Source organism: Sceloporus occidentalis, unplaced genomic scaffold (assembly GCF_023333645.1).
Source record: "Sceloporus occidentalis isolate IW3139 unplaced genomic scaffold, rSceOcc1.0.p SCAF_2, whole genome shotgun sequence".
Classification (NCBI taxonomy): Eukaryota; Metazoa; Chordata; class Lepidosauria; order Squamata; family Phrynosomatidae; genus Sceloporus; species Sceloporus occidentalis.
In genome coordinates, this window is record NW_028316982.1 from 63,286,030 (window position 1) to 63,396,387 (window position 110,358).

General features: G+C 40.0%; 5 protein-coding genes across 12 annotated transcripts; 2 read left to right on the plus strand and 3 right to left on the minus strand.

Moving 5' to 3' along the window:
- Nucleotides 1–2,317: 2,317 nt before the first annotated feature.
- On the minus strand, nt 2,318–21,323 carry LOC149318471 (polycomb group RING finger protein 6-like). Of its 2 annotated transcripts, none has more exons than XM_089509789.1 (10): nt 21,018–21,323; nt 17,980–18,079; nt 15,111–15,207; nt 14,687–14,742; nt 13,323–13,382; nt 10,199–10,304; nt 7,412–7,439; nt 6,355–6,453; nt 5,237–5,323; nt 2,318–3,691 (listed from the first exon to the last, which is right to left on the minus strand). In XM_089509789.1, exons 1-10 carry the CDS (start codon nt 21,249–21,251, stop codon nt 3,623–3,625), a joined length of 936 nt encoding a protein of 311 aa, XP_089365915.1. In that variant the 5' UTR covers nt 21,252–21,323; the 3' UTR covers nt 2,318–3,622. The 2 variants fall into 2 exon arrangements, with proteins under 2 accessions (XP_089365915.1, XP_089365914.1); XM_089509788.1 differs by having other exon boundaries at nt 10,199–10,307.
- A 1,386-nt stretch (nt 21,324–22,709) lies between these two features.
- On the plus strand, nt 22,710–42,135 carry LOC149318472 (transcription initiation factor TFIID subunit 5-like). The gene is made up of 11 exons (XM_089509790.1): nt 22,710–23,299; nt 26,764–26,998; nt 28,400–28,715; nt 30,748–30,911; nt 31,732–31,867; nt 32,638–32,758; nt 37,326–37,455; nt 38,028–38,192; nt 38,520–38,697; nt 40,202–40,379; nt 41,088–42,135. The coding sequence occupies exons 1-11, from the start codon at nt 22,780–22,782 to the stop codon at nt 41,303–41,305; spliced, it is 2,361 nt and encodes a 786-aa protein (XP_089365916.1). The 5' UTR covers nt 22,710–22,779; the 3' UTR covers nt 41,306–42,135.
- A 3,526-nt stretch (nt 42,136–45,661) lies between these two features.
- LOC149318473 (ATP synthase F(0) complex subunit k, mitochondrial-like) lies at nt 45,662–50,744 on the minus strand. Of its 2 annotated transcripts, none has more exons than XM_089509791.1 (4): nt 50,641–50,744; nt 47,256–47,356; nt 46,877–46,974; nt 45,662–45,750 (listed from the first exon to the last, which is right to left on the minus strand). In XM_089509791.1, the coding sequence occupies exons 2-3, from the start codon at nt 47,343–47,345 to the stop codon at nt 46,882–46,884; spliced, it is 183 nt and encodes a 60-aa protein (XP_089365917.1). In that variant the 5' UTR covers nt 47,346–47,356; nt 50,641–50,744; the 3' UTR covers nt 45,662–45,750; nt 46,877–46,881. The 2 variants fall into 2 exon arrangements, with proteins under 2 accessions (XP_089365917.1, XP_089365918.1); XM_089509792.1 differs by having other exon boundaries at nt 50,566–50,708.
- A 128-nt stretch (nt 50,745–50,872) lies between these two features.
- PDCD11 (programmed cell death 11) lies at nt 50,873–87,899 on the plus strand. Of its 6 annotated transcripts, none has more exons than XM_089509795.1 (36): nt 50,873–50,952; nt 51,804–51,915; nt 52,178–52,309; nt 52,886–53,053; nt 53,509–53,670; nt 54,445–54,568; nt 54,939–55,120; nt 56,147–56,254; nt 56,478–56,684; nt 57,297–57,421; nt 58,384–58,444; nt 59,010–59,156; nt 60,226–60,477; nt 60,939–61,082; nt 62,471–62,665; nt 64,018–64,188; nt 65,069–65,288; nt 65,715–65,867; nt 66,476–66,591; nt 67,765–68,279; nt 69,549–69,611; nt 70,842–70,950; nt 71,349–71,438; nt 72,519–72,621; nt 74,788–74,965; nt 76,802–76,858; nt 78,244–78,366; nt 79,503–79,625; nt 80,017–80,206; nt 80,442–80,552; nt 80,677–80,814; nt 82,597–82,847; nt 83,524–83,692; nt 85,245–85,398; nt 86,093–86,258; nt 87,423–87,899. In XM_089509795.1, the coding sequence occupies exons 2-36, from the start codon at nt 51,811–51,813 to the stop codon at nt 87,592–87,594; spliced, it is 5,484 nt and encodes a 1,827-aa protein (XP_089365921.1). In that variant the 5' UTR covers nt 50,873–50,952; nt 51,804–51,810; the 3' UTR covers nt 87,595–87,899. The 6 variants fall into 6 exon arrangements, with proteins under 6 accessions (XP_089365921.1, XP_089365919.1, XP_089365922.1 ...); XM_089509793.1 differs by having other exon boundaries at nt 50,877–50,952; nt 51,801–51,915; XM_089509796.1 differs by having other exon boundaries at nt 50,877–50,952; nt 51,801–51,915; nt 80,680–80,814.
- Nucleotides 87,900–93,602: 5,703 nt separating this feature from the next.
- On the minus strand, nt 93,603–99,630 carry LOC149318475 (calcium homeostasis modulator protein 2-like). Its single transcript, XM_089507803.1, has 2 exons — nt 99,088–99,630; nt 93,603–94,019 (listed from the first exon to the last, which is right to left on the minus strand). The coding sequence occupies exons 1-2, from the start codon at nt 99,628–99,630 to the stop codon at nt 93,603–93,605; spliced, it is 960 nt and encodes a 319-aa protein (XP_089363929.1).
- Between the last annotated feature and the right edge of the window lie 10,728 nt (nt 99,631–110,358).

Genomic DNA, 110,358 nt, shown 5'->3' on the forward strand with positions numbered 1-110,358 from the left:
CTGCAGAGTGATAAATCTTTAAACAGCTGCAGAATGACTCAGTCTTCTCTTACAAGCTCTTAACATTTTTCTTTCCCTTTCTCTTTTTATTCAATTTGACCAATGCTACAATTTTATCGTGGTGGGTAATGTGGGGAGGGGGAAATGATGTAGTACATATTACATGTTTTGGATTCTAAAGCTAGTGTCTAATAAATGCTTTTTGTAACATTGGGGCAGGGGCATTTAAAGATGTTGCATAGCATTGCTTCACCTGTGATCAGGCTAGAAGTTTCCTAAGGAGGAAAAGAGCTCCTATCCCCACAAAAAAAGAGCCTGCATGTGACAGGTATCTTTTCTGGTATGTCCCCACCTTGATCCTTCCTCAGACAGACTTCTCTATCATGTTGTCTCAAGAGAAACATGGAAAATACGCATGTGCCCCCATGTGTCTCTTACACAAAATAGCCTCAGGCAGTGGATCCACAAAGGAATGGAAATTTTATTTGAAGGCTTATTTTTAAAGACATAACACTGCCAGACAGGCTTTTATTTAGAGCTCCTTCAAATACCATTATCATTCTCTAAACCAGTGTTTCTCAACCTTTCTAATGCTGTGACCCTTGAATACAGTTCCTCATGGGGTGACCCCCCAACCATAAAATTATACTGTCAACAATGCAGACCAGTATATACTTGCTGTATATACTCGACTGTAAGTCGAGAAATTCATGCTCCAAAATAGATCCTAAAATCCTGGATTGACTTTTATACTGTTTAGAAAGGTCCGGAAGCAAGTACCGCTGTGATGCCCCACTCTTTGTGCCTGAAGGCAGAAGTGTGTGTGTGTGTAAGAATTTCCCAATCCGATTTTAAAGCCTTCTCTTCCCACCAAAGAAACACCCCATTTAACTCCACTTTCCCTTCCAAATTTGATTTTAAAGCCTTCTCTTCCCATTTAAAAATCACCCCATTTAATTCCACCTCCTTCCAATTTTCAAACCTCTCCTCCAGTATCTGTGAAGTGGTGTCAGGTGGCTGGGAAAGATCCAGAGAAGAAGGAAGCAGTGTTTTCCTCTTTCCATCCTTTGTTATAGCCCCGTAAGTTTTACCAGTTTATACACAGGTCATATCAAAATCCATTATTTTTACCCTGAAAACTTGCTTGACTTATATATGAGGTCAACTTGTACATTAATATATATGGTAACTGTTTGATCCCAAGAACATCCTGATGGCAAAAGCTATTCAACAATGGAACACACTCCCTTGGAGTGTGGTAGTCTCTTTCTTTAGGGTTTTTTTAAAGAGAGGCTGGATGGCCATTGTCAGGATTGCTTTGATTGTGTATTCTTGCATGACAGGGGATTGGACTGCATGGTCCTTGTGGTCTCTTCCAACTCTATGATTCTATCAGTTGAATGATATACCAAGGAACCAATATACTTAAATACTTGATAGCTTCTGTACACCAACCAAATTGTCAGTTGGCAAATGATCCAAGTATTCTCCCCAGTTCAAATAATTCAGTATTAAACAGAAACTTGACCATTGTACTGCTCTCTTCAGATCATTAACAGACTGATTAAATATCAACAGGCTGAATACAGATCTTCAGGACTAATTCCTGTTTACATAACAGTACCTACATAATGTGAATATGCTGCATTTATCATTATTAATTCTCCCCATTATGAAAACAATAAATTCATTATTTTCCTCTTAATCTGTTATAAATTCGTAAGACAACTGGGAATCCTCTTATCCTGTGACAATTTTATTTGCTCAACAGCTTAAGGAAGGAACTCCAGTCCACATAAACCATTTTACCTCCCTGCAATCTCACTATTCTCTTTTGGTTATTCTGGCATGCCTTCGTTTTCTAATGTTTCAAGCACATTTCTAAGTGTTTTCTTTTTTCTCAAATATTTGTTGTTCCTATTTCTGTATTTGCTTCTAAAGAATTAGGATCTTGTCATAAAAGGATGGAATAAAATATTTTAACAAATAAATAGTATTTTGATATAAATGTACTGTTTCTTTTAATTTTCCCCAATAAGATTCTCAATCACATCCCCATTTTTCTTACAAAGCATTATTTCAATTTATTCTTGCCTTTCTGGAGTTTCTATCACTTTTTATTTTTTCATTTGAAATGACTTCTTTTTAGGAAGACCTTAGCCACAACCCTTAATCTCTTAAAATAGTATACAAAAACACTGAAAGAAATAATTTCAGTCCCTTTCTGTTTATTACTTTTATAGAAATCCTGAAAAAAAACCTATCTTGAATATAAAATACATAAATATTTACAAATACGCACACAGACTGCAGTAAATTTGATGCTATAAAATTATTATTTTCACAAACCATAAATGCACATTTTTAGTGTCCTTAAGACCATGAAATAACAATTTTATGCTAAAGGATTCTAAGGTCAGCAGAAGCAGCTCTTCTACCTCCATACAAGCACAGAAGCCATATCACTAAGTCTATCTTTTGGCTAGCAATCAAACTGAAAGACTCAGTGTGCTGCCTGTGATAAATGATTTATTTATAACAAACATTCCATAAAAACCCTGCAATAAGACCACTGTTGTGGCTCTCTTCTAGAAAATTCTGACAACTAATCCTTTACTGAGTTGCTGAGTAACTAAATACAACTTAGTTACACTTCTAAAAACACATAATTTAAGGCTGATTTTGGAAGAAGACATTGAAAATCCAAAATGGCAGCTGCTGGAATAAATAGTGGATTGTTGCTGAACATCTGCAATAAAGGAAGGTGGCAAATCCTGTGAGGAGTAAGTGCAAGCATTTGAGGGATTTAAGCCACAGCTTAACTGCACCATCCAGAGAATGTGAAACCAATCTAAACAAGCAATCTTATTATCCTTAGATATAATCTATACTACTGACTTCAATAGGATTATAATCAGGTCCTTAAAAGCTTCTGTACAATCAGTTATTAAATCCAGACTGGGTAAAGAATGGTGACAGTCTGATAAATAGTTAACAACCTGTCGTATAGTTAACATTACTCTAAAAGCTTCTGCACAATGTCATTAATCTGACAAGCTACTGCATATTTTAATGCTATTTCTCACATAAAACATGAGATGTAATGTTTGCATTTTTTTTTAAAAAAGGTAGTTACGCTCCATTTAGTCCAGGACACAAATCTGAAAAGTTGCCTTTACTATTTCTAAACTGAGTCTATTAGTATACAATTAAATATTCCCCAAAAGAATACATGACTCTTCCAATAATACACCAACATCATCCCTGAGAATACCATGTAACTCTATAGTTAAGATCTTTTAGATAAATACCTGTCTTTAGCTCAAGTTCTGAAAGTAAGCCATCAATGATACAACAAACAGCATTTAAAATTAATCCTGATTATCTTGAAACAACTCCTTTTCCCTGAGCTACCTCCATGTTTGAGACATAAGGGCATTGAAGTATTCATAGCTGTACTCATGGTGCAGCGTTTTTTTCCCCTCATTGGTTTAAGTCAGATGCTACATCACTGTGCAGAGCAAACAGCAGTGCATTAGTTTAATTTCTCCCAATAAGATGGCTTTCTCTAGTGCACTTCACATTGAGGATGATTTTTCATTCAGAATGCTTTAATTGATATTTAAGAAATCCCTGAAAATGTGGAATCTCGGCTAAGAATCAGGCCATAGTGAAGCACGAGTAAACCATCCTAGAAAAAAAGAAAGAAAGAAAATTACATTTAGAAACAATTCCAGTGGAAAAGTGAAGGCTTGCCAAAGCTATTTTTCCTTATACAATGTAATGAAAAGTTATTCTTGGCTGTGAAGGAAAGGAACAAAATAGGCAGCACCCGAGTATGAAGTTACCTTGTAGTTTTCTCTTGGCACAATCTGTAAGTGATAGTGGTAAAACATCTGAAGAAATCAATATATTCTTCTGTTGTTTCAGTTATTTACTTATGCTTGTACAATGAAATACCCCCCTAAAGAAGTAACTGTATCAAAATGTATTACCCACTTTGAATTGTACTGTAGTATGAACAGAATGTAGTCACTTCATCTTTTGATTCAGCTCTCCGACCTGGACAAGCTCATCGTAATGACTCCTCAGAGTTTAATACTCCTTCCCATAAGTATGGGAGCCACTTTGTACTTTACAAGACAATTTATGTTTTCTGCCTTTAAACCACTGTCTCTCTTAGCTAAGCATATCAAATGTCATTGGCAGATATGCAATTATACATGCATATGACCTTGTACCATAAGAACCCTGAATTTTTTTAGATTTCCTCTGTATATTCAGATCAAGACTGATGCAGGTCTAACAAAAAGGGAGATGCCAATCCCTTTCTTGAGAACAAGCTTCAATTTCACCTCCCAGGACTAAAAGGAAAGGCATTTTTTTTTTCCTGAAACAAAATGCTTGAGTCCAATGGAACAAAGAATGATTGAAACCATAAGCATAGTTGTGGTAGCATTATGCAAGATGGGTACCTATTTGTTGGTGATACTATGCAAATGCTGGACAAGCTATTAATTACCATGTATAAACTGTGTGAATTTTATTAAGCTAATGTGGCAGTTCACATCACAATACAAGGCGAGGACTGAGGTACTCATTAACATAAATGATGCCTTTACATAGGTTCAGCCTGGCTAATGAGTCATCAGTTCTATGTTTTTCTGAGGAGCCTGAAATGGTGGCTGCAAGTGGTTGTGAAAGAGAACAAAGGGACTTTGGCTTCCTCTGCCATGTGCTGTATTTAGATAAAGAAGATGTGATAGCTTAAAAAGATCTACAATTTCACACAAAGCTTCACCTAATCATGTGGGGTTTCATCTAGGCCCCACTCCTATCTCCTTTTCAATACTCAAAGAGGTTTGACCAAAATATTGCCCATTGGTGTCAATACAGCCTACATGTTTATTTGCAAATGAAGAAAAACATACTGCAGTTTGCACACAATGTTTTTAATACAGTGTGTAGTTTGTGTCTCAGATCAGAGATAGACTTTAAACTTTCCTTCCCCTCACATACTAGGATGGTATGGAAAGATTGTAATTCTTTGTGGATGAGTGTGGGGACAAAGTACATACGATAGTGGGAGAGGGGGCAAGCTGTGCATGTGTTTTTCTGCATCTCTTGATTATCAACTCTGATAGTCAGGATGAAAAGATTGCCTATTTCATCGTACAACAAATGGTACTAAGCCTTTTGAGCCTCCCCGTGCCTTTTAAATTTGCCACTAACTTACCTGCACTGCACTCTCTCCTAGAGCTTGTCGGATTTCCCTTAGAGTCTGGTAGTTTTCTAGTAGGTGATCACCACATATTATGTCTACCTAGAAATAAACATTTAGAAGGAATCAAAATATTATTCTCTTTATATGCAATTAACAAGAAATTGTTAAATCGTCATATTAATAGCCATACATGGTTGTTGTTGTGTGCCTTCAAGTTGTTTCTGACTTATAAGTTGGAAATGACTTGAAGGCACACAACAACAACAGGTTTGAGTGAAAAAGGTTTGTGTTAAATCTAGTAATGAAATATATTTCAGTGGGCACTTGGCAAGCTTCACTGGGAAGAGCATACCAAAGCCAGGGCACTACAATGGGGAAGGCCCTACCAACAGTGCCTACCCTTCTGAGGGCTAGAAAATCAGACTTCGGAGAGCCTCTTAACAATCAGGCAAGTTCATGCCTTCTCACTCAGTCACTTCAATCACACACCCATAAATCTGACACAGTTGTGTGCCACACAACCAATATAGTTTCTATGCTGGAAGAATATACAATAGTTATTGAGATATAAAATGTAAAAGAACAGAAAATAATTGTGGCACTGATAATTCACATTGTGCAGTTACGTTGCTATTATAGTTGCCCCTCCAAGTCTGCGTACTTGAGAATCTGCAGAGGGGCGACTGCCATTAATGTCAATGGGGTGCACGCCCATGGCATGCCCCCTGCATGCACATGCTCCATTCAAGCCTATGGGGCTTGAATATGCACAAGTTTTGGAACTCGGGGAGGCATGGTGGAACAAATTCCCGTGAGTTCCAAGGGCCAACTGTATTCCATTTTAACTGTCATGGTATTTGTTGGCGATCTCCCATACAAGTAGTGAGCAGAGCTGACCCTGCTTAGCTTCCAAGATCAGATGGAATCTAATGCCTTTAGGGTATTTAGGCCCTCTTCACTATATAATTTTACTGTAACAAATTGCGCTTTTCCAAGTTACATAATGCCTTCTGAAAAGGAACACACAAAGAAAGCTAGAAGATTGATTCACTTCTTGCTATTACAAAGTGGGTTTTACCATATGGTGTGGACACAGCCCATTGTATGGTTCTGCAAATACCACAGCATACCTGACAGCCAGGAGCAAGGTCCATCTTTCTGCGGAGGAATTTCTCTACATGGCCAATGGTTGCATCTCCTGAAACACGTACAAACTTCTTTTCGAGGGGCTGCAAGGAAGAGGTAGCAAAGTTTATACTGTAAGGTTTCTATGCAATGCAGCAAGAAATTCTAATCAAAATCTTTTGCAAGGATGGCAGCTGTCGTCTAATAGATTTACAGCAATTTCGTTAGGAACTGGACAGACCAGCTTTATAACCGGGCCATATTGGGGGATCAAACCCAAGAAAGATACCTATTGTATCTGACTTACATAGATCATGATTCTAATCTCTATATCAGGGGTAGGCAACCTGCGGCCCCGCGAGGCCTTGGGACCGGCCCCAGCCCAGTCCTGCCGCCGATTGCCGCCGGGGCCTTTGGCGTCTCGTGCGAGGGGCATGGTGGGGCAATTGTCTATAGAAACCTCAGAAACATGCATTTATCTTAACATTTTTTTAAAAATCAGCAAATTTTTTCACGTGTCCTCCATTTTTTATTAAAAAGTGCCCTTCATTTGAAAATTTTGTCCTACATTTGTCCCGGTTTATTTATTTAATTAATTTTTTAAAAAAATTTATTTATTTATTTGCTTCGGCCCCCCAGTTGTTTGAGGGACAGCAACCCGGCCCCCGGCTCAAAAGGGTTGCCTACCCCTGCTCTATATCATATTGAATTTCATATGTATTTGCAACATTACATATAAAATCTTACTTCCAACCTTCAAAAGTAACCTTTTTTTAAGCTGTGCTTGTGAACCTTTGTGGGTAGTTTAATTTCTGGATAGTTTACATAGAAGACAGACAATTAGGTTGTTCAGTATTTGGAATTCCCACTGTGATTCATTATCTGGTCAGACTAAAATATTACATCCCAGTCTTAAAAACTTTTCTTTGTCTGTTGTAAATAATGGACTTAGAAAGACAGTTTAGGACAGAATCACTTCTTCTCATACTGCAGTGTTTAATTATGGATGTTATTAAAACAGAATACAGGATACAAAAAGATAAATGTTAGCAATATTCGTACCTTAAAATTCCCAGAGAGATCATTAGCTCTGAAAGAAAAATGAATTGACACAATCAATATGTCTTAAGCTGCATGTGTTCTTGGATCTCTCAGCTGCTAAATCAACAAGATGCCATTATATATCACTTACCATAAACTGTTCCTTTTTGGGAGTCCAAAGTAGAGCTGGCTATATTCTACTCAATGCTCAGGAGAGGCAAAGTTGCGATGTTATATTTTTTATAAAAGGTGTCCTTTGCCTCAACCTTCAGTTTTGACCACAGCCATCATGTTTTGAGAAATGATTCAGGTAGGAGGATAGCACAGAAGAGAAAAGGGAGGAAAGCAGATGCAAAGGGCTCTCACCTGACAGATATAAAGGCAAATGCAACAATCCAAAAGGCACTAAAAGTATGCAGGATTCCCCATCAGCCCCCTCAAGTGTGGGGTTTCATCTGAACCTCCCCAGAAGAAAAAGTTAGAAGTACCAATGTACTCTTCACTGGGAGATCAATCATAAGGCATCCTTACTAAGATTAATTCCATGGCTATTGTTGTACTGAGTGTAAGCAACCGACTGCAGGACCCATCTCCCAAAGGCAACAGCTGAAAATAAGTTCATATGGTAGTATTTGGAAAAGGCACTCCCATTTGTTGCATCCTGCAATAAAGATTTCAGGCTGGTGGAGAAGGCTGCTCATACGGCTATGGATCTACAGGTAGAGTATTTTGAGGTCAAATCAGGTGAGATAAGTCATGCAGGCCTTGATCCAGCATGTTAATGTAGATATGGAGATTCTTTTTACTCCATGGAAGGATTAATCCAGTATCAAAAGTGACCACATCCATGTCAATTCTAGAGCTGTTCTTAGTCCAAAATGGTCCTACTTACAACAGCATTCTGGATGAAGCTACAGAATTGTCTATCAGAATTGACACTGAGAAGAGAAGCTTTAAGGAGAGACTCAAAGGATCTGGATTTGAGAAAAAAGTGTAAGTTCCAAGAAGAGGAGCTAGTGGCAGCCCTGATAAATGGTTAATTTTATAGCAGAGGCTGGAGTAGAAAAACAGCCACATGTAATCAGGCCACTGTGAGATCTATAGAGGTCATGTCTAAGGTATGTCTCCTGGATAGTCCAGAGTGCATTTCATGAATTTTTGTATGTCATAAACCAGAGGTAGTTCTGACAGTTCCTTCCTCCCATCCAAGTACTAACCAGGGCTGATCCTGCTTAACTTCCAAGATCATACAAGATCTGGTGCCTTTAGTGTATTTTGTTAATTGATTCTACATAATCCAAATCAAATCTTTCAGTGGTTTAAGACTGGCTTGCTAAAAATTTAAACATATGACACAATCATATTTCAGTTAAATCAAGACTGTATTCCAGTTTATGGTTAGTTTCATTTTGAAAATTCACAATGAAATGCTAACTGAGAAATTTTTCATACATCTCTAATACTATTACTCCAAAGTTGCTAGCTGCCACTGCCCTCTGGTGTTTCAAAAAAGCAGATACCGTACATACTCAACTGTAAGTCAACTTCATGTATAAGTCGAGGGCCAAAATTATGGATTTTGAAATGACTCATGGATAAATCGATGATAAAATTTAGGGCCATGCAACAAAGGATGTAAAGGACGAAGTTTACAGTCTTCATACAGAAATGTCTTATTCAGATCCTTCTAAGCTCAATTCCTCTTGGCACTCTTTTAAGAGGAAGTACCAAAGAAGTGCCACCACTTCCATTTTCCCACCCAAGCATTCAAAAAGGCCAGAAGCAGCATCATGGTGGAAACAGTAGAAGGGGTTGGTGCTTTTCCCCCCATGCTCCCAGGATGAACTAAGCTGTAGCAATATATATACCCAAGTCCTTTCTAGGCAAGCATTCTCTGAAGATGCAAGCCACAGATGCTGGCGAAACATCAGGAAGAAACTCTTCTAGAACATGGCCACATAGCCCAAAAAACCCACAAAAAAACATGGATGCCAGCTATGAGAGCCTTCAACTTCACATAAGCTCTTACCTTTTGCCACTCTGCTCAGAGAAGAAGAGTTAAAATACACTACTTACATTGACCTGTCAATTAGTCGAGACAGCTTTTTGGGGGTCAATTTTTTTATTAAAATTTCTAGACTTATACATGAGTATATACAGTATTTTAAACAATTATCTTGCCAAGAGCCACTGTGGTATAGTTGTTTGACAGTTGGACTAGGACACTGGAGACCAGGGTTCAAATACTGGCGAAGCCATGTAAACCCAATGGATGACCCTGGGCAAATCACACACTCTCAGCCTCAGAGGATGGCATTGGCAAATCCCCTCTGAAGAAACTTGTCAAGAAAACCCACTCCTGAGTAAACTCTTTTCTGCATTGTAATTGGTCAGATAGTAGATAAAAAACTGTTTCAAAACAGCTCACAAGCTCAAGAAAAATCTATCTTGGTGTTTCCATATATTGAATTTGCTCTTCCAATATTCTTCTATACCCAAAGATTGTTGTCTGGCACTATCTTTCTCTCTTCTGGCCCAATTTCAAATGCTATACTATTCCTAAACATCATGCAAATTCAAAAGGGATTAACTGCCTGAATTTTTTCGCAATATGTACACACAAATGGGCATAGTGCAAACAAGTTAGGAAGAGTCATGCATCCAATTATCATGCACAATGATACATATGTGACTGTCTTCCATTTTAATTACAGAATTTCTCTGAATTAACAGGATCTGATGTATCCTTTAATTACTTTTATGGGGTTACTTATAAGAACCAAATGGAAAAAAATAACTTTTACTTACCCAATAAACTCCAGGAGTAGTGATGTGTCAAGTTCTGGGGGAATACGGAACACTGAGCCCACAACTTTGCGGGGCCTTCCTCTACCTACAGTAACTGCTTGTGGTGCTGCTAAGATAATAATAAGATAAACAAAACTTTAAGATAAATAGCCAGGTAGCATCTGCAGTAGAATAAAAGCTGAAATAAGGTGAATAGACATCTATTATAGTTCAGCAATGCACAACCCAAACTGCTTAAGGCTACTGTTACTAATTCAAATGGGCCAAATCATTAGAAAGATTGCCAAAGAACTTTTTGCTACAATTTCAACTCAACATTTTCTGTCAATCCAGTGTATTAAGGCTGCTTCTCTTGTTATTACTCCATATTCCCCCAAAGACTTCTCAACAAAAATCTGTTCTATATAGTATGCTCTCTCTTCTCGCATTCCCATTCTACTTGTTCTTCTTTCTACCACCCTTAACTTTTTTGCTATCTACTCAATAATACCCTATATCTCAGTCATTTATTGATTCATTTACCCAATCAAAAAGTCTTGGCAACTCTGGCCTGTTACAGACAGCCAAAATAAAGCTGCTTAGAGTCACAGTGGAGGTATGGTGTTTCAATGATGCATGCATCCTAAGAGTCCAGAAGCCACACCAAAGCCACGCTCCAGTTCTTAGGGCTGGAGCGTGGCTTTGGTGTGACTTCTGGACTCTTAGGATGCATGCATCATTGAAACACCATACCTCCACTGTGACTTGAAGCAGCTTTATTTTGGCTGTCTGTAACAGGCCTCTGTTTCTGAACTGTCACCTATTGTTACCTTTGTGTCTACAGTATTGCGACCCCCATTTTTTTAGTTAGGGCCTTACTCTTTTCCTACCTGTAACTAAGTCTGTTTCACTCCCATCTTTCTCTCCTCCACAAATCTCACTGCATGACCATACATTAGTTTTTCAGTCTCTTTCATTAGTTGTTATTACATATCTACTTTTACTCCCCTCATCCTTATCTTCCTACTCTTTGAGCTTAACAGCTACCACACACCAAAGGTTTCACTCTCCCAGCAACTTGTAACAGCAAAGGAATCTCAGACATAAATGGGACATGAAGCAAAGCTGACTGGTTGGCTACAGTCTAGAAAAGCTAGTACAGACTACACACAAAAAAACCCCTTAAAATCCAGAGAAAGAAGAAAAAAATAGAATAGACCTAATGACATAGGCAGGTCTCTATGAATCTATTCTTCAGTTTTCCAGGCAAGTACAAGCAACAGACCCGTTTATCACAATTAGCTTACTTGCTAATTAGCTTACTTGCTGTTCACCACTATGAACTTTGGAATAGCGGTATATAAATAAAACAAAAACAAATTAAAATATGAGAAACTCCTATATTCCTCCTTAGGAGATGTGTCTCATTATGTTAAATGCTGGAGAAGGAACTATACTATGTCTGTTAATCAAGGTACATACATACGGACACTGGTAACTACAAATAATGACTGGCTAGAACGTCAAGCCATAATTCTGAGGCTGATGTATACGGCCATCCACCATTCCCATGAGCTTGGACAACTCTTGGATATTACCATAAAAATGCAAGAGTCACAAGCAATGGTATTCTGAATTTCACAATAAAGTTACACTTAGGAAAGTGGCCACAATTTGTGTACAGGTCTGAACTAATGACATCCATTATAGTGAGATTTTGGCCCTTAATTCTCCATACCCATGAATAAGGTCACTAACTAAAAAGGAGAAAAAGGAAAAAGAGGAAGAAGAATTTACTAGCACTTTTAGACTAAATTATCTATTTTAGCATGAGCTTTCATGGACATGAAAGTGTTCATGATGTCAGAGTTTGCATCCTTCTGTATCCTGTTACACTCTATCATACTTCCACAAGTGTATAACTGTGCTCAGTGGTGACACCCGGTGCAGGGGGTGGGGCCTCTGGAGGAGGGACTTCCGGCACCATGCGCTGCATGGGACCATGCATACATACAAGTATGCAGCGGCCCAGATGAGGTACCCAAGGCCCCAGGAAGGGCCCATGGGGGTGTGGGGGGGAACCAACCAGGTGTCACCCCCTTTGCGGTGTCACCCAGTGCAACCCGCACCTCCCACACCTGCCATGCTTAAAAAGCTGTGGTTTTAATAATCTATCTGAAGAGGTGAACTGATAAAACCACAAACTACATACACATATAAAAAACACATAATAAGGTTTAACAAACAATTATGACCTTTTCTAATTACAGGCCTGCAAAACTGAAGGTGATAAAACTTTCTTAAAAATGCCTGCTGGCTTTGCAATTAGGTGTTCCAAATAAAAATTTAAAAAATAGCCTCAAATTTGCTCCACTACGCACAGTTTTTTTTCATCACTAGCTTTGATGTTTCAATGTTGTAATATGTGATCGAATGAAATGATCCTGCAAATGATTATCCTGCAAACAGTTAGGTCTGAAGCAGGTGGGCCAAAAGGAGCAGCTTCCGACCGATTCAGCGGCGTGAAATGCAGATGACACATGCTTCTGGAGTGGCCAAAAGCTGCTCTGAGGCCACCCCAAAGTGGCCCGAAGCCACCGGCAAAAGTAAAGAACCGTTCCTGCTGATGGCCCATTTGGGACCATAACAGAGACAGCGGGCTATGCGGTCATTGCAGCCCAGGTCTACTTTGCCCCTAAAAAGGGGCTTAATGTATTCTAATAGCCTTTTAAAATACTTTAATTTGCTGATATGAAGCACAGAAATCTATTCAAAAGGACTAAAAGAAATCATTCTGGAAAATCAGCATCCATACTTAATCAAAGATGAGTAACAAATAAATTAATAATATTGAATTTGTGAAAAACTATGTGGGATACAATATTTTACTGTGCTTTTTGAATTCAGCACCCAAATACATCAAAAACAGCTACAATATTGAAAAAAGTTTTCTCATTGCAGGCCTGTATTACCAAAGTAACTTCACTGTCCAGCAAGGAACACATATCATGACTATGTCCTGTCAGTGAACATCCTTATGGTAGTGAACAAATCATAGTCTGTAGTTGGAAGGCTCAGCTATATGATCCAGTAGTAGAAAATAGCATGGATATTATACTATTAAACTGTAATACACACAGCTTACCAGGTTTGGGTATTTCTAGACCTCTCTCTCTGTAGAAATCATGCATTTGTTTTTTCTCTCCTAAAATATGCAATACATAATTTCTTGTGTTACTGATCATTGTACGTATAGGAACTTTAGAGATCTTTTTGAAATACACATTGACAACAGCAGCTACCAAATCCAACAGAATTTTCATAGATGATAAAGACCGGAAAACAAGAAAGCAAAGCCTGAAAATGGTAACATTGCTAAGATACGTAGGACTTTTTAATACAAATTATGAAATGCATAATCCATTTCAGTATATAATTTTAAGAGTAAAGAGATATAACTTGCTGTGAGAACTCTGTAGGGCTCAGTACCTCAACAATGGGTTTTGGCCCCATTTCAAACTTTCCCTCTCCTCCATTGTCCTTCTTTGCTTCCTTGTTCTGGTGTTGTCTCCTCCACTTGATTTCACATACTCATTTGTTTAGCATTAACCTGCAGAACATGCTTTGGCATTTCTACATTTTGCTGGTTATATTTCATAGGTGTTAATTATGTTAGGCAAACCATGAGCAAGCTGTAATCATAAATGGTAAGAACAGTATCTATGAAAGAATTTTAGCAAAGAATGAGGCCAAAAAATTGCATTTATGCAGGAACTTTCAAATTACAGTCCTCCCTTTGTTCTCACGGTCTTTGGACCCTCATCCCTCGCTTATGCACAAGGGATGAACGGAGGGAGAATGAATGGGGTGCGCACCTGCATGCTCCCATGCCAATAGGGCTTGAATATAGGCAAAAGTCCATTTTCGCGAGGAGGACCGGAACAGATCCCCGTGAAAAAGGAGGGACGACTGTAGTCCTCAAATAGCTTGAAAAAATAATGTGATTTTGGCATTTGCAATGTTCTAACAGACTTGGGGAAGGGAAGGAATTGTGGATACAGAAAAAAAGATTATGTGGGCTACAGAAACTATGGCCATTAAATTGTTGCGATGAAGATGAAAAGAAAAGGTGAGAAGGATTAAGAGACAGATGCACTACCTGCTGATCAAGCTATATGTACTGGTGGTAGAAATTAGACCTCTTTGGTATTCTGGCATTGCTTTAGCAGTTCCCAACAAGATGTTAAGCTTTTCTATAAATTATAGTCTGAAAGTATGATAAAATGAAAGGTGATCATTTTAGCATATCCAGTTACAACAAAATTTCTTTTACTGTAGCAAATGGCACTTACAGAAGAAAGAGAAAACTGATCTTAAGAATCTAAAACAAGATGATTTGGGAATATTACTCAATGCAAAAAGTAGTTGGTACTCCTGTACGCTCTAATTAAGCCTGTCATTATTTTTATTTTTTAATCAATACCAGTAAGATCAAAATACAAGACTTACTTTCCTCCAAGTTGACAACTAACTTATATACTATATCTTGCAACTGTCGATCCAACCTACAGGAAGAGATGAGAAGATAGTTACTAGACTGAAATACATTAATTAGACATTTTTCATCTATAATTGTGGCCTAGAATACAAATGGCTCTGTCCTACAAGCAAAGTTTTTGGACAAGACTAAGGTAGTAGTCAACACTTGCAGGCCACAATTGCAAAACCAATTTAGTTATTATCTTTAAAATACTGTATTGGTGTACTAGGGAAAATCTGAAGCCCCAGAAACAAGTCTGCCTGCTTTGAAATATTCCTCCACTCAAATATCACAACAAGCACAGTTTAGAATAAAAATATGAATGCTGACTCAAAACCATTATTCTTATAAACCAACTAAACATAAATAGAAAGTAATATATAAGATGATTACCTGATATTATAAAGAGGCTGTGTCTGGTGCACTACAATGTTGCATTTCGGACATCTGTTACTATAGTAAAAATGTCTAACTATGCAGCTTTTACAGACTGTAAAAAATAAATTTATAGTTATATGCAGACAATTACCAAATATAATGCAATATGTTAATAAGTGTTGGCTAAACTGCAGACGAATTCTAAAATAAACAAAGTGAAAAGGCAACAGTGTTGCTTATGTAAACTTCTACCTTATTTTGGATGAAAAATATTTGAAAATGATTATAAAGAGACTTTTAGCAATAAGGTCTGCAGAAGGAGAAGCAATATGTATTATTATTATTAACAACTTTATTTATGCCTCACTTCTTCAAATATTTAGTATTTGGTTAAAACAGTCTTTATTTCAGAATATCAGCAACATGCACAAAATAATGTAATGAAACAGAGTTGATCCTATCCTACCCAACTTTGCTCTGGAACAGCCCTCCCTTCACATTAAGTTATCACAACTTTAACCACTGTATTTTATCCTTTCTTAGGCCCAAAACACACTGCAGAAATAAACCAGTTTGACACTACTTTAACTTCCCTGGCTCAATGCTAGGGTGTCCTGGGAACTGTAGTTTTGTAAGACATTTAGCCTTCTCTGTCCAATTCCCAGGATTCCCTAGCACTAAGCCAGGGCAGTTAAAGCAGCCTCAAACTGGATTATTTCTGCAGTGTGTTTTGGATCTTATTCCCCCAGCTGTTGACAACTCAGTAGTTTATTCTTTTCCCTCTAACATTGGCATCGAAAGGCAAAAAATGATGAGCCAAGTGCAGTAGCTGAACTTCAGACAAGCTAGTGAATGATAGCCACTGGATACTGAAATTTGTAATTTAACAAGGTACCAACATTCAGTGGCAAAACAGAATGCTTTGCCTGCAGTAAGTCTCAGGTTCTGTTGCTGGTTTCTCTCCCTCTCTTTTAAGAATCAGATGTCAGGTAATTTGAAAGATATTTCTACCAGAAACGAGGAAAATCAAAGATATTCAGAGCTGATGAACAGTCTAACCCAGGGGTAGGCAACCTTTTTGAGCCGGGGGCCAGGTTGCTGTCCCTCAGACAACTGGGGGGCCGAAGCCGGGGGTGGAGCTTCCACCCTCCGGGGGGGGAGGCGGAGCCGCATGCCAGGGGTGGGGCATCCACCCTCCAGGGGCGGAGCCACATAACAGGGGTGGAGCGTCCACCCCCGGGGCGGAGCCGCATGCTGGGGGTGGGGCTTCCACCCTCCAGGGCAGAGCCATATAACAGGGGTGGAGCTTCCACCCTCCAGGGGCGGAGCTTCCACAGAAGCATCATCATAATCCTCACTACCACCACCTCCACTGCTATCATTGTTACAGCAGACCTTTCAGCAATAAATGCACCAAAAATACACAGAAATGCACTTTGGAAAGTCACACTCCTCCTCCTCTTTCTCATTGAGAGGGGATTTTGCACATAGAACACCAAGGGCAAGTGAAAATAATAATAATAATAATAATAATAATAATAATCAGTTACAAGCATGGAAACTACTAAAATGCAATTCAAAATAAAAGGCAGGAAACATGCACTCTTTCAACCCAGAAAAGCCACAAGGTACTACTGAGAGGGCATTTTGCAAAGAACACCAGGGCAATTAAATAATAATATTAATATTAAAGTTACAGGCATGGAGATTACTAAAATGCAATTCAAAATAAAAGGCAGCAAGCAAAGAAAAGCCACAAAGTACTACTGGGAGGGCATTTTGCAAAGAACACCCACCTAACCCCCTCCCCCAATGAACCAACCTGTGGCTGCAGCTGCTGCTCTGGCTCCGTTTCTTCCTGGCTTTGCCCTCCTTCTGCTGCCTCCTCCTCCTCCTTTCCCTGCTCTTAGGGAGGAGGAGGAGGAGGGCGGAGGGCGAGGTGGAGCCTGCTGAAGGCCCACTGCAGCCCCTGGAACCCTGTTGGAGTGCTCTAGGGGCTGCAACAGGCCTGCTACATGGGCACCGCCATTTTGTTTTGCAAAATGGCGGCGAAATCTCGTGTGACCTTTGCCATCCTGAGGTCTCGCGAGATTTTGGCCGCCATTTTGAAAAACAAAATGGCGCCCGGAGCGGCAAAAAAACGGGGGAAATCGGCGGCAGGAGTGCTCGGGGGCCGCTTGGAAGGCCTTGGCGGGCCGGATCCGGCCCGCGGGCCGCAGGTTGCCTACCCCTGGTCTAACCTGTTATCAACCAGCTTTCTAGCTTACCTAGAAGCCTTGGATTCCACCTTAGAAGAAAGGCAGGAAATAAAGAGCAGTATGGGGCCATTCCACTGACTAAACATGATATGAATCTCAAGAACCTGGCTTTCTACTTTTGCTTTGAAAACAGAGCAGTGTCCCCTAGTTATATAGCACTTCAGATACCAGTATCAACAAGTAACTTCATGGATTTAAGGTCGGAGAACATGCTATAGGTTTGGATTGCCATGTGATCATCTGCACTGGTTCGTCTATGACAATGAAGACAAAAAGCATCAAAAATTGAGGGTGAGATAATTATTTCTTTATGTAGGAAGTGAAAATGAAAGGCAGGTACAAGTATCATAGAATCATCGAGCTGGAAAGGGCATTATAGACTGAGTCCAACCCCGTTCAGTGCAGCAACTCCAGCTAAGCATTCCTAGTAGGTAGCTGTCTAGCCTAGTAAAAACATTATTTAGAACATATTTTTCTTCTAAATTAATTTTCAGAACTGGTAGGAATTAAAGATAAAGGGGAATGAACCTTTTCTGAAAACCCAGATGGATTGCTAAAGTGAACTGATCTTTCTCTATATGCAAATTTAAGCTTCTTTTGAACAAGAAATCTGTACCACTACATACATGTATGAAGACACTCTGTGATGGTCGTGGCATCTATAAAGTACCCCTTGCAGATAGGACACATGATATATGGTGTCAGCTCAGAGAGGTTAATCATGCGCTGCAAATGCAAAAAAAGAAGTATGTCAGAATATTTTAAAAGTTTATTTGCTAAAAATACTGAAGATATACCAAAAGAAATTGAAATATTGAATACATGCAAATTTTAAAATTTTGCCTAATTAATCTTTCTTTTCAACAACAGGACTTCAAATCCACTTTGGAAAGAAAGGGTATAAATACAGATGTAAGAGTAGTGTGATCTTTGGCTGCCTCAGTAATTGAGTGCAAGAGAGGGCTCAGGCCATTACCTTCACAGCCTGTGAAGTTTAAGAAACAGACAAGACATGAAGTGCTGATTTTATACTAATGTTGCTACCTTGTTTTATCTCATTTTCAGTTTATTTCACTCTGGCAACCAGGTAATTGAAATATATGCAAATACAGTCGACCCTTCTAATACATGGATTTTTTATACATGGATTCAAGCATCCATGGTTTGAAAATATTCCAAAAAAGTATAAATTTCAACTATCAAACCTTGATTTTCCAATTTTTATAAGGGACACCATTTTGCTATGTCATTATATTTAATGGGACTTGCGCATCCACAGATTTTGTTATCCAAGGGGATCTTGGAACCAAACCCCAGTGTATAGCAAGGGTCCACTATATATATAATTTGGTATGCAAATATATAAAATAAATATAAAATAAAACATGGGACATTCAAGAAATACGACATCATGAGAAATACAGCAAAGGCTTACACATTTGGAGGGGAAACAAAATTATTACATTTTTAAACCACAACACTCATTCCTAAAGGAAGTCAAAGCATATTCTACACTAGTAATAACCTTGCCACAGTGTGCAATGAGAGCAAGTAAAACTGATCAAGGATTTTAATTTGAATTCGTTACATCCAAACCCAGCTCTCTAAACATAGCACCTTGCTAGTAGTATTTACAGCAAAGTATTCTGGGAAGGGAGACAGCATGGCATAGTAGTTTGAGCATTGGACCTAGACTCTGGAGAACAGGGTTCAATTCCCAGCTCAGCCATGTAAACTCCCTCCCTCCAAGTCACACTCTCTCAGCCTGAGGGGAAGGCAAGGGCAAACCTCCTCTGAACAAATCTTGCCTCGAGAACATGATAGGTTTGCCTTAATGATGCCAAGAATTGGAAATCTCTTGTAGGCACAGTTCTAAGATATAGCCGTGTTAGTCTGTAGAATCATTACGCAGAGAGATCTTGTAGCACCTTTGAGACTAACTGAAATAAAGAAATTGGCAGCTTGAGCTTTTGTACACTAAAGTCTACTTCCAAATGCATCTGAGGAAGTAGACTTAAGTCTACGAAACCTCATGCTGCCAGCTTCTTTCTTTCAGTTAGTCTCAAAAGTGCTACAAGATCTCTCTACATACTTGAAGGCACACTATATTCTCAGTAGCATTTATTTATATACGTTTATTAACCATCCCTCCTTTCAAAACAACCCTAAGAGGTAAGTTCCACAGCCAAGAAGGGTTTTGAACCAGGTCTTTCCAACCTGAGTCCACTGCTCTAACCACTAGGAGCTGCTGCTTTCTTTACTTGAGCATGACCTTATGCTCCCCCTTGCCTCATCCTAACCCTTCTGTGTGTATACATGCCTTCAAGTTGCCTGTCAATTTATGCTAACTCCATGATTTTTTCATAGGGTTTTCTTAGACGAGAAATACTCAAGAGTTGGTTTTGCCAGTTCCTTCCTCTGAAATATAGCCTACAGGTTCGATTCCCAGCTTGGCCTACTTGGAGAACTTGGGCAAGTCACACTCTCTCAGCTTCAGAGGAAGGCAATGGCATACCTCCTCTGAACAAATCTTGCCAAGAAAACCCAGTGATAGGTTCCCTTTTGGGTCAAAACGACCTGAAGACACCCAGCAGCAACAAATCTGGTATTCACTGGCGGTCTGCCATCCAAATACACTTGTCCCTCCATATTCGCTAGGGTTAGGGGCACAGGACCCCCGTGAATATGGAAAAAACGCAAATAACAAAAACACTCTTTTTACCTGGGAGGACACCTCTCTAGGAATCTCTAGGTCCTCCAGTGCAACTCTGTGGTCAACATCTGACAGGCACTGACCATAGAACTTCACTGGAGGAGCTACAAAAGCCTAGTAGAGTATTCTCTCTAGGAATCTCTAGGTCTTTCAGTGCAACTTTTAGAGGAGGACCTAGATATTCCTAGAGAGAACATATTAATAAAACCTGTAAATAATCAAAGTCGCAAATATGAAGGAATGCGTGTATTAACAAGAGATGATGACCTTGCTTAGCTTCCAAGATAAGATGGGATCTTGTGCCTTTGGCCAGACTGCTCTGAGTACTAGGGAATCCTGTGCATCTGAGCTCTCCAACAAAGGGCTAAGTCTCACAAAACCAGAGTTCCCAGAATCCCCTAGCATTCAATGAGGGCAGTTAAAGCAGTCTCAAACTGGATGATTTCTGGAGTGGGTTTTGGACCTTTGTGGGTATTTAGTCCCTATCCATGGTCCAAAATACGTTTGGGACCACTTTAACTGCCTTGGCTCAGTGCTAGGGAATCCTGGGAATTGTAGTTTATTATGTCACCAGAGTTCTCCTGGTTAAATGTCTCCCAAAACTACAGCTCCCATAATCCCCCTAGCATTGAGCCAGGGCAGTTAAAGCAGTTTTATCCTGGATTACTTCTGCAGTGTGTTTTGGACCTTTGGTGATATTTAGGACCCAGAATATGGATACTTTATTACACTAATGTCCAAAAGACACTGCGGAAGTAATCCAATCTGGGACCCCTTTAACTGCCTTGGCTCAGTGACAGAGAATCCTGGGAACTGTAGTTTATCGTGGCACCAGAGCTCTCATGGTTAAATGTCTCCCAAAACTACAGCTCCCAGGATTCCCTAGCACTGAACCAGGGCAGGTAAAGCAGTCTCAAAAGTGGAGTGTGTCTTGGGCCCTGACCTTATTACCTCCTCCGAATTGGCTTCGTCTTCCTTCATCTCAAAAGCCCTTTCTAGACCCTCTCCTTCCCCCTCTTCCTCTTCCTCTTCTTCATCCTCATCCTCTTCCTCCATTTCTTCGTTTCCTTCCCCGCTGGACTCAGAAAGGCTTCCCTTCTCGAAGCGGGGCCCAGCCCCAGAGGAGGAGCAGCCAGGGGCTTCCAGGGCTCCTGCTTCCCCTCCTTCCAGCCCTTCGCTCATCATGGCCGCCTCTCAGAGGAAAACAAGCCCCTGGGAAGCTCACTCTTCTCCTAGAAGGAGGAATCCTCAGCAAAGTGACTGAGAGCCCCAAGGCGCATGCGCGAAGAAGAAGCCTGTTGTTGGCGTGAGGTTCTTTCTCACACAGCTGCCTCATTTGCATATATGTCCGCGCTAAGGCTGCTGGGAAATGGAGTTTTCGTTTCAGGTTCAGGCCATCAGGAAGTCGGTTCGAGGCCTGGCCTCGGTCACTAATATAATATAATATAATATAATATAATATAATATAATATAATAATATAATATATATTTCTAAAAAATAGCCATGGAAATATGTGTTGTTTTTCTCTTTGTACTTTATTTATTTAAAAGGTTAATTGTAATTTTTATCTGAAAACAAAGATACTGTTCTTGGAATGCGTTTATTATTATTGTTATTAAGCTTTATTTATATAGCGCTGTAAATTCACAAGGCGCTGTACATACGATTAAAATAGATAAATTAATCCTGGCCCATGGCGGGTACATTCTGCGAAAATGATGAAATATAACATTGAGGCAAGATGTGTCATGAGGGCAGGTGTTCTTTTGAAAGCAAGTGGCTGAACAATGAAAGGTTTTTAAAAGCAGAGAGGGAAATGCCTTATACTGTACCTCTACAACACCAAAATGTTCCTGATGCAAAGAGATGGAGACTTCTTGAGGAATTCATTGATCTTTGCTTACAAAGAAGTCTGTGACTTCACTGCAATGGAGACACATTGGGCTGCAAAAGAGGGGTCCCTGTTGAGATGCAAATGGCCTTTACATTTCCTGGACTTTGAAAAGCTCCCTATTGCTGCATGGCCAGAAGCTGGAGGAGCCTGCCTGCAAAAGACATCCTCCCCAGTATACCATCTTTGCTAAGGACTGGAACAACATGTAGGCACCTGACTAACATCCCCAATTGTTTTCCCCTCCTGTTTGGTTTGTAAGATCTTGCCTGATGAAGAAGCCCATGGAGCTCCCAAAGCTTGCAACAAGTGTATTGCACATAGTCAAAGCTAAGTCAGGAAAGAGGAAACTCTCTATTTCTCCAATGGCAGAGTGATTAATCCTATTGAACATCTTCTTACCTAATGCCACAGCACTCTTCTGCATGGAAATTAAGGCCACAATCCTATATTTAATTAGAAGCCATGATTCTATGATTCTAATTAAATATTATAATATAGATTACAGTTGTTATGATGATGATTATGATGATAATATTTATACAGCGCATGACCAACGGGGTTCTCTCCTCCTTTTGGCAACTCATTGGGGGATGCGAGGGAAAGCGGTGCTCCCAACCGCCGTTAAGTGAAGCAACTTTGGTCCGTGGCGGCACCCGTTCCCTTTCTTTCTCCTTTCCCCTCCATTCCCATTGCGGCGGAGCAAGCCGAGCGGAACCGGAAGTGCCGTAAAGGAAGTGCTGGAGTGTCGCCGTTCGGGGCGCCGCCGCCGCCATGCCCTGACTGTCGCAAACCGCGCGGGCTGCCTGAACGGGGGCGAGATGGCGGCTCTGGCGGAGGAGCAGCAGCCGCAGCCGCCTGAGGCGGCGGCGGTGAAGCCGGACCCGGACGCAGGAGCAGCGCCAGCGCCGCCGCCGCCTTCCGCCGCCGAGTCCCCGTCGCCGTCCTCCTCCCCCGCGGCGGCGGCAGGCTCTCTGCCCAGCGACGGGGAGCCCTTGGCGGGAGCCGTGGACGCCAAGCCCCCTCCTCCTCTCCCTCCGGCGAAGGCTCCCAGCCCGGCCCCTCAGGGGCCCACCGACCGGCAGACGCTGCTGGCCGTGCTCCACTTCCTCAGGCGCAGCAACCTCCGCGAGTCCGAGGAGATCCTCCGCAAGGAGGCCCAGCTGCTGGCCGAGGAAGCGGACGCCGCCGCCGCCGCCGCCGCCGCAGCAGCCGCCTCGGCAGCCCTCGGAGGGGAAGGGGCCGAGGCCGGGGAGCTGCTGCTTCTGGGCTCCGTCTCTTCCGGAGGGGCAGCCTCGGGGCCCAACGCCAACGCCGCCGCCAGCGCCGCCCCCGCCAAAGGTGAGAGGCCGAGGAAGAGCGGCTCCTGCTGGGGCTGCGTCCAGACAGGAGAGAGAACCCGGTTTGGTTCCGCTTTAACTCTTTTCCTGGCTCAGGGCTATGGAATTCTGGGAGTATATGTGAGATGACAAATTACATTCCAGGATCCCCTCGCGCTGAGCCAGGGCAGTTAAAGTGGTCTCAAACTGGGTTATTTCTGCCGCGTGCTTTGGACCTTGGCGACCCTAAGGCAAACCTATCACGGGGTTTTCTGGGCAAGGTTTCTTCAGAGGGGGTTTGCCAGGGCTCTCCTCTGAGGCTGAGAGAATGTGACCTGCCCAGGATCACCTTTATGACGGAGCGGGGGATCAAACCCTCTTTAAACATTGGAAGGGGTGTCAGGCTGAGGAGGGAGCAAGCTTGTTTTCTGCTGCTCCAAGACTAGGACCCAATGGAGCAATGGATGCAAGCTCCAGGAAAAGGGACTCCACCTCAACCTTAGGAGGCACTTCCTGACAGTAAGGGCTGTTCAACAGTGGAATATTCTGCCTTGGATTGTGGCAGAGCCCCCTTCTTTGGGGGTCCTTAAACAGAGGCTGGGGGGTCATCTGTCAGGGATGCTTTGATTGTGAGCTCCTTCATGGCAGAATGGGGCTGGACTGGTTGGCCCTTGTGATCTCTTCCAACTCTGCAAAAGAGAGAACTTGGTAGGTGGCATGAGCTTTCATAGACTTGAGGCTCAAGTAGGCCCAAGTCTATGAAAGCTCATGTTACGTACTTACTTCTTTCAGTTAGGGACTGTACAGACCACCCTTTTTAGAGCCAGATTGGGGCTGTGGCAACCTCATGCAAAAAGCGGCTCCTTTCTGCACTGTGGAAAGGGCACTGTAGCCGCCAACACTGCGGCTTTTGGGTTCTCCTTTGGCGTTGTGTCATCTAGACACAGTGCCAGGGGAGCACTGTGACACTGCCCACAGTGTGGCATGGCATGCGGCGTCACACTAACCTGAGGGAGGAGTCGAGGCATGTGTCACAGGGATGCCACGCCCTGACTCTGCTCCCAGGCTGACCTTAATGGCTGGTCTGTACAGTCTATTAGTCTCAAAAGTGCTACAAGATCCCTTTGCATACTGACTTTCCAGACTAGCATAGGGGATGTATATACAGCCCCTAAGGGATGGTGGGACACTGCCCCTTTCTTAGCCAGATCGGGACCGTGGCTACCACATGGCACGGCCCCTATTTGGCCTTTCCAGGGTGCAAAAATGAGCCGCAAAAAGCGCCTCCTTTTGGCTCCCTAGAAAGGGCGCCATAGCCATGACGTGTGGCTATATGGCGCTCCTTTGGCGCTGCATCATATGGATGCAGCACTGGTGATTGCCTTGATGCCGTGGGGAGCGGCGCACGACTCGGCCCCCATGCCAGCCTTAATGGCCGATGTGTACAGGGCCATAGCTATGTCATTGAATTCATTCTAACTGGGGCTACCCTACAGACATGACAGATGGGGCGTCTAATTCATACCTGAGAACAACTCCTTCTGTGCTCCAGTATGGCTGTTTGATTTCATGATGGAGCTCATGTGAATGGTGAAAATGATTGTCTTGGGAGTAAACATACACCCCCTCCCTTTTTAAAAAGGTGCTATTTATTGGAAGGCTTATAAAGGTTTGTTGTTGTGTGTGTGCACTTCCAAGTCATTTTTTTTTACTTTTGGCGAGCCAAACATATTCTTATTATTGGCAAGTTTCTTCAATGGGGTTTGCCATTACCAGTCTCTGAGACTGAAGGAGAATGCTACTTGCCCAAGATCACTAGTGGATTTCTATGGCTGAGGGGGGAAATCGAACCCTGATCTCCAGAGTCGTAGTCCAACTCTCACACCATCACACCACGATGGTTCTCATAAAGCCATACCTTACACTTTTTAGTGAAGTAGGGTCCCAAAGCAGTTTACAGTATTAAAACAGTACAGCATTCCCCACCATTATTTTACTGGTTGGCATTGGTGGGAGTTGCAGTCAAGCAACATCCAAAGGACTGCATGTGTCCTATCTCAGCTGTAAAGAGAAGAGAAGTATACCTGACATTTTTATTCATGATGGTAGGAAGAATAGGGCCATGCGCATGTGTCATATTGCTATCTAGTCATTTTTCTACCCTGATAACAAGCTGCTTAGCATCTGTCTCCCAAGTAACATACATCAAGCAGTGAAAAAAGCCAGACAGGTGTCGTAGATATACATTAAATTTCCATACCCTGTAAAAGATGTTATGGTGCTGGGTGTGTGGGCAGGTGGTGTCTGCAATATTAGGCTCTATTGAGCCCCCCCCCCCCCGAACTTTTCTTACATGAGTGTTGTTCTTTTGAGAAGAGTGAAATGTGCTTACAACCACTATAAAATATTTCACATAAAACATGTATTCTTCTTCATGTTTGTCCCAAATGTGTTTAAGGGGCTACTTGTAATCTGTATTTGAGGCAGCATCAGAACTGCAAAAATAATGCAGTTTGACACTGCTTTAATTGCCATGGCTCAACACTATGGAATTCTGGGATTTGTAGTTTTGTGGGCTATTTAGCCTTTGCTGTCAGAGAGCTCTGGTGCCACAACAAACTACAAATCCCAATATGGAGCCATGACAGTTAAAGTGATGTCAAACTGCATTATTTCTCCAGTGCAGATGCAGCCTGAGATACTAAATAAAGATTACAGTTCTTGTAAGGATTCTGTCCTTTGTTGGTTTTCATTGCCCATTACAAATAAAGTATGGTTGTAAAAGCTGGGCAGAAGGCTGATTGAAAGAGAATCGACTTATTTGAGATAGGTTGGAGGAGAGTTTTGCAGATACCCTGGATAAATAAATGGATCCTAAAGTAAATCAGGCCTGAACTCTCCCTAGAAGCCAAGATTATGACACTGAAACTGTCATACTTTGGATATATCATGAGAAGACATGAATTACTAGAAAAGACAATAATGTTTGGTAAGATAGAAATCAGCCGGAAAAGAGGAAGACAGCACTACAGGTGGATATACTCAGTCAAGAAAGCCACAAGCTCTGAGTCTGCAAGACCTGATCAGGGAAATTGATGGCATGGTGACTCAGAAGTCTCTCATTCATAGGGTTGGTATAAGTTGAATATGACTTGGTGGCAGTTAACAACAACATTACAGAGGGAATTGTCATCTGGAACTGGAACATTGAACACTGCAGGATTTATTGATTTTCCTAAAAGTGTTTAGTTTTTCATAAATTGATGAGAATTGTGTGTATTATTTATTGAGTCTGTTATCTATTGTGTCCATCAAGTGCCTTTGATATGAATAATGATTAAAATTGTGTTATTGGTGTATGTGCCATTTTATGACTTCAAATAAACAAAAGTACTTGTCTTAGAGAGATTTCTATGCTTAGGATTGAAATATACCATCTCACAGAATCTAAATTTTGATTTATTTACATTTGTTAATGCTTTGCAGTTGGCGTCCTTGTGGAAGATCAACCAGATGTGAGTGCAGTGTTGTCTGCCTACAATCAACAAGGAGACCCAGCACTTTATGAAGAGTACTACAGTGGACTAAAACAATTCATTGAATGTGCTTTGGACTGTCATCGAGCTGAGTTATCACAGCTTTTTTACCCTCTCTTTGTACACATGTACTTGGAACTAGTCTACAATGGACATGAAAATGAAGCAAAGTCATTCTTCGAAAAGTAATTTTTTGTTCTTTTACTCTGTTTGCATGTTTTCACTATTTGCTAGATAAAATCGCAACATTTAGTTATTGCAGGCATTCGCATTTACCAGTAATGTGAAGTGCAGTGAGCTGAGACAAGACAGTCTGAAGCATTTATTTTCAGACAGACATTGAGGGCAAGAACGAAGTATGCTTATGTTATAATGAAAAATGATACTGTTTTACAAGTGGAGAAAGGGAGATTTTCTTTTCCAAAAGGAATAGCCTGTGGTACTCAACGCCTGGAGCTAGAAAAACACTAATTCTTTTCTAGAGTTTGTTTAACACTACACAATTATAGCACCTTGATACCACTTAACTGGCATAGCTGAGGTACTAGGAGGTGTCTGGAACAGAATTCTAAATACTTCATGAAACAAAAACACCTGGATCCTGTAGAATGGAGCCATGGCATTTACAGTGATATCAAAGTGCTATAACTGTGTAGTGTAGAAGAGACATAGAATAATATATTAATTAGCAACATAGGACATAACTAAGGTATTCCCAATTACAGTATTACATTCTCCTTCTGAAAGGTCCTGGTCTGAACATCATTCTTTTATGATATGTAAGCAATGACATATTGAAACTCAATATTGCATGTGCTGGGAAAGTATGATCTACTGTATTCATGTGCTCCTCATGTTCTGCTCATGATTTTACATATCCCCTTAATACCTCCGACACCCTGCTGCAAATTCATGCACTTAAAAATATCCCAGCAATTTTTCTTCCTAAAAAATGTCAAATCACTCCTCCTGAAGCAGCAGTTAACTTTTCCACATATGGTACATTCACCCACTAGGTTCGGTGGGGATGGGTGGGGCAGAAATGCAAATCAAGGTCATATTTGGCTCTGTTCAGAAGAAAATGGAATGGTATGGCTGCTGCAGAGATAGCATACCCATATCTATGGCAATTGCCCTTTCTTGCTGTCTTGTCTTACTGTGGATAATGCTGAATGCAGACCAGTCTCACTGGCCCTGGGGTGAAAGTGGTAGGGACAACTACAAGTACTAAAGCTGAATAAAACCCTGTGTGCCTGAGGTCTTGAATTCCTAAAATATTTTCTAGTGATTGAAGTCTTTGAAGATTTTTTTTAGTCTTGTATGGTTTAGTTTTATGGGCTAATGTCAAAAAATGCTGCTAATAGAAAGTACAAGGTATATCCCATAGCAAGTTTCATGAGTTTTCTAGTGTGTGCTTCTGTACATCAGAGAGTGTGTTTCCTCTGGTACCAATAGCCATAATAAAGGTTACCTTTAAAATTATATTCACATTAAATTACTACTATGTTCTCCTCAGGATCACAGAATTGAAGTTCTTCAAACGCACTTCTCTCACCCATCTTTCATGTGCTTTCAACGTTTTCTAGATTTCATGGGGATCAGGAATGTTATTACCAAGATGACTTACGTGTCTTATCAAGTTTAACCAAAAAAGAGCATATGAGAGGAAATGAGACAATGCTGGATTTCCGAACAAGCAAGTTTGTGCTGCGCATTTCCCGTGACTCTTATCAGCTCTTGAAAAGACACCTTCAGGAAAAACAGAACAATCAGATCTGGAATATTGTTCAAGAACATCTTTACATTGATATTTTTGATGGAATGCCTCGCAGTAAACAACAGATAGATGCTATGGTAGGAAGTTTGGCAGGAGAGGTGAAACGAGAGGCTAATAAAGCAAAGGTATGAAACACTACTGCACAGACCATGGCTGTTTTGTTAGACTATGTTTGTGACTTATGTGATTTTGCAGTTAAAATAGCAATAGCTATCCTCCAATGATCATATCTCAGCTTATTATCTTATCTTATTTTCACAAGACACAACCCATGAAGATTCCCATTTCCTGGTTCAGAGCAAGTCCAGATATTAAACCACAGTTTGAAGTTGGTGTGTTCCAAAGCTGTAACCATAATATCTAAGTTTAGATTTAACTAAACATGTGCTAGTTTAATGTCAGCTCATGCAAAACTGTCAGCTGATACAAAGCTAGGAGTGAAGAGGATGCGTTCATGGGTAAAATGTCTATGTATATTTTGGCCTAATATATGTGATAAATGTTCAAAGGCAGAGGTCAACAACTGTGGGAAGCTAGGTGGCCACATTAGCACCTTAGGAGATCCCTGAAAGGTTTAGAGAGCCACAAAGTATAGGCTGCACTCTGTCCATTGCGATCAAAGAAGTCAGCTTGGTGTATGTAGTCTTTGCGTCTTGGTAGAGTACATTGCTTGGTAAAGATGAATTGTGTTCATATAGAAAGTTAAGTTTTGGTTTAATGGATGGATTGAGGCTGATGGAGAAAACCTCACTCAAGTCATCTCTGTGAATAGGCTGCTTTCTTCTATGATTCTGAATTTGATGTTGGTTTCACTTTGAATTAATACTTGGTCCTATTTTCTATCTTTGCTATAGTAGCTATATAGCTGCTTTTGTGAACTTTTTACGAATTAGATGTTTCATTACCTTAATGTAACATTTACTCAACATTATTTGCACTGTATTGAAATGTATTGCTTAACGGTATCAAGATCAAGAATAAATAATTATTTGAGTATGTTAGAACAGGAAACTGGCTGCAGAGATAGTTGTACATTTGGATGACAGCAGACTTAATGTAGAATAAAGACTAAAGTAGGAGAAAGACATTTCAGATAAGATAAACAGATGTTTTGATCAGTCCTTATGGTGGAAGATATCGGGTACCTATCACTAGCCAAACTGATACTTTCAGGAAGAGAGACTGGGGAACTGAATCAAGTAGCAGTTTCAAGAGGTAAATTTCTAGATGTTACTGAAAAACTAAAAAAAAAGACAAAACAAACAAAACCTCATGAGTTCTGAAATAACTCGAATGTGAAACTGGTGATCTTTTACACCCCCTCCAAAATGTAACATGTCACTAAGACTGATTTCTTTATCAGAGGATTGGACTGAAGCTTTTAATAAATGATCTGGAATAAATGATAAGTCTGATTGATTAGGCTTGCTGATAATATAAAATTATTTATGGTTGGGCTGGACCAAAAACAGATTGCAAAGAACTCCAAAACATTATCTCCAAATTGGAGGAATAGGCATTTGAATGACAAATGTATTTATGCATTTGTCATTCAGTGTAACCCAATGTAAAGTGAGACACATTGGCTGGGCCATCACGTACTACTCTTATACAAATCTGTAGTGCAACTATGCTTGAAATATTGTATATGACTGTGGTCACCACAACTGAAAAATGATACTGTACAGCTGGAAAAAGTTAACAAAGGGATAACTAAAATGACTGAGGATCTGGAAAGGTTACAGTGCTTAAGACTGTATAGCCTAGAAAAAAAAGTGGGAAACATGAGAGGCGTGTATAAAGTTCAAGGTATTAGATAAATTCATGGATGATAAGGTTGTCCATGGCTTGTCGTCAAGATGACTGTCTATTACAGTACTTCCAATAGTGGAGGCAGTGGGCCTCTAATTACCAGTTACTGGTGAGCATGAATGTAAGTGTGATATTGTGCTCACATCCTGTTTAAAGGCTTGCATAGAAATCTTACTGGCTACTATATGAACTTAGTACAGGACTATGGAGTTTTTTGCCCAATTCAATATGACTCGTTCTAGATTCTTAGGCTATTGTGACCCAGGAAGAACCTCCCTCCCCAGTAACTCACTGACTCTATACCAAATTATTTTTTATTCCAAGACCCTCTTCTTTTGGTTGCAGGTCTTTTTTGGCTTATTGAAAGAGCCAGAAATTGAGTTTCCTTTGGATGATGAAGATGAAGAGGGGGAAAATGAGGAGGGAAAACCAAAGAAGAAGAAGCCAAGAAAAGATAGCACTGGATCAAAAAGTAAAAAGCAAGACCCAAATGCTCCTCCTCAGAATAGGTAATGTTGAATTACAAAAGGTTCACTTGCTTCACAGTCGTATGCCTATCTATTCAGAAGTAAGTCATAATGGATTCGGAATAGGACTTATTCCAAAATAACCGTGTTTGCAGGGATCCAGAGTCTTTTCAGCTGCATTTGATATTGGTTCAGAAAATTAGGGCTTCTAGCAATCCCTTTTTCTCCCTTCTCTACATCCCCAGTGACAGATTTATATTTTCCCTGTTACTTACAGCAAAATGGTATGAAATTAAAGAAATCAGCCAGTGTATGCAAAAATGCTAGCATAACTGGGGAATGTATTAAGGCTGGGGTATGCACAAATTATGCATCCATTATGTTGTCACAGGACTGCAGCCTTGATTTTCCTCCTTGTTGCATAGATTCAGTTCTCCAGAAATGGTACCACTTCACACTACAAGTGGTAAATGAAAGGGCTGAATGGTCCTCTAGCTAGAAAAGTAGACAAACCTTTTTATCCTATTATTTCTGGCATCTAGCATTCTGGACAGATTAATTTTTGTTTTTTGTATGGAGGAGCATTCAATCATGTTAAAATCCAACATAATCTAAAGTGGTATAAAGCCTGGACACAACTTTATTATCTTAGTGAAAACTAACTGTAGTTTAGTCTAAAATTTTCCCTAAAGATTAGAGTCTATATAATTTGGTTGATTTTTAAAAAGTTCCCCTATAGATGTTGTTGGACTGCAACTCCCCACAGCCCTGGCCAGTACAGATAATGGCAAAGAAGTCTGGGAATTGTAGTTCAACATCTGGAGGATATTTTTTGAAATACTGTATGTTATTCTCCATATAGAATCCCCCTTCCTGAGCTGAAGGACTCTGATAAGCTGGATAAAATAATGAATATGAAGGAAGCTACTAAGCGTGTACGTCTTGGTCCTGACTGCTTGCCGTCCATTTGTTTTTACACATTCCTTAATGCATATCAGGTTAGTGTGTCAAACTGACAGTGGTGCAGATCTTTGTGGCTGGGATTGTTGTTGGTAGTTAAGTCTGCAGAGAATTCAAACTCTTTGATACCTAATATTTTTGTTTGAAAAATGTTACATATATTGCTTTTTTTCAGCAATAGATTACAATACATACGTTGGTAAATGTGCTGAGAAACCCAAATACATGTTAAACACTGACACAGACCAGCAAATGACATACTGGCCCTTTTTGGCTATCTTTTAAAATTATTTTAGACTGTTTGGGGTAGGAGATGATTAAATGATATCCTTTTGGCTGAAGAGCGGGTTAAATAATAATAATAATAATAATAATAATAATAATAATAATAATAATAAAATGCAGTGTCACACTTCCTAGAGGAAATGTGGGACTGGGCCAATAGAAAACAAAGCTGGAGGTTGGGGGAGGGGGAGAATGATATGTGGGGCTCAGGATTACACAGGAGCTCTCACCCCATCTGCACTGTTCTAACGACTGGTATAAAAGAAAGCATGCTCCTTTTCTAGCTACATATAACATAGGAGTTGGGGCTTCTGCAGGAGGCTGGGTAAGTGGCAGTTACAAATAATACCTTGTTACCAAGGGTAGCCAAATAGCAAAAATTTGCTAGTTAGCTGAATAATGTGGCATTTCTCACTTCCTTGTTCAGTCTGATTACAGATTATTAATTCCCAGAACAGATTTTAAGTATTAAACATTTATAGAATATATACAACTTCTTAAAACAGCAACTTTGTGTAAACAGGGCCTGACAGCAGTGGACATTACAGATGATTCTAGCATGATTGTTGGAGGCTTTGCTGACTCTACTGTCAGAGTATGGTCTGTAACACCCAAAAAGCTACGCAGTGTGAAATCAGCAGCAGGTAATTATTCTCATTACAACTTTCACATTAGGTGTTCATGTGGAGGAAGGTTGCTCAGGTAAAAACACTAATTTTGGAATAGCAGCCTAACAAACAAGTTGACATTATTTTTACTTCATCCGATATACCTCTACCTACTTGTAGTGAGCTGGGCCTGAATACAGATAAAAAGAATGGCAGTCACCCTATCTGTTTAACTTGTATGCTGAACATATCATAGGTAAAAAAGGATTAGACCTGGAGAAGGTGTGAAAATTAGGGGAAGGAACATCAACAATTTAAGATATGCAGATGACACCATACTACAGGCAGAAAATAGCAGAAATTTGAAACAATTACTGAAGAAAGTGAAGGAAGAAAGGCAGGGTTACAGTTGAACATTAAGAAAACAAAAATGATACCAGAGATGATTTATATAACTTTAAAGCAGATGATGAAGACATTGAAATACAGTACATCCCCTGTATCTGTGCGACTGGTATATGTGATTTCACTTACCTGCATCCAACAAAAAAAAATGTCTCTAGGTCCTCTAGGGTGATTTTATTGTATGCTTGGGGTGGAAGCCCAAGACATAATTAACTTCAGGTAAAAGTAAATAATCTTTGCTGCTATCCACTTTTTTCGTTATCAAGACAAGGCATACTCAGGTGATTTTTCCAGAAAAATCTTGGAATGTATCCTCTGTGACTACAGGGGATGTACTGTAAGCCATACCTTGACAGTCATTAATCAAAATTGTTAATCTGCAATGAAGAAATCAAAAGAAGACTAGGACTTGGAAAGACAGCTTATGAAGGAACCAAACAAGATCCTGAAGTGTAAAGATAGTTAACTGAATATTAAAGTTAGGATTGTCCTTGCCATCATATTTCCAGTTTTTATGTATGCTTGTGAAAGCTGGACACCGCTATGATCATCGCGGAATAGCGGTCTATAAATAAAACATATTATTATTATTATTAAATAAAAATAAATAAATAAACTTTATTTGTATACCGCCCTTCGAAGCATCAGGGCGGTTCACAGCAAATATCACACAATTGTTAAAACAGCATTATTAAAACCATCAATACAATAAAATAATCTGTGCCAAATCACAGATGACTCACCAATGGCTAACAGGGGAACTAACAAAGGGGAATTAACAAAGGGACTTAACAGAGGGGGGGAAGGACTCTCAAGGCAGAGGCTTAGGGATAAGCCTGCCTAAAGAGAAGCGTCTTTAGCTCCTTCTTGAACTGGGCCAGGGAGGTTGCTGAACGGAGCTCAATAGGCAGCGTGTTCCAGAGGATGGGGGCCGAGGTCGAAAAGGCCCTTCTAGTAGTGTTGTTCAATCTAACCTCTGGAACTCTCAGTAATTGCTGCCTACTGGATCTGAGTGTGCGGGGCGGATTGTACGGAGAGAGGCGGTCCTTCAAGTACCCTGGGCCCAAGCCATTTAGGGCTTTATAGGTTATAACCAACACCTTGTATTGCACCCGGAAGCGAATAGGCAGCCAATGTAGGTCCTTTAAGACCGGTGTTATATGACTGGTCCTAGGTGTATTAGTGACCAGTCTTGCTGCCATGTTCTGTACTAATTGGTAGGAAGAAAATAAAGTGATTTGAAATGTGGTGCTGAAGAAGAGTTCTATGGATACCATGGACTGCTAAAAAGACAAACAAATGGGTCCTGAAACATATCAAGCTTGGACTTTCTCCCTAGAAGCCAAGGTGACAACACTGAGACTGTCATGCTTTGAACATATATGAGAAGGCATGACTCACTAGAAAAGAAATAATGCTTGGTAAGGTAGAAGGCAATAGGAATAGAGCAACACCACATTCCAGATAGACTGACAAGGAAGGTACTACCGGGTCTGCAAGACTTAGCAGGACTGTTGATGATGAGGTAACTTGGAGGTCTCTCATTCATAGAGTCACTGAAGTCAACTTGATGGCAGTTAACAACAAGCAGATTGGAAAAACTACAGGGCAGGATCCAGTGCTGGCCTTCTATTCATTGAACACTGGATTCCAGTGGAAACAGTAGGGGTACAATCTCCTCTTTCCACTGCAGCACTCCATGCACCTCAAAAATCTGCTGGGACTGATGCTTCTGGAGCCATTTTTCAGGCAACTCTGAAGTCTGTGGGTGTGCACCTTCAAGTCGCTTGTTGACTTATGGCAACCACGTTAATTTAATAGGATTTTTTAAAAGACAAAGAATACACAGAGGTAGTTTTGCCTACAACACCTGGTATTCATTGGCAGTTTTCTTTCTAACTAGAGCTGACTGTGTAGCTTCCAAGATGGGATCTGGTGTCTTTGAAGTCTATGGGGTGGGTGGACATCCACTGAACTAGCACTAGTATGATGCTGAATTTAGGTCAGAGAGCACAGCTATATTCTTAGGGAAGGACATGATACACAGAAAACATCACACGTACAGTGTGCCATACACGGCTTTTAGCTTATGCTGAAGCTACGCACCAGAAGAGGCAATGCCACGCACGCTGTACCAGATGCACAAGCCTCATTGTTTTCAATGGGGCTCAAGCATATGCATTATTTCCCTGCGTAAGGGAAGGGCCGACTGTATTTTGTGTTCTTACATTAGTGTGTGTTTGCTAGGGAAGAATGGTAAAACTGAAGGATTGCAGAGATGAGATGTTGAACTGATTGCACAAATATAGCATTAAAGAACATTTTCCAGAAGCATAATTAGAAGCTCAATCTTGTAGCATAAAAAGGAGGAGGGAAGCATGAGGGGAAATGTGGCAGCAGAATCTTGTGGCATCTCAAAGTCTAACAATTTTCATGTGACAGAAGCTTTCTTGGATTGAGACCCACCTCTTCAGCATCACTGGCAACATATTTGCTAGGCTGCCCAACTCATAACACTCAATATTTTTTTACAACAGGGGTGAGCAACTATGGAAAGGTTGTTGTTGTGTGCCTTCAGGTTGTTTCTGACTTATCATGGGGTTTTCTTGGCAAGATTTGCTCAGAGGGGGGTTGCCTTTGCCTTTCCCTGAGGCTGAGAGTATGTGACTTGTCCAAAGTCACTCAGTAGGTTTTATGGCTGAGCAGTGAACCAAATCCTGATCTCCAGAATCATAGTCCAGCACTCAAATCACTGTGCCACACTAGCTTTCCAAGGTTGCGGGATGTGTTAGCCCCTCCTGGAGACCTTGGAAGATTGTACTGTATCCATTGTCACACCCACTTTTGCAAAATAAATAAAATTGACCCTAAATTCCTTCTGCGGCATAGGGGAGGCATTTCTACCATGTTTTGGGGGCTTAATGGCCATTTTAGGCCTTAGAAAAGCTTTTCTAAAAAAATTCAATAGGAAGTAAAGTAACTTCCTCTTTATTTAATTTATTTATTGGATTTATACCCTGCTTTTCTCCCAAGATGGGATCCAAGGCCTTTCCTGGTCTAAATGGGCCCTGGTGAGCCCAAAATACGATGGAAATGCCCTCCCAGAGGGCATTTGGAACATTTAAAAATGCAATTTAGTTGGCAAAAAGTCTGTTTGATCTCTGGGGGGCCCAGCCTGAAACAGTGGAAATATCCTCCACACTCCCTAGAGGGGCATTTTGAAGCAAAAATATTTATCTAATTTAAAAAAAAAATCACTCCTTTGGGGGGCCCATATAGTAGAACAAACAGCCCTTTGAGGCTGCATGCAGCTCACAGGAAGACTCTTGAAGCACATTAAATCTATTTATTTGACATAAGCTTTACTTATACTAGTAAATGACTCTATAGAAGTGGGCTGTAGTCCACAGAATCTTAGACCAAATAATCATGTTAGTCTTTAAGGTGCCACAAGAATCATCCATGTCAAACAATACTGAAAATATTTGAGTCTAGCAACCTAATTTCATTGTCTTCCCTATATTATTAAAATCCATCCTAGTGTTGTTAAAATAATAATAATAATAATAATAATAATAATAATAATAATAATAATAGGTTTTATTTATATACCGCCCAATCACTGGGAATCCGAGTGGTTTACAATAGAGGGGATAACAGACGGTTCCCTGCTGTTTCTGCTTTTAAAATGTTCGTGCTTTGATAAAGACTTTGCCCTATATTATTTGTGTAAATACTGTTTATAACTGTAATGGTAGCCTCTTAACAAATGAACAACAAAAATACATGAACTGAGGGAAGGTTTCATATCTGGAGTAGCTATAATTGGCCATCTAGCAAAATAAAACAAAATCCACAAAAGAGTGATACCTTTATTGGCCAACCAGAGTGCACAAAATTCATACTTCAAGCTTTCCAACCACCTTTGACCTCATCAGGTTAGAGAAGTTTAAATCTCATAAAGGAGAAAAATAGTGATGACTGTAGAGTCACAGGTCATCATCACTTTTCTTCTCTATGATTTTTCAACATTTTTGCTTGATGAAGAAGCCAGTGGACATTTGAAGGCTTGCATGAGGCCTTTGACCCGAACATCATCACTTTTCTTCTCCTGATGATTTTGGATTTTTTTTTTTTTTGAGGCAAGGTCTATTAATGATCTATACAGACTATAACTATGGGATTCTTTTCTATCTAGATCTCAGTCTCATAGATAAAGAATCTGATGACGTTTTAGAAAGGATCATGGATGAAAAAACAGCAAGTGAGTTGAAGATTTTATATGGTCACAGTGGACCTGTCTATGGTACCAGCTTCAGCCCTGATAGGTAAAATTACAATTCTTTTGTACAGGGCAATCCCTGCATATAATATTCTTTAAAATGTTACAACTATCAATGACTCTTTGGATTCCTTTGTAGAAATTGTCCCTGTATCTCAGGATAGATTGCTGAGCATGCCCTAGATGAGAAATAAGTTTAAAGAAATTAGTCGAAGAGAACTCTTTTAAACATTAAAGAGCATGTTTCACTGCACCAAATCATTTACCATTTGGAAGAGGAGGGCTATGTGGGTTTTCCCCCCAAATTGACTTAAAAATTAGTCAGATTTCAGCAAAACATGTACCAGCTAAGCAGCTTAAGGTATAGTTGATAGGAATATCAACTGGGAAATCTAAAATACATTTATTTTATATAAATAAACATTATTTTGCTGGATGGTTGTAGGCAGGCCACCATTTCGCCAGCTTCTTCACTGCAGAATTGGGGTGACATGCTTGAAACCTGGTAAATATAAACTACACTGACACTTTACTGAGACCTTTGAGTATCAAATACAGCTTTTATATGAACATTTAAAGAAAAAAAATATTTATCTATCTATTTATTTACTTTGCCAGGAACTACTTGCTGTCATCTTCAGAGGATGGCACTATCCGATTGTGGAGTCTCTTAACCTTTTCTTGTTTGGTGGGCTACAAAGGACACAACTACCCTGTATGGGACACACAATTCTCTCCATATGGATATTACTTTGTTTCTGGTGGTCATGACAGAGTGGCTCGGTAAGAATGGGCATGAGTTTATCTAGATGTAAACCCTTTCTTCTCTAGTGTGAGCTATTGATCTCTGCCTTGGTGACAGTTCCACTGTAGAACATAGCCTGTAATGAAGAAGGTATGATGCCTAGGTTTTTTTAAAAGCATTGGTTTCTATTAAATAACAAAGTGGGGAATTTTTTGGTCATCCCACAATCACAGTTAGATTTCCTTTTATTAGGAATTTTCCCTCGAGCAGTCCCTATTCATTCCTTAAGTCAGCCTAGAAGTACTTTTCAGGAGGCAGTGCTTGTTATGGATCACTTACTTCCAATGTTCTTTGTTCTGGTTTAGTTTGTGGGCTACTGATCACTACCAGCCTTTACGGATCTTTGCTGGCCATCTTGCTGATGTCACATGTACACGTTTTCACCCAAACTCAAACTACATTGCTACAGGCTCGGCAGATAGAACTGTGCGGCTTTGGGATGTTCTGAATGGGAATTGTGTAAGAATCTTTACAGGACATAAGGTAAATGTCAAATTTTCACAGAAATTATTTCATTGTATTTGGTATCATATAACAGTAACCCTCATGTCTTATATGTGACCTTGCCCTATGCATCTGTTTGGCCACCATGGGAAACATGGTCCTGAAGTAGATGGGCTTTTGATAATTGAACTGCATTTCCCTCAGACCAGCTTCTTTTGTAGCATGCCTTTATGGATTGTGAACTATCATTTTCATCATTGTTGTCAATAAATCTGTCTCAAATGTGTTGGACATAAAGGCGATTTGTAATTTAAGCAAGATGGTTGATTGAGGAGCAAAATTCATTTTACATTTCAGCATTTCCCATCCTCTATTACCAGTCTTTGTGCCAAACTGGTAAAGTACATAATACTGCATTAGTTCTTGCATTAGAGACACACATCTTATTTTTGAGGAATGCCTTTTAAATAAGATGTGCTTATTTAAAGTCATGCACTATTTCTTTTGGTTCCTTTCCCATTGGAAAAACCCCTCTGATACATAGTTCCATTGATCTTAACCAGTAAAGATTTTTTATTTTTTAGACCAAATACATTTTTTTACAACAATGTAAAGATGAGGCAACCTTATGGCGACAGTTCTTAAGCTTGGGAATACCCATTTCTTAAGTTCTTTTTGATTTTGAAAATGAACATCAGTTGGCTAGTTGCTTAGGTGAATTAACAGTTAGCATTTAGAAACTAACTAAATTAAGTTTTGGTTGCTTTGGCAATGACCTAGGCAGGGAACTAGAAATGACAAGTTTGTCCCTGTTGGTTCTGCTGGACCTATCAGCAGCTTTCAGTAACATTGACCATGGCATCCTTCTGGGTTGCCTCTCTGGAATGGGGTTTGGGGGCACTGTATTACATTGGTTTCACTCTTTCCTGGAGGGCCAGACTCAGATAGTGGTGCTGGGTACACTTGGTAAGGATTTGGGAGAGCGCCTTTCCTGTGGCTGCTCCCACACTATGGAACTTCCTTCCACAGGATGTCTGGTTGGCTCCTGTCTTTCTGCCAGCAGGTGAGGACATTTTATTTAGGCAGACTATTGAATGGAATTGCAGTGCTCTCTTTCTCTCTATATATATGCATCTTTTACTGAAACAGTTCTAAATCCAGTGGCTCCTTGGTAGCCCCTGGGGTTTGGTTCCAGGACCCTCGTGGATAACAAAATATGTGGGTCCTCAAATCCTATTAAATAGAATGGCTTACTAAAATGATATCCCTTCTATAAAATGGCAAAATTGAGGTTTGCTTTTTGGAATTTATATCTTTTTAAAATATTTTCAAGCTGTGGATGGTTGAAGCCATGGATACAGAGGGCTGACCCTTTTAAGTATGCTTTTAATAATGCTGATGTTTAATTCCTTTTAACTTTTGTAAATTAATCTTTCAGTTGGATCTTTCTAAAATTATTGTAAATTACCTTGGATCCCACTTTGGAAGAAAAGCAGGATATAAGTTAAATAAATCTGTAAATGCTTTATTTTTATTACTCTAGGGACCTATACATTCCTTAGCATTTTCTCCTAATGGAAAATTCTTGGCAACGGGGGCAACAGATGGAAGAGTGCTTCTGTGGGATATTGGCCATGGCTTGATGGTAGGAGAGTTAAAAGGACATACAGACACAATCTATGCACTCAAATTCAGTAGAGATGGAGAGATCTTAGCCTCAGGTATGCCTTGATTTGTTATTTTGTAGAACAGTAATGCAAGAACAATAACGTATGATTGCTATTATCTGATTTGAAGGTGTGCAGCACAATCCTATGCATGTATATTTTAAAGCAAGCCCCACTGAATTTAGTGGAAATTACTCCTTGATAAATTGTATAATAGGATTAGAGTCTTAATCTTCAATGTAATGAATAAATGGTCACTTACGATATTGACTTAATACTTAATATTATGGAGCTTAGAATGGTTTTGATCATGAGAAAACCACTACAAAAATGTTTACATTAGAGCTGCAACTGGTATCATTGTCCTTAGTCCGAACATCCTTCCATTTGGAAAGCTGTGTGTCTTTTGAATCAAAGTTAACAATGTGAAACGGATTATGCTATATTAGGATTATTTATATAGAATGTTATTTGAGACCCCCCCATGTCAGAATTACTGTTTTTTGTCCTGTTACAGAATCTTAAGAATATTAAATATCTGACAAAATAGAAACCCTTTTATAAATACATCCAGTGCAACATATATAGCATTTTAAACAGTCTTGTTTTATATTGATTGTACATGTAGCAGGGAATAAGTATAATAAGAGATAAATGTGACAAGCTGATTATGGTGAAACAGTGGATCATGTTACCTTATACTCTGGATTAGTGAATTGAAGTCTTACTAATTTTGGGTTTTATTCTCTTCATTTTTGTTAGGGTCAATGGATAACACAGTAAAGCTATGGGATGCTGTGAAAGCCTTTGAAGACTTAGAAACAGATGATTTTACTACTGCCACTGGACATATAAACCTGCCTGAAAGCTCTCAGGACTTGCTGTTGGGTACATACATGACCAAATCAACCCCTGTCACACACCTCCATTTTACCCGCAGAAATTTGCTTCTTGCTGCTGGTGCATATGGTTCTCAGTGACCCACCAAACCTAAGACTTGATTGCATAAGCCTTGGAAAGATGAAAGCCACAGTGATTATACAAATTAACTGAACCTGTGCTGAAGCAAAAATTGTATACTATGACCTAAACAACATTTTCACTGTATTTAGTCCCTCTGTGCAAACAGTAGAAAGGAATCATTGAGGAAGAAAGTTGACATCTAGTATGAGAATACTGCTCAGTCTTGTTCAAAAATGGCAGTGGGCACTGCAAAAGTACAGCGCAGGTTGCTCTGGGGAAGTGTATGAATAACTCTGTAAAAGCACTTAATTTGACAATAGTACAAGTTTGACCAGTACACCAAGATTTCCTTATCAGTAAGATTTATTTCTAAGTTATAGAAGAGTGGAATTTTTGTATAGCGCTATGTGGTCTATTTACAGGGTAGACAGGAGGCCAGAAATTTTATTAGATTATGTAAGAAACCTAATTTGAAAGACAAAGGGCATGGATTGAACAAATGGATAAAGCTGAAACTGGCTGAAATTTGAGTGCTGTTTTAAGGGGACTTTAACCGTAATTATTTCAAACATTTTAAATGAAGAAGCCAGCCCCATAGTACAGATTTAAAGTTCCTTATTACCCCAGGATCCCAGACCTTTTTCTTCAGGTACAGCCAGGAAACAATACCCTTTCCATAATGGCAAGGTCAGTAACTTTCATTAATGTTTTCAATGAAACACTGTCGCAGCTATATAGTAATTATTGAAATTTAGAGGAAATCAAATGTAAAAAATCCTGCAGTGTCTTTGCATTTTGTACAGTTTTATACTTTTGATATTTTATAATAAAAATTATGTTGTAAATATCTTTCCAGCTATGTCTCCTCTATCCAGTTTTACCTATCTTCATAACATTCAAACAGAAACAGCCCTACTGTTATTATAAGTCTAGAAATTGTCAAAATATTGACCCCCCCCCCAAAACCTAGGTCGACATCTATGAGTCAATGTAAATACTATACTTTAACTCTTATTAAAAAGGGAACCATCCCCTAGTGAAAGGCAAGAGTGCAATTTGACCTGGAAGCACTGAAATCCCTCTGCTCTCTTTTCCATTCAGTCTTTTGTGTGAACACAAACAGTTATGCCTGCCATAATTTTGTAGGCTCTTTGGCATTTTTCCTTTGCCTCATCATCCTTTGTTGCATGTCTCTTTTACCCTCAACTTATCCAAGGGTCATATCAAAAGCCATAATTTTGCCTCCAAAACCTGCCATTGACTTATACATGAGGTTGATTTATAGTTGAGTATATACTGTAGAGTTTCCTTTATTATGGCTGCAGCAATAATCCAGTTTGACACCACTTTAACTGCCATGGCTCAGTGCTATGGAATTCTGGGAACTAGGTTTGTGAGGTATTTTGCCTTCTCTGTCAGAGCTCTGGTGCCACAACAAACTACAGTTCCCAGAATTTCATAGCATTGAGCCATAGCAGTTAAGGTGGTGCCAAATTGGATTATTTCTGCAGTGCGGATGCACCATATGTGATATCCCCTCTTTAGAAGTTTAGCACTAGATTGAAAACTGTACATTTGCATAAAAATTTATCTGAGATACATTTTTTTCCTGTGGGAAAAAATCAATATAATTAGAGGATTAAATCATAATGACTCCTTAATGGAAGCTCCCAGGCACAGAGACAGTATTTGAGAGCCCAGTGCTAGGGCAAGCACTTAAGATTCTGCTGTTTCATACAGCAGCATTGGTGATGAACTGGGGAAAACCTGGTGTGTTTAGGAGAAAGCCATCTTACTGTCTGTTGCTCAGTAGCCAGCAGGACATCCCTGCCCCACCTGCCAATTACACAGCCCTTGAAAAGTGCATGCATTGGCATAATAGGCAAAAGGATCCTATCCTGTCACTTAGCCAGCAAGCTTTCAAACATGCCAGCATCTCCTGGTTTATTTGTATGTCAAAATACAAGACAGTTTGAAAGCAAGTGATGTATCACCAAAGGGAAAACATAATGGAATATAAAAATAGCTTGAATTCTATTTTCTGTCTCTTCACCCTACCTTCTCGATAGCATGATTTAGCTATAGATGGGGGTGATATACTAGTAAACGTGAGATATGAATCATTTTGGCCCACCAGCATTGTTCAAAAGTTTCCATCTGTAGTAACAATAAAATGCATGTCCTTCTCCAGCAACATGGATTTGTAGTTGTACGACAGTTAGCGTCATAATCTTGGCTTCTAGGGAGAGTTCAGGCCTGATTTGCTTTAGGACCCATTTATTTATCCAGGGTACCTGCAAAACTCTTCTCCAGCCCTAAATCTCGAATAAGTTGAATAAGTATCTGCCCAACTTTTACAACTATACATTATCTGTAATGGGCACTCAAAATTACTACTAACCTACAGAGAACAGAACCCTTACAGGAACTATAGTCTTTATTTACTATCTCAGGCTGCATCTGCACTGGAGAAATAATGCAGTTTGACACCACATTAACTACCATGGCTTCAATGGAATATTGGGACCTGTAGTTTGTTCTGGCACCAGAGTTATTTTGCATTAAAATATTAAATGAGCTTTACTTCTTTAAAACAGATTAACAAGCTTTTCTTCATTAAACTCTGGGTGGCCTAGTACCATCCTTAGGTTTGTTTTGGAAAATATAGAAATACATCATCTTAAAGTGAATCTTTCATGGCCATTTCTTTCTAATGGCATTGAAAGTCTGAAAAAAGGACACTTATGTTCACAGAAACTTGCCTACACTAAAAAAAAGTCTACAAAAATACAGAACTTTCCATAACAGGCTAGATACCTATTTAGTAAAATGTTTCTTGTTCCAAGTTTCCCATGGGTGCAGTCAGGATTGACAGATTATTATTACTATTTTACGGTATTTATACCTCGCCCTTCAGCCCTAAAGGCTTACAATTATAGATACAATTACAGATAGATCTGAATCTATTTCCAGTGCATCAATATTAATAATTTAATCAAATGGCTTGACAACTACATGTGAAAGAGATCTAGCAGTCCTAGTAGACCACAAGTTAACATGAGTCAACAAGATGATGCGGCAGCTAAAAAAGGCAATGCGATTTTTGGCTGCAGCAATAGAAATATACTACTCTAGTCTGCTATGGTCAGGCCTCACCTGGAATACAGTGTCCAGTTCTGAGCACCACAAATAAAAAAGGATGTTGACAAGCTGGAGTGTGTTCAGAGGAGGGTGACCAAAATGATGAAAGGTCTAGAAACCATGTCCTATGAGGAGCGAATTAGGGAGCTGGTATGTTTAGCTTGGAAAAGAGAAGGTTAAGAGCTGATATGATAGCTCTGTTTAAATATTTGAAGGGGTGTCATATTGAGGAGGGAGCAAGCTTGTTTTCTACTGCTCCAGAGAACTGGGCCTGGAGCAATGGATTCAAACTACAGGAAGAGATTCCACCTCAAGGTTAGGAGGAACTTCCTGATAGAGCTGTTCGGTAGTGGAACACATTCCCTCAGAAAGTGATGGGAGTCTGCTTCTTTGGAGGTTTCTAAATAGAGGTTGGATGGCCATCTGTCAAGGTTGCTTTGTTTGTGAGTTCCTACATGGCAGGGGGTTGGACTGCATGGCCCTTGTGGTCTCTTCCAACTATGATGCAATGATTTCTCCCTCAGAGATACTGTTTCTGTGGCCCCTAATGTATAGTGACAGCTGACCAGTTTAAAACAGTGGTTCCCAAATTCTGGTTCTCCAGATGTTTTGGACTTCAATTCCCAGAATTCTTGACTGTTGGCCAAGCTGGCCAGGGCTTCTGGGATTTGAAGTCCAAAATACCTGGAGGACAACCTGGAGGAAACACTGGTTTAAAGGATCAGCAGCTGAGAGTTACAACATGCTGGAGAAAGAATGGCATAATAAGGTGTTTTTGCACTCTTTCAGCTTCCCAACTTCTCTAAAATCATCTCCAAAGGCTGTCATATTATTAAAAGCAGCACTGCAGAAATAATTTCCATACACTGATCAATGCCTGTGAAACAGTAAATGAAATAACCTGTTTTGACTTTTGATTTCAGTGTCATTCTGTCACTGCACTATCTTCCTATTTTATTCTGTCAAGATTGTAAAGTATGCAGAATAGATCAAGGATGTTGGTCTATTACAGCTGGATTAAGAATTGTTCTAATGGAAGTCACATTTCATTTCTGAAACAGAATGCAAGGTAACATCCAAAGATACCACAATGTCTACATTTACTTTCTTCATTAATGTTTCCAGTATGAATGAAAAGTTCTTTAAACAAAGTGCAGACATTAAAAATGAGTGTGCTGTTTATACAGAACAATCACTTCTGTTTTGGTAATGTGTACAGAAGACAAACTTGATCATTGTTCATGATTTATTGATGTGAACATCGGTTTCTACTAGTTGCAGCAAAACAATAGGGAAAGTTCAATGTCAACATGTCAGCAACCTGCAAAGGAAAATATTATTCAGTCAGCACATCTTGAACAATCGCTATAAAGGTATAATTTCTAATGTGATATGAGGAAAGAAAAACAGACTGTAGTCCAGAACAAAAAGTAGACTTACAATTGGCCAGCATCCTGTTAGCAACATATGCAGGAATAAGTCCAACTTATGCCTGCATATGTTTCTAGGGTCTTTTTAGTGGTGGGATGTCTAATGGCAGAATTAATTACCTCCTTCATGCAACGACAACTCTACCCTCAAGCTTCCCCTTTCTCCTGTGCCCCACTTGCCAGCCATTTAGTGACTGGTGAAGAACAGGGGGCTTCAGAGAGCCCTTGCACCAATCCCCTGCTCAACTTCAGCCACTAAATGTAGAGTGGGAACTCCACAGAAGGAAAGGGAGTCTTACAGGAGCACAGACATGGTTTACCGCTGCCCCGGAGGAATTTTGTGATAAGTTCTCTGATGTATTCAGCCAATTGGATATGAGATGAAAGTGATATGAAAGCATTAATCTGATCTTATTTTTAGTGAAGGTTACTTCTCTATGCCATACAGTGAAGAATGACAAGACACAAAGCATGTAGCTGAACACCGCCAGGTAAAGACTGATACAGTTAATTGGCATATGCTAAGCAAGTTACTACTCAACTTTTTCTTAACTCCAAAATGTATCTGTGGAATGTGACAATGGACTTTAAATCGGATGCGCTAGACTAATTTGGTTCTGTATTAAACCCAGCTCCCACATCACACATCTGCACCTGATATTTGGTTGCTAAATAAACATTAGTGAGTTTGTCAGACAAATTTCACCTATAGTATCAATTCGTTTAAATTGTATAGGGGATCACAAGAGCCTACTGATACTGTTGGATTGCAACTCCCATCTGGAGAACTATACAATTCTCATCCCTGAATTAAGTCCTATGGAATTTTATTCATTTGTAACAATATGAGTATCTTGAACCCTGATGTGGCATTACGTCTTTGATGAATGTACAAATACAGACATGCACATGGATATCTAAAGGACTGAAGCCCCAGTGATATCATAATAAATTTATATTTAAACCTTCATTTGTTAGATAATGGCAGACAGTAACAAAACTAAATAAGACCCTTACCGGCATTACTTCTGTGTCACAGCTGGAGTTTGCTTCTTAGGTCTCAGTTTAAAGTACAAGAAGATCATTGCAATGCTTGCATACGTGGCTAGCACATACTAAAGACACAAAAACATATTGGTCAGATCAAATACACTCCAAGCCAGTGATGGTGAACCTTTTACAGGCCAAGTGTCCAAACTGCAACCCAGACCCCACTTATTTATCTCAAAGTGCCACATCCCTCTGGCTTTCTAGTAAAAAACTCTGGCAAACTCTGTGCTAGGGAGACAGTATGTGAGCCCACAGAGAGGGCTCTGAGTGCCACCTCTGGTACGCATGCCATAGGTTCGCCATCACTGCCAAACCATTCTGTACAATTATTCACATAGCCACTTACATTTCTCCTGCCTGTTATGGTGTAGGAATTGAAGTACTTCTGAAACCCCGTGAACTGATGTTGTGATCCATGTGCATCATGCCCTGCCATTGCTTCTAGTCCTAGATTTTAAAAGAAAATTAGTAATGCATTTAAAAGTATTTAAAGTATTTTCCAGTCAAAAAGATTCACTCCATCCACTTATGTACACTTAAATATAAGTATATTGGCCATGAAAACTAACCCTAGTACACAAAGATATGCTGATACAATCCTAAATTGTGTGCTGCATCTTTTGTGGAATGACCTCTATGCCTTTGATGGCATTAACATTAGAAGATTAATAGGTTTAGATGTATTTAAAAGCACGTAACTTAATTTCTGCTTACAGTTCCTGTAACCCAGAAGACAGAATATGGTGTCTTCTGCCTCAACTGACTTACATTCATTAACAGATAAATTAATTTGCAACCATTGTAGACTTATTTGTGGAACAGATGGTATCTGTAACTATGACACTGGAACAGGGTACACGGCACATCATTTTTAGTGTTCAACTGGTCAATGCACATTTTAAAAAATCCAAATACACTTGTCCTTCCATATTTGCTAGGCTTAGGAGCACAAGACCCCTGTGAATATGGAAAAACCGCAAATAAAAAAAACATCATGTTTTCACCTGCGAGGACACCTCTCTAAGAACCTCTAGGTCCTCCAGTGCAACTCTGTGGTCAATGTCCGACAGACACTGACCATAGAACTGCACTGAAGGAGCTACAAATGCCTAGTGGAGTGTTCTCTCTAGGAATCTCTAGGCCTTTCAGTGCAACTTTTAGTTAAAGTTGACCATAGAGTTGCACTGGAGGACTTAGGTATTCCTAGAGAGAGCATATTAATCAAATCTGTGAATAATCAAATCCGCAAATATGGGGGAATACTACTATAAACTGCCATACTGTAGTCAGGTTAGTGTTACAGTACTTTTGTCATCAGCCAAATGCAGCCCCTGACCCATTTGTCAGCCCTCCCACTCAATTTTGCAACCAAAGGAATTGAGTACAGCAGCAGAATACAAACTACAGTTTTCTTTGAACACAAGACATATGGGAAGAACTTACTTCCATTTGTCTTGGTGTCATAAACAGCCAGATGCAAGCCACTGCTGGATATGAGGGAAAGGAATTTGACCCCTGTACTCACCATATACTGCCACAGTCTGAAAGACCTAAATCTGAGTAGATGCCCAAACCAAATGATTTTCAATGGGCATTCAACCATTACTCTGTGACAATAAAGGAGTTATCAAAAAAGACAAGGAATACATTGAAATAAGACTTCTTTCACAATACATAATTATGGCACTTTGATACCATTCTAACCACCATGGGAGAATTCTAAAGAATCTTGAAATTTGTAGTTTGTGAGGCACTAGATCTCTCTCACAGACAATTCTAAATATTTCATGAAACGATATGGATGGAGCCACAGCAGTTAAAATGATTTCAAAGTGCTAAAACTGTGTAATATGAAAGAAGCCTAATTCTAAGGGGAAGGTAACTGGGCCTGGCATATGGCAGCAATTTACCAAATGCTTTGCAAATTAGGTATCCTAATTTGAGATGGTAAACTCCTTCTCCACAAGGACACAAATGCAAGTGGAATTGATTCTGAAACTCAGAATCAAATGGTTCGTCCCCTTGGGATCAAAGAAAGGCACACAACACTAAGGATAAACAAATTATTAATCACTTGCATATAAATAAACTACTACATAATCCCAGAACATTGGGGAAGGTAAACAAAACAGTTTGCACAACTGGCATACAGAAGAGAGAGTGTGGTATAGTAGGATGAGCTATGGACTATGGCTCTGGAGACCAAGGTTCGATTCCCAGTCAGCCATAGAATCACAGAGTTGGAAGAGACCACAAGGGCCATCTAGTCCAACCCCCTGCCATGCAGGAACTCACAATCAAAGCATCCCTGACAGATGGGCATCTAGCCTCTGCTTAAAGACCTCCAAGGAAGGAGACTCCACTACACTCCGAGGGAGTGGGTTCCACTTTCAAACAGCTCTTTCTGTCAGGAAGTTCCTCCTAATGGTGAGGTGGAATCTCTTTTCCTGCAGCTTGCATCCACTGCTCCGGGTCCTAGTCTCTGGAGCAGCTGAAAACAAGCTAGCTCCCTCCTCAATATGAAATCCCTTCAAATATTTAAACAGGGCTATCATATCACCTCTAAACCTTCTTTTCTCCAGGCTAAACATCCCCAGCTCCCTAAATCATTCCTCATAGGGCATGGTTTCCAGACTCTTCACCATTTTGGTCGCCCTCCTTTGGATACACTCCAGATCCTCAATGTCCTTTTTTAACTATTTAATTATTTATTTTTTGGCTTCGGCCCCCCAGTTGTCTGAGGGACAGCAACCCGGCCCCCGGCTCAAAACGGTTGCCTACCCCTGCTGTATGGCAAGGGGTTGGACTGGATGGCCCTTGTGGTCTCTTCCAACTCTATGATTCTATGATCTGATGATTAGGAGGACCTTCCTGACAGTAAGGGCTGTTCGACGGTGAAAGAAACTCCCTCGGAGTGTAGTGGAGTCTCCTTCTTTGGAGGTCTTTAAGCAGAGGCTGGATGGCCATCTGTCGGGGATGCTTTGATCTTGAGTTCCTGCATGGCAGAATGGAGCTGGACTGGGTGGCCCTTGCGGTCTCTTCTAACTCTATGCTTCTATGACCAAGGTCACTCTGGAGCGTTGATTCGAATCCTGCTCTCCAGGGTCACACTCTAAAGCTCAAACCACAGCACCACCTCTCTATACAGAAACTATGATGGGGGTGGGAAAGCTTAGCCTGCCCCTGACCGGCTGAATGTTTGAATGGTGGATTATTTAATTTTTAATTTAATTGTTTTAATCCTTGGCTGTTTAATTGATATTTTATTGTAGTAGGGAGGGAAGGAGGGACGGAATTAATGGGATGTATTTTAATTGTATGTTGTATTTTAAATGTGTTTTTTTACTTGATGTTGAAAGCCGCCTTGATCCTGCAGGAGAGGCGGCATATAAATTTACAGAGTAGAATAAGCTTAAAAAAACAACCTTATAGATGGAGAAAAAAACCAAAAGTACAAAAATAACAGAAAATAAGAGAACAACTAAATAAAATTTATCAATATTATTATTATTGGGACTACCAGGAGTAAAAAAACATATTATTATTATTATTATTTTACTTATTTATTTTGTAAGCCGCCTTTCTCCCAGAAAGGGTCCCAAGGCGGCTCACAAACAATGACCAGGGACTCGCTTACTAAATGGGGAATAACTTACTACGGCAACCCAAGGAGGCCCCTCCACTCCAGAGATCACAAAACGCCAGCAAAGCCCAGCTCTGCAGCAGCCTACCGTCCTCTGTCTGTCTCTGCAACCACCATTCAATGCCCTTCGCCTCCAAGATGGCGGCGCTCAGAGACAATTGGAGAGACTTTGCGCTCGGCGCTGATTGGCTGGGCGCTGGTCCAATGCTACTACTTGATTGGGTAAGGGTCAATTATGACGTCACCCCAGCGCGGCTTCCCCGCCGCTCTGTACCACGCGCGACGTCGGCTCTATGGTTACGCGGGACGTACTTCCTGTTGCCCTTTCCCCCCGGCCTCGCTTCCGCTTCCGGGTTACGGGACAGATGGTGCCTTTTGAGCCCGTGCGAGAGTGAAGGCGGTAAGCGTGGCAGGAGGGAAAGGTCCAAAACGCACTGCAGAAATAATCCAGTTTTGATACCGCTTTTTCCCTGGTTTAATGCTATGGAATTCTGGGAGTTGTAGTTTTTGCAAGACTTCTCCGTCAGAGAGAGCTCTAGCGCCACAGTCAATTACAATTCTCAGAATTCGATAGCATGGAGCCATGGCAGTTAAAGTGGTGTCAAACTGGGTTATTTCTGCAGTGTGGATGCAGCCTTGATATTGTTGTTGTTAATAGTGGCCTTTGAGTTGATTTCGACTTCTGATGACTCCATGAATGATGAGAGCCCTCCAGGTCCACTTCCCTGCTCAGCTTCTGCCAATTCATGGCTGCGGCTTCTTTGGTTTGAGTCCTTCCAGCTGGAATGTGGTCTCCTCTTTTCCTGAAGCCCCTAAATTGCTTCTTTTTTACTCTTAAAAACCCATTGCTGTGATTTGTCTTGATTTAGGGAACAAACTAGTTATGAACCAAGAGCCACCCGTTTATTATCAAGAAGAGAAAATGCAATATCCACCCGAAAGAGCGTTTTCTGACATGTCCAGTAGTCACTGATGTTTTGGAATAGATATGCCTCCGATCCCAGCCAGCATGGCTGATTTTCAGTCTTGGTAGGAGTTGCCCTGCACCATCCGGAGTGCAGATTGGAGAAGGTTGCCCTCAGGAAAGCTCACTTATTGGAGAATGTGTCTTTGCCAGAAGTGCATCTGTTTATTTTATGATGATGATGATGTTATGTTTGGCTGATCTCAAATGAAAGGGTGTGCATATGTTGATTTTGCCATTATGAATGCAATTTTTAGATGAAAATAATGTTGTCTTCCTCATAGAAGAACAACCATGTCATCTGTAGAAGAAAACTTCCCTCGAGGTGGCACACAGAAGAAAGGACAAGAAGGAAAGGCATCCAGACAACACACAGTAGACCAGGACAATTTATTTCAAGTATGAACATAGGAAGTTACCATCTATTGGCTCTGGCTATTTGTTCATCCAGCCCAATACACTTGCCTAAAATCTTACGCAGAGTTTTCCCTCAGCCTTCTTAAGAGTCTTTTAAATTGCAGATGTTAAGGACTGATCCTGGGACTTTCTCAGTTAAATTAATGGCTTTCTTTGGCATTCCAATGTTTAGTCTGTTATATTAGGAAGCAGCTGCCCTTTCAAAAGTTTTGGTAATTTTTGGTTTTTAATTATTTTGTTTTAGACACAGAATGAAGAGGTAACTCCAAAAAGAAAGAAAAAACATCAGGACCAAGTGAAACCCAAAAAGCTCAAGTCTGAGGAGACAGTTGTTGTAAAAACCAGCCCAAAGGATTTTGAGCTTTTGACAGCTGAGGTTGGTGGATAATTTTGGTTTATTTTGCACATGGTGATATATAGTATTGTTTCAGATTTTATCATATGAATTGGTTGTAGAATGAGTCACAATAAGATTGAGTGCTAAGCTGTAGTTTACATAGAATAAGAATGGGCAAAGTACAACCTACGAGGTCACAGGCAGCTTCTCAGTGCCATTGTTATGACCTCTGGTGCCCTGGAATGGTGATTTTGTGTCTGTAGCCCTCCCATGGCATAGAAAGAAGAAACCTAAAGTGGACTGGAAGACGATTTTGTTCTCTTCTTTCATGCTTAGGCCTGGTGCAGTCCATGAAAGATCCTAGATGCCAAAATTTTGCCCCTGAACCTTCTAAAGTTACACAGCCATTCCAGTGCTGCCAGCTCCTTGTGTAGAAGGTGGTGTTATGATTTCCTCCTTGCCTCCTTTGCTTTGGATATTTTAGGTCTAGCCTTCTTGTGTTAGCGTCTTTGCAGGCTAATTAATTTTTACTATCAAGGACAGCACAGTAAAAAAAACCCTAGGAAGAGTGTATTTATGTTGCTTGCTTCTTATGGTTTGTGTGTTTTTAAACAGTCTCTCACTGAAGGAATGCTGCTCTTAGGATGTGTGAAAGAATCTCATCAGTTGGAGCTGGTGATTGGTTTGCCAAATGGGCTCACTGGGTTTGTTCAAGTGACACGAATATGTGATTCCTACAACGAAATTCTGAATAATCAGGTGGCTACTGATGAGCTCTTGGAGGTAAGACATAGTGTCTTACTATAGAAAACCTATAGTGAAAGTAAATGTGTATTTGGTTCTGTTAATAAAACACTTCACTTTAGTGTAAACATTCACAGTTGATATCTAGAAAAGCCATAAACTGTCTATGAAAATTAATATATATAAAATTAAATAAAAATAAATTTTTAATATGCGCGGTTCTTAATTTTTATTATAATTCTTCTGTTCTCATGGCCTTATGGGACAGAATCTGTGATTTATGAAAATGTGCCATTAGTTTCTCTTCCTTATTATGGAAACAATAAGCATTGACTGACAGTATTGTAGTGTTCTCTTTGTTACAACTCAAACATAGTGGCTAATGATATAATGTTTTCTTTGATCAGTGTTTCACAGCCAGTGTTTAGATATTACTGCTGGTGTTTGGATATCTTCAATTATTTTGGTTTATCCTCTTCACCTGTCCTTTGCAGGATCTGAATTCTCTCTCAGACCTATTCTCTCCAGGAATGCTGGTTAGATGTGCTGTTGTTAGTCTGGAGAAAACAAATACAGGACGTCGGAGTATCCAGCTCACAGTTAACCCCAAGGATGTTAACAAGGCTTTGAATGCTGCAGCTCTGAAACCTGGCATGGTATGAAAAATACGAGTTTCTTGTGTTTGTTCCTTTAATAAATGCATAGCTTGCTTCTGTAAAGGTATTTGAGACCATTTACAACAACCAGGCAATTAAGCAAAATATAGATTACAAGTTACAACAGGACAATTAAAGCAACAGAGCAGAAGGTGTTTAAAAACAGTAAAACTCCAAATTTAAATGTGAATTGTAAAGTCCAGAAAATTCTGAACTGTTCTGAGAATAATAAAAGTCAGTGCACTAAATTAGGGTGAATGGATAAATAAAATGTATTTACAGTGGAGCCTCCGCATACGCAGTCTTTTTATAGGCGGCTTTGAGCATAGGCGCTCAAAGCCGCCGGCGCGCGCGGGGCGGAAGGGGCGGCGCGTCCCATTCAATTGAATGGGCGCGTGCACCCGTTGCGCCTTGCGCGCCGCCGCGTCGCCGTGCACAAGCCCCATTGTTTACAATGGGGCTCGAGCATAGGCGGAAATCGCCATACGCGGCGGGATCCGAAACGGATCCCCCGCGTATGGCGAGGTTCCACTGTACTTGCTTCTAGTAAGTAATCAGTGCAAATATTCTGTATAAATTGAAGAAAAGCTTTTTCCACCATGGTAGCTAGGGAGCCTGCTGATAATGGTGCTTGAGGTGTGTAAACGTGAATATCTAATTTGTGGGAGTCATAGGCCTGTTCTTCTTTCAGAGAAATATAGTGCATTTTAAGGTTGAGCAGGGTAGCAGTAAACTATGTGATGGCAAAATTTAAACTAACACTTCTCTGCACAGCTGCTTTCTGGATGTATCTCAAGTGTGGAAGATCATGGTTACATTATTGACATAGGTGTCCCAGCAGCAAAAGCATTTCTGCCACGTCAGAAGGCCCAAAGTTTCCTGCAGTCAAACAACAAAGGTACAATTATACTTAAAAGTGGTATTGAATATAGAACTGTAAGTAGAAGAAATGCATGTTTCAAAGTGTTATGGAACCTTAGATATGGAAGTGGCCAGAGGCGGGTCAGTTCCAAGTGTTTGTGTCTAAGTGTGGTATTCCAGTGAAGATCATAGTAGCAATAAGGATTTTACAGTTTTGCTTCCAGATGCTTTTTTTTAGAAATCTGTTCAATATGTTTGTGAAATGAAATATTTTGATTTAGGATGGAAAGTTTTTTTCTTCTTCATTGTGATGAAAATGTGCTCAAGAAACAGCAGGTGCAAGAATATGACCATAATGGCAGAAAAGCAATAGAAATCCTCTGTTGATAGAATTATTATTTATTCAGGGGCTGAACTGAAGATAGGGCAGTACCTGAACTGCCTTATTGAAGAAGTGAAGAACAATGGAAGGATAATCCGCATGTCCATCTGTCAGTCTGAGATTGTTATGGCCATTGCCACAGAAAAACAAAATTGGTCACTCAGCAACTTGCTGCCTGGACTTGTGGTAAAAGCCCAGGTTAAGGAGGTAAAGTATTTTTTCCTAATTTCTTGTTGTTGTTGTTGTTGTGGTACACCCAATTCTTTTAGAGTTTTTTAGTATCTATACAATCAAACGCTGTAGGGGGGCCTTGGCAGGCAGGCAGCCTTGTCTCTCTGCCACTGTTGCTGCTGTATCGTTCACCTTTGAGTGGCCTAGAGGCTTCCATTGTCTTTAATGGCTGACACAGCTCAGGAGGAGGATGCAGCAAAGAGACAAGGCTGTCCACCCATTGAAGACTGCCGCCTGTTTGGAAGTGAATGACGCAGTGGTGGAGGAGAGCCTATGCAGTTCTGCTGCGCACTCTCTGGCGCCGGGCTGAGATTGCAGACTGGCCTGGAAACAGGCCCAGGTCCCCTCCTGGCCTAATGTAAACCAGGCCCAAAAAGGCCTTCGCAGACAGCGGTAGTGCCCTCTGGAGGACTTATGGGGGGTCCAGGAGCAATGGATCCCGGGAACAAAGGAGGACATTGTGGGGGGGACTCTGCTTGCCTGTTGTGAGTCTATTTTACTTACTTTATTTGTTGTGAGTCCATTTTGCTTATCTTCCCAGTTCCTTCAAGCCCTCATATTTGATTTGCATGGGTCTTTTAAATTGTAAGCCACTTTGAGCCTGTTGCCTCAATGGCGGCACAGCCACCATATTTTACCCTCAACGTATTCATGGGTCATACCAAAATCCCCAACTTTGACCCCAAAATGTACCCTCGAATTACACATGTGGTTGAATTATAGTCAAGTCTATATGGTAGATCTTTGTGCTTCTTAACTCTGGGAAAATATGTGTGAAGCTAAAAAGCTGTCTTTTTCATCTCTGTACTTCACCTAGATTTCTCTTTTAACACTTAACTAAAATACATATTCATAGTAGAGAATCATCACTTCAGCTGAGAGCAAAAGCAATTTAAAATAGACAACACATAAATATTTGGAAAACTGTATTGGGAACTCAAGCTTCACCTTAATCAGTCACTGAAATTCTCCTATATAATCTTACATTCAATTTTTTTCCAGGTGACACCTTCTGGAATTTCTTTAAGTTTTCTCTCTTCCTTTACTGGAATTGTTGATTTCATGCATATGGGTCCTCTGAAAGCAATAAACTACTCACCAGGTCAGATGGTAAGTGCTTTTATATCAAAGGTTCATTTATGTAAGGTATTGCTGTGGGATTTGAATGAACTGTGAAATGAATGGGTGCATTTTTACATTGTTTGCCCTACATGTATGTGGGCTAGAATGTTAAAGATCGAGAACGATAATATTCTCGCTACATCTGTATTTGCCTAACAAAATAGGGATTTTTTAAAAAATACCCTCCTTCTACTTTGCTTCTTCCCTGCAGGTAAAAGCCTGTATTATTTCCAACAATCCTGCTTCCAAGGCAATACGCCTTTCTTTACGCCCAGTCTTCCTTCAACCGGGCATCCAGCTTGGCCAGCTGTGCAATGATCGAATTGGGATGGTAGTGACAAACGCAAAAGTGAAGACCTTTCTACCCAAAACTGGTGCCATCTTTGTGTTGGATGATGGTGGCCTAGGGTTTGCACATGTAAGTTCCTCAATGCCTTTTGTACCTTATATGACTGATCCCAGATATTTTGCCTTACGTGTACAGAGCAATAGATCATCAATTCATCCATTACTGAATTAGCGTGAAATGACTGTAATCCAACATCTGTCAAGAGTATGAGTCCTATAAAGGCTTGATGTTTACTAAAGAGGGTCCAAAAGAGCCCTGAAATTTTATCTGCACTGCAGAAATAATGGATTTTGACACTACTTTATCTGCCATGGTAGAGTGCTATGGAATTCTGGGATTTATAGTTTTGTTAGATAGTTAGCCTTCTCTGTTAGAGCTCTGGTGCCACAACAAACTACAAATCCCAGAATTCCATAGAATGGAGACATGATCGTTAAAGTGGTATCAAACTGCATTATTTCTGCAGTCAAATTAGATCTGAGGTTGCCTAATAACTTTTTCTAGTTTCTTTTGTAATAATACTGATTAGTGGTGCTATAAAAAACCCTCTCAGGATGAATGTACTCTATTGCATACAGGAATATGAAATCTAGACACTAGTGAATTCTCTTGGCTTTGAATGTTTTGGAGAACAATAGGGTAGTAAGCTGAAAAATCACTAGTTCTTTATTTTTTTTATAGCGAAAACATCTTTCAGATACTCCCACATGTTTCAAGCCAGAGATGTTTAAGCCTGGAAATGAACACAAATGTCGAATTATTGACTACAGCCTAATAGATGACGTGGCAATGGTATCTCTCAAACAGTAAGCTCCTATCTTATCCTAGTACAATTTGAACAAGCCAGGTTTTTTAAATGACTTTGTAAATGCATGTTTCAAACATTTCTAAACTTCCCAATGGCTTTAAAAATGACACATTTCAGTGCTGGATCAAGTGTGCTCAAGTCACATGGCTTACAAAGGGATTAAAGTGTATCTGCCTCACATCTGCACAGTGGATTGTGCCTATTCATTTCAAAAAGGTGCTTTGTATCAGTTGAACTTTCTTGCTTGTAAACAAGCAGGAGTTTTTGCTGTTCAGATGACGTTTTGCTACTTAAGCTACAAGGAAAATAGTTGAGGTTTCTTTTAGTTCAAAAAGTTCGTTTACTACCCATTAAAATTATAAGTTTTGTAGACTACTGAAAGAAAGGTACTTAAATAATTTAAGTGACTCAATTTTACCTTATTGCTTCACTTATATAAAAAGCTAGTGGTGTTATCTAAACATCTTTTGTAAGTCCTTCATTAAAAAGAAAAGGAGTCATGCCTTGGATTGAATGAGTACAGAGAAACAAGAGAAAAGCATTTCTTATCATAGGTCTGCACAAAATACTGGGGGTTTCTTATGCAGTGGGTACTAGTAGTAACATTGGCTTGTCATGGCCAATACGAAGCTTTGTTTGCAAGGGTGAAATGAGAATGAGAATGCTGGTATTAGGAAGTATGAAAATATTGTATATGGACGTTGGATTGGATGGGTTTTGCTTCATTTGAAGATTACAAACTGAGGCAGATAGGGACTGAAGTGGATGTTGAGGATGCTCAAACTAAGAGATGTCAGACACTTTTGCACACTTACCTTCATAAAATGGGCTGCAAAAATAACTGGCTGCTGCTACACGGGAATGTCTTTTGGAAAGAGCATGGAAGGGATCTATTGTTTTCATTACCTCTTCCACCTAACAGATTGGTGCTTTTCTTTCTTATTTTTTCAAAATTTGTAGACGTCTTATAGATGCTCCATTTCTGAGATATCAGGATATTTATCCTGGACAAGTTCTGGAAGTAAGTTCAAGAGTAACAAAACCTTACTCTGTCTCAACTTTCATTACAGTCTTAATCAACCATTTATCATGCAATCAAAGATTATTGGCTTTATCTAATTTTTCCAACAAGTATTAAGTCCCTTTGACTTTCATGTTGTATAGTTATTTAGGCCCAAATACTGATTTTTAACATTACTATAACAATACTAATAATTTTATTGTAGCCATGCTGGCAGGAGCTGACATCCGTTGTAGCTGAAAAACAACTGGACGTTTGTCCTTGGTTCCTAGAGATCAGCACTATTTTCATTAGGAGAACCCATTGTACTTAAAATTACAGAATCATAGAGTTGGAGGAGATCAAAGGGGCTGTCTAATCCACAACCATGCAGAAAAATAGTGTGAAAGCATTCCTGGTTGCCCTCTACCCTTAAAGACCTCTGATGAAAGGGTCTCCACACACTCTGAGGCAGTCCGTTTATCTTCCTTTATCCCATAGTTTAGTCTTATATGTTCCAGTACTACATTCTTTTGTTTCCTAGACCACAGCATTGTCTCTTGACCCCTTTTCTTTGTGACATTAGGGCACAGTATTAACTCTGAAGCCATTTGGCATGCAAGTAAAGGTGACTGAGTACATCAAGGGCCTAGTCCCATCCTTGCATTTGGCAGATGTGCCTCTGAAGCAGCCAGAAAAGAAATACAGTGTGGGAGCTTCTGTCAAGTGTCGGGTAAGGTCCTCCCTATAAGGGACAACTTGAAATTCTGGGCTGTCATAAGGATGTTTTTGGTAAGAAAAAAACCTCCATAGATTGTTCAGAGGCCAGAGTGCTTCTTTGCAAATTAAATTATTCTGGGGTCTAGGTGCTTAATTTGTTGAGCTGAATGTAGATATGATACTGTGATGCTCGTTATATACCTTTGAGCAAGTTGCTGTCTCTCAGCCTAATCAATTTACAGGTTAGTTCTTTGTGGGCTTTTCAGGCTATCTGGCTGTGTTCTGGAAGAGTTTATTCCTGATGTTTTGCCAGCATCTGTGGCTGGCATCTTCAGAGATGCTCCCAAGACGTCAGGAATAATCTCTTCCAGAACATGGCCACATAGCCTGAAAAACCCACAAGAAACTATGTATGCCAGCCGTGAAAGCTTTTGGCTATTTAAAGGATAGTTTGTGGGGAGAATGTGGGAGAATAATTTGTGTTCTGCTCTGAAGGATTAAGTGGGAGGATTAGATACAAATGGTATAGATAAATTCTGTTGAAAATGATCCCTGCTACCTGTTCATCACCATTTGAATACCAATGTGAATTATGTAGTGTGTTGTACTGAACTACAGGATTAATGCACTTTATTCAAAAAATTCCCACTTAATTCATGCCAGATACATGTACAATTAAAGATCTCATTTTCTAAAAGAATAATGGTTGCTTCCACTTTAACTTCAAAGAATGTAATTCAGCAGTCTTAAGCTCTGTCTCCCATAGGTGTGTTAACTTCAGGAACAATTGTGTTTCTAAAGTGATTAGTCATGCCACAACTGTATTGGAAGTAATCTAGGGCTAAGGAACCAAAATTGGAGAGAGATGGAGACTCTTTGCAGGTTGGATGATGTCAGGGGTGTGGCATGCCCCTTGACACTACTGGGGTCCCAGCCAAAGTGATGGGTGGTACTTTTTGAGCAGGAACTATTTTCTCTGTGTGCAAATTTTCTTACTTTATACTCCAATAATATAATTCCCCTTTCTTTCATCTTGGGCCAAAACCTGTTTTCCTAGTCAACATGTAGTCTTTTTCTCCCAGGTTCTTGTCTCCAATCCTGAAGCAAGGAAGATTGTTCTGACATTGAAAAAAACACTTGTCAATTCCAAACTCCCTGTTCTGGCCAGTTATGAAGATGCAAAGCCAGGCCTGATCACCCATGGTTTTGTGGTGTGTGCTAGGGAATTTGGCTGCATTGTGAAATTCTATAATGACCTAAAAGGCCTGGTTCCCAAGAATGAGCTTGGCTTGCCACCTTTGACTCCTCCTCAAGAAGCCTTCTATGAAGGTCAGGTAAGCACTGAGTGAAAATAAAAGGCAAGAACTGTATGTATTTGGAAAGTATCTTTAAAAGTGTGTAAAATCATTAAATTCTAGAAAGTGAATTATTTCTTCCTCGCAGAATATTTTTAAGTCTAGGAAATAAGATATAGCATTATGTTCTCATTCTCTTTTTTTAAAAACACTAATTTTGATAATCTTGTCAAACTAGTAGAACTTGAAACTACTCATCCTAGCAAATGTCATTTTCATAAAAACATTCAATAAAGTGTTGCAGAATGCTTAAGTCATATACAATGGAAAGAGAAGAAGGAGACAGGGCACAAATGGGATACAAGGGAAAGAAAGTAGAGTCAAAACAGAGGTGATCATAGTTGAGGAAGGCATAACAATTCTCTATTTGTCTTGTACAACATGTGATGAATGTACATGTTTATTTTTGCTTCTTTTTTTGCTTGTGTTTTCCAAATCAGGTGGTCAAAGTGATTGTCTTAAAATGTGAGCCTGAGCAGGAAAAAGTGCTCCTCTCATTTAATCTGACAGATAATCCTCTTGCTAAAGCTAGTAGAGGTGAAAAAGCTTTAAAGAAACGGGAAGTGATATATGAAGCCGGACAGGTAATTTATTTTAAAATATTTCTTTTTTGTTCCCTGTAGGAATTGTGACTGTTCCTCCGGAGATTATGGTGGGCTTTAAAATCTAATAAAATGTGCAAATCATGCTGGGATACTTACCTTTGCAGGCATAGAGTTCTATCCCGCATCCTTCTTCCCTTCATTATAAGCTTTGTCATTAGATAGTTCTCACTCTGTCAGTTTCTTCCGGTGAACATAAAAAATTTCAGCTATGTAAGGAAAATTTTAGCATAGTAAGGAAAGCAATATCGTGTCCAAATTTTAGTGCTCTTACTATACATAAGCCCCTCTAACTTTATGGTTTTCTTTATATTAAAGTAATATTAGCTTCTGCTGTAAAGATCATTGGATTTTGAGAAACGTCAGTGTGATCCTGGAACTATTGCACTGTAAAGTGGTAGTTCAGAGGTAGGAGAAAAGCAACCAGCAAGCTTCATGCAGCCACAAGGCCTTTTTTATTTTTTTTGCTCTTCCCCAATATTGGGCCCCAAGAAATTGGCTACTGGAGCCTCTGCAAACTCGTGGAATGGTTGGCCATCTGAGTTCATTTTCAAGGCCTCTTTTTGCCCCAGGAAAGTATTTTCAAACTTTGAAAGTGACTTCTACCCCTCTAGCTGAAAAAAAGGGTTGAGTGGTCCTATGTCCCCACAAGTTGCTCAGAACTAGGCTTGCCATATCCCGCCTGGGGGTGGGACTTTCCCGGTTTGGGGCGGGGCCGCACGGTCACGGCCCGGTTTGGCCCCGTCCCCGGGATTGCCCCTGCTCCCGGGCGAGATATAGCAAGCTGAGGGAGGCTTTCCCTTGCCGCTTGGGCCCAGGCTTGCAAGGAAAGCCTCCCTGAAGGGGAGGAATCCCTCTCTGCCTGGGTTCCGCCCCCGCCGAGGGCGGGGCCCAGGCCTGCAGGGAAAGCCTCCCTGAAGGGGAGGAGTCCCTCTCCGCTTGGGCTCCGCCGAGGGCGGGGCCCAGGCCCAGAGGGAAAGCCTCCCTGAAGGGGAGGAGTCCCTCTCCGCTTGGGCTCCTCCCCCGCCGAGGGCGGGGCCCAGGCCCAGAGGGAAAGCCTCCCTGAAGGGGATGAGTCCCTCTCCGCCTGGGCTCTGCCCCTGCCAAGGGCGGGGCCCAGGCCCATAGGGAAAGCCTCCCTGAAGGGGATGAGTCCCTTCCCGCCTGGGCTCCGCCCCCGCTGAGGGCGGGGCCCAGGCCCAGAGGGAAAGCCTCAAAGGCTCCTATTCAAATGTAGGACACAAAAAAAATGTGTCCTACATTTGAACATTTTGTCCTACATTTGTCCCGGTTTGGAGGTCCTGATGAATGGCAACCCTACTCAGAACTGTGATAACGTTTGCAACCTGTCCTGATCTTCGTGTTCTCAGGTTGCTGATGTGAAAATTCTGAAGAAGAAAGAAGATGGCCTAGAAGTTACAATCTTACCAAACAGTATTTCTGCCTACCTTCCCATGATGCATCTCTCTGACTCTGTGTCTCATAGCAAACTGTGGTGTCATTGGCTCAAAGAAGATGATATTCTGCATAATGTTGTGTGCCTCCATGACAAGGGGCGTCATATTGTATCCTTTTCATTTCTTCTAGGCCTTTGGTGAACCTATTTGTCATTTTATTTTGTACAATGGCGTTAACTCTGACTATGCTGCACTAGTTCTTCCTTAGGCTACCAATTTGGTTGCTAATCATGTCTTATAAAATTCTTTGTTAATTGTATGGCTTTAGGATTGCAACATGTCCAGTTTGTAGGGTATCCAACATTAAAATCCTTTCCCCATTTCTCACTCCGTGCTCCAAACACTTCAAACTGGAAATATTTCACCAATCACTTGCAGGTGATAACTTGATTCTGTCTAGTGTTATCATACCTTAATTCTGTGCAAGTACCATCTGTAATTGTGGAATGTATTCCCTTGCAAGTGGTTCTAGTGTTGAAGCTCCCCGTTGTGCTTATGTGAGTAGGTCCTGCTTTTCAATGGTTCATAGTTCATTGTATGTAGGATTTCCTCCTGTATTTGACAGTCTAAAGGAAGAAAATCTTTGGCAATCAAGAATATAATTGATCAGTGTCTTTCATAACTTTGATTGGCAAATGTTTGGTGACCTTTTCATGCCTGCATTTTTTGTTTGTTTGTTTATTTCTGGATACCAGCCTTAATTTACCATATATACTTGACTGTAAGTTGACTTCATAAATAAGTTGAGGGCAGGTTTTGATGTAAAAAATATGGATTCTGATATGACCCATGGATAAATCAAGGGGAAAACCTAGGGACATCTAAAGGATGGAGGAAAGGAGAATCATGCCAAAGAACTTGCAAAATTCTGGTATGCATAACTATTTGTGTGTACCTTAAAGGCTGGATGGATGTGGCGGGAACTATGGTAAAATCATGACTCTGTGATGTGTGGGGGTGGTGACCAGGTGTGGGCATGGCTGAGAAAACACACCCATGTCATAAAGGATAAAAAAAGCAAAGCAAAGAAAATAGTGACTACATTTGCAGTGATTATAGCCTTTAACTTTAATATGATAATTTTGCCTGATTTTAACCAAGAAAAGCTGACAAATATACACATATATTGTTAGGATCCTTCGAAGCCCAATTCTTCTTTAAGCTCCTTTGAGGAGAAGCACCAAAGAGATGCCACAGCTGCCATTTTCCTGTCTAGGCATTCAAAATGGTCAGAAGCAGTGCCACAGTGGAGAGAGTAGAGAAGATCAGAATGGAAACAAATAGGTACTGATCTAGCATTGACAGCACTGACCTTGGTGCCTCTGTGCCATTGACAGTTAAATTGCATACCTCTCTATTTTGATAAGTTTCAACTGGATGTGCGCCTTGCAGTTGCCAAGGGCAAGAAATTCCCAGATCTGTCCTTTTAATTGATTTATTCCTTGACCCATTGTCTTTAGACTTTGAGTAGGAAGCCAGCAATGGTTTTGGCTGTACAGGAAGAACATGCAGTGAAGAACTTCTCTGACATTCAGCCAGGATTGCTGTTGACTGGCTTTGTGAAAAACGTCATGCCTTATGGTGTGTTTGTGGAATTTCCATATGGTTTGACAGGGCTGGCACCTAAGTCGGTAAGGCATGTCATGCTGTCTTTGGTTAAAAACAGGCTTATTCAGGCATATTCGATCCAAATGGAGAAGCGGGAGATATAAATAAAAAATAAAAATTTATTATTATTATTATTATTATTATTATTATTATACAAGAGGTCTTTTTGAAACATTCTCATGCTTTAATCCTGTTTTCCCTGAGGAATACAATTTTTCCATTGAATTGACCTTTCTAGTGTTGAAGGGGGGTGGGAACAGTTCATTGAACTGTAGATAGAAATGTCTTACTTTCAAGCATTTGTTACAAAACAAAATTGGAGGCAAGACTTCTGGGTTATGCATATTCTTGAATTGTAAAAAATGTCAGTGCTAAATTCACATGCACAGACACAAAACGCCAGTACATGCACACATGCATGCAAATACATATGACAGAAGTCTACAATTCTATAAATGATCATAGATTAAGAAAAGGAGAAGTTTTTGTCTCTGTCTACTATATGACCTTCCTGAACATGGAATAGGAAACAAGGAATGTGCTGTGAAAAGAGAGAGCATGTAGAAAATTTCTGGGTATGAGTTTACTGTTGTCCTCCCCTGCAAAGCGTTTGCTTATAGATACTGTTTTGAAATGTACAGTTGCCCCTCCGTTTTTGCAGATCTGAAGTCCGCAGGCTCGATTACTCACAGAGGGGCGAGCACGGTTGGGCGTGTGAGCGTGTGGCCATTCAAGCCAGTGGAACTTGAATATATGCGAGTTTCCGTTTTGGGGGGGGGGTTCCATAATGGATCCCTGTGAAAACAAAGGGACCACTGTATTTCTTTTCCCCTGGAGATTTTGAAAGTGATATCACACTCTAAGAAAAAATATTTAAGTAATTATTTCTCTTAATCACTACAGGCAATGAGTGATAAGTTTGTGACAGACACCAAGGATCATTTTGTGATAGGTCAGACTGTGATTGCCAAAGTGACCAACATTGATGAAGAGAAGCAGCGCATTCTGCTATCCATGAAATTGTCTGACTGCTCCTCTGAGGATTCTGTTTCACAGAGCTTCTCCTTGCTGCAACAGTACTTTAAGGAGCTGCAGGAAATCAAAAGCATCCTGAGCAAAAGAGGTAAAAGACTTTAGGGATGGGGTGACCAGTTGTTATCGGGGGGTGGGGGGTGGGGGGTGGGGGGTGGGGGTGGTTGTATTTGAGAAACCTAATTTTGTAGCAAAACATGTGAGTGCTTTCTCACATCCATAAATTTATTTAAGGAAAGATGACATTCTTGTTATGTGGTTATTGTTTAGCTTTGTATTCGTTCAAAGAGTTAGGTTCTTTGAGTGCATTTTGTTTCTGTGTGACCGTGGATTACTTCCTATGACTTTAGACTGCTTAAAAGGGGGGAGAAATGTATCTCATTTTCTCATTAAGATAAACAAACATAATTTGGTTATATTTTATCTTTTTTTTTTAAAAAAAGGTAAAACTCACAGAGCTTAATAATATAGTTCCAAGAGGAAAATGGATTTTAATTCTGCTTCTCTTTATCTTCAGATGATTCACATGTGGCCCAGAAACTTTGTGAAATTAAACCTGGACAGAGGCTGCAGTTGGTGGTTCACGAAGTGCAAGCAGATGGTTCAGCAATTTTCAGTGGAAACTGTGTTGCTGGATTGACTGTAATGGCTGCTTACAACCATCTTGGAGGTAGGCCACATCTCATGGCCTGTCTTTCTTGTCTTCTATGCCCTGCCCTTCTGTATATTGTTTCTCATGTGGTAAATACTTCATTTATGGCAGAAAATTACCTTTTTCTCTGTGACTATGAGCCGAAACAGATGGCCACACAAAGTTCACTTCTGGAGCACGCGGTTTACACGCTGCATGCTCCGATGACGCCTGGAACCAGATATGGGTGCCTTCAAGATGCTCTGGCAGCATGGTGTTTAGATGCCACACACCACTGGAATGTCTTGAAGCTGTCCTGGGGCTGCGGCAGGGCTGGGAAAGCCGTCTCTTTCCCTACCCAAATAGGAACTGATCTTTTATGCTCCTATTTGGGCTGGGTTTAAAGTGGATTGGGGCTGCAGCATGTGTTTGTTGTGGCCTCAATCTGTCTTCAGCGGTGGCAGCTTCAAGCTGCCCCTTGCCAGTCTGTTCCAACCCTATGTGTGTCTGTTTATGAGAGAAAGGCAACAGTGAATTCTGGATTTTTAATATAGATTATCTCACTTAGGAAAAGTTCTTAGTTTCTTTTTTGTGCTTGTCTATTATATCAGCATCTCACAGTTATATTTCTGGTGCATTTTTTTAAGGTAAAAATATTGCTTTGGGTGAAAAAGCAAAAGTGGTGGTTCTATATATTGATTACCTAAAAGCAAAGATCTGTGTATCTCTTCGAGAGGAGCTGCTGTCCCCCAAACCCAAGAAGGTATGAAGAGTTGACACTGTCTAGTATACTCATTGATAAGGGGGAGACACATTCGCAGAAGAGACCCAAATAACATCTGTAGAATTGGGGTGCACATAAAGAATATATAATGGAATGCCTATGAGGTAATATAAAGCTGTCTTCATTTGGAACGATTTTTCCTTTGTCCTGTAGAGAAGGAAAAGGAATAGATGATTTAAGCTGAAACATACTTTTTCACTCATGAGAACAAATTTCAAAACCACATAGTCCCAGAGTGTGGTTATATAAGGATCTTAAACATTTAATGCTGCTATTCAGAATTCTTGATTTAATTTTTTTCCTCCCATTTGTTTATGGTTGGGGTTTAAACATTCAAACTGTTATACTGTGGAGAGTTGCAATAATTTTACAAGCTTGTCCAGGAAACTTGTAGAATTTCCATTGTTATTATGTGTCTTGAAGCTGACTTTGATTTATAGTGACCCTTTTGAGTTTTTTCTTGGCAAGTTTTATTCAGCGACAGTTTGCTATTGCCCTCTTCTTGGGCTGAGAGAGTATGACTTGGCCAAAGTCACCCATTGAGTTTCTACAGCTGAGCAGGGATACAAGCCCTGCTCTCCCATAGTCCTAGTCTAAGACTCAAACCACTGCAGCATGTCAGCTTCAGGAGTTCCATTACTGAAAGTTTTGCAGATGTGACTAAGGGAAAGCCTCTCCCTACACAATCCGCCCCGCACCCTCAGGACTTCTGGAAAGAAACTATTGGAACATCCCAAAGTTACACTAAGATCAACTTTTGACAAAGCATTTACTGCTGCTGCCCCAAGACTCTGGAATGGCCTACCGGAAGAGATCTGTCTTATTAACACTCTAGATGCCTTAAGACGGATCTCTTCTGGCAGGCATACCCACCTGATCTATTATGATTGAACCCTGAAAATGTTTACCTCCTAGGGATGAAGTGCACATAGATTGTAATAATAATTTTTATATTGTTTTATAATTGACCGGTAATCAATATATGTATGAAATTGTGAATTGTGATTGTGATGATGATGATGATGATTATTATTATTATTATTATTATTGTGTTAAAAAATACTGACTTCTGTTATATGATAAAATGTCCACATATATCTGTACCCCCCCAATTTTTTCCCCTGTGCTTCTCATTATTTCTTAATTTTTCAGTTAACCCTAGACTCTCAATATGAAGCCATTGTGCAGCATGTGGCGACAGAGCATGCAGTTGCTTCATTAGTAGGAACAGGCCAACTGATTGCTATTCCTGTAGCTTCCCACTTCAATGACACATTCCGGTTTGATTCTGAAAAACTGAAGATGGGACAGTCAATTCGAGTGGTTCTGAAAACTGTGGAAACAGGGGGTTATGGGATCTTGCTTGCTGTACAAGGAGCAGCGAAGAGAAGGGCTGTAATCCGGTCACGGCATGACTCAGAGGCACTAGATGAGACTTTGGCCATGGTGAAACACTCACTGCATATGGGTGATGTGGTCAAAGGCACTGTGAAGTCTGTCAAGCCCACCCATGTCCTAGTGGCAATTGATGATCACCTGACTGGCTCCATTCATGCATCCCAGATTGTGGATGAAGTTTCTGTAGGTACCTTCCCAACATCCCTGCTAAAAGTTGGTCAGAAAGTGACTGCCCGGGTCATTGGAGGCAGAGAAATTAGAACTCACAGGTGAGAGAAATGTTTCTAGTTTAGAAATGTCTCTTTTCTTATATTTGTAATCTATTATTTCACTTACTATCACTGAGTAATCTAGCAGGCAAAATCCTTTCCGCATGTATCCTGAGTCCAGGTGTACTCATTCAATTTTTGCTTAGTTTATAATTTTCAGCCTTCAAATAATATGAAAGCTAGATGGTCTGAGCTCTGTTCCTACATAAATACTCATTTCATGTAGAGCAGATATGGAGGCAGCTTGGACTTTTTTTATTGGCGGGGGGGAGAAGCATATCCAGCTCTCTGCCATTTCTCTTGTGGCAGTGGCAAGCTTTGTCAGTTTTGTGTGAAGAGGACCACATCCAGTTTTGGTCTTGCCTTCTCAGAGGCAGGGTGTCCACCTTCTGAAGCAGATGAGGAGAGAAAATGGAAACCTGCTCAATGCTTTGGGTCCAACAATGCAGGTAGTATTTGGCGGGCCATCTGGGCTGGAGGCCTGTAGATTCTCCAGTTATTATTAGACTCAGATTTCCATCAGAGGTGATAGGAATAGTAATTCATTGAGATCTGGAAGGTTGCAAGTTGTCAAGATCTTTATTTACATGGGTAGGATAGGAAGCCTGAGTGAGTTTCTCATTTTTAGCTTTTTGTCTTTAATAAATATTGTAATAACATTTGGAGTTACATCTTCTGAAATATAAAGTTATAAGACAGAGAGAAGAATAACAAAATCTGAAAAGTTTTTATTTCAGTATGGGTATATAGTGCAAGGTTTTACATTTTATATAAATATTTTCTCAGAAGCATTGCTCACTATTATTTGAGATAAATTGGAATTGAACATACTACCGGTAGGTCTCTTGGGAAACAGACCTCACATAATTGAAGAACAGGGTTCTCCCCATTCCTAAAAAGACTAGTGCTGTTCAAATACATAGCACTAAGGGAATTGCTAGATAATGCGATGTTTTTCCCCCCATTCCTTGGAATGAAGCAGGTGGAGAGAGAGCCTCAGCAGGAATAAAATTATATAGCATCTCCTCTTTCAGGCAACAGAGTTACTGCTTCCACGGGTAGCATACTGGTTTGGATTTTTTTTTAATCACTGCAAAAGCTGTTTATCTTTTTGTATTTGCTTAGTATTCTGCTGATGCTAGAGGGGTATATATGGCATCTCTTTTTTCTTCATTTCTTTTGTAAAACCAGCGTGGCTAGGGCAAGGATGATTTGCTAAATCTGCTTTTAATTTTCTAATCTGGTTGTTGACTTGCTGTCACTTTTCAGATATTTGCCTATCACCCACCCCCACTTCACTCATACGTGGCCAGAGCTCAGTATCCGACCAAGGTAAGGAGGCCTTTCAATGCTGTGTTGAGCTGAAACCTTAGAACATGTTAAATGTAATACAGCCAGCTGCACAACTCAAAATATCTGCTCTTGGTTTGAATGCCAAGAACAGAGGAGGAAATGTATACCTAACATTCTGCATCAAATATATAACAGGAAGGGAATCTATTAGACAAATATGCACCGTATATACTCAACTATAAGTCCACCTCATGTATAAATTGAGGTCAGTTTTAGGGCCAAAATTATGGATTTTGCCATGACCAGTGGATAAGTCTAAGGTAAAATAGGGAGGCTCCTTCAGTGTGTGTATGTGTGCCTGCAGCAAGAGAGACTAATTGAGACTCTTTGTTTCAACTTTGGTTTCAGCCTCTTCACATTGCATGGGGAAATCTGAAAGAGCTGCTATTACATTACCATACACACCCATACCTGGGATTTTGAGGTCGATTTTCAGGCATAATTTTTTAGATTTAATACGGTATACAATTTCAGTTTCAGATGCTAAATGGCCATAGGCTATAACATTTCTTAGTGGATGATGGGTTAATACTTTATGCTGAGGAGAGGGGGTCAGGGATATTACAGGTAGTAAATGTTGGATTAATTAGTAAATCTAAGCCTAGAAATGTTGGTGGGGACAAGAATTGAGTCTCAAACTGTTGGTCTTCCCATCATACGTGTGGTTACAGAGACTAAACCAGATGTGTCTAGTGCTTAATATTCTGCATTGGTTGTTCAGTTCTATGACAGGGTTACATTGGAGCTCAAATTTCATTCTGTGAATACAACAGAATTTCCAGAGTGGGTCTTTCTTATGTTTTCATCCTTTTGCAGACTTCTGTCTTTGCCCATTTGCTCTGGGGGAAGCTTGGGAAGGATGTGGGAGGGCTGCAGATGTAGGGAGGAGTTAGTAGAAATCCCCTTCTCCCATACATGAAAAATTGAACAACTTAGAATTCAGATCATTCACAGGTTACTGACATATACAGTGATTCCAGTCTGAGCAACTCTCTGTAGATGCCCAGCATTTTTTATTCTAATTAAGAACTCAGTGGGCCGTGGACCTTGTTTTTTGTTGCTGTAACTGGCACTCCTTAACTCTGGGCCACTCTCTGAATGGGAAGACATGAGTAGAGGTGGCATATTTTAAGTGAGTGGGGAGTAAGAATTAGAATACTAAAGTGCAGAACCTGGAGGCATAATTGCATCACCTTCTCTTGTGATCAGTGAGCTGAAAGGGGAAAGCAAAACAGTCCTGGGCCCTGAAGATGGTAAATCAGAAGAGATGTTGAAACACTTCAAGCCTGGGCAGACAGTGACATGCTTTGTTAAGAAGGTGAGGATTAAAACTTTTCAAAGGTTGTAATGTCTGTTCACTTTGTTTCTTTTCTCTTTGAACTTTTGGGCCAGTTGCTACAGTAGATTCAGAAACAATGAAATTCTGCAGAGTACAATTGATGGGTGCATGAACAGAAGTTAAGAAATCATATCTATTGGTGTGTGGCCTTCAGAATAATTATGATAGTGGTGCTGGTGCTGGTGTTAGCTGTTGGGAGCCATTTTTCTAATATATACCTTCCAGGTTTAATTTCTGTGCAGGATGGCGTGGGAACTTGATGGAGAAATACCCTGCAGAAATTTTAGGGCTCTTTACCTAAACCTCTGTATAAACACACACACTGATTTTTCTGTACTAACGTGCTTTGTTTTCTCTCCCATGGTTTCTTTTCATAGTACAACACTGTAAAAAAATGGCTGGAGGTGGAAGTAACACCTGATATCAGAGGGAGAGTTCATCAACTCTTGCTTTCCCTGAAGCCTAAGGTAAACAATTGTCCAGGAATAAGGGTCTGGGGGCTCTTATATCTAGGAGGCTATGTTCAGTAACATTTAACATGCCATAAAGAGAGTGTGGAAAGTGCAGCCAGTGGGCCTCATTTGGCTCCCACATCTCATGCAGCCTCCGATTCTCCTCAAGTCCCCCCCAGGTTCAGACAAAACTGCTGTAAACTTTTAGTAGTGTGATTTCCCTACTGAAAAGTTTTCATCTGTATTCTGCTAATCCAACCCACTTCACTTGTTCCTGAAGCAAGAAATTGTTTCTTGGCACCACATACTGGAATACCCTCAACAGAATCTTTCTCTTCTCTGCATCTTTGCATATGAGGAGCCTTAGAACATCTTTGCTAGAGGGGCTGTTACTCAGGCAGGCAAGAAAAATTTGGACAATATGGGGCAAGGGTGTGTGAGTGGTCTGCTGAGGCCCACAGGGGGACACATGATGGTTGCCCTCCCCTTGCATGGAGGCACAACTCCATTTAAAGTGTTAAGGATGTGCTTTGATTTCTAGACTGAAAGCTATATCAGTCTTTGAAGCAAAATTAGAAAAGGCTTGTGGCATGCTAAAATCAAGCACACATATTGTGGCATAAGCTTTTGTGGCCTCTATTCTGGTTAGTCTTTAAGATACTGCATACATCCTCTTCTTGCATTTCTCATTCTGGTTATGTCACTGTCTCTTGAGGATTCTGTATTTTGTGTAAAAAAAATTATCTAGCCAACAGTTTGCTTTATAATGGGAGGAACTTCAGTATTTCACAGAGGGAGGAGCACCAATTAGACAAGTAGAGCCTGCTTTGTAGTCAGATTTTGAATGCAAATATGAAGTAAACTTGGGAGCTGTTCCCTGAGCATTTGCCAAACAAGAACAGAATTAATAGTTTTGACTCTCCCAGAACTGTTTTTTTTAACGAGGAGTTCAGCACTAGCAAAGGTACCAGCAGATGTTGCCCAAAAATGTACTGTGGCTCATGTATATCCTGTGAGCTATTATTGTTTGCAGGCACAACACATTGTGAAGTTATCCCCTTTTACTGGTAATATCAGATCTTTCTTTCCCATCAGATCTTAAAAAAACCAGGGAATTACTTCAAGAATGGGCAGGCTTTGATTGCAACCGTGACAGGTTGTGACACCACTGGGACCAAACTCTTTCTGTCATTATCAGGTATGATGAAAAGAAAAGCCCACTACATTAAAATCCTGGAAAGCGAGATGCTGATAACTGTTTACCTCAGTCTGATCTTTAGTGTCCAGTAAATATAATTTTGTGTGTATGCTCAAACTCTCATCCATGGGTTGTGCATGAAAAATAACAGTTGTCGGATGGAGTTAGTAGGTAGCTTTTCATTTATCCCAGTCTCTCCCAGATTCATGTGTATGTTCATACTGTGTGTGTTTGTGTGTCTGTCTGTGTGTGTGTGTCTGTGTGTGGAAGTGCCCATGACACAGTAGATAGAGACGGTCATGCTAGGTGATAGCTCCATGTGCACTGATGTTTTTACGAAGCTCTGAATCTGTTCATATGTCAGCAAAAGTGAATGAGCATGTCACTGATGCTGGCTTAAAAGGGTAAGCAAGCTCAAAAGTTTGTCTGGCAGCTAAGCAGTTGCTCTTTGTTATCTGTCACAGTTTTGGTGAAGTTGAAAATAATGAATGAATGAATGAATGAAATTTTATTTCTAGACCGCTATTCCTTGTAGATCACAGCGGTTTACAAAAACACCATCAAAACCAATACATAGCCCAACAATACAAAAACCCACCCATACAATTTAAAAACAATACAAGGGAGGGCTTGTCTTCTTCAGGCAGGCAGTTGGAGCCAGCCTGCCTCTCTCCCCCCAAGATGGTGGCTGAAGGGAGGGCTTGTCTTCTTTAGGCAGGCAGTTGGAGCTCACCTGCCTCTCTCCCCCCAAGATGGTGGCTGAAGGGAGGGCTTGTCTTCTTCAGGCAGGCAGTTGGAGCCAGCCTGCCTCTCTCCCCCCAAGATGGTGGCTGAAGGGAGGGCTTGTCTTCTTCAGGCAGGCAGTTGGAGCCAGCCTGCCTCTCTCCCCCCAAGATGGTGGCTGAAGGGAGGGCTTGTCTTCTTCAGGCAGGCAGTTGATTCTGGACAGTGGCTCAGTTTGCACTTAGTGCTAAATGATGGCTTGAAGTTTGATACCAAAGTGCAGTTTGACAGCACTTTAATTGCCACAACTCTATCCTACAGAATCCTGGGATTTGTAGTTTTTACCAATGCTCTCTGACAGACCTCATCAAACTACAAATCACTGGATTCTCTAGGATAAAATCATGGCAGGTAAAGTGGTGTCAAACTGCGTTAATCCTGCAGCATGGATATGCCTTTAGTGCTATCTATTCTTAGTGCTCTCTGCACAGTCATCTAGAGTAGGACTTACATTTGCACTCTCCCCCTTCTACCTGCCATGTGTCTGAGAGGAGGACTTTGGTATAATTTTGTGTTGTTTTTACAGGATCTTGGCTTGTTGACTATGTGGTCTATAGCAAACTATGGCCTGTCTCAAAACAAGCTAGCTTTTATGGATTGTAAAGTTGTCTTGTTAAATCAAGATTCTATGAAAATAAAAGTACATATTGCCAATGTTGTTGTCTTGATAGTGTGGGAAGAATATGAACAGGAGGCTTGAAGGGTCAGCTTCTGGCTTGTGTACAGCTCATCAAAACATGATTTAATGAGATGTGCAAAGCAAGACAATGCAGTTTTAATCCAATGTCCACTTATCTGGGAATATGAATTGATTGAAAGTTTTTCTTTGAGTGAAAATCAGGTTACATGTATTCTTTTTGCTACTAGAAATTTAATTTGATTTAAAGGGTGGACCAAATGTGGTCAACTTGTTCATATTCCCCAAGGTGCTCTTTTTCCGGCCAAGAAAAAGGATGAAGAGCCCCTTCTGGAAAGCCTAAAAGAAACGCCATTCATCCTTTAAATGGTCTGAAGGTCCCGGTGACAGAAAATTGGCCTCAGATCTGTCACACAGTCTTTTCCTTGTCACTAGTGCAGTAGGATCCCTGATGTACTCCAGTCTGGAGGAAACTTTTATATGTGGCAAAAGAATTAACATGTAAGATGGGGAAGTTAGTATAAAAAGGTGACTAATTTACTATTCAATTACTATTTCTTAATAACAATTCACAAACAGTTAGAAAATGTTGAAAAACGTTAAAAGCTCTTGATACCATTCAACTATGCATTCTAGTTCTGCATGTACTTGGGGGTCCAGGATCCAATCCATTTAACACTCAAGCATCTTGAAAGTGAGCATGGCTTATAATATCTGATAGCCTGTTTTGAATCTCCATATTGCAGGAGTTTCTTCTCTGGAAAAAGGAACCATCACACTAGGCTGCGTAAAAAAAGTGATTCCACATGTAGGCCTGCATGTTACGCTTCCCTTTGGAAGGACTGGCAAAGTTAGCTTTTTCCATCTCAGTGACTCATATGCTGAACAGCCACTAGAAGATTTCATTACTGGAAATATTGTCAGGTAATAGCCTCCTGCAAAACCTTTTTTTGTAAGTGGAAAAATTTCCTTTATAAATGATTTATTTCCAAAATACGGTGTACTCATATCAAGCACTTTATATTACACTGACTGGCAGAATATTTCTGGGTAGTTGCCTATTTTGAAAAAGTCTGAATTTTAACTTCTGATATATATGAGTGTTCTCCCATCCCCAAATTATCTATTTTCCTATTTTCATTTATATTTCTAGGTTTTCTTTATGGATTTTATTTGCAAATGAATTCAAGTCCAGGAAAGTCCATATCCAAGAAGTGCCATTTTATAATTGACTTTAAACATTTATATCCTAGCTTTCCTTAGCAAAGAAAATATCAAAGTGATGTGATGGAAGTAAAGCCAAAAATAAAGAGCAGGGAAAGTGCAGCACATGGGGCACATATGACTTCCAGTTCAATTTTTGTGGCCACTAGGGCTCTCAAGAATATTTAAAAAGTGTTTATCTTCTCAAATGCCCTCAGACACCCTCACGGGGGATATTTTGCCACTTTTCTGCTGTTTGTTTTCTGACCACGTCTTGCATTGCTTGGATACACAGGTGGGTCTGTGTATCCCACCTGTTCAGAAGAGGGCTTTTTGAGAACTGGAAGTGATCTGTAAGTTGACTCCTAGGTCATTTCCTATTCTAAAATAAGCCCCACTTGGGCCTATAACAATCCAAAAGTGACCAGAAAATTAGCAAAAAATTTCCCATGCTTTGTTGAGGGTAACTGGTGGTTTTCAGAGGCAATAAAATTAATTTTGTATTGTTTTTACAAGAGGGTTGTAGTGTGTGTGTGTGGGGGGGGGGCATTGCTCTCCAAGCTTTCCTGTAAGGCTAATGTGGCTTCTGACAGTTTCCCATCTGCAACATAAATTAACAACTTAAAAGCAACAATTCCAAAATTATCAAGGGATAAAAATAGCAGTTGGGAAAAAAAAACAGACACTGATCAAGGACAAACAAAAAGGTTATTTGAAGGAATAAGAGACAGTGAAAACCAGAACAATAAGACAACCATCTACAAAACTCTTGCCTTTAAAGGGAGAAGTTTTAACTAATTTCTCTTCTGGAGTTCACATTAAAGAAGTGCATGATCTAAAGTTTTAAATCCTAGGCAGAGGCACAATAAAAACCATCTGCCTGGTTCTGTCCACGACTTGCATTGCTTGGATACACAGGTGGGACTCAGATTGATCTCAGTAAGCTGGCAGGGTTCTGTTGGTGAAGGTTGTCCTTCAGATGCACATTTTCTAAATCGTTCGTGCTTCATAAGTCATCACCAGCACACCAAATTTGAAGCAAATAGAAAAAAATATACAGTGGTACCCCGGGATACGAATTGACCGCGTTACGAAATTTCCGGGGTACGAAAAAGTTAGATTTAAAAAAACTGTTCCGGGTAACGAAAGATTTTTCGGGTTACGAAATTAATTTCGGCGCGTTTCGGCGCGAAATTCAAATCGGAAGCGCGGCTAGCGGCTTTCCAGCGGCTTTCCAGCACCTTTTCGGGTTGCGAAATGTATCGGGTTACGAACGGCGCCGCGGAACGAATTAATTTCGTAACCCGAGGTAGCACTGTATGTTTAATATGTTTAATAGTTTAATAAGTTAGTCAGATGTGTCCCTGTATACAATGTTAGATAACAATTGTATTCATTCAGGACCATGGCTTCAGAGTCTGTTCCATAGATAGATCTATGTGGAGTCCACTGCAGCATTCCAGACATGTGATGACTAAAACATTTATGATATAATGGGGATGTTTTCTGTAAAGGATGGTGTATAAATGTTTTGTGTTTTTCTTTTCCTACATACAGATGCTATGTCCTTTCAGATGAAGACAATATAATAAAACTATCTCTCCGGCAATCCAGGTAAGGAACAGTACATGAAGTATAAACAGGAATAGTTTTTAAGAAGCTGTTCACTACGCTATTGAAGAGAAAGAGCATAATTAGCATAAATTGTCCTGATATTTCAGATTTAGTGATGATAGACATTTGGCTGTAAAGAATAAAAAACTAATTCCAGTTTATTTAGAAATGAGATAAATATTTGCTGAAGTTGAATGCTTTTTTTTTAATTTTTGAGTTGTCAGTTCTTAGGAATAGGCTCAAAAGAAATACCACTCAATTTCCTGTTGTATCATTGCTTTTTTTTTAATTAAAAGTTTACTTTAATTCTGAACCATTTGTATAACTGTTCTCATGAAGCATCTGTATCACAGCAGGCTACAATAACTTTGGATAAAAGGCAACTGGTAAACTGTCCAATACAAGGTTCCATACAACAGTTCTTTACTGGCCCCTACCCAGACATCTCCAGATAAAGTTTTTGATTAAAAACATGAAATAGATCCACCTGCTTATTTTAAGCATATTAAAAAGGAAACTAATTGGACCATTTCTATTTGTCTAAATTTTTATACAAAAAGGCTACACAATGTTACACTTGTCAGATTACGATTAGAGTGATTATGAATTAGTGTTCTACACCATTACTCGATCCTTAAAAATCAGAAGTTGCTGTAGCATGTTCACTATAACTTAAACACAGAGACTTAAAAACCCTACAGTTACTACAAAAAAGAAAACTACTTTGAAAGCAAGCAAGGTCAGTACCATTACAGAGATTTAAAAATTAAAAAAAGTTTTAAACAAGCAAGGCTAGGTTTGATAAATTCCATCTTGTGATTCATTCTTGTGCATTCTTCGTTTTGTGAGTCACTCCCCAAATCCATTTGTTACTCCTCGACCAAAAATACCAGAACAAAAACTTTACTTCAGTTGTTCCCATAGGAAACTCAACTTGGTTAGTGTGTCAGGCACTTTCTGAGATACTAGCCCACCCCTTGAGCCCTCTCAGCAACTCTACAGGCCAATCACAATGCAAGATCATTCAGACAATACAGCTAAAGGATGATTTACAGGTCAGTATCGAACCAGGCCAACTGATTACTGTCACCTGGAGGTAGCCCATCCATAAGGTCCTGGGCATGTCCTAGATCTGGCAGCCCATCAAGTGATTTCACAGTCTACATTTTCTCCATAAACATGAAACCTCGGATTTATTTTGTTGGTATCTTAAAATTATTATGGAGATTGTTAGTATTCCTTGAATTACAGTGGGTTCTGGAATTTTGTCTGTATGGATTTTTGGCTGCATTGTCCAGATCTGCTACTTTACACTCTCTAGGTGTTTCAGTTTACTTTGCCTACCAAGGAGCAGGGAATTTCATTAATTCCCATCTTTATTATAGGGTAAGTCCCAAGAGCTACTGTAAGATAGAAGATCCTGAAATTGTATCTCTTGATAATATAAAAAAAGATCAGCTCGTCAGAGGCTATGTCAAATCCATCACACCATCAGGCATTTTGTTTAGGTGAGTTTTGCTTGCTGGCCATAAAAGTGAATTCTGTGTTGTAAAGTATAAATTTGGGTTGGCATACTACTTGCTTGTGCTCAAGTATACATGTGTTTGAGGTGGAGACAGAATAAATTGTGAAGTGTTCAGATTCTGCTGTCTTAAAGATAAAAAATACGCAAAGTAGCACAAAACAGCCTGACTGAACCCAACAGAACATTTCATTTGAAAGGAAAGGATAAATATGTTGAAGTTACAAGAAATATTGATATTCCACCCTTTAATGTTATCTCTTTTTAGTAATGTTTGTAATATGTATGTATCATAGCTGTTAATCAGCAGACACATTTGCAAAGAAAACCCCATTGTAAGTTCTCCTTAGGGTCGTCATAAGTCAGAAATGACTTGAAGGCACACAACAACAACAACCATTCCATAAATGTGAAGTCCGTAAAGTTTGATATGACCAGGTTTTAAAAACCTGGCCTTTCATGTGGGAATTAATTTGTGCTTCAAAGCGTATTTGTGCACTTCTCCCAACCTATGTATAGAAAACAGAATTATTATTTTTTATAATATGGAAGTAGGCTGTCCCCCTTATAGGCTGTCTGAATATTCTTATGTCAGTGTGGTTTCACTCCTTGTTATGCCTGAGGAAAATCATCATTGCATAGTGATTTCCAAATTTTGGTCCTCCTGCATGGCAAGGGGTTGGACTGGCTGGCCCTTGTGGTCTCTTCCAACTCTATTATTCTATGATTCAACACCCAGAAGCCCCAGCCACTTGGCCATAGTCAGGAATTCTGGGAGCTGAAGTCTGAAACGTCTGGAGGACCAGAATTTGGGAACTACTAAATTAACAGATCCCTATCCATTGGGGATGTCACTGGGAAAGCCTTCTGGACAAGGCTTTCTCTTTTATACCATGACCCTGGGTGGGTGGACTTCTACTAATTTGTCCACGGGAATTTTCTTGTTTTATTTCTCTGGGAATGAGAGCTAGAGTGCTGTGCCTCTAGGCTGATGGTTATGTCAAGAGGATATTGCTCTTTCCTGCTTTGCCTACTATAGGTTTTATGACTGCAGCAATAGGTGCAGCTTCTTTTTTTCATTTTTTCTGAATTACTACAGTCAATGTGTTCTTTTGTTGCTAGATTGTCTGACTCTGTTGTGGGTTGTATTTCATTGCAACGTATCAGCCCCCTCGTGGTGTCAGATCATTCCTTATGTGCAAAGTACATATATCGAGGTCAATTCCTCACTGCCAAGGTCTTCAGGTAGGTGTAAAGTTTCTTAAATAAAGCAGTGAGTTTAGGGTAGGAAAAGTAGTGGACGGACAGGGATGCAGTAAGATTTGAGGAAAGGAGAGTCTGTCATGACCTATTACTATAGCACTGGATAACTAGTTGATCAGGAACAAATGTTCTTGTCTTGTTTTCTTTTCAGTATGTGCTAAAATGATGGTAGTAATGACTGCACTAGAGGTGGCATGAGACTGAACAAGTTAAAGAATGTAAAGCATGTTGCATGTCTAAGAAAGCATTGTGTAGATTTTATTTGTTGCACTTATACCCAAAATGGGAACAATTTATGTTCATGGCAGTTCTTGATCTGTCCTATGAGATTTTTTCTGCTCCTTCCTTAATTTGTGTTCTAATGCTTCTGCAGTATAAATAAAGAGGAGAACTTGGTGGAGCTCTCACTCCTTCCTGAAGACACTGGGAACCCAAGTATCATCCCAGAATCATGTTCTGGTGAAACAAATACATACTTTAAGAAGACAAGAAAGCAAAAAAGAAGAAACTCTGAAAGCGAGGAGGTATTTGGGCTTGGACTTGAAAGTAATAGAAACTGGCAGGTATATTTACCATATTGCATAACTGGATAACTCCCTCCTCGGAAGTCTTTAAACAGAGGCTGGATGGGTATGCTTTGCTTGAGAGTTCCTGCATGGCAGGGGGTTGGACTGGATGGCCCTTCTGGTATTTTCCAAATCTATGATTCTATGGATAACTCATTTTATAAATATACATTTTTTTAAAATTATAATTATTTGATGCTGTTGTACCTAATATTTCTCCTTCTAATAACAGCAATTAAAGCCAGCAAAGAAAAGAGCTCCTTGCACTGAAGATGATGATAGTGGTGTGGAGGTCTACTGTCGGGAGGAGGAAGAGGAAGAAAAGTGTGAGAGGAAATCTAAGGTAAACTACTGAAGAATGGAAAGGGTATTCTGGCATGACTAGAGCAGTGCTTTAATTTTGAGTAGGATTATTATGCTGTCTGTGTCTCTTTGTATGTAGATGCAATTTTTTGTTTTCCTTTCAGCAGGGAAAAGAAATTTCAAGGCTGAAGGTTTCAACAAGCTTTGTATGGGAAGAAGGCTTGAATGTGTTGGATGCCGCCATGTTGAAAGCAAAGGAGCAGAGCTCTGACAGTGAGGAAGATGACGATACAGAGACCAAGGTGCAGTATTGACATGCTTTGGATTTTCTTTTATAGGCAACTAGAACCCATATTTACACATCTTTTAACTTGGTATTTCTGTTAAAGGGCCTGCTTTGCTGGCCTACAGAGAATATAATGGTTTGTTTGTGATACAATCAGTGATGATGAAATACAGCTGTAGCAGGATCTGAACTGCCCTTTTCTTGGCTTCAGGTTCATGCAAGGGTTTTTATTCAAAGTTTTGCTTTTGGTCTCAGGTTTTTACATTCATTTTATCTCTTGTTTTATTTTGAGGTTGTTTTGATCCAAAATGGATATGCTATTGTATATGCAGCTTTATTTTTAGTTATGCCTACTCCAAAAAAACCCACCCCTCTCTCCATCTATCCAACCCACACACATGTAGCTGACTAAGGACTTCAAAGGTGGCACTGTAGCTATAAGGTTAAGAGGTGATCTGATAGCCCTGTTTAAATACTTGAAGATGGAGCAAATTTGTTTTCTGCGGCTACAGAGAATAGGACTTGGACCAATGGGTTCAAACTATGGGAAAAAGAGGTTCCACATCAGTGAGAACTTCCTGATCCCAGTAGAACACACTTCCTCAGCATGCAGAGTCTACTTCTATGGGGGTGCTTTGTGTTTTCCTGCATAGCAGGGGGTTGGACTGGATGGGCCTTGAGATCTGTTCCAACTCTGTGATCCTATGATCCTTCTCTTCTTTGGTTCCTAAGGGGAAGCTCTTCTCCCACTACAGTGGTGGACCATAAAGCCCCACCAGTCATCACTGCCTCCTCACACATCCCCACACTCACAGCCTTCCTAGCTGCCAATGGAGTAGCATCCCCATGGTCATTTAGTAGCCAGGGAAGCGGAGTAGGGGAGCAGTGGCTCCATCTTTCAGCACCTGGGTGCAAAAAGACAATATTGTCCTCCTAGACTTCCAGAGGACCCTGAAGGTGCTTTCTTCCTCCTGTGGCCAGCTGCTGAAACACAGCCATCTGTTGCCTGTTGCATGGCTTTCCTTGCCTAATAGCCATGGCTGGGAGAGGGGGTACCCGGGCAAGAGATTAATAAGTTGAAGTTGACAGTCCCAGAAAACAGGTGCTGATTACCTTATGCAGCTATCAGGTGCAGTGTAACGTTATGCCTGTGTGTCACCAATGGAATTCCTGCCAAAGTGTTAAGAAGGAGAGGCTTCTTAGTTGCAACTGTGGAATCCTCTCTGTATCTCAACACTGAGTTGTTTTGACACCAGCCCAAAGCCTTTTTGTTTGCTAAACTGTTTTCCTAGCTATGCTCTGCTATGTTCATTTTAGGTTTTTTTGCACCTTATTGTTATTGTTTTAACTACATTTGTACAATGCTCTGGTATCTTTAAGGACAAAGGAATGCTTTAATATGTTTTAATAAATAAAAAGAGGAAGCTACATCATGGTGATCAAGTGGACATACAGGAGAATAAGCAGTGTACTGCAAGAGAATGGCATAGTTTTGAATTCAGAAATAGGGGTACTCTTTTGTAGTACCAGGTAAGTGTATAGTGCAGGAGAAAGAGCTGTTCCTCCCCCCCCCATCCTGATATTGTGAAAATGCAGCTAGTTCCCAGCAGTCCTAGCCAGATCAGCCTGTGGTCAGGAATACTGGGAGTTGCAGTTCACCAATATCTGGAGGGTGGCACAGTTCCCACCTCAGTCAGGTGCTAATAATAGGTTTAAATATAAATGAAAGCACTGCACTTTTCAGTGTATCTAAAAGTCATGTTTCTTCTCCTCCCCACTCCTACCATTTGTTTTTAAGACCAAGAAACAAACAAAGAAGAAAAAAGAGCTGGAAAGGCAGAAGGCAGAGAAGGAACTCTCCAAACTAGAAGCTGCACTGATGGATCCCAACCGGCAGCCCCAGACAGCAGATGATTTTGATCGTTTGGTCCTTAGCAATCCTGACAGCTCCATTCTCTGGTTGCAATATATGGCTTTTCATCTACAGGCTACAGAGATAGAGAAAGCCAGAGCTGTGGCAGAAAGGGCACTGAAAACTATCTCCTTTAGGTGAATCAACTTTTCTTAAATGTTATCCTTCAACTTTAATGTTTTACCTAGCTGTATCTCTTAAGGATGGATACCTGTGCGATTAATAGGCAATTTCTCTCTTCCCTGCATTCCTATGTTCACTACACAGCTACTGTCCAAGGTGTGAAAGAACATTGTGATAGCTTCTGTTGTGCTTAGCTTATACAATGTGCCTGCTCCATGTGCAGTTTCCTGTTTATGGGGAAGCCATGTTGCCATTAAATGAATGGCGTGTGTGCGCACTGTGCCACCATGAACACGAGCCCCATTATATTGAATGGGGCTCGAGTTTACACGGGATTTGCCTTATGCAAATCCCTCGCATAAGGCAAGGCTCCACTGTATACTGCACGTGCTATTTTAGGAAAACTACTACAACAATGCAAAAACCAGGTCTTATTCCATTTTTTTCAGAAAATAAAATAGGAAGCAGATTGAAACCCATGAAAGCTCATGCTGAAATAAACCAGTTAGACCTAAACCTGTTGCTGGATTTCTTCACCGCTCTGCTTTTTTCTTCTTTTTATGTTGAAACAGACTAACATAGCTTTGAAAACTTTCATTGGCAGTGAGACAACCTGGTTAAATTTTTGGGTAAGCTGTTGGGAAAAAGGCTGAGCTTTGGTCCATATGCAGAGTTTGTTTTTGCTTTCAGAGAAGAACAAGAAAAGCTCAATGTATGGGTTGCCCTGCTGAACTTGGAGAACATGTATGGCACAGAGGAAGCACTGATGAAAGTCTTTGAAAGAGCCATTCAGTACAATGAACCTTTGAAAGTTTTCCAGCAGTTAGCAGACATCTATACTGGTTCTGAGAAATATAAGGTGAGTCCAGTAATACTGATGTTATAAATCACTTCGGCTCACTGAGTGTGGCAGGAAATTGTTTGTTTGCTGTTGGAAAGAGTACTTGTAAACTTGTCCAACTAGATTGTAGACTTCCTCTTACACTTTGGATTTGTCATGCTGAGATTATTAACTGTATTTTGGGTAGGTAACAGGGTTATTTTTTCATGGTTGCTCCTAGGCAGTACTGGAATACAGCCTGTTGCTCTGTGTATGTGGCTAAATACTGATTTCTATTCCAGGACTGCAGGATTTTCAGTTATAAATTGTAATAATCATATTTAGAATTATAGCAGCACTAAAAATGTCTGAAGGAGATGAAATCTAAAGGCATAGCCATAAAATGAAAGTTAAAAGTAACTCAGTAAAGTTGAAGGTAATCCATCCACTTCGTGGTATGAATGAAAGTTATTAGGTAGAATGCACCTTCATATTTCTGGTGCCTCTCCTTCATTTCCATATAAAACAACAGCTTGATGTGATGGTGAGACAAGGACTGCTCAGAAACTGTTGAAACCTGCTATTCTTGCCATAGTGTTAACTCATCTGTTTGGATTATCTCCTGCAATGTGATTGTTGTCCAGTGCCCTTGTGTCAATGCTGTACCAGGATTCTGTTCACTGAAAATTTAAACCTTTTTCTAAGAGGTTTGGCTGAAAAATACATTTCCCCCCCTTTAAAGACATTTGAGTCAGAAAGAAAAATCCTTTCTTGAAGTGGAAAGCCAGCCAGTGTGTAGCAACAAGCAACAAATTAATTTCTTTTACAATCATGGCTGGGCGATCGAATTATAGCAATATGAATTGTTGTCTACATTTTTGTAGGTCTAGTGGAGACAGAATCACTGTTTTATTTATTTATTTATTTATTGCTGAATTTGAGATTTCTTGGCACGATCTAGAGTAGACCATCTGAGCAAAACAGGGGAAATGTAAGCCTGGAGAGACCCATAGTTTGCAAGCCATGTTTTAACATGTTTTATATATATTCTTTGCCGAATAACCTTTTGGTTGAACTAAAGGTATGGAGAGTAATGTCTGTTTCTGTCATATATTCAGTGCCTCCACCTAAGGTCCAAAACACACTGCAGAAATAATCCAGTTTGAGGCTGTTTTAACTGCCCTGACTCAGTGCTAGGGAATCTTGGGAATTTTAGTTTATTGTGGCACCAGAGCTATCACTGACAGAGAAGGCTAAATGTCTCACAAAACTACAGTTCCCAGAATTCCCTAGCATTGAGCCAAGGCAATTAAAGCGTCCTCAAACTGGATTATTTCTGCAGTGTGTTTTAGATCTGAGAGTATCTAGGAGTTGGTGCTCATCAGCCTTGAGTCAGAGATGTAGCCACTGGTAATGTTCACAGTAGCTGGAAGACCAGTCAGTCTTGGCGTCTTCTTTATGTGTTTTGTGGAGTCCCACATTCATGCTTTCCTCATTCATTTAATAAAACTCAGAATAGTAAATAATGGTTGTTTTTCAACCAAAATCAAAAACGTATCTATTTTTAGAATGATCCTTTCTCTTCTTTCAGGAAGCTGATGACTTGTACAATACAATGCTGAAGCGCTTTAGACAGGAGAAATGTGTGTGGGTGAAGTATGCCACTTTCCTTCTGAAAAGAGGTTTGGTGGAAGCAGCCCACAGGCTCCTCCCTCGTGCACTAAAGTGTCTGCCACAAAAAGAACGTAAGGACCATTTGATTTGCTTTTCTGCTGGACAGCAGCTGCTGGAGAGCTTATGCTCTTAACATCCTGTACCAGTCATTTAAACTCCTTATTGATTACTTGGCCATTGGCAGTAAAATCCAGGAAAGGCAAAATATGCAGAAATTCTGAACATTTTAAAGACAATTACTTAGCAACTTCTTTCAAATCTTTCTTTGTTGGCAATTTTAAAAGGAGTTGGGATTTGTCTCTGGTGGGCTGGGGCACAGTTTTGATAAGGAGATAAAATGTGCGTAACCATTTCTAGATGAAGCTGTTTACAAAGGTTTGAGAAACAGGGCAGGATTTCATAACTTGTCAGCACACTGAAACATATCCAAATGTTAGAATGAGAAAGTCTGCCAATTTGTGCAATAAGTACACATTTTTGTTGATTTAATTTATGATCAACCTTTGACCTGGCATGGAACCTGAGGCAGCTTACAACAAATTAAAATAAAATACAGCTAAAATCTATTTGAAATAAGTTTTTTTTTAAAAAAATTATGAAACACATTTTTTTTTTAAAAAATTGGCTAGTTTATTCTGAGAATTTCCTAGCAGGGCATCTTGACTGATTACTAATCACGTTGCCAAAATAACTAGAGCAAACTTTTAACAAAGACAGTAACGACTATTGGAAAGCGATATAAAATGCATTTTTGCACTCTTGCAGATGTGGATGTGATTTCAAAGCTTGCACAGCTGGAATTCCAATTTGGTGATCCAGAACATGGCAAGGCCATTTTTGAGAATACCCTGACCACATACCCTAAACGTACAGACATCTGGTCAGTGTACATAGACATGATGATAAAACATGGCAATGAAAAGGAAGTACGGTGAGTACTAACATGGGAGACTTTTGAACTTTTGAAAAGGTGTAAGTACAGGAAAAATAATGCATATTATCCTGGAAATTAAGACCTGTTGGGTGATAATGTGTTTATGAATAAATATTAAGATCAGGAAAGGATGCCTCCATGAGCATCAATTCTTTTTTTAAATAGATCTTGCCCACCCATCTTCATTTGACATCAAAACCTTATCCATTTTCATAACCAGAAATGGACTTTTGTCTCCTTCCAGTTTTGTTGGTATATTTGGCAGCTTATGCAGCTATTGCAATGGTGTCTGGGACAGAAAATTGATCTCAAAACTGCCTACCCCTCCTTCAGACTGACCCTAAAGCCTGCACTTAATGAAATAAATGTGGGCAAATCCCCTGCCTTATTTATAAAGAGCTTGTCAATTTCATAGTTTCCAGTGTGCTCAGTCTTTGAGCAAATGTGTATTCTGAACTCTGAAGGGTGATGTACATGTGGAGAGATCCAAAACCTGCCCTAGTATCAAAAGACAGTTGAGGGTGGTTGGACTCTTAATACTACTATGTGACTGTGCACTGCGAATAAAGTGCTTGCAGTTGACAAAGTGGCTTTGGCTGAGATCCTGTGGATCTGCTTGTGTAGTTATGCTAAAGGTGGAAGTGGTGGAGCAGTAGTCATGAGTAATAAAGAAAGTGGTAGCAACAGAAATATGAAGTACTGATGGGAGGGGAGCCAACTAATTTGCAGGAGAGGGGAGATCCTCAAGGCCAAGGCACTTTGGAAACAGTGCCTTGGAGAACTACCTGTGCCATGATACAGGGATACCTATGCTACCACTCTTCTTGTGCCTTAGCTTTGAAGATCCCTCAGAGAAAACTGCCACCACCTAATGTTACCACTATCATGTCTCTGCAGCTCTCCCACTTGTGTAAGTAGGGAAATTAGTGATACAGCTCACAGAACAGCCAGGATCTTGGGCTATGAACTCAGCCTGGAGTTTGCTAAATCTGTGTCTGTATTGTTTGATGGGTAGTGTGAAGATTGCATAATGACCCCTGAAGGAGGCCTGAATTTTGAAAGACAAACATGATACACATGCATCAGTAGCCATCTAGCCATTTTAAACAGAGGCATCTGAATAAAAAAACTTTTCTGAACAGCATTCTGCGTTTTTCACAGGGAGATTTTTGAACGAGTAATACACCTGAGCCTAGCAGCAAAGAAGATGAAGTTTTTCTTTAAGCGCTACTTGGAATATGAGAAGAAGTATGGCACTGCAGAAACAGTCCAGGTTGTGAAGGCAGCAGCGCTGGAGTATGTGGAATCTAAGGGTGGTCTTGCTGAGCACTAACTTCTAGAGCAGACAGACTTAATTGCTTTCCCTGTATTTTGAGAAAAGGACATATCACAATTGTACAAAGGAGAGTTTTTCTTCTAGAACTACATTTCTTTATGATCTCAACAGCAGAATGGGTTAGCCATGACCAAATCATGGCATTTCAAGAACTGTACACCTTTTGTACCTTCCTCAAATTTTTAAATAGAAGGATGTATGTTTGGAGTTTTATTTAAGTGCTGGTGTTTTTTTTTTTTAAACAGTCACTAACTTGTGCTTTCCTGTGGGGATGGTGTTTCTTATTAAATTCATTGAAATTATGTAAGTGTCCCTTTCTTCTACTCAAAAGTATGGAATATATCTGATCTCTTCCTTGTATTTTAGGATGTATATTCTGTCATAACAAGTTAATAATGTGGCTTGTCCTGTTTTAATTTATTCATTCTCTCACACATATCCATTCCTTCCTAAATCTGAATTAGAGAAAGCTTTTGACTAGGCCAATATGTATGAGTTGCACTTATTCACTGATAATTCATGTTTTATACATAAATGTGTATGTATGAAATGATACATGTTGTTGTTTAAGCCTGGAAATTACTGTCTGTCTCGTGTAAGAGATGGTAACAGTTTTTCAGTTCCATGCCTCCTTTTGTAGTTATACAGTGGCCCCTTCCTATATGCAGGGGATCCATCCCCCCCATGCCCCCTTGCATATGGGAAAAACCGTGTACGGTTAAATTCCATTATTTTCTATGGCGGTGCATTCCCTTAAGATGTTTTTATTTTATTTTAATATAGGAGTTTTTTTTATTTTAATATAGGAGTCATGTTTTGCATTTAGGCTGAAAACCAGCCTGCATTAGCTTAATACCCTTAGGTAAAGGTTTCGGCTGTATGGAAGTTGAAGTCCAAAACATCTGAGAATCACTGGGTTGGGGAAGGTTGCTTTAAACATTTTGTTGTCTTTATAAAAATTTGTTTCCTTTCCCTATCAACTGCAACTATTACCAAAAGATCTGCAATAGTACAAACATGGCAAGCAGGATATATAGGCTATCCAGAATCCCAAAATCCCGAATGCTCCAAAAAATAACACATTTTTTATGGATGGTTGAGGTAGTTACACCTTTGCTTTCTGATAGTCCACACAGACTTTGTTTCATGCACAAAATTATAAAAAATTATTATTTAAAGTTACCTTCAGGCTATGTGTAAAAGGTATATATGAAACAAATGAATTTTGTGTTTAGATTTGGTTCCCATCTCCAAGATAAGGAGCAAGCAGACTGGAGGAGGGCAAATGTTCCCATCTTCAAAAAGGGGAAAAAAGAGGATCCCAACAATGATCGTCCAGTTAGTCTGACATCAATACCAGGAAAGATTCTAGAGCAGATCATTAAAAAGAGAGTCTGTGAACATCTAGAAGCTAATTCCATAATCACAAAAAGTCAACATGGGTTTCAGAGAAGTCATGCCAGACAAATCTAATCTCTTTCTTTGATAAAATTACAAGCTTGGTAGATGAGGGGAATGCTGTGGATGTAGTGTATCTTGATTTCAGTAAGGCCTTTAACAAAGTTTCCCATGACATTCTTGCAAACAAGCTTGTAAAAGGTGGGCTAGACAAGGTAATTGTTACGTGGATTTGTAATTGGTTGACCGGCCGAACCCAAAGGGTGCTCAACAGTGGCTCCTTTTCATCCTGGAGAGAAGTGACCAGTGGGGTCCCACAGGGGTCTGTCCTGGGGCCAGTGCTATTCAACAGCTTTATCAATGACCTGGATGACAGGATTGGGAGCATACTTATCAAATTTGCAGATGACACCAGATTAGGAGGAATAGCTAATACTTCAGAGGACAGGATCAAAATTCAAAATGACCTGGATAGTCTAGAAAGCTGGGCCAAAGCTAACAAAATGAAATTCAACACGGAGAAATGTAAGGTACTGCACTTAGGGCAGAAAAATAAAATGCACAGATATAGGATGGGGGACACCTGGCTGAATGAAACTACATGTGAAAAGGATCTGGGAGTCCAAGTGGACCACAAGTTGAACATGAGTCAACAGTGCGATGCGGCAGCTAAAAAGGCCAATGCAATTTTAGGCTGCATCAATAAAAGTATAGTGTCTAGATCAAGAGAAGTAATAGTGCCACTGTATTCTGCTTTGGTCAGGCCCCACCTGGAATATTGTGTCCAGTTCTGGGCACCACAATTTAAAAAGGATGTTGAGAAACGAGCGTGTCCAAAGGAGGGCGACTTAAATGGTGAAAGGTCTGGAAACCTTGCCCTATGAGGAACGACTCAGGGAGCTGGGGATGTTTAGCCTGGAGAAGAGAAGGTTAAGAGGTGATATGATAGCCCTGTTTAAATATTTGAAAGGAAGTCATATTGAGGAGGGAGCAAGCTTGTTTTCTGCTTCTCCAGAGAACAGGACCCGGAACAATGGATGCAAGCTACAGGAAAAGAGATTCCACCTCAACATTAGGAGGAACTTCCTGACAGTAAGGGCTGTTCGACAGTGGAACATACTCCCTCGGAGTGTAGTGGAGTCTCCTTCCTTGGAGGTCTTCAAGCAGAGGCTGGATGGCCATCTGTCGGGGATGCTTTGATTGGATTTCCTGCATGGCAGGGGGTTGGACTGGATGGCCCTTGCGGTCTCTTCCAACTCTATGATTCTATGATCTCATTATGTACGTACATGCAAATACAAGTATTCAAAATAATAATGAAGTCTGAAATAAAAATCACTTCTGGTTCAAGCATTTCGGATAAGAGAGAGTCAGCCTGTATTCTAATGACAGAAGACTGCTTATCTTAAACCAGTACTATGTGTGTGCATGTGCAAAAATATTTTTAATCATTTTGTCAGGAGTTCAAAATCTGAAGCCTTCTAAGTCTGAACTGCTCTTGTTTTGACTGGGACTGATGGAAACTGGAGTCCCACTTCATTGAAAGACCAAAGGCCTCCCCCTTCCCCTAATTTTGCATATTAATATTAAGACCTGTGAAAACAGACACAGCATTCATGTATGCCAGTTAGTGGGAGATAGTATACCTGAAGCAAAAAAGAACAATGCATAGATTTTGGTATGTGCAAAGAATCTGGGAGACTAGTCTAATGTTAACTTTTCTGGCTACAGAATTTAGCAGCTTAATGTTCTAGTTGTAGTGATGATCCTGTCTATTATTAACCTCTTAAAAGCTGATGAGAGGCTGAAATGAATATTGATAGCCATTCAGAATGTGACTGCTGCCATTTTCTGGGACTAAATTCTGATATATGACAAAACAGAGCTATGTTGCACTAATAATTTTACTTGTAGAGTGATGAAGGCCCCAAGGAGACTTTAGAAACCAAGGAAAATTGCAACAACATTTAAGAACTAAATGATGGTGGATGGGTGGGAGAGATACAAGATAAAACTGTATAAGACATAAGTTGAGACAGTTACTCTCTCACTCACACACACACACATAATACTAAAGGATGTTATTCATGTTAGGATGGCTTTTTAGTCTTATAAACATGAACTGTCAGTGGGATAAACTTGAATAATCAGGGCATTTTATCTCTCTCCCACCCACACCCAGCACTGAAACACTTAATCTTTAGCTTTATATGTAAATCACGTGGTTTACTATCTCAATAATCTCAGGTTAGGCTTAAACATCGATAAAATATTGGTTATGTGTGAAAAACACCCTTTTTGTTTACCACTGAACAGATACTTTCAAGTATTAATAATTTTTAGTAAACTAAAGTTCTGGGGATTTTAGCCCTATATATTCTGTTTGTTGTTGCAGCTGGTTAGAAGAAGCATTGGTCTGCTTGCTTTCAAGAGTTTTATGATTTCAGTGCTCTTGAAGACCAATTGGCATGACAGAATATTGACAATTAGAAATAATGTTAAAGGTTTTTGAAAGAAATTATTTACAATTACAAATTCTACTCCTGTTGCACTTTAACAGCAAATTTGAACAGTTCTAAACTAGTTCCTGTAGCAAAGTGTGGCTAAATATGGATATTGCCTTGCATAGAAGATGCAAAGTCAAAGAGCAATATAATTAACCTGACCAAAGTTATTTATCGGAGCACATGTTCACTTCTGCCATATGAATTAGCTAGAATGGGGTGAAATTAGTTTAATACCCAAAGATAAAATCTGCACCTAAGTGCAACAACAATGTAACAACTACATGAAGCAGGTACACCACATTCCATAGTACAGAGGAGATGTAGGTGATTTAAAATCACTACCATCTGCTACATCTCCCGTTTCAAAGAAGTGAATCAGAGACTAGAGTTGTTAGGGGAAATAAGGGACAATGTTCCTATCCCTTTAATGGTTGTACAGAAGAGGGAATTGTAGCAGGGGTTGCTTATTGAACAAGGCCTGTTCCTTATTTCACCTGGCAATCCTATTAGAGATTTATAGCAAAATCCAGTTGCTATTCCTAACTGGAGAAGACCCACTGAATAAATTGCTGAAAGGTAAACCAGCAATTGTAAATGCAATCGATTCAATGTCTTTAGATGGGACTAACATTTAGAGTTAGCCCTTGGATTCAAATCTAAAATTTTAAAAGGTGGGAAAAATACATTCACTCATTCAGGGAAATACTATCCTACTGCTCATGTAATTTGTTGTTGTGTACCTTTACATCGTTTCTGATTTATGGTGACCTTATCAGGGGGTTTTCTCAGCAAGATTTATTCAGAGAGGATTTGCTTTTGTCTCCTTCTAAGGCTGAGAGTGTACAGCAAGCCCAAGTTTTGGTGACAGTCCCTAAGAATAGCTGCTTTTACTTTCAGCTGCATACATACGTTTTGTTTTATTGTTATAAAAAGCTGGCCCTAGGGTTGCCAGGTAAAATAAGGGATGATTCCTGTAGCTTTAATGCATTTGCAGAAGATGGAATTTCAGCAGGTGTTTCTTGCCTTTATTTAGGTTACAGGAGCCTTGTCCTTTATTTTACTTGACGACCCTAGATGGCCTTCAGACTATTGTGAAGCTTGTATAAAGGCCACTGTACATTGTTAGACCAACGGATGGAGGCAATGTTGCTGCTGCCATCCAAAGTAGAGAACAGATACCTTCATTTGCAAGGATGATATATAGAAAATTGATCTGCCCAGTGCAATATCTTCCTTTCCAAGCTGTCCATTAACGAAGATAATTCAGTCTAGACAAGTCTTTTTTAAAAACCCAGTAGAGGAAAAGCAGAACAACTTGGAGAAGCAGAATGGAGCCAGTCCCATCTTCCCATATCTGGAATCAGAGCTTGGGAAAATTACTTTTTAATATAACTACCAGAATCCCCAACCGAATGACTGGGGGATTCTGGGAATTGTATTCCAAAAAAGAAATGTTGCAGGCAGTACTTGAGTCCAATGGCAGGAAGAAAAGTTCCTGAGTTAGCCCTCTGATTCATCTAATTTTGTTGCTTGTTGACATTTTAATTTTCTCTGTGGTGTTTACATGAAGTGTGCTGTTTTCAGAGGAAGTAGGTCAAGGAAGTGTAAGATGAGGTAGTAGTAACTATAATAAAGGCAAGGCCTCCTGATGGCATTGTTTTCTCTGAAAAGTGAGGGGAAACATTGTGGCAGCTCCCTTTACATAATTGAATATCCAGATTATATTCTCTTTTGTGCACAGAAATACCTCTTTGGGAGACTTTCTCTGTGCATCAGAGCAGCAAGACATGCCCCCATCCTTTATCTTCTTTAGGTATTGTTCTGTCTGTCTGGGCAGCACTCTGCAGGTGAACTTCCAAGATTTGACATCTATTCCTGGTCTGACATCTAGTTCATTTGTGTTTCTTGGATTTTAATTCCCATGCAATTAATGTGTACCAAGAGTCTGGTCAGTACATAAAATGGAGATAATTTAAATCATGGAGATACTATGAATGTTGGACACTCTCATAGGGCAATTTGAGCATGTCTCCTCAGCAGTGACTCCCAAGTCATTCAGTGGGACTTACTATCAGGTATAACATTGCAGCCTCTATTATATTAGGTAGCTAAAAAGGCAGTTTCCTGGCTGTCAGGACCTAAGCTGTTTCCAGTCACGTTTTTGGCCCATTTATGGAGACGACTGTAGAGGGGGAAGCCATTGTTCTCCCGATAGATATAGACTCCAGTGATGGCATCCCATTGTGGCCTGGGCTGGACATTGGTCACCACAAACTGTTGGACCTGTTCCTGCTCTTCCTTGTCTAATTGCACAAAGCCGAAGAAATTCTTGACGTTATTGGCAGCCATGATCTTGGCATGTATTTCAGCAGTGCGATGGAAGAGCCGGATCTCACTGGAGCGGTATTGATCCCAGTAGGCTTCTTGGCGGTAACTGAGAGGTGAACAGCAGTGTTTCAGGCACTTGGTGATGAACACAAGAACTGCAACAACACCAATGAGCATCCATCCAAATAGCTGAACAGGACAAAAATCAAAACAGGGTTTGAGTTGGTTTCCATATGTTTTATGGAGCCTTTCCCAACTAGGTACTTTTCTCATATGTTAGACCAGAGACTGATACCATCATAGTGATATTAAGTTATAAATTAGTTTATATATATAATCTCAGGCTGAAATGTGAAATGTAACATATTCCTCCCCCCATGAATGTCCATGTAATTTAAGGATATGTAAAGTCGAAGGCTTTCATGGCCAGCATCCATAGTTTTTTGTGGGTTTTTTGGGCTATGTGGCCATGTTCTAGCAGAGTTTCTTTCTGACGTTTCGCCAGCATCTGTGGCTGGCATCTTCAGAGAAATGAATCTTCTCTGAAGATGCCAGCCACAGATGCTGGCGAAACATCAGAAAGAAACTCTTCTAGAACATGGCCGCATAGCCCGAAAAACCCACAAAAAACAATTTAAGGATACATTCAACTGGACAATATGAGATGTACTCTTGTCTTTTGCTACATTGTCCCTCCACCTTCAACTGTTCCCTAGCCATCTCCGCTGGAATTTTCATTCTTTGGAAGGCGAAGTGATGCAATGCAAAACATGCAGCAATAAACAGTAGGGACAGAGGAGCAAGAAGAGGAACCCTGTAATGTGCTGTCTTGTGTTACAATGTGCACATGTGGAGAGAGGGAGATATAGGATGGGTAGATGATGAATGAACAGAGGGACAAATGGAAGGGAACAAACGGAAGGGGGAATGAATGACGGAAGAAGTGGAAAAAAGAAACGGGGAGGGAGAGAAAGAAAAAAATGTACACAGAGGGAAGGAGGTATCAAGGACACAGAGCTACTAAATCGAAGATGGAGGATGGTGGAAATAGGACCTGGGATGCATAGTGATGACATGGATATTACAGACAACACTGTGAACGTTTTGGATCAGTTCTTGATATACTATTGCTCTTCCCGCAGCTGGACTTTAGTCATTTGAGGTGGACTCATCAAAATTGAGTATGGCACAGCTCTCATATCACTCAGAAATGAGATGAAGGATAAGGTGAGAGAGTCAGATCTAGCAGCTGAGCAGAAATGTCACAGTTAGTGGTTGTGGTGTAGTTGCTTGAGTGCTGGACTGTGACTCTGGAGACCAGGGTTTGATTCCCTGCTTGGCCATGAAACTTACTGGGTAACTTTGGGAAAGTCACATGCTCTCAACCTCTGAAGGCAATGGGGAAGCCTCCTCTTAACAAACCTTTCTAAGATTATTAGGTTCTGATAGGTTTGCCTTAGGGTCGCTGTAAATTGGAAATGACTTGAAGGCACACAACAACAACAACTAGTAGTACAATGGTGGCATGAACAAAAATAATTTATAAAGTTAGGGACCATCTGCAAGCAGTTTTCACTATTTTATCAAGTCTATTTTTGATAAAATATAAAATACTGAGGACTCTATCCGTATCTCCCAAAGTATTTTCTGACTGGGAATAAAACAACTGTTCTTTGTTGTTGTTTCTTAAAAGCAATAGCAATACAGTAATGTATCTATGTTTGGGATGTTATTGTGGAATATTGTTGATGAGTGATGGGGTGCATCTGATTTTTATATTTAAACGTACAAATATAATGCATATAATGTTCATGTTTCCTTCCCCATGTATATTTTTAAAACTGCATTCATCCCCTTTTAGTTGGTGGGTGAGAAATGTTTCTCCATCCCAAAATTCAAGTAGTTTATTGCTTCTGCACAAAGCTCACAATTGGGACAAGAAGCAGGAGGAGAATTAAAATCACGGCTGGAATTATTCACAGTTCTTCCAGTAAGATATGTAATGCATTAGTGTAATCTATATTTAAATTCCATGCTAGAAGCATAAGAAAGTGTAAGAGTAATAAACATGCCCTATTCAATATAAACTTTTTTTAAAATTAGTTCTTTACTACAAATATAACATATTGGTTCTTTTTATCTCTCTATTGGACTATAACTCTCTTAATAATAAATAATAAAAGCTTTATTTCTAACCCGCCTTTCCAGAGATCAAGGCGGGTTACAATGGTGGATTTTGCAATCCAACAACATACAATTTATAATAAAAACATTATCAGAAATTTACAATTACATTATATAAAACATTATATAAAACAACAACAACTATAACAATTCCAAGCTAGCAGCAATTGTAACAACGGTGAGGGGGAGAGGGATCACAACAGGGCTATTGGGGGTATGCCTGTTTGAAAAGATACGTTTTCAGCCCTTTTTTAAATTGGGCTAGGGAGGGGGTCGAGCGGAGCTCGTCGGGGATCGAGTTGCAGAACTTAGGGGCCGAGGTGGAAAAGGCCCTTTGTGTAGTGATGGCTTGTCTAGCATCTGGAACTCTTAGGAGATGTTTATCACCCGATCTGAGAGTGCAGGGTGGATTATATGGAGATCATATAATCTCCTGTGTGTATATGCTTTCAAGTTGCCTGCCAATTTACAACAACTCAATGAATTTTTCATAGGGTTTTCTTAGGCAAAGAATACTCAGAGGTGATTTTTCCAGTTCCTTTTTCTGAAATATAGCCTTCAACAGCTGATATTCATTTCTTGTCTTCCATCCAAGTACTAACCAGGGCCAATCCTGCTTAGCCTTCAAGATCCAAAAGGATCTGGTGCCTTTAGAGTAATCCTCTAGTTGTCACAGATTTTGAGATGCTGCTGTAATGCACTGAGCAGTTTACAGATTGTTTACCTTTCCTCTGATTTATTAGCATGCTGGATTCAGGAGAACACTGAACCAAATCCAGGTAAATTCTTACACTATAGAGCATTGTAAACATGGATATGAATACAGTTATATTGCTTGCTTCTACCCTAGAAATCAGATGAATCTGTCTTTTAATAACCACAAGTTTGAAAACCTTCTAAAGCAGCGGTTCTCAACCTGTGGGTTGCGACCCCTTTGGGGGTTGAACGACCCTTTCACAGGGGTTGCCTAAGATCATCGGAAAACACATATTTCCAATGGTCTTAGGAACTGAGACCATCGGTTGGGGGTCACCACAACATGAGGAACTGCTTTAAAGGGTCGCGGCATTAAGAAGATTGAGAACCACTGTTCTAGAGGAGCTTTCTAGGTGCTGACAAAAGCACCCAGGAGTTTGGACATACACACAAGTTTAAACTTGAACCCACAGTTGTAGATTTTTCTAAAGGAAGAAATAAGAATCCTAAGCATTTGGACATACCTTTTAAGACCCAACAGGTCTCTTTCAGACTTTAAGAGACAGGCTTAGAGACAAGTAGCATTGCTGTTGTTTTGAAGAATGCCATGAATATTCAAGATAAGAAAATAAGACTTCATTATGCCACATAGTCACTATGCATTCATTAATGTCCAAAAGCTCAACACAGAGCCAGAATTTGGAAAAGTTAATTTTTTTTTTTGATTACCCCAACCATAATCTGCCAGGCATGCAGTTATAAAAACTGCAGGCAACTGCGTGGACCCATTAGGGGAAAATTGTTTAAAACATCAGAAGTCTAATACCTAATTTAGAGTCAATTAAAATGTCACAAGCCTGCTCACTGTTATTTGTTGTTGTTGTGTGCCTTCAAATCATTTCCAATTTATGGCGACCTTTAGGAAAACGTATTATGGGGTTTTCTTAGCAAGATTTGTTCAGATGAGGCTTGCCATTGCCTTCTCTTGAGGCTGAGAGCATATGACTTGCTCAAGGTCATGGCTGAGCAGAGAATTGAACCCTAATCTCCAAAGCTGCAGTCCAGCACTGAAGCCACTGACTCTCACTATGTGATATTAAGGCTACACAATTTCTTCTTTTACATTTACTTGTTACCAATAACTGTCTCTAGACACAGCATAAACAAGTGTTTACACAGATATAAGGAACTAGGGCTGGGAGCAAAAAAGGGCTGAAGCTGTTTTTTTCTTGGCTGCGAACACTTCTTTTATTTTATAATGACAAATTCCTACAGATGGTAAATTAATACTATATCCTAGAGAAACTGGAGAATTCTATTTTATAGCAAAGCTTCCAGTGGAGAGACTAAAACCCATAATTAAGGGTAGGGAAATAAAATTGAGGGCTTGTTTCTTAAGGCTGCAGTTTTCTGCACATCTCACAGCAATGTAGCTTAATTAAATTCACTGGGGCTGTGTCACGGGTAAACTTATTGTGCTCTGGGTTGTTAGAGCTTTATGCTGCTTTACACTGGTTGATCTGGAAAAACTACAGAAGAAGCTGAACTAGAAGCTAGGACTGAATTGCAAAAGTGCATGGTCAAACAATTACATAGATCATTCTCAAGAAAGCCAGTAAACATATTACTTGGAAAACTGTGAAACTGAGATTATAATATCCAAAGTTCATATGCATTCTTGAAATAACTATAGACCACCCTTTCTTAAAATCTGTGCCTTCTGATGCGTTAGTGATTAGTCTATAATGGGAGTGGGCAAAGTGTAGCCCATGGACTACATGTGGCCCCTGAACCCCATTTTTGTGGCTCCAAACCCCTCATTAAAAAAAATTCTGATGATTTTCACCTGAATACCAAACCAAAATATTCCTAAACTGCACATAAATGTGCCTAGTTGCCCTCCCTTACTCCAGACTTCACCCCCAAACCTGCCTCTTAGGCCAATAGTCAATCAAAATGGTTACTAAAAGTGCCACAACATCATGTCTGGACAGTCTGGTGTGCCAGGAAGCACAGGTATGGCCCACTGCAGGGTGGTGGTATTGTGTGGGCAAAATATTAACTCTGGCTCCCCATCTTTCTATAATATCCACAGTCAGCAAATCCATACCCTGGAATAAATAAAAAGAGGAAATCAAAGGAAAATGGCAATTTAAACCAATGACGTGCATCTGCATAATAGCAGGGGAAGTCAACCAAGATGTTAAAATTAACTTGTACATAATAAATACATGAATTTACTGCTTTGGTTATGTGTTCCATATTGTAATATGACAAGAATTCACATTTTAGACATGGAAACAGATTTTTCTATATTCTTGTAAGGAGGAAGTTCCCTTTCTCTGCTTCACATGAACAACTATGTAAAATATCATACCTGAGACTCATACTTTAATCGCCTTATAACTTCATCTTTAAATCTTGTCACATTCCCTGGAACATCATCACAAGGGAACCTGGCCATAGTGTCTGCTCCGTAGCCGGGTGGAAAATTATTCAGGGAGGCGGGATTTATGAATTCACTCAAGGCACACACATAGGCCTCTCCGCGAAGCAGCGAGATCACTGACCATGTTACAGGAGCCACTGCTGCCCGTCCCATGACGGAGCCAAAGATCAAGAAGTTGGCTGCTGCTGAAAAGTTTTTAGTTCCTCGCTTGTGGCATTCGGCCACCAAGTTCCAAGTGTGGTGGTTCCAGATGATACCAATGACAAACAAGGCCAAGGCTGGTACACCAATGGCAGCCAGACCATAGATGTAGTTCCTAGCTGGGGAGCATGGGCAATGGAAAGCAACCACAGAAAAAAGTTCCTGACTCCCAACAGTGCCCAGTGCCACTAGACCATTGAAAATCATCACATCTTTGCTCTTGAAAAAGAGTGAGAGGAAACGGAAGTTTTCAGCAATGAGGGCAGCCATGTTAGTTTTCTGTATCCAGTTGACTCTTTAGGTATTATGATGTAGTGAAGATATCTAAAAACACAAGGAGTTTTTGTGTTCTTGCTTGTCCATTGGCTGCAACAACAGAATAATCATTAATAAATAATGCTATGATTGCTGAAGAGACATACTAACATACAGTGCAGCTATAACTTGTAAACCAATCTATTAATAATCCTATACACACAATACTGTAAAAAAAATAACAACCCTACATTTACATTTTACAATGTCTAGATTTTAGCATCAACATTCTGTACACAAGACATAAATCATGATGAATCAGGTCAAAGGCTTATTTAGTCCTGCATTCTGTTCAAACAGTGCCAATCCAGTTATCTATGAGAAATCCACAAGGACATGAGTGCAATTGCATGCTGTCCCTGTACTTGTCTTCACCTGGTGACTGATATAAAGGCACACTCCTTTTTTTACTGGCGGAAATACATATCTACCATGGCTAACAGACTCTTTTGCATGAATGTGCACAGTTTATTAAATATTATTTATTTGTATCTACTCTGCCCTATACCAAAAAAGATCTCAGGGCAGCTTAAAAGTAGGATTAAAACAAAGAAACAAAAACAGTTTAAAATAATAAAAAGTACTTTAAATATACTAAAAATACATTAAACATAGTACAGTGAGTGGGCCCTTGGTATTTGCTGCCACTTGACTCTAGGACCTCTATGGATACCAAAATCTGTGGATGCTCAAATCCTATTAAATACAATGGTATAGTAAAATGGCTTCCCTTATATAAAATAGCAAAATCAAGGCTTGCTTTTTGGCATTTATATATTTTTAAAAACATTTTCACACCATAGATGGTTGAACCTGTGGATAAAGAATCCATGGATATGAAGGGCCAACTGTAAATAGATGTAATTTTTTTTTAAAAAAAAACTATGTACCTCAGTATTTGAGACCAAGTGATCAACTGAGGTTCAAAGGGCTTCATGAATAGCTAACTTTTCACTTGGCACTTGCGTGAAATCAGTGTTGGCACCAATCAGACCTCCAAGGAGAAAGCATTACACAAATTGGGGTGCCATGGCTGAGAAAGCCCTCTCCCATGCTTCAACACAGTTTATTGACCCCATTGGTGGGACACAAAAGAGGGCCCCCCTTAGTGTATGTCACTCTTTGGGCACATATAGGGAGAGACACTCCTTCATGTATTGAGGTCCCACGCTGTTAGGATTTTAAATGGCATCCAACGCACCTTGCATTGAGACCAGAAGTATATTGGCAGTTAGTGCAATCCAGTATATTGGCAGGCACTTTTAATTCAGTTTCCTTTTAAAGCTATCCATGTTGGCAACAATTACTATCTTTTGTAGTAGCAGCTTCCACAGTTTAACTATGGCCTGTTACAGACTGCCAAAATAAAGCTGCTTTGGGTCTCTTTGGAGATATGCTGTTTAAATAATGCATGGGTCCTAAGAGTCCGGAGGTCGCACCAAAGCCACACTCCATTCCTAAGCACTGGAGTGCAGCTTTGGTGCAGCTTCCAGATTCTTAGGACCCATGCATCATTTAAACAGCATATCTCCAAAGAGACCCGAAGCAGCTTTATTTTGGCAGTCTGTAACAGGCTATGTACTGTGTGAAGTACAGTACTTCCTTTTATCTCTTCTGAATCTCACACCTTTCATTTTAAATGGATTATCTCAAACTGAACAACAAAAAGAAGACAAGCACTTCCTCCATCTACTTTCTTCTCACAGTGCCTAATTTTATACACTTCTGTCCTTTGTATTTGTGCTCTCTTTTTTATTCTGAGAACCCTAAATGTTATAGCCTTTTCTCATGTGGGAGTTTCTCCAGCCCCTTGATTGTTTTGGTTGTCTCTTTCTGCACATTTTATAGCTCCACAACATCCTTTTTTCAGGTGCAGTGGCCAGAATTGTGTGCAGTACACCAGATGCACTCACACCATATAGTTTTATAAGGACAGTGTTACAGTGGTAATTTTATTTTTGATTTTTCTAAATATTCCAAACATGACATTTCCTTTGTTACAGCAGCTGCATACTTGGCTGAAACTTTCATTCAGCTATTCACCACAACCCCAAGAACATCTTCTTGATCATTCTCTCCCAGTTCAGAGCCCATCAGTAAGGTGTATTAGAAATTAATTAGTGACATGTACTGAAACATAACATCCTAAAAACAGTGGCTGGAATTCATTTGGGCAGATGTGAACAGTTACATAGCTATGCAGTGACTGCCTGCCTGATCTCCCCCGATCCCGTCTTACCAGGCAGCAGCTGCTGTGATCAACAGTGCTCTGTTCCCTTGAGGATTGGGAAGCAGTAACTAACCATCCCCTCCCTTCCTGTGAGTGATTTCCAATGCAACAAGCAGAAGCAAGGTCCCTATCCTAATCCTCTTTCACATCGGATATCGCTCGCATGAGGGGGGTGAGGTGTGAGGGAATATCAATCAACTGCTTCCCAATCACCAGGGAAACAGACCCCCATTGAGTGCAGCAACTGCTGCCTGGTAAGTGAGAATTGGGGGACTTTCACAGTCCCTGTGTATCCCTTGATCTAGGGTATGCATAGGGATTGTGACTAGAGAACAGTCATTTATGTGTGACTCTAGGTTATGCATTCATGAATAAGTTCTGACCCCAATTTATTTTAGCAGAGAAATGTATGACAATAAAAACATACAGATTCATGCAATTTCACTAGAAAATGTACCATCTAGTGCTAGATGGTCATATACTCTGATGTTGATATTTCAAAAGTTATTGAAATATCATGTTATCAAACTGGCATGTACTGAAATACATTTATTTTGTCAAATACAGACAGCACACAATAATTTAAAAAAGCACATTCTTTTTCTTCTCAGTCAGCTTATCAACAGGTTTCATTAATCATAATAGAAAAATAGAATGAACTGAGTATTTCTTTATCTGGGGGGGGGGGGGGCAATTCTCCCTCTCATAATTTTCCATTCTCCATTCTCCCCTATAGGAGAACATTTAAGTTTGTCTTACCTTTTTACCCATCAGCTGGTTGCTATGAGTTTTAATGATCTACTGGAGTTTTTTGGAATCTGCAATGAAGCAAGACTATTAGGAGAGTCTGGAATATAATGCTGTTGATCTTGGATACCATCTGTGTCCTTTCTTCCCAACTTTGCTCTGTGAACTTCATTTTTGTTGTGCTTCCATTTGCTAGTTATGACTCTTAACTCTCTGACCAGACTATTTATTCTTATCATCATGGAAATATTAAAATGAATTTACTAAATTAGTCTGCATGGGTTGGGCTGAATAAATGGCACTTGTTGGATGAGATGATAAGGAGTAACTAGTTATTGTCTGACTAATTTGAATCAATGGGAGTAACAAGGACAACTTGAATCCAACATCTTGCATGACACAGCTATGTATCCTAACAAGTGTAGCCACTCAACCTTATTTGAGCAGTGTGCATAATGCATCACTAAATGACCTCTAGTGACAATATGATTAATGACACATGTTTGGTACAGAAAATGCCAAAGAAAAGGGGATTTGCTGACATAGCAATCAGCCATACGATTGCCATAGCAATCACAGGTATTACCTGCAGGTATTACCACAGAATCAGTTCTCAACAACTCCGGTAAAATAAATTGCATTGGCAGGATGAGTAATACTTCAAGAGAAATGTTCCAGTTGGGACATTCTCATGTATATTAAATCCAAAATTAATATATCTGAATTTTAGGAAAGGCTGGGGAACATGTAGCCCTTCTAACATGATTGGAGTGTAACTCCCATCTTTTCTTGCCACAGTCTAATCTAGGGATGGCTACTGAGAGTTGTAGTCCAACAGTATCTTACGGGCCATACATTCCCAGATCCCTTGTTTTTTTGTTTTTGTGCCTCGATCAGAAGGACTTAGAACCCCTGAGGGAGTGGTGCCGGGGTGGGAGAAAAGGAGAGATAGAGACAGGCCTCTTCTATCCTGGCTTCTAATGTGAATAACAGAGTTTGCAAGCAAATCAGTGCATAAGGTCTTAAAAACTACTTTTCTGAGTCATACAAAAGGTCCATAGTCCAACTCCAGTATTCTGCCTTCACCATCAGTGGTCAGCCACATCCTGTGTCCAAATTACAAGCAAGCTATAATGGAGACCACCATATCTTTCAGGAAGTTAGCTTCTACCAGATCTAACTGTTCATCCATAAAAACTATTATTTTGTGACCTGCCTCAATCTGTTGGGAGAGGCGGGCTAAAAATAAACATTATTATTATTATTATTATTATTATTATTATTATTATTACAGTCAGCCCTTCTTATACACAGATTTTTTATACATGGATTCAAACATCCATGGTTTGAAAATGTTCAAAAAAAGGTATACATTTCAAATATCAAACCTTGATTTTCCATTTTTATAAGGGACACCATTTTGCTATGTCATTATATTTAATGGGACTTGAGCATACACGGATTTTGTTATCCACGGGGGATCTTGGAACCAAACCCCAGCTTATAACAAGGCTCCACTGTATTATCCATCAGGGACACAGGCTTTCCCAACCATTACAGTATGGATACCTCCACCTCAGCCAGCTTTTTTTGGGCATGAAGGGCAACAGATTAATTTTGTGGCTGAATGTTTGTTGCTAGGAAGAGTGAGGGGAGCTTGTAGGATCTTCCAGATTTTGAGATATGGGCTACAAGTCCTAGAATCCCCTCCCCCTGGGCCACTATGTTCATATGTGAGTTGTAGTCTTTTCCTCTGTTGCCTGACCTCTTATCCCAAGGATTAGGATTTTGACCCGTGAAGCATGTGCTTTACATTTGAACCATTGTGTTTTCCACTATGAAAATGAAAGGGTTCCTTTTTAAAGAAAGAAAGATGGTGTAAGGACTACTTTCCAATCAAAACTAGTGACAGCTAATGTTACCCATAAATCATAATTCCCATATATCACTGAATGTCATGCTAATAGCTGTGACATACCCAACTAGCAAAATTAAAATTATACCTTCAAAGTACACAGTCATATCCACAACCTAAATACATTTACATATATACATAGTAAAGAATTTGGTTAAAATGTGAGGTTTTAAAGAACATTTTAAAAGAATTAAAATTTCTTAAAATTTCAAAAAAATTCAAAAATAAAATTAATTATTTAAATTAGAAACTTTAATTTTAAGAAATTTTGAGGCTTCTCCTTTCTCCACCTCCCACTGAGCTTTAGTTCAATTCCACCATCTTTTAAAGCATTTTAAAGGGAAGCAGGTGAATGCCACAACCCATTTCTGCTAAAAGGTAGCTGTTTGAGGAGCAGTAGTGTCACACATCCCTTTAGGGTGTCACCTGGTGCAGCCCATACCTCCCGCACACCCCTAATGATGCCACTGCTGCCCAAGGCCCTATTAAACCCTTTATTCAGCTCTGTGTCAGGGAAAGTGAAGGATGCACTTAAAATTCATAACTTGTGAACCCTTATCTGTTCTCAACCTGCATACGTATAAATAGACACAAATATTACTAAGTTTGTGTAAGCCTCCAGTAAGGTCATCCTAAAGGAAATGAACATTGAATCGTTCTGCACCCCTGGAATTCTCGTTGCTCAAAGAACTCAACTGCATGGAACAGAAAATAATTAGTGTCTGTCACTTTCTTGCATATATATAATTGACTCAGTTTGGACAGGACCTTCTGGAGTTCTTCCCCATCCGGTTAATTTAATTAGTTAATGTCACCTTCAAATTTGGTCACTTCACTGCTTTACCTAATTTCTGTATCATTTATTCATAAGTTGATGGTTTATAACCATCCTTGTGGTTGCTATCATGTGCCTTCACATCATTTCCAACTTATGGAAACCCTATCATGGGTGTTCTTGGCAAAATGTCTTCAGAGGGTTTTTTGACATTGCTTTCCTTTGAAGCTGAGAGGGTGTGACTTGATCAAGTTAATTCAGTGAGTTTCTATAGCTGAGTGGGGATTCAAACCCTGGTCTAAAGGGTCCTAGTCCAGCACCCAAATCATTACAACTGTTTTGTTCTCTTCACTGTTAAAATGCTTGTTTTATTAATATTCTCTGTTTCCTGACATTTAGCCTGCTACACATCCATAAAAGGGCATATTCCTTTCTGCCTCGAGCTCTACATTTTCTTAAAGGATTGCCTGGTTTGTTTAGGATTATTTTAACTTCTCTGTTATCTAACAGACCAATGCCTTTCTAGCTGATTTCCTGCAAAGAATTTTAACTATTCTATTTTTGGTATTTTCAGTCATTCTCAGTTCTTCCTATCCTATGCCTTCCTTACTGTCAGTGTTTGGGCCTTTTCTTCTTCTTCACTGGGCAGGAACTTCCACTTTTTGAAAGATGCCTTCTTCCTTTTTATAGCCTCCTCCACTCGGGTATTTTTAACCACTGTTCCATTCTTTCAGACTTGGAAATGCCTTTTCTAATCTGTGGCATACAGTTGTCTCTCCCTAGATTCTTTATCCACAGATTCAACTATCCCTGCTTAGAAAAAAGCAAACCTAGATTTTACCATTTTATAGAAGGGACATCATTTTACTATGCTATTGTTTCTAATGAGACTTGAGTATTCACAGATTTTGATATTCCTGGGTGGGTGGGTGAGTGGGTGGGTGAGATCCTGGAACCAAACCCCAGCGGATACCAAGCAGTGGTGTCACTAGGGTTGGTGTCACCCAGTGCAGAAATTCATGGTGTCACCCCCCCCCCCACATTGACCTCCACCCATACTACACCCTTAGCAATGTTTTTAGTTCTGATTTACTCATAAATCATAATTCCCATATATCGCTGAATCTAATGGTAATAATTGTGACATAAACAACTAGCAAAATTAAAATGATCTTTAAATTACAATATCTCATGCACAGAATAAATGTGTTTACATATACATAGTTTCATGTGATTTAAAGTGAAAATTTGGTAAAATGTGATTTTTTAAAATATATTTTTTTAAAAATCAACAATTTAATTTTTTTTACATTTTGAAATTTGATTTTTTTAAAAACTGGGACCTTTCCTTTCTAGTCCCACTGACCCTCACCCCACTTAAACCATCTCTTCAGCATTTTAAAGACACACAGGAAAATGCCACAGCTTGTTTCTGCCAAAATACAGATGTTTGAGAATCAAGGTTGTCACCTGATGCACTTTGCACACACACCTGCACCTCTCTAATGACACCACTGATACCAAGGCCCACTGTACTTTGCATTTGAGCATTTTGCATTTAAAACAAATTCCCAAGGAGGTTTGTCCCTTGCAACAATGGTAACATCCACACTGAAGAAATAATCCAGTTTGATACACTTTAACTACCATGGCTCAATCCTATGGAATCCTGGGATTGTAGTTTGTTATGGCACCAGAGCTCTCTGAGAGAGAAGGCTATACATCAACTACAATTTCCAGAATTCCATAGCTCTGAGCTTTGGCAGTTTAAGTGGTGTCAAACTGGATTATTTCCACAATGCGGATTCAGCCACTGTGTGTATGGATGTGCCTTCAAGTCACCCATCAACTTATGGTGACGCCATGCATTTCATAGGGTTTTCTTAGGCAAGTAATATTCAAAATTGGTTTTGCCAGTTTCTTCCTCTGAAATATAGCTGGCAGCACCTGGTATTCTTTGGCGGTCTTCTGTTCAAGTACTAACTAGAGTTAACTCTGCTTAGCCTCCCAGATCAGAAGGGATTGGATGTCTTTTGGGTATTTAGACCCCAGTGCTTATAACAATATGTTTTAGTATTCCTTTAACTAACCCTCTGATTTCTGGTGAGGGAATAAAAATTAACTATGACTGTGTTGTTCTTACTGTGAACCAACATTTACAAGCATTTGAGAGGATTATATTCACTGATTCCATGTAACTTCACTACAAATTTGCCTGTGTCTTACATCATCTCACAGGCACCTGTTCAGCATTAAATCAAATTGCCAGAGGAAGATAGGTGTGGTACCTACACATTTTCTGGGTCACTGGCAATGTTCCACACAGCACTGCATCCCTGCCACATGCCAAGTTCAGTTAAAGCCAATTTGTTACTGAATCTTGCACTGAAATCTAAACAGAGCTGGAGAATGTAACTTTTGGAGTACAAGTTCCAGAGACCCCAGCATTCATAGCTGGTGGCTATGCTGAGTGGGGTTTCTGGAACTTGTACTCCAAAGTAACTTTCAAGCTAAGATTGTAGCATATAGTTACAAGTACTGTTTTTACAACTAAAAAGTTCTAATTTATTGTGATTGATTAAACAAAACAATGCAAATAAAAGTACAGTGGATCCTTGTTATACACTGGGGTTTGGTTCCAAGATCCCTTGTGTATAACAAAATCCGTGTATGCTCAAGTCCCATTAAATATGACATAGCAAAATGGTGTCCCTTATAAAAAATGGAAAATCAAGGTTTGATAGTTGAAATTTATACTTTTATACTTTAACATTTTCAAACCGTGTATGCTTGAATCCGTGTATAAAAAATCCGTGTATAAGAAGGGCTGACTGTACATGCAATAGGCCCTTGGTATCCATTGCAATTGGTTCCATGACCTCCATGGATATCAAATTCTATGGATGCTCAAGTCGCATTATATACAACAGTGTAGTAAAATGGTGTCCTTTCTTTAAAAGTGGCAACATCAAGGTTGACTTTTTGGATTTTTTTTTAGTGGGGGGAATAATTTCAAGCTGTGGATAGTGGAATCTATGGATATAGAATCTGTGGATATGAGGGGCCAACTGTATTGCAGGAACCCCAATATGCCTATTTGAGATAACAAAATAGTGTTTCTATTTTCTTTGTTTCTTTTTAATATTTTCAGCTGTTGTGCCGTGCCTTAAAAAAGCTTATCTAAGGAACAAAAACAATATAATATTGTTATAGAATAAAAACCAAACACAAAATGAACAGCTATATTTCATATTTTATGGTTTATTCCATATTACAGAAATCCCACAGAACCAAAATAGCCTCTCAGGCTGTGTCTGCATGGGCCAGAATACTCCAGGAACAGCCCAGAGTATGATGGCCCCAAAAATGCCCTAAAGTCCCACTGTTACCTCGGCACTCTGGAATAATGCTGGGCAGCTGCTTGCAGTTGAATCCTGCTGTGGATGTGCAGCCTCCTGCTTCTGCCACTGGAGTTACTTCCCCTGAGGCTGAACCTAAGGTGCCTAGAGTTGAATACATGGTTGGGTGCCTTGTTCTGACTTCAGAGGGAATGACTTGTGCCACCTCTGGTGCTGCCAAACAGCACAGAGAACGCACAGTAAACAGTTACAGTATCACTTTAGAGGGTTCTGTATTTTCTGGGAAGATCTGGAATAAAAAGTGACTTTTTGTATGGTTGAGTGTACAATGGGTTTGGTATTGAACTGGCCATATGCTGTCAGGGCAATTGCACTGGAATAGGCGATTGGGCTGTGCGTTGTCTGGACTGATCCCCATGAGGACTGGGGGAAGGATGTGTTATTTGGCCTGTGCGGACCTGGCCTCAGTCTACTGAATGCCCAGATCAGAATGGTGGCAGCATATGGCTAACAGTTCATCAAATCCTGGTGGAAGAAGTTTGCACTGTAGCTGGCCCAGTGGAAACATCCCTGAACTACAAGCTGTCCTGCTGAAGGAATATTGCAGACAGTTTAGTTCTATTTGGAAGGAAGTAGCACAGGAATGGCCCTTGAAGATTACCATATTCCTGGGGGCTATGTATGGTCCATATTTTTCATATTTTGACTTATTTCCTATAGTTTCCATTTCAGACTATCACTCCCTGGTCAGAGAATAGTGATGAAGTGGCCAAACCACCAGGCTTATTTGTAGCATCTACTCCATAAAGTAAGATATGCTCCCATTGTTTACAACTGGCCACCATCAATCCTAATCAACATTCTTCTTAATTTATTAATCTATAGATTAAAAGTTGCAGCTGGCTAAATACTTATGTATCTGCAGTCTCTGTAGTTCAGTACAGTAAATTTGACAGTGGCAATTAAGAATGATAATGCAAGCGAGAGAGACACTATTGGGGCATTCTGTTTCATTTACATATACAACTGAGTCATGGCCTCTGCACTCCTGAAGAAATGTGCCAAGTCCAACTTTTAGACCAACAAGAGATCCCCAAAATATATTTGGGAAAAACTAAACTGGATTAGCAATATATACAAGAAGTGATGGCTTGCAGATGAGAACCTGAAGCTGAAATGTATAGCTTTTCTCATTCTCTTCTTCCTCCCTGTTGACAGTGTAATCTTCAGAAATACATGAATGTACAGTATAGCTCTTTGTTAACAATAATGGAATTTGTTAGTCTTATGCCACAGTTGGAACATAAATGCTAAAAACATGTACGCCTGGCAATTCACATGTCATCTTGCTGCCTGAATGCCCCACCCTTCCATCAAGTGCCGAATGTTAAAAACAATTAAACACCCTACCCTGTTAGTGACAGTTCTGTAAAGATATCTTCCATTTGTTTAATAGCTGGACTTGTATAGAGACTGATAAAATCAGAATAACATAAAAACACCACATGAAACTGAAATCTTGATGATGTGGAAGAGATCTGCTGACAGAGAAGGCAGAGGACTGTAGTGTGTAAAGTACTCACTCTCCTGTGTTTTCAGTTTGTTGTTGCTGGACATAAATGCCAGAATGGTAACTTATCTTCCCTGTGGGAGGAAA

Bases quoted from the DNA above. Each gene is read 5' to 3' on its own strand.
- LOC149318471 (XM_089509788.1), bottom strand. From the start codon at position 21,251: ATGATGAGCGAAGGGCTGGAAGGAGGGGAAGCAGGAGCCCTGGAAGCC. The intron at 18,080-21,017 runs GTAATAAGGTCA...TTGCATTTGCAG, and splicing joins ACGAAGCCAATTCGGAGGAG to CGCATGATTAACCTCTCTGA. The intron at 6,454-7,411 runs GTACGAATATTG...TCTTCCTTGCAG, and splicing joins ATCTCTCTGGGAATTTTAAG to CCCCTCGAAAAGAAGTTTGT.
- LOC149318472 (XM_089509790.1), top strand. From the start codon at position 22,780: ATGGCGGCTCTGGCGGAGGAGCAGCAGCCGCAGCCGCCTGAGGCGGCG. The intron at 38,193-38,519 runs GTAAGAATGGGC...GTTCTGGTTTAG, and splicing joins GGTCATGACAGAGTGGCTCG to TTTGTGGGCTACTGATCACT. The intron at 38,698-40,201 runs GTAAATGTCAAA...TTATTACTCTAG, and splicing joins GAATCTTTACAGGACATAAG to GGACCTATACATTCCTTAGC.
- LOC149318473 (XM_089509791.1), bottom strand. From the start codon at position 47,345: ATGGCAGGGCATGATGCACATGGATCACAACATCAGTTCACGGGGTTT. The intron at 46,975-47,255 runs GTAAGTGGCTAT...TTGTGTCTTTAG, and splicing joins CCATAACAGGCAGGAGAAAT to TATGTGCTAGCCACGTATGC.
- PDCD11 (XM_089509795.1), top strand. From the start codon at position 51,811: ATGTCATCTGTAGAAGAAAACTTCCCTCGAGGTGGCACACAGAAGAAA. The intron at 60,478-60,938 runs GTAAGCACTGAG...TTTCCAAATCAG, and splicing joins AAGCCTTCTATGAAGGTCAG to GTGGTCAAAGTGATTGTCTT. The intron at 71,439-72,518 runs GTAAACAATTGT...CTTTCCCATCAG, and splicing joins TGCTTTCCCTGAAGCCTAAG to ATCTTAAAAAAACCAGGGAA.
- LOC149318475 (XM_089507803.1), bottom strand. From the start codon at position 99,630: ATGGCTGCCCTCATTGCTGAAAACTTCCGTTTCCTCTCACTCTTTTTC. The intron at 94,020-99,087 runs GTATGATATTTT...TGTCCTGTTCAG, and splicing joins GATTAAAGTATGAGTCTCAG to CTATTTGGATGGATGCTCAT.